General features: G+C 45.3%; 3 protein-coding genes and 1 pseudogene across 5 annotated transcripts; 1 reads left to right on the forward strand and 3 right to left on the reverse strand.

Annotated features, from left to right (window-relative positions):
* Positions 1–20,359: 20,359 nt before the first annotated feature.
* On the reverse strand, positions 20,360–57,434 carry LOC129343533 (membrane-spanning 4-domains subfamily A member 15-like). Of its 3 annotated transcripts, XR_008598302.1 has the most exons (8): positions 57,126–57,434; positions 55,721–55,879; positions 37,780–37,896; positions 34,994–35,050; positions 33,033–33,212; positions 32,560–32,679; positions 23,543–23,676; positions 20,360–21,354 (listed from the first exon to the last, which is right to left on the reverse strand). XR_008598302.1 is itself a non-coding variant. In XM_054999787.1 (7 exons), exons 2-7 carry the CDS (start codon positions 55,829–55,831, stop codon positions 23,620–23,622), a joined length of 642 nt encoding a protein of 213 aa, XP_054855762.1. In that variant the 5' UTR covers positions 55,832–55,879; positions 57,126–57,434; the 3' UTR covers positions 21,361–23,619. The 3 variants fall into 3 exon arrangements, 2 of the variants coding, with proteins under 2 accessions (XP_054855762.1, XP_054855763.1); XM_054999787.1 differs by lacking the exon at positions 20,360–21,354 and having other exon boundaries at positions 21,361–23,676; XM_054999788.1 differs by lacking the exons at positions 20,360–21,354; positions 55,721–55,879; positions 57,126–57,434 and adding an exon at positions 44,371–44,506 and having other exon boundaries at positions 21,361–23,676.
* Positions 57,435–61,669: 4,235 nt separating this feature from the next.
* LOC129343532 (membrane-spanning 4-domains subfamily A member 15-like) lies at positions 61,670–69,223 on the reverse strand. The gene is made up of 7 exons (XM_054999786.1): positions 69,031–69,223; positions 67,637–67,783; positions 65,159–65,275; positions 64,297–64,353; positions 63,040–63,207; positions 62,617–62,736; positions 61,670–61,924 (listed from the first exon to the last, which is right to left on the reverse strand). The coding sequence occupies exons 2-7, from the start codon at positions 67,745–67,747 to the stop codon at positions 61,844–61,846; spliced, it is 654 nt and encodes a 217-aa protein (XP_054855761.1). The 5' UTR covers positions 67,748–67,783; positions 69,031–69,223; the 3' UTR covers positions 61,670–61,843.
* A 1,692-nt stretch (positions 69,224–70,915) lies between these two features.
* On the reverse strand, positions 70,916–84,612 carry LOC129342937 (membrane-spanning 4-domains subfamily A member 8-like). Its single transcript, XM_054998895.1, has 7 exons — positions 84,530–84,612; positions 81,022–81,159; positions 79,140–79,256; positions 78,180–78,236; positions 73,911–74,011; positions 72,273–72,501; positions 70,916–70,996 (listed from the first exon to the last, which is right to left on the reverse strand). The coding sequence occupies exons 2-7, from the start codon at positions 81,130–81,132 to the stop codon at positions 70,916–70,918; spliced, it is 696 nt and encodes a 231-aa protein (XP_054854870.1). The 5' UTR covers positions 81,133–81,159; positions 84,530–84,612.
* Positions 84,613–84,660: 48 nt separating this feature from the next.
* Positions 84,661–86,482, forward strand: LOC129342938 (uncharacterized; annotated as a pseudogene).
* The last annotated feature ends 29,508 nt before the right edge of the window (positions 86,483–115,990 follow it).

Consider the following 115,990-nt stretch of genomic DNA (forward strand, 5'->3'; position numbering starts at 1 on the left):
GGTTGGTCACTGTGTAACACAGGATGACGGATGAGATGGACCTCTGGACACCGTTTGTTTCCTTACAGTCTAGGCCGCATGAGAGATGCATAATTATACATTTTGATACTGCTTTCCCCAGGATGTTCAGAATTAATGATGGCTCTTTTACCTAGAACTAAGTAGCATTTAATGCTGACATGGGAAAATGCAAATCATATTAATAGCACTTACCACAACACTTCTAGCTGGAAGTGGTAAGCAGTATTAAGATACTATATTCTGGATTCTAGCATACACCTTAGGGACAAGAACTCTGCTTGAAAAAAAGTGCTTGAGATTCTTGGTTACCGGGATATCAGCCGCTGCATTTCCGATTAATGATCCAACTGCAGACCTATAGGAAAACAATCCCATTCTAGCCCAGAAGTATCCCCTTAAAGGACAGGCTGCTCAACGGAATGATTGCCCTGTGCAAATCGTGCTTAGCTATAGTTGGCTTAATTATGGTTAAATATGTTCTCTGAAAGGATTGGCTGCAGCCCAGATGTGAAACTGCAGCCCAGATGTGGGGGCTGCAAACCAAGGTTGGTTTGCAAACAAGCCAAGATCTCAGAAGCTAAGTAGGGTTCAACCTGGTTAGTATTTGGAGGGAAACCATCAATGACAGCGCACATTCACCCAGTGCTTCCCCAGCTGACTGGCTTCAAGTTGAGTATTGGATCTGTTTCAAGGTTATGGTCAGGGCTGGCACCACCATTGAGGTGGTGAGGTGGGCGCCGTGGGTGCTGAGGCACCGAAGGGGGTGCCAGAGGGGGTACTGGGGGCAGAGGTGCATGCCATGGAGCTGGCGTGCCTGGCCCACAGTTGCTGCAGCCATCCAGGCCCGCGCCACTGCCACTGCCGCCACCACCAACACATGCTCCCGGCCAGGTGCAGCAGCCGTGGGCCAGGCACAGCAGGCATCCGGGGTAGCATGCGGAACCTCCCCAGCCACCCGCCACACCCGACTGGGAGCGCAGGCAGCCTCCGCACACCGTCCCAGCCACCCGCCGGCCAATGGGGCCGGCTTGCTGCATGATGACATCATCATGCAGTGATGTCATCAAGCAGTCCAGGGCGCACGCGCGTGCACTATGTGCACACGCATGTAGGGGCAGCTGCGGGTGCCAGAAACCCTGGCGCCGCCCCTGGTTATGGTACTAACTTTTAAGGCCCTTTATTTATTTATTTATTATTTTATTTTATCATATTTATATTCCGCCCTCCCTGCAAGCAGGCTCAGTTTGTGACCAATGTCCCTGCAGGACCACCTTTCCTGGTATGTCCTCTGAAGAGCGCTGCACTCAGAAGATGAGCATTTACTTATGATCCCTGGCTGAAAAGATGTCCAGCTGTCCTCAACCAGAGTCAGGGCCTTCTCAGTCTTGGCAGCTGCCTGGTGGAACTCTCTGCCTGGCGACATCCACGCCCTGCAGTTCTACAGAGCGTGTAAGACAGAGATGTTCCACCAGACTTATGGTTGAGGAAGCAACGGTTATCACCATGGCCGTTTCCATACAGCTTACCTTATGCTGGAACACAGCGTGTTCTCACACAAAATCGCACAGTAACAGCGTCTTTCTGGTGCGATTTCGTGCCTGAAGACGCTGTGTTCCGGCAAAAGGTAAGCCGTGTGGAAACGGCCCATATCTTTTCCATTATGGAGGGAAGAAATATGTACGGTTTAATACCATCTATAGCTTAGATTGCACTGTTTTTATATTGATGGGCTGATTTATTTATATGTTTAATTGTGCCATTTTTAATTGTTTAATGTGCCAATTGTGCATTAAATTATGCATATGTTTATATGTTTAATTGTGCCATTTAAATTATGCTGTTAGACCCATATTAGAATGTTGTACACCGCTCTGAGCCTGGTTATGGGGGAGGGCATTTAGAAATAGGAAGGAAGGAAGGAAGGAAGGAAGGAAGGAAGGAAGGAAGGAAGGAAGGAAGAAAGAAAGAAAGAAAGAAAGAAAGAAAGAAAGAAAGAAAGAAAGAAAGAAAGAAAGAAAGAAAGAAAGAAAGAAAGAAAGAAAGAAAGAAAGAAAGAAAGAAAGAAAGTGTGGCCATGGTTCTATGGCTGTGGTTCTATGACAAGAAATCATAAATGCAGCCTCCCCACCCATCTCTGAGTAGAAAAGAAACTCCATTATTCAAGTACCAGACAAGCCCCACCCGCACCATCATGCTGGTAGCCGAGGCTTACAGGAGCAGCAACAGCAAAACAGGATGATGATGGCAGTAATTATGACAGATATCTTGCCCGAGAAATTTTCAACTAAAAGGGAAACAGAAAAAGGGGCATTTAGTACAAGCGTGAAAAGTCTGACAGGTTGGAATGCCAACACTAGTTTTGGAATTGTCTGGGGATTTGGGGGCGGAGCCTGGGGACGGTGGAATTTGGAAAGGGGACGGAGCTCAGCAGAAATGTGATATCATAGAGTCCTCCCTCTGAAGATGATATTTCTTCTAAGATCCAGAGGAGTTAGCCGTGTTAGTCTGCAGTAGCAAAATCAAAAAGAGTCCAGTAGCACCTTTAAGACTAACCAATTTTATTATAGCATAAGCTTTCAAGAATCAAGATCATTTGATCAGGCATCTGATGAAGAGAACTTGATTCTCGAAAGCCTATGCTCTAATAAAATTGGTTAGTCTTAAAGGTGCTACTGGACTCTTTTTGATATTTCTTCTAAGGGAACTGATCTCTGTAGATAAGGAATCATTTGTAATTCTGGGAGATCTCCAGCCCCTGCCTGGAAGTTTGCAATACTACTAACCGATAATCCTGATGGTTAACCAGAGAAGTTAAATGGTATGTAAAAGACTCTTCAAAAGAGGCTGGAGAAAGACACCATTTCTTCTGTGGCTCTATATGGACACATTTGTCTTTGGGGCCAATTGGAAGCAAATGTGTTGGGGAGGGGCTGTGGAAGAGCCTTTGGTTTGCCTGCTGGAGGTTCTAGGTTGAGTCCCCAGGCTCTCCAGTTAAATGGTATGTAAAAGGCTCTTCTCTGCCTCAGACCTTGGAGAGCCCCCATCAGTTAGCTAGGTGGGCTAAGGATCTGACTCAGCAGAAGGTAACTTTGTATAGGCAGGTTTTGGAAAGAGTACCAAAAAATGTTCTGAAAAATCTTACCCCATCTCTGGGACTCACCAGATCTAAGAAACGAAGAAGAAATAACAACTGCAGATGGAAAAAATGGGTATTAGATGGATGAGAGTATTTGAGGGTTGCTATTTCAGGGGGCAGAAAGCAGAGCCAGCTCTGTCTGCTCATGGTGGGTGGTGATTTTTTCAAGGCTCTTCTTGTTCTTCCATCTGTAATTCCCACTCACCCAAAAAAACAGCCTGTAAAGTTTGAATACCCCTTTTTGTAACTGCAGGGATCTCTGGTCCCTGGTGGAGGGTCTAGCAATGCCATTTTTTCCAGTTCGGGTAGGGTATCCTCTGTCCTGAGCTTTTATATCCTACCACCACTCCAAGAGGTAGGGGGGGTGGAAATAAAAGAAATGTCAACATCATGTACTCATCATGGCAGATGGTTCTAGGAATCATCAAAAACTCTATAGTTTTGCCATAGATTTTCTAGCAATTCCTTGTGCTAACCACCATCACTTCCAAGTTTTCACTGGGAGAGACATGATCATGGCTGTAATGCCGCAGCCTACCATGTTCCATCCAGTTCCAAAGGGAACCACTTCTGGCTTATGCTTGGTTTGTGTCTGTGCATTTATAACCTTGCATGCACACCAACTAATGCCCCTCTTCCGACTTCCCTTGTTCAGACCTCTCACACACTCCATCATTGCTTCCAGGCCTACTTGTTCCACTAAGTTTTGTCATAGTCAGGATTTAGGCCTTTCTTCCTAGTCCTTATTCCCTTTAATAGTCTTGCAGTGATGTTAGCCCAAACAGAGAAAGTCCCTGCTACATACCTGCTGTTTCGTTCTCATCAGGCAGGAAATATCCAGTGTTCTGGGTGGCATTCCAACCCTTGGTCTCTTCTGCCATACAAGGTCAGGAAACAAGGGAGAAAAACTGGGTTAGAAAGATAATGTGGAAGCCTTGTCCATCTACCATCTAGGAGGGATGCAAAAGGCTTACTCGCTGCAGGACCCAAAATAAAGGAAGTCTCCTGTATCCTGTGATGGAGGAATTTTGGCTGAGGAAGCTTATTATTCTGCTGTTTTCTGTCTCTACTACACAGGGTTTCATTTTGTAGAAAAAGAGCTGGAGGAACTCATTAGCATATCTCATTAGCATATCTGATTTGCATATGCCACACCCCCTGGCATCACCTATCCTGGATGCTTTGGACCCAATCCTGGCCATTCAGGGCCGAAATTGGGCCCAAAATGGTCAGGATCAGGCCACTGCTGAGTGGGAGAGTGATCCACCACCCGTCAGAGGTCTGATCCAGGCCGTTTCAGCTGAAATGGGACCAAAATGGCTGAGAGTCAGGTGGGCGGGGCCACCTAACATTTGACCTCTTTGGGGAACTGCCAGAACTGCGTTCCTGTGCATTCCTCCTCGAAATGAGCCCTGCTACTACTTACCTAGTTCATTTTTTAGCCTGTCCTCCTTACAAAGGGTATGTTTATGGCTCCCCTTTCCCCATGTTTTCCTCTTAAAGATCTTGTAGAGAAGGCTAGGCTGAAAGAAAGTGAGCCACCCAAGGACACCATGAGCCAAGTCAGGATTAGAACTCAAATCTCTCAGATCCTAGAGTGACACTGCAAGACCAAGGTTGCTAGTGCAGGTGGGGGGGACCCGGCATTGACCTTTTCTTCTTCCGGGCATCTTCCTTGCACGTGCCATCACACAAGGTGGGGAGTGCTCTCCGGGCAGCACAATGATGCCAGCGATGTTGTCGCGTGAGGTTTGGGAGCGCAGCCAGGAGGCCAATTCCCCACCTTTCCCCCCCAGCTAGGCATGTAAGCAGTGATGGTGGGAGTAAAAGGTGGAAGCAGAGAATCCACATCCCCGCCGGAGGAATGGGATCCCTATATCATGCTGGCTTTACTTATCTCTTTATCTACTTCTGCTTTAACAACCATTGTCAATTTCCATTGATAGAGAAAGTCCCCCCCCCCCCCAGGGAGGACTGAAGGCAATTGGGGAAAAGGTTAAGTGGTGTGAATTCCATTCAGGATCTTCGCTTTGTTTAAAATAAAAAACTGCAACATCGACTTGACCAGAGATGTCAATAAAAAATGTGTGTGTTCTTCAGTTCGCACGTGACGTGAACAATAAAAAGCAACACTTTCAGCTGTCATGAACGCTGTCATGATATTCTTTCTCCAGCCTATAGAAAGCAGCTTGCATCATATGTAGGAGATTGCAACTCAAGCCTGATCCTGGGATAGCCCAGGCAAGCTTGATCTCGACAGATCTCAGAAGCTAAGCAGGGTCATCCTTGCTTAGTAATTGGATAGGAGGCCCCTCATGAACACTGTTGTTGAGGCAGTCAGTGGCAAACCACCTCTTAGTTTCTTCCCATGAAAACCCCACCAGGGGTCGCCATGTCAGCTATGACTTGACAGCACTCTCCATCATTATCCTGGAATCAGGACCTAACGGCATGCACAAACAAGCCAACTTCAGGACGGAGCAGTCACACAACCTCATTGACCAGTTATTATTTGTAGAACTGTGTGAGTCACCTGTCACAGTCCATGGCTCCTTTGATGTTGCAGCTGTAGAATTCCCTTCTTGTCCAAAGTTGAAGACTGGAGTTTCAGAGTCTACAAGAAGAATTGAGTGGTTAAACACTTTTGCTCTAAATGAACAGCAAAGTATGAGAGGCTTCTTTTACTTCTGAATTTGTTTTTGCTTTTAAAAGTGAATGATTTCTGCAGAAGAAATGGAGAGGCTGCAGTTAGGAAGATGGTTGAGGTGGGACTTGAGATTGCTGCCTTCCTTGTGCATCTGTCTGTTGTAAGTTTCAGGTTTTGCACATATGTCTCTGACTGACTGAAATTTCTTTGGTTTTCTTCCATAGAAATAACTTAGTGAAGAAAGTAGAAGGACAAAGTCAGGGACATCACTGGAGGGGGTGGGGGTGGGGTAAAAAGTGTCCCTTAACTCAGACACAGGTAACCCCAACCAGCCCCAGTTCTAGTATGGAAAAAAACAAGCTATCAATCAATAAATTAACCCTTGTTCTAGATCCGCCACCCTTTGAGCAACACTTTCAAGTCAGTGTGACATGAAGTCACTACATCTTCTAGTCCTTATTGAATCCAGAGATGACTGCAGCTACTGGCTTTTATCACCTTGATAGTAAAACCGCTCACCTCCAGAGATTACTACAGTTCCTGGCCTTTATCGCTTTCATAATACTACAGCTCTCACAAGACAAGTCTATGAAGAATCAGCATCTTACCTTGTGCATCCGCAGTCACTACAAGGCTTAGAAGAGACAGCAAGATGATGATGAAGAACTGAAAGAGAAATTAGGAACAGTTCCAGAGACATGGTTGCATCCCATAAATTGTTATTTATCGATATCCCACTTTTTTCACCAAGCATGGTGGCTCAAGGTGATGTACCAAGGCTCCCCAGGAGAAAACAAAACAATTAAAACCTTAAACAACAGGAATCCAGTGGATATAATCCACCAATGAACTACACCTCCATCGCATGATGCTCCACAATCCATAGTCACCTGTCAAAACCCGTCTGAATAATCTGTCGTTGCAACACTTGAAGAACCAATCTAACACAAAGTCCTTTCGCACATTCTCTGGGGGAGCTTTCCAACAGAGAAATCCACAGAAACCCTGTGGAAAAATAGATTCTGCATCAGATTCAACCTTTCACTGTGCGGAACTCAGAAAAGAACGGGGCATGAAGAACTTGGGGGACAAACTGAAGTTGTATGGAGCCAGAACTAACAAAAAAAAACCTGTGTAGAAATGGCCTATATGCTGGGCCCCCTCTTGTCCTAGGTCCTTGCCTGATTCCAAATATGGCTGCTCAGGGCCTGCTCCCCTTCCAATCCCAAAAGTAGGGGCTCCTTCTCCCTCAGTACTGAGGCCTCTCACCCTCTTTCTGAAAACCAAGCCAAAAAGAAGAAGTCTAGTCATACCTGCTTGGATCTTTGCCTGGATACTACAAACAGGAACCCCTCTCACAATAGTTCTCTGCCTTCTTTCAATAAGGGTGCACCCCTCGCAATAGCTCTCTGTCCAAAATTTCTTCTAACTGCAGGCTCTCTCCTGGCTGAGAGAGACTGCCCCAAATTTTCTCTTCTCTATTAAACTATTCCCCTACAACCATGCCCATCTCTGCCTGAAGGAACCGGAAATCCAATTATCTCCATTCGTGGTCACTCGGCTGACTATGTTTACTGCTCCAAAATGTTAGAAATAAAATCTCTTTAAGACTAGGTTGAAAGTTGATCAAGCTCCCTCATCCCTTGTGCCAAATTTAAGACAGTTTATTTCATCAAGCCGTAGGGAAGAGGAAGGAGACAAGACTTCAGAGATCTTTGGAAGCAAGCGGCAGCTTTTCTGATTATAAAATATGTCCTAGCAACGCACACATGCACCCAATGGCTGGCCAGGCTTTTCCGTACTGACCAATTAGGAGAGAGCTTAAGAAAAATGTCATAAAAATCCAAATGGCTGGCTAAACTCTTTGGGGCTGATTGATCAGGACAGATCTTGGAGGGATGTTCTTTGCCTCTCCTCAAGGGACAGTTCATTCTTTTATAGTCCTCCCCCCCGCACCCCGCTTCTGCCTTCATGACAAAGAAGGGGTCTTTCCATGTGGTCTTGCCTTACATGGTTCTCTTGGCACCCAACTATTCAGGCTCCGTGGTTCAGGGATGTGGTTTTGCCTCCCAACTTGGTGACCCAGTAGGGTGATCTTGATTCGCAGATGTTTTGGAATGTTGCTGATGTGCATCTCGCTCATGGCCTTTGAGACTTCCTTCTTTTTTATTTAATTTATTTATTTACATTATTCAGGGCTCATTTTGAGGGGGAACACACAGGAACGCAGTTCTGGCAGTTCCCCAAAGAGGTCACAGGGATCACTCTCCCACTCAGCAGCAGCCTGATCCTGACCATTTTGGGCCCAATTTCGGCCCTGAATGGCCAGGATTGGGTCCAAACAGCCAGGATAGGTGATGTCAGGGGTGTGGCATATGCAAATCAGTTATGCCAATGACACACTTCCAGTGATGGCAAGGGACGTGGCATATGCTAATGACAGCACAGCAACCTTTATTGGCATAAAATGCTAATGAGTTATGCTAATGATTTCCTCCAGCTCTTTTTCTACAAAATGACCCCTGGCATTATTTATAGTCCTCCTTTCTCACTGAGATTCAAGGCAAATTACACAGTGTGAGTCAGTACAGTCAGTTTCAATAAACAATGTAATAGGGTATATAAATGTAAATTTGCCAAGATTTAAAACTAACAAGAATCCAATCTCAGGTAGAGAGCTTACAATGGCACATTTTAAAGTCATCAAAGTAAAGGTCATCTGGGGACCTTTTCACTGGTGGTTCAAGATTGCACGAGCGGGGAGTGTTCCATAGAAATATTTCTCAAGCTGCCAACTGCACTTCATTAATTGTGAAAACTTCTGCTCCACACTGACAACAAGAAGTTGAATGAAATGGACAGCCTATGCCACCTGCTGCGTATTGGAAAAATGCAATCCAAACTTCTACTTTTACATGTTTGGCAGCTTTTCACCTGAAAAACATACAAGCTTTAACACTTGTTGCTTAAAAGTTATAAAAGCCCATAAGCCCAGAATTTCATTTCTAACAAAAGATACAAGTGAGCTGAAGGAAGTGATGACTGAGGCAAACGGCACATTTTCCAATTCAGGAATTCATGCTAGACATTCTTCTAGATAAACTTGATGTCCATGTGGCTATGTATACGTGTGTGCTCCCACCAGTCAGTTCCTGTTACAGCTGATGTCCAGCAACTATATGTCCAATGTAGGTTTAAGAAACACTGTGCCCTCCTACCCTCAACCTGGATTATAAAGTCTTCGTCCATTTCCCACTCCTTGTATCTGATGAAGGGAGCTCATATTCTGGAAATCTAGTTGGTCTTTAAGGTGCTAATGGAACCAAATCTTGGAACTATGGAGGAGTCAAGTTGGAGCTGCAATCATTCTGAGCTCCAGGCTCAGTATACAACATTGGCGACGAGGATAAAAATACATTCGCTTACGGGTTGCACACACCACATATTCATGCACCTTTGGTTAAAGATTTCATTTATTGATTTTATTTATTAATTACTTTTACACTTCAAAGGATCTTCCGGGTTCCCTTTTGTGAGATCTAATAAAATGGCTGCCGCTACAGCAGAGGAGGGCTGCTTGATAAATCACCTCCCCCAGCTATGATCACGTGACTGGGGACATCCAATAGCAGAGCTTCATCGCTGCATGCCAAAATCCTGTTGGGCAACATTGCAACACATGCACAGAAGTGAGAAAAAAAAATAATGATGTGGATCACAAAGCCCGGAAAGCCCGACACTATACCTACACTTCCTATAAAGTCTGGAATGAAAAATGAGAACGCCAAATCGAATCCACGCCGCACAGAGCAGAAGGCAGAAAGTCCATGCCGAATCCGCATCAAACAGAGCGACTACTTAGAAATGCAGGATTTAGCCTCCTGTGCAGAATGGCACCTAGGCCCATAATAATTCTCTCTTACGGTCTCAGGTTCTCTGCAGATTTCAAGTTGCCACAGAGGTGTAATTTTCTTTTAATGATCTGGTTCTAAACAGATATTTATTTATTTATTTATTTATTTTTTCAATTTATATACCGCCCATCCCCAGGGGCTCTGGGCAGTGAACAGTTAAAATCGATAAAAACAAAAACTAAAATCAATATACAAATAATAAAACAAATTAACAAGGTGCAGTGGTGGGGAGAACCCTCCCCCACCCCAAAGGTGGGAGACCGACATGGCACCGCCCCCTTCAATCACCGAACGCCTGGCGGAACAGCTCTGTCTTACAGGCCCGGCGGAACGATAATATGTCCCGCTGGGCCCGGGTTTCCAGATAGTGAGACTTCCCCACAACAGAAAGTGCAATTCTTCTTTGATGCCGACTGGGATCCCCTGGTTTGCAGGACAATGCATGCCAGAGTTACTGATAACAAACAGGGCTTTCTCTTCCTCCCTTCTCATTATGAATCAGAACTGATTTCTCTATGACTCTCCTAATAAGTTCTTGCCTAACTACTATGAAGTCTCTTCCTACATTTAGTTTTGTAAACTAAGAAATGCCCCCTTTCCCACTCCTCTCCCCTTCTCCCATAGGTAGGTGTCTCTCATTCTCTGTCTCTCATTCACGCACACGCTCCAAATTGAGTGACTTCTGATGAAGCATTTAGTAACAATCACACCCACACAGCCCTGCACAAAGGTAATCACTAGCTACCAGACCCAGCTGTCAGTTTAAGTCTCAAAAAACTTGCTGGGAGCTAAATCAAGAGGAAGAGGAGGCGACTGGCTAGGGGTAGCTGGAACGGGCAACACACAGGTCTGCCTGATTCTCCAGACTGTGTCCTAAAAGCCAGCCCTTCCTTTATCGACACTCCTCTCACGCCTGCCATACTACTATCAATTTGGACGCCAGATTTTCATTTCCTTGACTTCTCTGCACAAAAGGTTAACCGCCAGTAGTAAATGGTCTAGGCCAGCAGTGTCAGAAAACAGTAGAAATGCAAAGCTGTTGTTAGAGGAGAGAATAAGGTGGTCTTTGCTGGAGAGAGGAGGGCCACTCACCTTCATGGCAGGGGATCCTCAGCAATGAGCATGCAGTGGGCGAGGTAGCAGCGGAGAAAGCAAGCCTCACCAGTAGCTTCCTCTTCTTCCCTCCAGGCAGTGGATAATGGATGCGAGGCACTGACTCAATCTCTTTGTGAGTTAGCGCTGTTCCTGCATTTCAGAAAGTATAAGCCTGCCTGATTACTTAAGTACCAGAGTTCTCTGTAATAGGAGTATACACCCGTGCTCTTAAGGCAATGGAAGTAGAAGGAAGACTCTCGCTAATGGAAATAGGGGCAACAGCAATTCTTGAAAGTGGAAACACTAATGATTTTAATACCCTTTTTATCAAGACTTTACAGAGAATACAAAAAAAAATATTTGACCATTTGCTTTTTTTTTTTTTTTGAAAAATTTTTATTGGGTTAGAATCCATTATTTCCACATTTACATTCAATTTTCCCCAATTTTTTCATCTCTAACCCCCTCCCTTTCCCCCCCCCCTTTTTGTTGACTTCCAACAGCTTTCCAACCCTTTGTCCCCTTTCCCTTACTTTTATTAGCTTCCTCTATCTAAAACAAATATATATTCTCCATTATTCTAAGCAGTACATCCTTAACTATTTTTAACATTATATGCCCAAACTGTAAGCCTTTGTTTCCATCTTAGATAAACAATTTATCCCAATTTTTCAATTTCAGGTATTTCTATATATCATAAACCATATAGATCATACATTCGTTTATATCAAACAATTTGACTTATTCTCTATATATATTACTCATTCTATCTTTTTATAATAGTTCTATATATCTCTCCTCACGTAGTCAATCAATTTGACCCATCTATATCTTCAGACATTCAGTTTGGTACAAAACTTGTCAGAAAAAAAAGAAAATATTGTTAGTTAATCGCTCCTTATATTTAGTCCTTATAATTAATTATTTTCTCTATGTTCTGTTTGTTAACCTATATATATCTATATATATGTCAATCTATTAATCTGACTGCTTATTAATTCACATTTATCTCTTCTCCCCCCGGTAAAGTCTCCCCCCTCTACTTCAATACTTCAGTAGTTCTCAAACTGCCACAGTTTTCCTCCCACCTCCCATTTCTTCTCCAGGTATTGTTTCAGCTTCTCCCAGTCTGTGTTGAACTGCCCTGAGTCCAGATCTCTCAATTTTCTTGTCATCTTGTCCATTTCAGCCATATACAGCAATTTGTAAGTCCAATCTTCAATAGTTGGCACTTCTTGTACTTTCCATTTTTGCGCATACAAAAGTCTAGCTGCTGCTGTCATATAAAATATCAACGTCCTGTGTTGGGCTGGAATTCCCTCCATTCCCAAGTTCAGTAGCAGGAGTTCTGGGTTCTTATTAATTTGAAATTGTAAAATTTCACTCATTTCTCTTATTATTTCCCCCCAGTACTGCCTGGCTACCTCACACGACCACCACATATGATAGAGGGAGCCCTCATGCTTCTTACATTTCCAGCATTTATTAGAAGTATTCAAATTCCCTAGCGCAATCTTCTTTGGTGTCATGTACCAACGATAGATCATTTTATGAATGTTCTCTTTGATATTAATACATGTCGTTGTCTTCATTGTAGTTTTCCACAAGTATTCCCATGCCTCCATTGTTATTTCTTTATTAAAATTTATAGCCCATTTCACCATTTGTGTTTTAACTATCTCATCCTCGGTATACCACTTCAACAGTACTTGGTATACCTTGGATATTCTTTTCTTATCTTCTTTAAGAAGGGTCTGCTCTAGTTCCGAATTCTCTATTCGTATACCTCCCTTTACAGAGTCCGAATTATATAAGTCTCTGATCTGTCTATACTGGAACCAATCGTAGTTAGGTGATAGTTCCTCTTGTGTCTTTATTCTAAGTTTAGATGCTTCAGTTTTAGTTATTTCTTTATACGTTAAACATTGTTGTTCATTATCAACAGCTCTCGGGTCTATCACCTCATATGGAACCACCCACAAAGGGGTTCCTTCTTGTAGATAAATTCTGTACTTCTTCCAGATTGTGTATAGACTTCTCCGAACAAAGTGATGCAGGAACATCGAGTTGACCTTTACTTTGTCATGCCAAAATATTTGACCATTTGCGAGAGATGAAAGGCAAGAAACAAAAAAATCATAGGAAAAAAACTTGTGGAAAATTAATACAGTGGAGGCTACAGATGCTGGGACATTGCAGGACTGCGGGGGTGGGGCTTTCCCTTCCTTGTCTCACTAGGAATGACGTCATTCCCAGCACAACAATGCAGGCTCTGGAGCTGCAGAAGTGCACTCCAGAGCTCCTGTACACATTCCCCACTCTTTTCCCACCCCACTGGCCAGGTAAGAGGCAGCAGGGGGGGGTGGATGGGAGCAGGGAATCGAGTGGGGACCAGGGGACCCTAGTGGAGGTTGTTGCATTGCACATACAACCCTTACAGCCATTATGCATGTGAAAAAACTTGCCAAGCGATCATCTTAATCTTGCTTAATCTTATTCCAAAATAACACAAATGGTTGCCAGTTTTGAATATATTTGTGGAATGTCTCCTCTTTTATATGCCCGTTATTTTCCTTGAACTTTTCCCAGGCAGTCCAACAAAATACCGGACTGTCTGGGTGAAAACCAGACACCTGGCAACCGTACTAGCACCAGAAATTGATCCTTTGGCCGGGCTGGAATTTTGCATTAGTTTCTTCTCTTGCTGTAGTTGTAGATCCATAGGAGATCTTCAGGCTACAGCCAGTAACACAGAGCACTGAATGAATACATTTCCTCCCCCTCCACGTCTTGAAACAAAAATCGAAAACTTGCCTTTTTCCTCACTAAAAACAACAACAACAACAATAAAGGAGACAAATAACCCCGCTAAGCTACAGCCCCATGCATGGATAAAGAGACACCAGGTGGGCACAGACTGACTCACGTGCTTCTCAGACCATGGTAAGAAGAGTAGGCAGCAGCCAGGCTGCCTGATTCCACTTGCAAGAACGAAGAGGAGGAAGAGAAGAAGAGGGAAACGGAGCTCTTTTCTCCTCTGCTTCTGCCAGCTGAGTCCTTGGGCCCCAGCATATGTGTTGTTGTTGCTAAAACATCTCAAATGGTGGGGCAGGGCACATTTTAGGTGGCCTGTGCCTGGAGATGAGGGAAGGGGGCATGGAGAGAGAGCCACAAATGGAGAAGATCAAGGGGACAAAAAGAAAACTTTTCACACCTCACATGGCAATGTCTAAAAGAGGGCCAGCGGGTGCTCACCTCTGACTCATCCACCAAAGAGGATGAAGTGTGAAGCCTGATGAGCAGCAGGCAGAAGCTGCTGCCACCACCTCTACTAAAGAAAACGGGCCAATGTTGTCACACCTCCCAGTTGCCAGACAACCACACTTCCCAGGAAGCATCTAGCAACCTACTGGCACCACTGCAGGCACCTGCCTGCCAAACTATTTGCACTCCCGGGTGCATGCATAGCAGCAGCCAGCACCACTGGCTCATGCGACACAGCGTTGGCTACAAGTTTCTTGCCTTGGTCGATGATGGCCACTTCACTCACGTGAAAATACCAAACATATCTATGACTGGTATTCTCTCTGAATTTATCCCAGACCATCCAAGAAAATACCAGACTGTCCACATGAAACTCAGCCATCTGGCAACCCTACCTTAAGTAAGAATTGTAATTCCTAAAATGAAGTCAGACGCCTGGGTTCTGGTTTGTTCTATAATCAAGAGGACTGTAGCAAAGGACTCTGGCACTTGGTGGGACCTGAAAAGTTGGACATGGTTTACCCTGAAGTGGTTTCAAAAATAACCAGTTACTTGGCTGAACTCAAAAAATTATTGGCTGCAAGTTTTTGTTCTTTGTTGCACCTATGCGTTTGGTTAAAATAAAATAGTTGCATTGTTCTGATTATTGACAGGCATGGTTTCAAGAAATGTCTTAACTTACAATTGCTTTGCAAGTTTGGTTCCTAAATTAGCCCCATAGAACCAATACTGAAAAGAGATTACACTTTCTAAGCCACACCCAGGGGCTTTAGGCATGCAGATGCTCTGTCTAGCAGAAGACACAGGAGGGGCCAGAAAGCTTGCTACTAATTAGGTTATGCTTTTAGTTGTTCGGGGCGGGGGGGGGAGATTTGGAAGACTAAAATGCCAGAGTGGGGTCTTCTTGGAACCTCCAAGGAAAGCCTCTTTGACTGGCCCATTTGGCTTACCTGGGCAACAGGAGAGAAGAAAAGGATGGAAGGTCTCTTTGGCTGCTTTGAGCTGGAGGCTTAAGTAGCTGAGAGCTAGCTCCTTGCAGGCTATGGCCATTGCCCATGTGGACGGCTAAAAGGCCTAAACTGGGAGTAAAGGGTATGAGGTAGGGATCCCAGACCCCTGGTGGGGGCAGGGGATTCCCCCGCCCCCACCCTGCCCCCACTTACCTAACTGGCGGCGGGGCGTGCACCTTCCCTGTGGGCTCCTCCACAGTGCTGCGCACTGCCAAGCGCAGCAGCCACCAGGATCGGGCCCATTTTGGCCCGGAACAGGGCCGCTGCAAAACACAGGAGTGCTCCTGTTCTCTGCAGCACCTGAAAATGGGCCCGATCTGTGGCAAAATGGGCTCGTTTTTGGGCGCTGCGGAACACAGGAGAGCTCCTGCACTCCGCAGCACCCCAAAATGGGCCCATTCTGCCATGGATCGGGCCCGTTTTCAGGCGCTGCGAAGTGCAGGAGCGCTCCTGTGCTCCACAGTGCCTCAAAAACAGGCCCGATCTGCACTAAAACGGACCCGTTTTCAGGCGCTCTACAGTGCCTCAAAAATGGGCCCGTTTCAGTGTGGATCAAGCCCATTTTGAGCCCCTGTGGAGCCTGGGGGGGGGGGGAAGCTCACGTGCACTTCACGCGCGTATACCCCCTTTCCCGCCAAGGTAAGTGCCAGGCCCCTATCCCCCACCTGGAGGTTGAGGGGGCCTCACAATCCTAGTATGAGGACTTCTTAGTAAGCTGGAACTTTCTAAGACAGAGATCCTGCCTAAACAGAAAATCTAAGTTAAGAGGGAGAGAGGAATGAGGTTTTTACCCATTTCTGTTGAGATCCCTTATTTGCATTGGTGTGGTACTTAAAACTGTGAGTATGAACAGTTTTTATTTTCTTTTAAATAAATACTTTGAAAAATTCTTAAATAATGTTAGCTGTTTTCTGTACCTCATATACTTCCACTGCTCAACTATGCTACTGAAAGCAGGTGCCACAGAAAGGGAGGGTGGCCTGTTGGCAATTTGCTGATCTCCCAAGGGTGCACAACTGCAGTAAGCGGTCCCTGCAGTAACCAGGTGCTGGGTAGCAGGAGGCTGGGCAAAAGGAAGGTCTCCGCGCGGCAAGCCTGCATAGGCGAGCAGGGAGCCCTCTCCATGGGTAGTTCCCACAAAGGCCAGGAGATGGCAGCAGGTACAAGTGACAAGGAGCAAAAGCCTTGGCGATGGTGGAAACTTGGATTACCTCTGGTTAACCCAGAGGCCCCAGAGGGCATGAAGGGGGCAGTTCACACAGATTAATGGGGCCGATCTGCTGCTTCATGTATCTTATATGGGCAAGAGAATGTAGTTCTTTGTTCAGCCTTTCATATTTACACTGGTTCAAGACTGCATGAGCAGGGAGTGTTCCACAGAAATATTTCTCAAGCTGCCAACTGCACTTGATTCATTGTGAAAACTTCTGCTCCGCGCTGACAACATGAAGTTGAATGAAATGGCCAGCCTATGCCACCCGCTGTGTATTGGAAAAATGCAATCCAAACTTCTACTTTTACATGTTTTTCAGCTTTTCACCTGAAAAACATACAAACTTTAACACTTGATAGCTAAAAGTTATGAAAGCCCATAGGCACAGAATTTATTTTCTGACAAAAGATAAAAGGACGTGATGACTGAGGCAAACTATACATTTTCCAATTCAGGAATTGATGCTAGACATTCTTCTAGATAAACTTGATGTCCGTGTGGCGGTGTATACGTGTGTGCTCCCACCAGTCAGTTCCTGTTACAGCTGATGTCCAGCAACTATATGTCCAATGTAGGTTTAAGAAACACTGGGCCCTCCAACCCTCAACTTGGATTATAAAGTCTTCTTCCATTTCCCACTCCTTGTATCTGATGAAGGGAGTTTGACATTTGAAAGCTCATACTTTGGAAATCTAGTTGGTCTTTAAGGTGCTAATGGAACCGAATCTTGGAATTATGGAGGAGTCAAATGGAATGCTGGGTGAATTTCTGCAACTGCAATGGCACGGAAAACTAGAAACATAAGAATTGCTACTGACAAGCCACGCAAACACGTTAGCAATATTTGTTTGTAGTATTTTAAGCCAGGGCTATGTGTATATTGCAGTTCTAGAGAAACAGCACAGGATGTGGTTGTAGAGATATCATTCCACTTATTGATAATTTTCATTTGAATAAAGGAAATCAGTGTAAATGTTAGCCAAATACAACAACAATCTTGAACACATCTAAGTAAAGTTCCTAGAGAATAATTGACCGAAAACCGAAATTTCGAAGCATTACAAAAAGCAATCTATGTATTTAAATGGCATGTAGCTCAATGCTAGGCAGTATCACTCCAAAGTAGATTCCACTAAATTTAACGGAAGATTTGAGAGTAAGTGTGAATATGATTGTGTGGGGGTGGGGGGTGGGTGGGAAGCACACTACAATATACACGAACACCCTACCATAAATAATTTGAGACTTGGCCCTCATCTATTGTAGATGTTTCTTCTTAGCTCAATAAGCATTCCTGAGTCCTGACTCTGAAGCTATTTTAATGCCTTGAGCTTTCTGCCAATCTCCAGTTGCTGCAGAGTTATACTTTGTTCTTTTAATGCCCTGGAGCTTAACAGATATTGACATTTCCCCCATAACAGAAAGTGCAGTTCTTCTTGGATTCTGACCATTGCAAACTCCATTGTTTACAGGACAACTTCAGAGGAGGCAAATGTCAAAATGCAGCCTCATGAGAACAAGGTAGCTCAGCTTTCAGCCCAGCGACCTTCTCAAACCAAGCCTGCTGGAATGATCCACAGCTAGCAGGGCCCCTCACTCCCTCCCCAGATTGAATTCTTTATTTTTCTAACCATCTCTTACTAAATCTCTTTCTGTATCCTCCTACTTCCTTTAGCTTTGGAAAATGAGAAATATTTCTTTTCTTCTTTTCTCACAATCAGTCAGTCTCTCTCTCTCTCTCTCTCTCTCTCTCTCTCTCTCTCTCTCTCTCTCTCACACACACACACACACACACACACACACACACACACAGAATTTGCTGCTTGGAAGTCCCCACTTAGAACAGAAACATTTAGTAACAGTCACCCCATATACCCCTTCCCAGATGTACATAATAATACAACACACACCTGGAATGAAAAACTTTCTGGGAGTAAAACAAAGATAGCTCAAAGATAGCACAAAAGAGATTGCTCAGTGATACTTGGGAGGATAGGGCGTAAGCCTGCTAGATTCTTCATGTGTGTAGCCAGGTCCACAGCCCTTTCCTTAAGACCAAACTCCACCCTACATCTTGGTTTTGTTAAGGACACCTGGTTCCAGTTTTTAGGCTTGCAAATTGTGTGGAGAATGGAAAAAGTAGGGAGATGGAGTTTATTCACAGACGAGAGAATAGGGCGATCTTATTCTAGAGAAAGAAGAGTTACTCACCTTCATGGCATGGGATTCTGTGGCACTGGGTTGGTGGCATGCTAGACTGCTGCAAGGGAGTTCCTGCTTCCTCTGTTGCCGATGCAAAGAGATTTCCTGTAAATTTCATTATCAGTCACATGGGCACGTTTTGTAAATTAATGGATTCAGAATGAGTAACACTGCATAGGGTTGCAGTGTACATGGATCATAACTAGGCAAAATAAAGTGGTTCTTCTCTCGGTCAGAAATTCAGCTGTGGAATTCATCGTCGATGGATTTAGTGAAGCCGCTAGCGGAATGGTTTGGAATGACATATTCAGGCAGGATAAAATCATCAATGGTGATTAGCCATGGTGACTAAACGGGACCCCAACATTCAGGTAAAATAAGCTTTTGAATGCCCGTGCTAGGGGTCAACATCATGGGAAAGCCTCTAGACCCAGCTTGTTGGCTTAAGGCCAATTGGTTGACCACCGGATAGAGCAGGATAATAATAATAATAATAATAACAACAAACAACAACAACATTTGATTTATATACCTCCATTCAGGACAACTTAATGCCCACTCAGAGCAGTTTACAAAGTATGTTATCATTATCCCCACAACAATTACCTTGTGAGGTGGATGGGGCTGAGAGAGCTCTGATAGAGCTGTGACTAGCCCAAGGTCACCCAGTTGGCTTCAAGTGGAGGAGTGGGGAATCAAACCTGGCTCTCCAGATTAGAGTCCTGTGCTCTTAACCACTACACCAAACTGGCTCTCAGAATGATGGACAAGATGGGCCCCTGGTTTGATCCATCAGGGTGTCTCTGTTGTTCAAGTAAAATACAAAATAAAACCTGGTAAAAACATAAACCATTAAACATTCTTAATTAAAACCCTTATAAAACAACCAACCAGAGCATACAAGCCTAGCTAATTGAGAGCTATGCCTTTGCAAAAACTGATGAAAAAGATAGAAGAAACAACGATTCTACCATGGACATGGCAAGAAACATAACTTTGATATATAAAGATGAAAATGACCTACTAATATCACCATCATACAGACTCATCTCCCTACTGAATGTAAACTATAAGATATTTACGGCAATATTGGCTGAAAGACTAAGAAGATGCATCTCAGAAGTTATTCATGAAGATCAAACAGGATTTGTCCCAAAGAGGTATATTAAGGATCATATCAGATATATCCTCAATGAAATTGAATATTCAAGAAGGCAAAAAAACGGGATGCTGAAAAAGCATTTGACAATGTGTCTTGGAAGTTTCTTATGAAAACACTCCAAAGAATGAATTGTGGGATGGAACTGTGGTGTAAATCCAAAGTATTTACACCAAGCCTAGCTAACTGAGCAGTTTGAAAAAAGAATACCCGTTTCCAGACTAAAACACTGTATCAAAATGGTGAGGAAGTATCAAGCCTTTAATTAAAAGCTTGATTAAACAGAAATGTTTATGTTGCCTATGTTGTAAAACAGCCCCTTGACCCACCATCCCTGTTCAGTTTCTGCCCAGTGAGGCATCTAGGCACTCAGTGGCCCTCCCAAATTTCCACCCAATGATGTGCCACTCTCCCAAGATGCCTAACTCTCAGATGGTTTTCCCTACTTCTCTCTAGTATTTTTGCTACCACAAGCTGGTCATTTAGAATATCACCTGCTAAGTAGGCCAGTATTCCTAATACTCAATCCAAGTTGTGATTAAAGGCTCTACCTAATTCCCATGTCACCCAGTATTCAACTACTGGTTACCATCGGGATAGTTTGCCATACTTGCTCTCTCCTGGGGAAATAGTAATTCAGCTTCTGATAGCATGCTTGAAAGTAGAGGTCCATTTGGTATGGAGAACAACTGCAAGCATTTAAAATAGAAAAGAATTTATTGAAAAAGAAAAGTCCACATACATACTCTGCACAGCAACTTAGCGAGCAAGTAATACAAAGAAAAGGTGCAAACCTATACCTCTTATTCTAAGGCAGGATCATTAAACATATAAGTTACAGCATTCTAACAGTTTCTCATTACCTTGGAGCCTTCGGGTGCTCTGGAAGCTTCCCATGGCAATGGCAGCCATCAAGATGGACCTCAGGTCTGAAAGTGCTTTCTCCAGAGGAAATTATCCCAAAATGGACCTCACTTTATTCCCTCAATGTCCAGGGAATTTATCTCTTCCATCTTCCCATCCACCCCCTCCATGTCTTTCTTCCTCTTTCAGTCCTTTACAATAAGATATACTATTTGATATTTGACATTTCCAAGTTTCTGGCCCCTCTAAAGTGTCACATTCCTTCCAAGATGTGAGATGGTCCACTTGATTGTTCTCTGCTCACTAGAAGCATTCACATAACTAAGTTTTAATCTCCCCGTACCACTGGCACTGCTGGTCTCCCAGTTGTTGCTAGGGCAGGTATTGGCTATGTAGGATTTCATTCAAATATATCACCAGATATTTCTTATGAATGTCACTTTGTGGTCCTATGGTGAGGCTAAAAATAACAAGTCACTTATTTTGAAGGAAGTAAGGAGCATCTGCATGGAATCATGAGATGGCATCTGGGGGAGGAAAGCCATATATTGGCACTTCAATAGGGCTGCATGTTTGGGCAGTAGAAAAGGCAGTAGGAAGATAACTGCAAATGTCGCTGGAGCAGTCTGTCTCGCACATGCAGAAAGGTGCATGTGAATCAAAGAAAATTACACAAGGTCCTCATTTGGTTAAGTCCTCAGAGTAGAGGAAAGGATGCGGCTTTGTGGCAGAGCATCGGCTTTGTATGGATTAGGTCCCAGGTTCAGTCCCACATGTCCAGTTACAAGGATTAGATAGTAGTTGATGGGGAAAACCTTGACTCGAGACCCTGGAGAATTAACAATACATTGGTCAACCAATGGTCTAACTCGGTGTAAAGCAGTTTTATATGTTCACACATATCTCATGTGAAAAACAACAGCTTGCTTGACCATTTCAACTCCTGGTTCTGCCCTTTGACCCTTTTGTTCCACCCCCAGTTGTCTTCAGTCACCAGGGCTCCTCCCCTTGTCCCCATTAGATCTGTTTTCTGCATGAGTGGACCATGCTCGACCCGTTCGGAACCTGTTCCTTGCTGGACTGGTGCCTTCCAAATATTGGCTGATTCCACACACATTGGATAATGCACTTTCAATGCACTTTATCAATCGTTTGAGGTGGATTTTTTGTTCCGCACACGAAAACATCCATTCCAAATGATCTATAAAGAGGATTGGAAGTGCATTATCCAACATGTATGGAATCAGCCATTGACAACCTGATGCCTGGGTCTATGGAGGAGGGCATGATATTTTCTTGAGAAAAAGAATGAATGGAGTTACATTATCACTAAACTCAGAAGTGTTAGCTTTACAATTTGCCTTGATTCCAATATGAAGGATCCTTGAAACAAAGAAAGAAGCATCCCAAACTATGTTTGTATGGGAAAAGAGTATTTATTTGGTTGTTTTTCCTGGACTGTTTCAGACATACACATGTGGTAAAAAAAACAGAGCACTCGCCATTATAAAAAGAAACCTCACCATTAAAAATGCAATTAAAATGAAGGCAAAATGTTTTTTAAAAGTATATAAAGGTAAGGTAAAGGTAGTCCCATGTGCAAGCACAGAGTCATTACTGACCCATGGGGGGACATTGCATCATGACGTTTTCTTGGCAGACTTTTTACGGGGTGGTTTGCCATTGCCTTCCCCAGTAAAGATAGCAATAACAAAATACGAAAAGACAGAAGTGGCTAGGGAACAAGGGTTAAAACATGGAACCCCCTCCTGCACACTTTTAAGAATCTTTAAAATGAGAAGTGATAGGATTTCCTGTGGCTGCTAGGGCTCTACTTCTAGAATGAAGGCTTAGAGTGATTCCACACACGTTGGATAATGCACTTCCAATCCTCTTTATAGATCATTTGGAACAGATTTTTTTGTGCGCTGAACAAAAAAATCCATCTTAAATAATTGATAAAGTGCATTATCCAACATGTATGGAATCACTCAGTATGACACATTAGCTTTTCACCATGTTTTTGCTGCAGTGCAGGTTCTTAAGTGGATGGAATGCCCCTTCCCTTACACCACCATCATTAATTTAACTTGATACAGAATCAGCTTTGGAAAGTCAGCAATAATAAAGTAAGAAATAAAAGGCGAATAGAATAAAAATACAATAAAAAGTAAGAATAGGGAGTGTGACGAACACAGAACTGTGAACACAGATTGTGAGGGGTGGATGGAGAAATGATACCTTCCTCCAAGAAGGAAATAAGTTATTGAGGCTCAGTTGACCCCCTCCCTTCCACAGAGTATCACTATTCCTCTCCAGGTTTTTCATTGAACTTTCCCTATTTTTTTCCTGAAAACTCAATAAAAAACAGGGAGATCAAATGATAATACAAGGAAGGGGAAAAAACCCATGCAGTTAAGAATAATAACATTAATAATAATAACATTCTATTTATATACTGCCCTTCAGGATAAGTTAATCAGAGTGGTTTACAAAGTATGTCATTATTATCCCCACAACAAAACATTATTATAAACATTATTATCCCCACAACAAAACACCCTGTAAGGTGGGTGGGGCTGAGAGAGCTCCAGAGAGCTGTGACTAGCCCAAGATCACCCAGCTGGCTTCAAGTGGAGGAGTGGGGAATCAAACCTGATTCTCCAGATTAGAGTCCCGTGCTCTTAACCACTACACCAAACTGGCTCTGAGATGCAGCAAAAATCCTATGTGGAAAATCCCCTAATAATAAAATAATTTTAAAATCAAAGGTCAGATGTTTACAACAGAGGTCAGACAGGAAACTGAAGCTTTGTTGTTGGTCTTTGTCAAAGTATTGTATCTATTCAAAAGGAAAACTAGGGTGTGTTGTTTTTTTCTCCAGATACGCCATCAAGAAAAAGAAGAGTTCATCTTTCACATGCATAGACATTGCAAGCATTACAGTTTGTGTGTTGCATATAATGTTTCGGCGAATCATCTTGAATCCAACATCATCTTTTCAGTATATATAGTACTTGCGTGAATCCGATCCAGCCAATTGAAAATACAACAAGAGATCATTGTCTGGGTGGGTAGAGTCAGTTCAGGCACTTTAAGCATCTGGCAGAGGAGGGCTTGTTTCAGCAGTGTTCTGATAAATCACTATTGTCTGAAAAAGAAGCCCCCCCCAAAAAACAGATGAGACACAGTATATGAATACATTATTATACTCAGACCATTTATTTCTAAAATGTATAAACTTTTGTTGAGGTTTGAGATGGAGGAAGAGCAAGTAAAAGAATGTATGATTAAATGGGCGAAAAATTGTGGACATGATATATTAATGGAGCAATGGAAAAATATGTGGATAAGAGGGCTGAAATTTACATTAAGCTCCAGTATTAAAGAACATTTTTACAAAATGATGTATCGTTGGTATATGACACCTGAAAAATTGGCTAGAATGTATAAGGGGGCATCAAATGTATGTCGGAAATGTGCTAAACAAGAGTGAACATTTTTTCATATGTGGTGGACATGTAAGAAAGCAAACAGTTTTTGGTTGCAGATACGATCATCGATTCAGAAGATTTTGAAGATTAAAGTTCAGCTGAAACCAGAGACTTTTCTGTTGGGAATAATGGACAGCCAGTTGGAAAAAAGTTTTAGAACACTGTTCTTATACTTTATTACAGCAGCACGAGTACTTTATGCACAAAAGTAGAAAACGACAACATTGCCTACAATGGAGGAATGGTTGACAAAAGTTTTGGAGTTTGCATTAAAACTTACTGCATTAATTAGAAAAAGGACATTAATTAACTTCTTGACTGAATGGAAACCGTTAATAGACTTTTTGCATGAAATGGATAACAAGGATTTGATGACATCTGGATTTATGGATGAAGAAACAGGAACAATAGAAAAAAGAGGGTTTTGTGATTAACTTAGAATAAGTGAGACTCTAGAAATGATATATACTTGTTGTGGAGAAAATCGGAACTCAACTTGTAGTGTAATTTAGGGGGGGATACCTCTTAATTTTATAGATATATGTATCGTTAATGTTTAGAATTGTGTGTTTTTTCTTGTTCTCTATGTTTGTTGTTTATTGTATTGTGGTGTGTAGTTTATAGTTTAAATAAAGAAAATTTTAATTAAAAAAAATACTCAGACCAGGCTTCTACGTTCTGGAGCAGCAACACGGATAATCTATATCTCAGTCTCTGGTTTGCACATGAACACACACTGAGAATCTAAGTACGACCTAGGACAGAATGGTAGTCCTTTGCTATTATCTTTGACGAGTGAGGGCTCCTCAGTCTATGTATAATTATTTTATAAACATTATTTGGAGTGCCACTTTTTAAGCGGCCCATAAACAACCTGCCTGGCCTGAAAAAGAAAAAACTTCTTTATGTTGATATAGTTCTTGCTTCATGTGTGTGTGAATATAATTCTGACCACAGTGAAGCAGGCCCTCAGAGCCGAAACGCATTGGGTCTTGTTTATATACATGTGTAACCCTTATTGTGATTCTCTGTTCTTAGATGTGCAGCTTCAGCTTCTTGGTGTGTATCATGATCTGAGTTTTTAATGGTACTCTATAACTGTCATTTTTAATCCTAAAATTTTGTGCATTGTGCAATAAATAGCTGTATCTCATCTCATCTGTTGCTCAACTTTGTGGTTCTTGACTTGACTTTCAAGTTGGGCTTTTCCCCCTTTTGTGATTTTTCTAAAATTTCTAGGAAGTCACATTAAAAAGTGACTTACAGCACAATCATAAGAAGAATTACTTCAGTAATTTCAACGGGCTTAGACTAAATTAACTCTGTTTAGGATTACACGATTAAGCATACAGAAGAAGAAAAATGGCTTCCACAAACAGGGCTGCCGAGAGTGGCCATGGACACCCCCGGACAAAAATTCCATCCGGGCCTGTTGATTTGCAGCTGACTCATCACTTTCCCAGCCTTGGGCTGTTCAGGGCATGATACGAGCAAAAGTTGTTTGCCATTGCCTTCCTCTGTGTAACAACCTCCTCATGAAAAACAAATATAGGAATAAAACAAATCTCTTGGTTTTCTGTTACTGAGAACTGAATAATAATTGCAAAAGGATGTGCTACAACTTCCCCACCATCAACAACCAACAATAAAGCAGGAAAAAGGAAAACTAGGAAGGCCAAGGGCCTAGCCAGGACACTCAAACACACTTCCAGTTAAATATAAATGAGACGCAAGTTACCTGGGAATAAGCCTCAGTGAGTTAAGTCAGAGAAAAAGTACTAAACTGGGAAAAAAACCCTTTTAAAATATTTCTACTAACTCGAAACAAAAAAGCAAACTCACAGCAACTTGAAGATGCTTAAAGATATTTTTTTTTTTAAAAAAAGGAATTAAATGTCTCAATATTGGAAATTGAAACAACTTCCCAATATACAGCATCTTACTACATAATTGAGTAAGAGTGTTTGAGACAACTCATCGGTTTATCCTGGTGCAGGCGCAGTCAGGGCGAGCCTTTGCTGCCTCCAAAGAGCCTGCAACCCGGCTCTGCCCTCCCTAACCCCGATTGGGCCAGCCGGCATGGGCATGCCCGGCTTGCCTGCACTCCACCTCCCAAGACTCGATCTGCCATGGGGGAGGGGGCATGGGGGTCAGCGTGGCTTGCCTGTTCCCCCCCCTTTCTACCCCCAGGCCTCGATCTGCTGTGGGGGAGGGGGTGCAGGGGGCATGGCAGAGGGGATAATGCCAGGCCCGGCCACCATGCCCTCCCCTGCCCAGACTGGGGTACGGCGGAGGGGGCAAACCCAGGCCCAGCTACCCTGCCTTCTCCTCGACCAGATCGGGGCACAGTAGAGGTGGCAATGACTGGCCCACCTGCCCTGCCCTTTCTAGAGCACTTTGTACTTTTCCCCCACAACGGACTTTGTTGCTAGTTGGGAAATAAAAGTAAAGGATGCATTTTTAAAATTAATGTATTTGCAATGAGGAAGATGTGTAACCCAGTTTGAAACACTGTGGTCTTACTTTATTAGTTGTATCGAACATTTGTAGAATGTTATAAAACATTCGTGACACTGAGAGATCTCTGTCTTTTGGTGCTATACCTCTGAAGATGCCAGTCACAGCTGCTGGCGAAACGTCAAGAACTACAGTGCCAAGACCATGGCCATACAGCCCGGAAAATCCACAACAACCATGTTATAAAACTGTTAACTGTATCTTTTAAAATGTATTCTACAAGCCTAGTTACAGCTTGATTTTCTTTTGTTTACTTTTCTCTCCTTATTCCCTCTTTTAGTATTTTAGGAATGACTATATTTAAAAAGGAGAGAAAAAAAGAAGATCCTTAAAGAAGGAAAGAAAATTGGGGAGATGTAAAAAGTTGGTTTTATCCTGCAGATGAGCCAAGACTGCATATATTGTTTGTCTCCTGCACCTGCCCTAACTTTAGAAAGAGATCCTAGTCCCCAGATGCTGAAATCCAGCTAGTTCGAGCTCCCTTTCCTTTCCTTCCCCTCCTCTCCTGCCACTGCCACCTTAAAGAGAAAAAAAAGAAAGCAAGAACATGGGCAGATTAGGCAACTGAATGACCCTGGAAATAATTTCCAGAATGGCCCAGTCTGTGCTCCTGATCAAGTTGACGGTACATACTCAAAGGGTACGGAGATCCAGTTTGGTGTAGTGTTTAAGAGCGGCAGGACTCTAATCTGGAGAGCCAGGTTTGGTTCCCCTCCTCCACTTGAAGCCAGTTGGGTGACCTTGGATCAGTCACAGCTTCTCGGAGCTCTCTTAGCCCCACCCACCTCACAGGGTGATTGTTATGAGGATAATAATAACACACGTTGTAAACCACTCTGAGTAGGTGTTAAGTTGTCCTAAAGGGTGGTATATAAATGTAATGTTATTATTATGTTACATGTAACAAAGCCCATTGCGGTAAAAAAATGCAGCAGGCTCTAGAAATGGTAGGGCTGCCGGCCTAGCCATTGCCCCCTCCCCAGCACCCTGATCTGGAGCAGGGGGTGGAGGGCAGGGCAGCAGGGGGGTGGGGCAGGTGAGCTAGGGAAGCCCCAAGGACGCGGTGGAGAGGCAAACCGTGTTGCCTCCAACTGACTTCTTATCCTTGTGTACTTGCGTCAGCAACACGGTTTGCCTTTTATGTTTAAGGATTATATTATAACTGACTAGATCTTTGGGGAGCAATCCTAAACAAGTATCCTTATCATTGTTCCGCTAATTTGATAGGTTCCCAGGAAATCTTAACTCCACACACACACTCACCCTTTTTGAACATAATATGAACAAAGGTTTTCTGTTCTGCAATTATATGTTTTACTCCCCGGCCAGGGTAGGTATAACGGGAATGACAAATACAGGGGGAATTAGAAGGGGGGGATTAAAGCATAGCAAGTAAATTGATGGGCCCATATTTGCCTCGGTGCAGCCATGGAGAGCTTTCTTTTAAAAAAATTGCTGCAAAAACAGGGGAGGAGGCAGAGAGACGGCCTGGAAGCCGAGCATCTGGCTGTTTGCTGGGCTTAGTGTTCTTTGCGCTCCCTAGTGGCTGCAGGCAGAACTACATAGAAAATAAAAAACAAAAAGTGTTTGCTGAATGCATGAATAATCCCCTTTCAGGGACCTTCAAGAGCTGATGGGACCTTGGGAATTTTGTCCCTCTAGTTCCCCTCTCTTTGTCCTCTCTAGTCCCCTGCCTGCCTAAAAAGGGAAAATGTACCTCATGAAACCTTTGGAGTTCTTCAGGAATGTTATGGGCAGACAGGTGATCCAGCAGACATATAAATACTGGGGGAAACTTGATGGAATACCTCACCAAAGACTCCTTAAGAAACTTAACCAAAGAGTCTATTCCAGCGATGGTTGTTGTGGATTTTCTGGGCTGTATGGCCGTGGTCTTGGCATTGTAGTTCTTGACGTTTCGCCAGCAGCTGTGGCTGGCATCTTCAGAGGTGTAGCACCAAAAGACAGAGATCTCTCAGTGTCCATATGCAAAAGAACCTCCTCTGGATACAGTGACGCCTCCCTCCATTAGCATTCCACACTCTGGGAAACTCTTACAGGATGACTCAGCCTAAACCCACCTTCCTGAGTAGATATAAACTACCTGCCAACATCTTCTCCACACTGTGACACTGAGAGATCTCTGTCTTTTGGTGCTACACCGCTGAAGATGCCAGTCACAGCTGCTGGCAAAACGTCAAGAACTACAGTGCCAAGACCATGGCCATACAGCCCGGAAAATCCACAACAACCATCGTTCTCCGGCCGTGAAAGCCTTCGACAATATAGTCTATTCCATCATTCTTCCATCTTACTGGATCAGAATATGCTTCAGAAGAGAACTAGAGACATCACCTTTGTGTCTGCAGGTACCACCCATTTAGAAACTGCCGCCTCATCATAGGAAGACGTTTGGCTTGGAAACTCCCAGCTGTTAAGATTCGCTTCTGCTACGGCAGCCATTATGTGGGGATAACTACTACCTGCTCTCATAATTCTAAAAGTGCCCACAAGCTCAGCAAGGAGACCCATGATTTAAGTGGTTCATTTTTTTGTTTTGAGCAGTAAGATGGCCAGGTTTGCAGCTGGTACCAGATTACCCAGCTTAAGCGAAAACCAAAATGGACTGCAGAGAGCTCCAAAGGAAACTCTTCATGTTGGTTGAATGGGAAACAAAATGGTAAATGGCTTCTTCCGCATGGCAAACTTTATATTGGGTTTTCAGCGTATTCAACCCATGAGGTTTGGATCCACTTTATTCATTGGTTCTAGCCCCATACTGTTTCAGTTCTTTAATTCTACACTTCAAAGCAGTTGAACTGAAGTCTGTTTTTTTAATTTCTGTACTAAAAAAATGTCTCGATTCTGCTGCAGGCTTTGAGGACTCGTCAGTTTCCTCAGTTGATTGCCAATGAAACATAAGGGGTTTTTTTGGTGTCTTTTTTAATGACACCAATGTTGCAATACCAGTGTTTAATTTTCTTTTTTAAGAAAGCCAAAAAATAATGAACTAAAAAGTACAGGAAGTACTGGTGAAAACTTTAAAATATCACGTGGGATTCAGGGCAGTTGTGCTGTGTTAGCCATATTGCAGCATTTCCCCCAGCAGTTATAAGGGTTTTTTTGTTTTCTTTAAGGCTCCAATGGTGCAACATTGCTATTTATATTTTTTAAAAATTCAGGAAAAAAACTTGATTGATTGCACTAATCGGGATGCAGAGGAATAAAGTGGAGGGGGAAAGGCGGGGCCAGGCCCGGGCGTCACACCAAAGAGAGCATTCTGCACTTCAAAAAAGTCCCTGTTGACTTTGCTGGAAGAAAATCAGGATATGTGCAGAGCTGCAGGAAAGCAGGGGGAAGATCAGTTCTGTGGCACTTGCAGCCTTACTCCATGCGGAATGCAAAAAAATCTGGACAGCAGTTTGGAGACTGACTTGGGGATATTTTTACTGTGGATGCAGAAGTCTGGAGAGAAACTGATGCAATATCGGGCCAGAACCAATGAAAAGGCCCATGCAGAAAAAATAATAGTGCAATCCTAAGAAGAGTTACTCCAGTGTAAACCCACTGAAATCAATGGGCTTAGACTGGAGTAACTCTTCTTAAGATTGCACTGTTAAGTATACTAGGTGGTGCCTGTTAGCACAAAGCTCCAACTTTATATAAACATTAGTGTGGTGGACTAATCAGGAAAGAGAATTCTGGGTCTTCTTGTCAACGAAAACAGTGTACAGTGGTGGTGAAAAAAAGGCAAATTCCTTCCTAGGGATTAGGAAAGGGATTTAAAATAAAGCCGCCTGTATCATAAAGCCTTTGTGTAAGTCTATGGCCACATTTGGAATGTGGTGCTCAGTTCTGGTAGCCACATTTTATTTTATTTTTAAAGAGATTTAATATTGGGTAAAGTTGCAGAAAAAGGAAACCAAAGCAATCAGGGGCTTGCAGCATTCCTCAGTAGGAGAAATAGCTACAAATGTTTGGAGCTTTTTAATTCCGGGGGGGGGGGGGACCCTAAAGCTAGGAGAAGTGGTGTCAAAGGTATATAAACAGTGCAATCCTATGCAGAGTTACTCCAGTCTAAGCCCGTCGAAGTCAATGAGCTTAGACTGGAGCAATTCTGCATGGGATTTCACAGAAAGTGTATCAACGTATGCACGGCAAGAAAAAGGACACAGAGAACTTTTTTTGTCAATGACACACACTGGCTGTAGGTTAGGAACAGCCAAAACGTTTCTACATCCAATGCGTAATTCTATTATGGAACTTGTTCTTTCCGGAACAAGCTTAGATGGTTTTAAAGGGGGGATGAGATGGTTTTAAAATGCATAAAGATATATCAAGGTCTATTAACCATGATGGGTACACAGAAATTCCATGTTCAGAGACAGACTATCACAGGAGAAGGGGAGAATAAAAGGGGGATTATGCTTTGTTGTCTTACTTCCAGGAAGCCCAGATCTATCTGTGGGAAACAAGAATCTGGACCATATGGACCTTAGCCCACCAAAGTTTTTCTTACAGTTGCTCTCATGCTACTCCAGGTTATGTCTTCTGCCCCTCCCCGCAAGATCCCAGTATTAATATGAAGGGTATAACTCCAAACCGCACATTAGTATAACTCCAAACCACACAATCTAATTTAATCCCATGTTCTAATCAGGAGAGTGGAAGATCTAAATTAGGGGATGGCCAACTGACGGCCTGCAGGCTGCAAAGATGAATAGACAATTGGTGCAGAAGAAAAAGAATAATATATAATGATACAATTCCTACTCGTCGTATGATTAGCAGACTCTGCTAAAGTGTATATACAGGAACGGAACTAAAGAGAATGTGGAAGATTGCCCCTGACAAAGCTGCATGCGAAACACAAAGGGTTGTTCAATTATATCAGATTCTTTTTCTTCTGCACCAATTGTCTTTTCATCTCCATTTTGCCTTGGTGTGCCCCCGCTGCTTCTTCATTTTCAGCCCACAAAGCAGCATTAACAGGTTTGCAGTCACCTTCCATTTCTTTGATACCAAAGTCAATATTTTCTATTCCATTTCACTCAACAAAAAAAGAAGCAATGGGTTTCCGTGTGTAATTGACACATGGGGCACTTTTTTTCTTATTTCCCCGAGAGGTCTGGCTAGGCAACGGGCCCTTGTAAACACACTTTCCAGAAACGTGCTTGATGTTCTGCACCAAACACCACTGTTTGCACCACCCAAGTGTACCTGCATCTGTTCCGACAGATTCACCATTTGGATTTCTCCAAACAAGTGCATGCCTATCACAGGCTGGGAGCAAATTATGTTAACAGGCCTGCTCTGGAGTTGTGGGATGGGCTGCTGAAGTTTTCATCTGAGGTCAAGGATTGTGGCTATGCACCTGCTTTGCTCTACAGTTGGTCCTCAGAGCTAAACTGCACGAGATACCTGACATGTTGGGTTCCCACAAGTTTACCTGGGAAGTGTAGTCCCTCCAGCCCTCGAGCTACCAGAGGAAAACCCGAGGGAAGCGGATTTTTGCAAGTGTGTCTCTTGCAAAAATCTGCTTCACTTGGGGTTTCCTCTGGGAGCTTGGGAGCGGGGGCGGGGCATGTCAGAGCAGCAGCAGCAAGGCCAAAACCACGGGAAAGAAAAGAGTCAGTGAGGGGAGCCCGAAGAGAGCCAAGCCCAAAGCTGACAGGCAGCTAACAGCAGAAGAAGCTGCTGCTGAAGCTGTCGACGCCAACGCAATGACTAGACTCAACCCTTCTCACAGAGCTCTGAGCTCAGAGGGCTCAAGACTCCTTCCCCTCTCTGTGAGAAAAGGTGGTTGAGTTTGGAGATGGGGGTGGGGGGAACTACACTTCCCAGGTAAACTTGCAGGAACTCAACACATGACGGGCGTCTTGTGTAGTTTAGCTCTCAGAAGTGGAAAAACAATGAATGCTGAAGGCATCTAGGACCCAGATCCTACCCTAGATGCAGAATACGGTTTCACAAGTCCCTGCCCCTGCTTTTTGTAAATACGATTCCTCTGTATAGATAATTACCGTTTCGCTGTAGGAATCCCGACACACACTGGCGCACCCGAAGGCAGCGGAGATGATAGCAATGACAAACTCTACGATGGTGAGCATGAAAAGAACGGCTGCTGTATTATACATTATAGCCTGCAAATGAAACACACATCTCACACTGATGTACTGTCAGTCCCGTTTGTTGCTTCAGCAAACATCCCAAATGCAATGTAAAGCAGGGACCCCATTCTTCTAAAAGCCGCGGAGAAACATGGCAATACTACCTGGCAGCATTAGGATCTTGCTAACTTTCCTTGCTTTTGTCCCTCGTGGACACCCACTGTCTGCAAGGAACACTCCCTCACTGCATGAATTATAAGATCACAGACCATGTTTTTTATTCGGAGGTGAGGCTTACTAAGATGTGAGACCTTCATGTCCCCCCCCCCCTTTGCTCAGACTGGACAAGCTGGCCCACTCCCCAGTTCTAGATGAGGAACACTCACATAAGGGATGGTAGTGGCTTCGTGGCAAGCTTGAATAACCGCCGTGTCGTTACTGCCGTAGCCGCAGCCAGAAGCGGCTTTTCCTGTTGGTCCTTGATCCGTCATGGAAAAGGAGAAGATCACAATTGCAATGCCAGCTGCCACAGCACTGATAATATTCATTGCCAATGCTCCTTTCACCTATAGGAAGCAAACCAACCAATATTTGTATAGGAGATCTCGGTCCCTTCCTTCCACTAAAGTTCTGCTTTCTTCAGCTTCCACAGACTCCCGGTCTAATTCCTTCCTTCTCTCCTTTTGGTGGCCCTCAGCCTTTCAAGGGCTACAGAGCTGCTGTAGCAGAATGGTTAAATGGTTAGGCTGTAAATCTGCACTCTGCTGGTTCGAATCCTACGACTGCCATGAACTCAGCAGGCGGCCTTGGGTAAGCCACTCCTCTCAACCCCAGATCCCCAGCTATTTGTTGGGGATAATTACAACACTGTCTTTGTTCACTGCTCTGTGTAGGCACTAATCTGCCTAGAAGGGCAGTATGCACATTATTGTTGTCTATTATCATTATCATTAGTAAAAAGGTTCTTCTGATTGCAAAAGTAGGTCTTTGAATTATATAGATGATCACAAGAGAAAGGAGATTGCTAGGATGATCACCATAAGTTCAAGAGCTTAGAGGTGCAACACCCAAAACATCTATTCCTCCATGGTTAAGTGGTTGGGTTGCAAATCAGCACTCTACTCTGTTGGTTCAACTCCTGCTACTGCCATGAGCTCAGCAGGTGGCCTTGGGTAAGCCACTCTTCTCAGCCTCAGTTCCCCAACCATATTGTGGGGATAATAATAACACTGATTTTGTTCACCGCTCTGCGGCACTAATCTACCTAAAAGTGTAGTTGTTATTGTTGTTATTATTATTGCCTCTATTGCCTGCTCTGATTGACAGCAGCTTTCCAGAGTGTCAGGTATCTGTAGCCTAGTGATTAAGTGGTTGGGTTGCAAATCAGCACTCTGCCAGTTTGAATCCCAGTACTGCCATGAGCTCTGCAGGTGGCCTTGGGTAAGCCACTCCTCTCAGCCCCAGCTCCCCAACTGTATTGTGGGGATAATAATGACACTGACTTTGTTCACCTCTCTGAGTGAAGCACTAATCTGTCTAGAAGAGTGGCATATAAGTGCACTGTTACTATTAAAATAACCTGGAGGGTTTTATTTTTAAAGTCATCTCTGTGCACAAATAACCAATAATAATAATAATAATAACAACATTTGATTTACATACCACCCTTCAGGACAACTTAATGCCCACTCAGAGCGGTTTACAAAGCACGCCATTATTATTCCCACAACAAAACACCCTGTGAGGTAGGTGGGGCTGAGAGAGCTCCAGAGAACTGTGACTAGCCCAAGGTCACCCAGCTGGCTTCAAGTGGAGGAGTGGGGAATCAAACCCGGCTCTCCAGATTAGAGTCCCGCTCTCTTAACCACTGCACCAAACCAAGCCATTCATAAGGAACCCCCACAAAGGGGCCTTTGAAGAAAAGGTGGACATTATAGGTGCAGATCCAGCTTGATCAGTGGAGCATAGTGGCTACAGCATCAAGTTAGGATCTGGGATCCCTGGGGTGGATCCCTATTCTGCCATGAACATTGATGGGTGGCCTATGATTCTCTCGGCCTCAGCTACCTCACAGGATTGTGGTGAGGATAAAATGGGGATAGACCTACATCTCCTTGGAGAAAGGATGGGACTGAAATGCACAAGAGATAGGTATATATGAGCGAGGCCTCGTAAACTGATCGACAGGGATCCCAAAGATAGAGAATGCCATTATACATGGGAGGTTCAACTCACAAATCATACGGTGAAAAAATGAAATAAAAAAACCCTCCAAAATCTAGAATATTATGTTTTGTGTGCTAGCTATTCCATCACTAGCCCAATTATTCCTAAATCTGACCATTACCAGTAGTATCTTGGGGTTCTTGGCCGCCGCCACGGACAAAGATCCAGAAATGATGTACTGTGGAAGAGAGAAAGCAGTCAGAAGCAAAATCAGAATTGTAGTGTCTTGTATTCTTCAGAACTAGACCACAGACTTTCTAGAACAGGAAAGAATCTGGTCCTCAAGGTGCTGTAACTGACAAGTGAGCCCGGAACCCCTTTCCCACCCACATCAAGAGATCCAAACAAGAAACGGTGGCCAGTCACCAAAGAACCGCTTCTATGGGGGAAGAATTTTTTTCCTGATTTTTTTCTTTTTTAGATATAGCAATTGATGCCTCTTATTCTCTTTTCCTCTTTCGAAAGAGGGATTCTTTTTGGTTTCCCATTAATTTCTCTTGGAGGTTTTTTTTACCATATGATAGTAGGTTTCCTCACCTGGGGGGTTTTGCCTGCTGTTGCGCCACTGTAATACGATGCAAAGGGTAAAAGCAGTCCAATGTGGTAAGGTAATGCTCAGACCTGCCTTGTGTCTGTTTGTTTAACGACTCACATTGTTCTTAATTTTTCAGTTATGCTTGTAGTATATAAATAAATAAAGCCGTTACTGCTTACAGAGCTTCACAAAAGAGGAACTGATTCAAAATTTGATTCAAATTCCTAAAAAGAGGTATTGAAAATTCAGCAAAGAGGAATTAACATAATTCCACTTAACAATGCTAGATTAGACGCAAGAGATTTTCCCAGGGGACTCTTCGCTTCCATTTGTTGAAAGCAAGATTCTAGTCGTTGTATTGTCGAAGGCTTTCACGGCCGGAGAACGATGGTTGTTGTGGGTTTTCCAGGCTGTATTGCCGTGGTCTTGGCAACTACAATGCCAAGACCACGGCAATACAGCCCGGAAAACCCACAACAACCATCAAGATTCTAGTCCCTTGTGAATATGCAAATGGGCTTGGATACATGTGGCAACATCTGGTAAAATCTCCTCTTTTATGTCCCCCCCACCCCACCCCAATACTTCTACATGGCTTGACATTTGCTTCCTGGAAGAAATGAAAACGGAAACTCTCATGATCCTGGGATCCAGACCCCATTTCTAAATCCTATATTTGCATAGTTCAATCACCAACACAAAAAATCGTGGCACTGACGAATGCTTCTAAAACCATGACTTGTCTTGACCAATTAATCAATGACTATAGCATCCTAGATTCTTGCGGGAGGGGGATAATGGTAGACCGTCTGCTTTGAATGCAGATCTCAGACATCTCCAGTTTAAAAGGACCAGGTAGGGGCAACACTTCTGGTTTTGCTAATCAGAGAAGACCTGATATTGATAGACCAATGATGTGACTGAGAGTCTCTCTACCCATTACTACCTAGGGGTGCTCAAGTGAGCCTCATTTCACATGTCTCCCCTCCAACTTTCCATGCACTTGCTCTCACAGTCACACTTGAATTTGCTCCACTGTTCATGTGCTCTATATCAGTTCTTCCTCAACTGCTAAAAGCATCCCAGTTTCCCCCACATCCATTCATTGAAATGCAGATCTTGACACTTTCTCACACCTTAAAGAAATGCAAATCAGCAAGTCAAAGGAGCCTACAGGACTTGTTCTCACAGTGAAAACAGATCTGAATTGGCGCTTTGCCCTCCAGAATCACTTGCATATGCAGCCACATGAAGGGAGCTCCTGTGAAAGTAGCATTCATGCGTGCAGAGCAAGAACAGCCTGCACGTGAATTGAGGGCTACACATACAATCTTGTACATGAGCGTCCCTAGGTACTTAGCAACATGGAGAGAGACTCTGAGGGTCAAGCTAAACATGCAGGTTTTTAAAGAGCTAGGTCTGAGGAACTCAGGTTTCTGCAGCCATACAGCATTTAAAAAGTAAATGGCTATTAAAAATAAAAGAGAGCCCAAATGGCCTCAGAATTGCCTCCATGGGGGGAGGAGAGTCCTAGAAAAACTTATTTGCCTGGTGGTGGTGAGTGCCCTCAAATCATAGCTGACTTACGGTGACCCCTGGTGGAGTTCTCATGGCAAGAGACTAACAGAGGTGGTTTGCTATTGCCTGCCTCTGCAACCCTGGTCTTCCTTAGAGGTCTCCCATCCAACTACTAACCAAGGCTGATCCTGCTTAGCTTCTGAGATCTGACAAGATCAGGCTCACCTGGGCTATCCAGGTCAAAGCTATATTTGTCTACGTCTACAAAATCATGGGCTGTTGCTAGCAGCATGTCTTTGGAGGATTTCAATTTTAAACACGCAAGCTAAATGCAGCATAGCAAGTGAAGCAGCGAATAGAGAGAGGCCCCTTATAATTAATGGAACAAACAGTGAAAATTCAGGAGAGGTGGGGATCCATAATACCCTTTGGGAGAGGCGTGACCAGGTCATAATTAATGAGAGAATTATTATGAGGCCATCGGAATAGTTGCTGACCATGTGCGTGATGTGATACGAGTGCTGGGCAACCCAGCGCAAATATAAAAGGAAGCGAGGGCAAAAGGCATGTGAGCATTAATAAACCAGTATTAATGAGACTTCAAGTTGTCTCTGGTGTATTATCCTCATCAGTCTAAAAGGTTTCAGAGGCAGGAGTTCCTGAGTAAGATACTTGCTATGAACAGCTGGAAGTGCCAGGTGGTCCATCTCAAACACTTCATTCCCTACAGTTGCTCATCCTTTGCCAATGTGGGTTACCCTAGGGTGGAAGGCACAGGATGCTGAGGCATGGTCCTTTGGGAAGTGAAGGCCTTTAGAATTCGCGTCATTCCGCTCCCTCTAGTGGATAATTACCATGATTCCAGTCCAATGTGGAGTCTGACAATCAATCGCGTCGAAATGATGACTGTTTAGCAAGCTGAGCACAGTCCCAAAAGCTATTTCTAGGACGCCGGTGAGTAACTGCGTGATCTGTCGAGAGAAGATTAAGCAGGACATTAGCTTCATCCCAAAACAACATGCCACCATTGTACTCCCACCAAAATTAGTCAGGAGATCAGAACCCTCCAGACAGAGTGTCAGTGTAGGTGCTATGCTTAGCATAGTGGTTAAATGGTCGAGTTGCAAATCAGCACTCTGCTGGTTCGAATCCCACCACTGCCGTAAGCTCAGCAGGTAGCCTTGGGTAAGCCACTCCTCTCAGTCCCCTGTATTGTGTGGATAATAATAACACCGACTTTGTTCACTGCTCTGAGAGGGGCACTAAACTGTCTAGAAGCCCATATATAAGCACACCATTGTGTCTGATTTACAGTTCATGGCTTGATCTGCTTAAGGGGCAACAGCTGCTGTAGCAGAGTGGTTAAGTGGTTGGGCTGCAAATCAGCACTCTGCTGGTTCAGATCCCACTACTACCACAAGCTCAGCAGGTGGCCTTAGGCAACCTATTCCTCTCAGTCCCAGCTGTACTGTGGGGATAATCACAACACTGACTTTGTTCACAGTTCTGAGTGGGATACTAATCTATCTAGAAGAACAGTAATAGAATAAGTACACCTAGTAATATCATTGCTAAGTGGAATCTGTCTAGAAGGGTAGCACATAAGTGCAGCCATTAACATTGTTATTATTAGTAGTAATAATAGTAGCCATTTAATGACATTCCAAAATGTTTTATAAATGGGAAAAAAACATTTTTGGTGATGAATTGACATTTGACTCACCTACACTGCTTCCATGATCTATTAAAAGACAGTAATTTAACATCTGCATGAATATTAATGGAAAGGACTGGAGGCAACATTGTCATAGAAACACAGAGTTGTAAGAACCCTTTGAGGGCATCCAGTGAGGGCTGGCCCAAGGGTTTTTGGTGCTCTAGGAAAATGATGTTTACTAGGCAAATGATGTCTACTATGGCAAATGATGTCTACTGGCAAATGATGTCTACTATGGCAAAGCCTCCACCTTCGCTTCTGATGGAGAGGGGGGAAGAAGAAGAGGGCCTGCTGTCACAGGGTGATCAAAAGGGTATCACCGGGGGCTGCTGCTTGCCACAGAAGACCCTCATATTGCAGCAGGGCAGGCAGGGTGGCAACAGGACTGGTGTGGGTTCACACAACCCCAGACAATCATTCGGTGCCGTTAGACAATCACCTAGTTGCACCTAATGGATTGACTGGCTTTGTATCCAGTCCAACCCCTTTTAATTTGGGAAATCCAAAGCTAAAGCATCCCCAACATATGGCTGTCTGGTCCCTCCTGGAAAACTTCCTGAGAAAGAGAGCTCAGACCCCTCCCCCCCCAGGTAATTGGTTCCATTGTCAAACTGCCATTGCCACTAGAAAGTTTCTCCAAGTGATCCCCTGTAAACTAACCTTTCAGTTACAGGAGGGTAGTTTTCAGTCAAACATTATCAGGAGATGTAGGCTTTGTTTAAACCAAATGCTGTTCGGTGTAGTGGTTAAGAGCGGCAGGACTCTGATCTGGAGAGCCAGGTTTGATTCCCCGCTCCTCCACTTGAAGCCAGCTGGGTGACCTTGGGTCAGTCACTTAAGAGCGGCAGGACTCTGATCTGGAGAGCCAGGTTTGATTCCCTACTCCTCCACTTGAAGCCAGCTGGGTGACCTTGGGTCAGTCACTTAAGAGCGGCAGGACTCTGATCTGGAGAGCCAGGTTTGATTCCCCGCTCCTCCACTTGAAGCCAGCTGGGTGACCTTGGGTCCGTCACTTAAGAGCGGCAGGACTCTAATCTGGAGAGCCAGGTTTGATTCCCCACTCCTCCACTTGAAGCCAGCTGGGTGACCTTGGGTCAGTCACTTAAGAGCGGCAGGACTCTGATCTGGAGAGCCAGGTTTGATTCCCCGCTCCTCCACTTGAAGCCAGCTGGGTGACCTTGGGTCAGTCACTTAAGAGCGGCAGGACTCTGATCTGGAGAGCCAGGTTTGATTCCCCACTCCTCCACTTGAAGCCAGCTGGGTGACCTTGGGTCAGTCACTTAAGAGCGGCAGGACTCTAAACTGGAGAGCCAGGTTTGATTCCCCACTCCTCCACTTGAAGCCAGCTGGGTGACCTTGGGTCAGTCACTTAAGAGCGGCAGGACTCTGATCTGGAGAGCCAGGTTTGATTCCCCACTCCTCCACTTGAAGCCAGCTGGGTGACCTTGGGTCAGTCACTTAAGAGCGGCAGGACTCTAAACTGGAGAGCCAGGTTTGATTCCCCACTCCTCCACTTGAAGCCAGCTGGGTGACCTTGGGTCAGTCACTTAAGAGCGGCAGGACTCTAAACTGGAGAGCCAGGTTTGATTCCCCACTCCTCCACTTGAAGCCAGCTGGGTGACCTTGGGTCAGTCACTTAAGAGCGGCAGGACTCTGATCAGGAGAGCCAGGTTTGATTCCCCGCTCCTCCACTTGAAGCCAGCTGGGTGACCTTGGGTCAGTCACTTAAGAGCGGCAGGACTCTAAACTGGAGAGCCAGGTTTGATTCCCCGCTCCTCCACTTGAAGCCAGCTGGGTGACCTTGGGTCAGTCACTTAAGAGCGGCAGGACTCTGATCTGGAGAGCCAGGTTTGATTCCCCACTCCTCCACTTGAAGCCAGCTGGGTGACCTTGGGTCAGTCACTTAAGAGCGGCAGGACTCTGATCTGGAGAGCCAGGTTTGATTCCCCGCTCCTCCACTTGAAGCCAGCTGGGTGACCTTGGGTCAGTCACTTAAGAGCGGCAGGACTCTAAACTGGAGAGCCAGGTTTGATTCCCCACTCCTCCACTTGAAGCCAGCTGGGTGACCTTGGGTCAGTCACTTAAGAGCGGCAGGACTCTGATCTGGAGAGCCAGGTTTGATTCCCCACTCCTCCACTTGAAGCCAGCTGGGTGACCTTGGGTCAGTCACTTAAGAGCGGCAGGACTCTAAACTGGAGAGCCAGGTTTGATTCCCCACTCCTCCACTTGAAGCCAGCTAGGTGACCTTCGGTCAGTCACTTAAGAGCGGCAGGACTCTAAACTGGAGAGCCAGGTTTGATATCCGGAAGCTTGTCGGGCGGGGGAAGCCCCCCACGGGGACTTCCCACATTTTTCTTTTTCCACCTGAAGAACCACACCACCTCCTCCCAGATCCACCGCTCCTCTCCACCGTCTCCTGAGGGACTTTCCATCTGTTCCCGCTTGCACAGCGGGAGTCCTCATCATTGAAATTGGGAAAATATTCACAAGAGAGCTCATAAGACACCATTTTTCTATTTGAGGACATTTGCGTTTATGGGTGTTGTTATACCTCGCTGTATTTTTGATATTGAGTGTTGCATTTTTGATACTGAGTGTTATTATAGTGAATGATCAGACCCTTGAGTGAATTTATATTGAGTGTTCATAAAGTTTTGAAAAAAAAATTGGAGTATTTGGTATATTGTTGCAGTGCTTACCTGTTGTTTTGGAATTAATTATGCCTAGCTAAGACAGAAAGATTAACCCCTTCATGACAAGTGAATGACACATGCAAATCTCAACACCCACCCACCTCACAGGGTGATTATAGTTGCGGGGATAATAATAACATACTTTGTAAACCACTTTGAGCAGGCATAAGTTGTCCTGAAGGGTGGTATATAAATCAAATGTTATTATTATTATATCTAAACTGACCAGATACCCATACGAAACAGCTACATAACATCAAATCAAAAGAGTTTATTGTCTATAGCCATAGGCCGTCACAATTCAACAAACCGACTAATAAACAATTAAATCCCTTATCACAGTTCGTATAGGTTACTAAAATTAATTAAAACAATACAGTATGCCAAACTATCCCAGGAGTCACAAAACAGCCTCATTCAGTAACATAACATGCATAGACAAAGAGAGTGTGAGTTCTTTCTAGCTGCTGGGTACTGTTGTCAAAAGAGTTTGACCATTCCACCCTCAACTGTCCCTGGAAACAACTGACTATCTCTGAACGGCAGTCTGTTGTGCAGTGGCTATTATATTAGGTTGCTAAAGACAATATAGTTAGTCTTTATTTGGTATTGTGCCCTATTACCTTTGAAGAACCTTTTTGATACTGTATTATAATCTTTGTATTTATTTGGTATACTCTGTATTTGGTATAATTCACACTTCAGCACTGTCTGCACTTTATACAAAAAAAATTTTTGGATAAAAATTTATATATTGAATACCCTAGAGGGCTTACTCCTATTTGCCTCCTTTAGTAGTTGGTTGTTGTAGATCTCAGAAGCTAAGCAGGGTCAGCCTTGGTTAGTCATTGGATGGGAGACCTCCAACAACAACTACTGTTGCCGAGGCAGGCAATGGCAAACCACCTCTGTTAGTTTCTTGCCATGAAAACTCCACCAGGGGTTGCCATAAACCAACTATGATTCAAGGGCAGGATTTCATTCATTCATACCTCTGATCAGCAGATATTAGCTCAGCACAAAGAACAGAGAGTGCCAGTCTCCCTGTTACGTCTGGCTTATGAGCTTCCTAGAGCCCTCTGGCTGAGTGTTCTTTGAACCAGGCTAGTGGATAATAATAATAACATTTGATTTATATACCGCCCTTCAGATCAACTTAATGCCCACTCAGAGTGGTTTACAAAGTATGTCATTATTATCCCCACAACAAAACACCCTGTGAGGTGCGTGGGGCTGAGTGAGCTCCAGAGAACTGTGACTAGCCCAAGGTCACCCAGCTGGCTTCAAGTGGAGGAGTGGGGAATCAAACCTGGCTCTCCAGATTAGAGTCCCACACTCTTAACCACTACACCAAACTGGATGAGATGGTCTTCCATCCCCAGAACAACTTAAGCAACACAGATAGAGAAGGAACCAAAAATGAGAAGTGAAACAATGTTCTTTCAGAACCCATTTCTGCTTTTCATCCTTCGAAAGTAACTTTCAACAACCATCTCTCCAACCTTAGATGATTAATATTTTGTTCTGGGCAGACATAACATCGCAGTGAAAGTAACATTCACTTTTGGCCCAGCCAAGAGCATATTCAAATGTCTCCCACCCAAGAATTATCCAGACCCGACTGTTTAACTTTGAATATCAATGTCAAATGAGAGAATCATAGAATGAAAGCCACTAACTACAAAAAACGACACAGTGAAAACTTAGTAAATAAATATCAATATACACTTTCGTCATAAAAATACACGAGCACTAGAATATTAATACTATACATTGAGTATCCCGTAGAACTAACAAAAGTTCATAAACTTAATTCTTTAGAAGGTGTATTGAAAAAGGTGTCTAATGTTTTTCACCGTATGAGCTAGAAATGTCCAATGATCTTATGTAAACATAGATGAAAATTGATCATTGCCCTGAGCTCATACAGCGAAGAACATTGGATACTTTTTTCAATACACCTTTTAAAGAATTAAGTTTATGAATTTTTGTTAGTTCCATGGGATACTCAATGTATAGTATTAGTATTCTAGTAGATAAAGATGGGTAGCCATGTTAGACTGTCTGAAGCAGTGGAAAAGAGCAAGAGTCTAGTAGCACCTATAAGACTAACAAAATTTTTCATAGGATTTATTTTATTTATATCATATTTGTATTCCGCCCTCCCCGCAAGCGGGCTCAGGGCGGATAACAACCTTAAAATCATTTTAAAACATTCCATATTAAAACATTAAAACATCATATAAAAATAGCAGCACTCTTTGCCTGGCTCAGTAAAGCTGTGGCTCATGAAAGCTCATACCCTACCATAAATTTTGTTAGTCTTATAGGTGCTACTGGACTCTTGCTTTTTTCTAGTATTCTCATGTTTATGTACTTTTGTGGTTTTTTGTGATGAAAATGCTTAGGAGATATAAAGTATTTTAATAGCAATTCTGTCTTTATTTGCACTTAACATACATAAAACATTTTTGCATAGTCTGTGAGTATATTGATGTTCATTTAGTAAGTTTTCACAGTAGCATTTTTTGTAGTTAGTAGCTTTGAACATTAGCAGCTTGCAGGAGGGTGTGGCCTTGGATCTCATCCCTGTGACTCCATGTGAGTAGCTGTTCTTCAACATGCCTCCTGAATGGAAGAGGATGAGCCCAGAGCAGGGACTCATACAGAGATCCAACACCGGGATTTCTCTGAGGACAGGTTATTCTACAATGTCCTTGTATCAGGAACGACTGATTAATCAAGTTGCACCAGTGCAGAAGTATTCTCCAACCCTTACAGAAGTCAATGAGATGGAGGCAACACAGTTAATCAGCAGCAGAAAGCCTACACTGTGGATAGATGGAGCACATGAGAGACTTATCTCAGCGCTCCATGTTTATTTCATGTTTCTAACGGCATGTTTTGCATTTATGTTAATAATGTATAATGCATTTATGATTTTATGACTTGTAAGCTGCCTTGAGCAGGACGCTAGAGAGATGGCATCTAAATGCCCTAAATAAATTAATCCCCCCCCTGCACTTTGTACTTACCCCCAAGGCCATGGGCTCCCCCTTGTAGAACCTCTTCAGTGGACGAGACATAGAAGGTGCTACTTTGCCAGTTGAGAAGGACTCGAATGTGCCAAAGCTCTGCAAGGCCATGGTGGTGACGGAAAAGATGCCTGTCCACAACTGTAGTCTATATCGAGACCAGATATTTGAAGTCAGGTGAGATCAAAGCGATGGAGAGACAGAAATGAGTTAGGAACCATAGACTTCACCACTATGTTGTATTGGATTCCTGCTAATGCTATGTCTTTGTGAGCTTTTATCTGTTTACCCTGTGGCATTGTTTATGGAAATGTTCTTGAGACTGACTGTACTAATCTCCCACTGTATAATCCCTCTTGAGTCTCAGTGAGAAAGGCAGACTATAAATGACATCAATAAATAAAATAAAAAATAATATCAGAGCATCAGAACACTGTTTGAACAAGAACTCCTCTGGAAGCAAGGCCCCTTCCAGAGTTTGGATCTCAGCTCTATGTGAGGGGCTGGAATGACATCGGGGGGGTCACTGGGTTGTAAGGTGGGCAAGAAGGGATTGTGGTGACCACACATGGATGCCATTTCTCTTCATTACTATGGAATAAATCCAGGGGAACTGATCTCTGTAGTCTGAATTTCCATCATAATTCCTGGAGATCTCCAGGCCCTAATCGGATAATAATAATAATAATAATAATAATAATAATAATAATAATATTTGATTTATACACCGCCCTTCAGGACAACTTAACACCCACTCAGAGCGGTTTACAATGTGTGTTATTATTATCCTCACAACAATCAGCCGGTGAGGTGGGTGGGGCTGAGAGAGCTCTGAGAGAGCTGTGACTGACCCAAGGTCACCCAGATGGCTTCAAGTGGAGGAGTGGGGAATTAAACCCAGTTCTCCAGATTAGAGTCCTGCCACTCTTAACCACTAGACCAAACTGGCTTAGCAAATCTATGATGCTTTCCAGTCCAAGCTGTTAGCCAAAGCTGATCCTCAACATAAAGACTAAAAGGGGTGGGAGTTACTCTGGACTGACGAAGAAAGATAAACAAATGCAATTTTGCCCGGAGGTTGCATGCCCTTCACGTCATTAAGGGGAACGATTAAGCAAGGCCCAGTTAAGGAACAGAGCTGTTTTCTCAGATTCTGTTTCTAAATTGCAAACATGAGGGATGCAAAGCCTTCTGGGTCAGATCAGCCTTCCCCATCCATGCCCGTTAAGCCCTTAACAACTTTGGAAGCTGGCAGAAATTCAACTGGTGAAGTATGTGCCTGGCAGGAGAATCTGCTCGGTCCCTTTTGCCTGCCATTGCGTGTAAGACTCAGGAGCCTGCTAAAGAGGGGGGAAAGTGGGCAAATTTACTCTTGAGCGCTTTTGCACTCTTTGGCTGCTTCCACACACATCGGAAAATCCACTTTTTAGTGAACATTTGGAACTGCTTTTCCATGCGTGGAACAAAAAATCCACTTCCAAAGGATTGCTAAAGTGCATTGAAAGTGCATTATTCCATGTGTGTGGAAATAGCTTTTATGTAAAAGTGGGAGGGGAGGGGTCTTGAAGGATACTTTGTAAGGGGGAACTGGAGCCAAGTCCACCTTTTGGAGTTGTGGGGTACAGGCAGGGCTGCCAGACCCGTGTTTTCTCATCCACACGTACAAAGCTGAAGGTATACTTGCCAACACGAATCGATTCCCAGGTTCAGTGTTCAATGGAGCAGCAGAAGTGGAGACCGGCGGCTGTCACGGATCTAGCCAAGCGGAGCTGGCGGGGGAGTTGAAAATCCCCGCACTGTCCCACTGTGGTCCAAATTCGCAATGCGCCGAAATGGACCCGCAGAGTCCCGAGCTGGGCCGTATGCTTCCCCTTGGCCTCTTTCCAAACCAAAGGAGTTCTGTAGGGGGCAGATCGGGGACGAAAATCCCCCTCCTCTTGAAAAAAGGGCCACCTCGTCTCCTGGCAGGTGAGCCAAACCCTCGGCAGGGAAATTCTTCAGGATTCTGGGCTCGGCTCCACACGCCCCGAGGAAAAGAGGAGGAGCAGCGCGGAGGACGCCCCATCTGCCGGCCTCGATGGACGAATAGGACGCGTTTATGGTCTCTCCCTTGCAGGGTCTTGCAGGCCCGACGCGCGCTGGGAACGTCTATCAACGGGGGAGCGAGCCTACAGCGGGTCTACTCGGAAGTAAGCCCCAGCGTAGCCAGCGGGGCTTACTCCGAGGGAACCGTTCTGAGGAATGCAGTCTGCGCGCACAGGGGCTTTGGAAAGGCAAAGGGATCTCTCGCCTCCCCTTCCGAGACCCGGAGCCGCTGTTTGGAACTGACGCGGCAGGCGTCAGTTTCCCCATCGCCACCAATAGCGGCGAAGGAGCGACCGCAGCCCCCGCTCTCCCGGGGCGGGTTGGGCTTCAACAGCAGTCGCAGCGCACGTCTGGGCGGTAAACAAGGCATCGTGCAATAAGCCAGGCCTTTAGGGGACCGGCTCAGCACGAGGAGAAGAGCAGCGTTGAAGGTGGCACTTTCACTTAAAAGTTCTGTGGGGAGGGACATTGCTTGGGAGGGGAGGGCAACCGGGGGGGGGGGACCACAGTCAGAGGACCAGTGTACTGTAACCGCAGTTTAAAAAGCCTCTGAGTATCTGTGTAGTCAGAACTATGTGCTGTCCCTTTAACAATTGGTACTCATGGGAATTGTAGTCCCCCCCTCTGCAATATAGAAATTTATTGTAGACTTCCTGTGAAGGTGTTTGAAGTTGATGGTCCTCTTCCTCCCTTTGTTCAGCATCTTACCCCCTCAAGCAAGGATGCAACAGCTATCATAAATTTACCGCTTGTCTACAAATAAATCTGGACCAATAAAGATGTATCTTGCTTCTGATTGAACCATGTCTTGTTCACTGGCTTCAACTGTAAGTAAGGATTCCTTTAAAATCTGGGTTGAAAGAGGCAGCGCGTTAAAGCTACCTGGAAGTCAGCATCTCCTTTCAGCTGCTTCCAGAATAACCCGCCCAGCACTTTTGTGCCAGGAGCCATTACACCGCGACGATTCTCTGATGTAAAACTGTTGAGGATATCTGTATTGCTGTTATAGTCTTGGAATATTTATTTTTCTCTCTGCACTCTTATCTATGCACACTAGTCCAGAAATGACCTCATTGAACTTAGTGAAGACGACTTCTGACTAGACATGCCTTGACTGAATGCTGAATAACAGGTATGTTTTGTTTTGAAGTTTTATTCATTACAAAAATGCATGTATTTTCTCTCATGTATCCACAACTTTTCTGTCTCCTTCAAACTACAACGCAGATTAGTTAAAGAGCAAAACTGTTTTTCCAACCCTGTAATCCCCATACTGGGAGAGAACAGGATTTCCAGTGGCAGCCAGGAACATAACTACAGTTACAGAAGGCAAGCTTGTCATAAAGTACCCATATTACATAACCATAAGGGATTAGAAAGAGGAAGCCCAAATAAAAAACAATGAAAAGACTTGTCATTCTTATTTAAAAATCTAGCCAATATGCTGATTTATTTACAATGTTTGGCAATTTAAAAAAAAAGTTAAGATGTTTAGCGAATCCTCCGCTGGATAAGGCATGCTGTGCAATTAGCCTTTCGTCAAAAGGGAGTCTAAAATATTAGATCAGGAATGAAGGAGGTCAGGGATGCTCAGGGTACCTCATCCACCTTGGCTGGTACTGGGAAAGCCGGAGGAGCCCCCTGGGCTGCATTCTGAAAAACCACTACCGTCTGAAAGAAAGAAGAGACCCCACTCAACACAAGAGAAGAGGCCAGGTTTACCACTACTCCAGGGTTCAGACTTGGCTATTACGCTATCCGGGGTGGCTTGACTCCTTCAATAGCTCTGGGCGTCACATCGAATTGTTCTGCCTCGCAACAGCACTGATTCTGCAGCCTGTAGGCTAGATCCGGACCTTGGAGGCATTTTATATGGTTCCGAGCAGCTTACTACATTTGTCCTCCTCACTTTTGCCCATGAGTAGAAATGAAGCTCCAAGCGTCCAAGCCTCTTTCACCTTCACATCACTGGTTGTTCTTATGATCATGTTCCTTTTAGGAAGCACAAAGGGTCCATTCGCCTGCCTCTTAAGGGCATCTTTCCTCAAACATTCTATAGCACTTCTTGAGAATGACTTTAGAACACCCAAGTCCAAGCCTCAGATTCACACTTTGAGCTCTGTTCGGGAGCATGTCCAATCAGGGTTATGAACTGCTCCTTTTGAAAGGGAAGTAATCACGTCTACCTGCTTTCCCTTTTAGATGGGAGTGTGGGATGTGCTGCTGGGATTCACATTTCCAGGCCAAGGTCTCTGCCTCCATGCCTGTTTCGCTCCTTCATGGGTCCTCGGAGGGGGAGACATCCTGGATCCAGCTCCCACCTCTGAGTAGAATACTATTTTCACCCCCATGTCCCCTAGGACAGAACAATTTCCTCTCCTGGAGACTCCTCCTTTCATTGCGTAACCTTGACTCCCCAGTACAGGCAATTACCGTTTCGCTGTTGTCATTCAGGCAGACGCTGGCACACCCAAAAGCAGCACCGGTGATGGCAATGAGGAATTCGAGGATGGTGAACACCAAGAGAATCACAGTTATGTTGAACATGACAGCCTGTCGGAGAAGCACAACCTCCATTTCAATGACCCTTGCTTTCCCACCTTCACGAACACAGCTGTCTGACATCTGACTGCATGTTACAGATGCTGCACCTGTCCCAGCTGGGAGGAACTCCATTCTTACAGGCTCTGGAGAAGCACAACGGGTTCCTCTGGCAACATTAGGCCCTAACCCACTTTAATTTCTTTTGTTCTTCCCAAACACCCAAAAGCTTTTTGGGATTCACTCACTCACTCACTCACCAACTTTTCCCCCAATTGGGACCTAAAGTACCTTGCATCAATCTCCTCTCCTCCATGTTCTGCCCTTACATCAACCCTGTGCAATAAGTTAGGATGAGAAGTGTATGAGTGACTGGCCCGAAGTCACCCAGCAAGCATCCATGGCAGAGCAGGGATTCGAACCTGTGTTCGAATCCCCCACTCTAACCACTACACCTCACTGGCTCTGATTGTGGGAACGATGAGATCAGGGAGAGCATTCTCCCTTCAAAGGTAAAATTCATCACAAAGGGAGACACTCACATTTCTCCTCCCTTCTTCAGACTGGATAATCTGACCTGTTCTTCGACAAGGCGCACTTATGTGAGGGATGGCAAAGGTTTCATGGCGAATTTCGGGTGGGATGTCCCGTGTATAGTATGAGTCACATAAATGGTAGAATGCTGAAAGCAGTAAACAACCAGAGAGCATCACAATCCCAACGCCAGCTGCCACGGCACTCACAACATTCATTCCCAGCATGCCTTTCACCTACGGGGAGAAATCAAGCCATGCGTTCTGCAAGAGGGCCAAGATCTTTCCATGGAATCTGCATGTTTATTCTCCGCAGATCCCAGCCCACTTCCTCCTCTCGCCCCTTGGCTCTCTTTGCCCTTTGTGGCAACCACAGGCAATCCCCTAGAGTGAACAATTCAAAGGCAGACCTGGGACCCGTATTGGGGCACCTCAGAAAAAGAAATACTTGATATGTAGAAGACGGAGCAAATCCCAAGGCCTGAATCAAAGGAGAACTGGTTCGGGAAGAGGAATGTCTAAAGATTGCCCTCTCCCAAATGGGTTATAACAGGGGTTTTATGATTACTATGCTACGTAATGTAGATGTTCCTTGTTATAGTATATTTTTATTGGTTTTGGTTCTAGTTCACTCTGATAACAGAATTAATCGAAATCTTACATTTTTGTTGTTACATGTTATATACCATGCAGTTCATTCCATCTCTACAATTCCATCATATTTATATTACCTTTCACTAAGCTATTGTTATAAGTCTACCTGCTTTTAGTTCTAATACTTTTCTCCCCCCCCTCATTTAATTATATTTTGCTAGTGTGCACCTAAGTCCCTATTTTATATTTTTGTTCACTCCATCTATAGAACAGGGTCCATTTTTGCTTCCCCTTATGTCTGCTTTCTTCTTTTATTAATTCTGTCAGTGTGTCTACTTCTGCCATCTTTAAGATTTTTTCTATCAATTCTTCTTTTGTTGGAGTATCTGTATTTTTCCAGTGTCTGGCATATACTATTCTTGCTGCTGTTGTTATGTTAATTGTCAAATATCTATTTTCCCTATTTATCTCATCCGGCATTATATTTAGCAGGAACATTTCCAGTTTGAAAGATATATTCAGATGTTCCTATATAGATGCAAAAATGTCCAAAAGATCTCAACTATCTTTGTGATCTAACTCATAATTTGTTTCATTTTGCATTCCTTTTGATGAGGCACAGATGTCAAAAGAGGGGTGGGGGGTTGTTTGTTTTGGTCACTGAGTTGCGGCCGACTTCTGGCAACCCTGTAGGGTTCAAGCCAAGAGATGATCATGTTAGCTGAGTGCAAAAAAACAGAGCAGTGAAGTTACGCTGTGCTGATTAAAGAGGCAAAAAGTTTATTTGAGGAAATACATACTTGATAGTGAAGAGGAGAGAGAGAGAGGTTCCTTGCTATCTGACTACATCTTGTAGAGAGAGTGAAGCGAAGCAAGAGAGAGAAGAAGCAGGATATTGCCCTGTTTAGCCCAGTAGGAGACAAGACAAAGAAATGACCCCCAGGAAACGAGAGAGAAGCCACTCTCACTGTCTTAACTAAGAGCAGGACCACAAGTGACACCTGACACAGGTTGGACACTAGTCAGCTCAAGTTTTGATGGGAAATGTAGGCAGCTTGGCGGAATGTTGGACAAGTGACAGTTGAAAAGTCCATTGGACAGCAGACAGAGAGCCAAGCTGCAAGACCAGGATGCCTACATTTCCCATCAAAACTTGAGGGAAGCTGACTAGTGTCCAACCTGTGTCAGGCGTCACTTGTGGTCCCGCTCTTAGTGATCCTTGCTGCCCCCTGCATAGAAGGCACTTCTTCCTTCTTTCTGCTGCAGTACACCAGACTGGCGTTCTATTTAGGTTACACCCACATACTAGGGTTTGCAGATGGATGGAAGAAATCACAGCTAATTTGAAACTGAGAAGAAACGTTTAGTTCCTGTCTGCCTGCCAGCAACTTTTATTTGTTATGCAGAAGTACATGTTGAAATGGAATTTATGATTTTGGCTGCTGAAGAAGCTTAATTTTGTGCGAAACGGGATAAAGTATAGCCTGGCAAGCCCGTTGCCATTTTCCCGTCAGGAGTAGCCGAGAAACCCCTGTGCTCTCCCCTTGTTTTTGTTTTCTGTGCCTAATTCCTGTTGAAAGCAGCCGCCAAGTCTGGGCGCTTTATTTGGGAGTAGCCGAGAAATTTGAGTACTCTCCCTTTGTTTTTTTGTCCTTGCTTAATTGCTGTTGAGAGCAGCCGCGAAATTCAGGTGCTCTCCCTTTGTTTTCTTTGCCCATGGCTTTTTCTGTGCCGTTCAATACGGTCTGTTGACTCGTTTTTCGGCGTCTCTCTTTCTGTGGTTTCTTCTAAGGAGCTCAAGGCAGTATAGATTGTCTCTTCCACCACCATTCTGTTTCCACAGACAACCCTGTGAGGTAGGTTAGGCTGAGATACTGACCCAAAGGCACCCAGTTAGCTTCATGAATATGGGGATTTCAACCTGGATCAACATTCTAATCACCATACAACACAGGCTATTTCTTATGTCTCGTATCTTAATCTCTCACATAGTTGTTTTTGTTAAGACATGCCAGTGAGTGGAGATGCAGACTCATAAACCAACTGGTAACAAAGGCCATTGTGGGGGGAAAATACAACAGGCTCTAGAAAGGACAGGGCAGGCAGGCCAGGCATTGCTGTCTGTCATGCCCAGATCTGGTCAGGGGGAGGGCAGGGTGGTGGGACCTGGCATTGCCCCCTCCCCAGAGCCCCAATCTGGGTGGGAGGAAGGCAGGATGGCTGGGCCTGGCTTTTCCTGCTCCTCAGCACCCCCAATCAGGGGGGGAGGGCAGGGGAGCCAGGCTGGGCATTACCCCTCCCAAACACCATGATTGGGGCAAGGGGAAGACAGGGCAGCTGGGCCTGGCATTGCCCCCTTCCCTGTGACCTGATTGGGGGGCTGGGCCAGACATTGCCCAATGTAGGTGGGGGAGGGCACGGCAGCCAAGCCTGATCAGGGGGGAGGGCAGGGCCACCAGGTGGGCATTGCCCCCTCCCCAGCACCCTGATGGGCAGGCAGGCACCCTGGCATGCACCTGCATCCAGTAACAGCTCGATTTGGCCTCATTGAAGCCAGATTGGGCTGCTGCAGTCCAGGATTGCTGCCGGGGGTGGGGCAGGCAGCCTGATATGCTCGGGCTCATGGCACCAGCTCAATTCAGCCCCATTTGCTGGGGGTGGGGGTGGGCAATGCAGGCCGAGATTGCTGGAGTAGAGGTGGGGAAGGTGGACTAGGGTGCTTTAGCACCCAGCAGCAGCCTGATTTGGGCCAGAACGAGCCGCTGCAGGCTGGGATCGGGCCACTGCCGGGCACCACAGTGCTCCAGGCCACCTTCCCCACCCCCAGCGATACCGGCCTGCAGTAGCCTGGTTTGGCCTGATTTGGGCCATATAGGGCCGCTGCAGGCGAGGATCGCTGGGGGTGGGGGGAAAGATGGCCTGGGGCACTCTGGTGCCCAGCAGCAGCCCGGTTTGGCCCAATTTGGGCTGGATTGGACCGCTGCTTATAGGAAGCGTTGCCCAGGACACTCCTCATATCTGCACTACGGGCGCACCAGCACACCTGCTCTTTGGGATAAGAGATTTGTTGTCAGGAACACGGCTCGCCTTTTATAGGTATAGATAGGTTGTCTCATCATGATCAACTCTCTCAGTATTTGAAACAAAGAAAGCTGTCAAGTATTTCAATGGTTGAGCATAATTGAGATGGCACCGTTTGTGGCAAAGGCCTTCAGCCCAACACCATTGCTTTGCTCTCCCTTTAGGGGTAGGGCCATGGTACCGTGAGAGAGCATCCAATCAGCATGCAGAAGGTCCCAAGTTCAATCCTCAGCATCTCTAGTTAAAAGGATAAGATCACAGAAGATGTGAAAGATTTCGAACTGAGTTCCTGGAGAGCAGCTCCCAGTCAAAGTAGAAAGCTATGACCTTGATCGATGGACCAATGGTCAGATTCAGTCTGAGGCAGCTTCATGTGTTCAACTCCTCCTAATCCACTAGGTTTCCAAATGTGCTTTACAACAGAAATGTGCTCTGGAGCCACAGCTGAGAGACAGCATGGGGGCAACTGTGGACAGAAACATCTGGCAGGATTGGGCTTTTGGAGGAAGAGGCTAAATAACACAGACTGCTCACTTCTTATGGGGCAAGATGCAGCCAAATGGAACATCTGGCTGATGCAACATGTAGGATGCTATGGTTGTTGTGGGTTTTCCGGACTGTATTGTCGTGGTCTTGGCATTGTACGGCAATACAGCCCAGCAATACAGCCTGGAAAACCCACAACAACCATCGTTCTGCGGCCGTGAAAGCCTTCAACAATATTTAGAGTGCTACTTAGAGGGCTCATCTATGTCTATGGAGATCGGAGTTCGAATCCTCACTTGTCTCACTTCCGTCAATTATTTTTTTCCTCAGCCTAACTTATAAGAATAAAAAGGGAGAAGCACAGATAAGATCCTGAACTCCAAGGCAGAAGGGCAAGATTTAAATGTTACATGATTGAATGTAATTACATTGGTCAGAGGTTATTTTAGAATCCAAATATGTAGCCAGTAAAGAGTTTCTGCGGTTCCACAGTGGAACTCTGAAGCGGTGTAGCAGAAGAAAAGAAAGGAGAAGGGGCATGGCTCTAGCTCTAGAAAGTTAACTTCATGTCTGCGACATCTTTACACAAAGGGGATACAGACAGAAAGCGAATACCATTTCTGTCCATCCCATCTTATATTAAGCTGATGAGACAATATATGTCCACTGGCAAATGGAAGCCAGTTTTATCCTTGCCACATATATTATGGAGGAAAAGTTTGTCACATGTCACCACATTCATTAAGAATGGAACCTCCATGTACCAAGGCAGTATACCTCTGACTACCAGGCGCCAGTTTTTGTGTGACTCTCTCCTTGTCAAGTTCTGAATGTGAGATGCCTAGTGCTTGCTCATCAGTTCTTGGGAACAGATAAGGGCAAGTCCTATAAGAACAGGAGAGCCCTGGTAGACCAGACCAGTGGTCCAGTATCACGTCTCAGGTAGTGGCCAACCACTTGTTCCAGAGGGGCCAACTAACAGGGCAGAGAGATGAAGGCCTGTCCCTGATGCTGCCCCTCCAGCAAGGGTATTCAGAGCTTTGCTGCCTCTGTTACCTACAAGGAAGTTCATGTGGTTTGTTTTTATTAATCACCCGCAGAACAGATTAACCAACTTTTGCCAAGAGGAACTGAAACAAGAAGCAAGTGGCTGCTTTTCTCCAGCACAGTTTGTATCTTGGGAAATATTTTCCACAAAATAAATAAATGCAACCTCTTCCATCTCACTCCATCTAAATATTTATTAGTCTGAGCAAATCTAGCTTTGCACTAAGAGTAAATGATCAGTTTGGTCAGAATGCTCCTAGCCAGTAATGAATTCAGATATTTATATTCTTACTGCATCACTAGACTGCCTTTTCCTTGAAGGACCTCAAAATTTTGTATGTGGTTCCCCTCCCAATTTCATCATCACAACCGCCCTGTGAGGTCAGGTGAAGAGAACGTGACTGGCTCAAGGTCTTTCACTAGTTTAATAGCCAGAAAGGGATTTGAACCCAGGATTCCCGAGTCCCTTAAAAGGCTAAAGCCAAGTGCTCTAAATCTAAGAGCCATTAAATGGGCAAAGTCCTAATTTCAATGGATTTCCAAAACTTTTGCTACTTGAGGTACAGTTTAGGGGGGGCAAAGATAGAAAGTTTGGCTCATGAACACAAGTTCTTTTACACATCTTAAAAACAAACCAAAAACCCTACCTTCCTCATATGTATATTTGCATGTATATCTGTGTGAGGCGTTGTTCTATGTGCCCCTGAGCGGGACCAAGTCCAGAACAAGGACTCTTGCAGGGTTGTAACATGCAGATTTCTCAGACAGCAGGTAATTCCACTGTACATCTGCACCAGGAGTGATTTAATGATCCCCTTACTCCTGATCCAGGGATACTGGCAATGAAGGATGATTGGAAAGAGGCAAGAACCAAGACACAACTCATACAGAGACATAACATTCTTCCTGATTGAGGGAAAGAGCCTGAGTCATTTCATCTTCTCTAGGGGCATGCTAGGGCTTCCCCTGTGCTTCTTACTTACCCCTAGAGCCATCGGTTCACCCCGATAAAACGTCTTCAGTGGCCGTGGCATAGAAGGCCTTGTTATGGCCTTTGAGATGGACGCCAGTGTTGCAGGGTTCCTTTGGTCCATGGTGGCTAGTGCGAAGGTTCTGATGGCAACTAGGATCTGGAAGCGATGCTTGGGTTCAGAAGAGGTTGAGCAGACGGAGAAGTGGAGGGGAGGGAAAGACAGAAATCAGAGCAAGTATTTTCAAGTAGGAGCCAACTTAGAAGGAGGAAGCAAGCATCCTCTTGTACTGGGGTTGCAGCAAGAGGAAAGGGACTGGAATATGCTCCCTTGTGTCACTGGGTCATAAGGCAAGCAAGGAGGATTAATTGGTTAATTAATCGGTTAATTAATAAACCACAGTTGCTTGGCACAGCTATGACCTCAATTTGCAATTTTCATCACACCCCTAAGCGCACAATCCTGCCTTCCCCCAATCCTCTTTCTACTCTGGAAGTAAACCTAGAGGCTGAATATTATTGACACAGAGAATAGTGTGAGAGACTCCAGACCACACCCTGGCATTCTGTGCTAACCAAGGGGTGTACTGTTTGGTCTCATAATAAGCTGGATCCTACAATTCTCAAGGAAAGATAGAAAAAAATCTTCTTTCCCCCTCCCTCTGCTTTCCCAGTTGTGGTGACCTCCTCTAAGAAGTGTTTTTATCTATCCATCTCCACCCCATCAACTGCATGCTGGTCAGTAAAGTTGGCACGTTCTTGATTCTGGGTGCAGAAGGGTGCATAGTGCAAAGATCACAACCTTGGTTGCACCTGTAAAGTTGGTTTAAGGGCATTAGGGGAAACGGGTCCTGTGATTGTAGGTGGCCTTTGGAAGGGCCCAGCGGTCTCCTTCTGCTGTCTGACAAATTTGGGCTGCAGGGGCTTCCTAGAAGGGTCGGTCCTTTCCTGCTCCCACAAAACTTCCTCTGAGCTTGAACTCACTTTCAGCAGCAGGCAGAAGCTGAACTAGTGGACCAGTGAAGCAGAGAGAGACTTGGCACCCTGCCTGCTGACCTGACCTATTGGCAGCTGTGGGCAACAGGGCAGTGACTAAGGGCCAAGCTACAAGTGACGAATGACACTTGCCTGGCAAGTGAACAGACTCACGTGTATTCCTCCCTGCTCACTTGCCATTCACTTGCACTCCACTTGATCAAGTGGAAAGATGGGTGGTGGTGGTAGCATGGATTTCATCGCAGGGTTGCTACCTTTCCAAGAGGGGCCTGGAGATCTTCCAAAATATAACTGATCTCCAGCCTACAAAAGCGGAATCACGTCCTCGCTGAGTTCCCTCCCCTCCATGCTCTATTTGTGGCCGAGGCAGCCTCGGGGGGGGGGGGCCCTCTGCCCAACTGCACAGCAACCAGAGGACTCACCCACACCAGCAGGCCAGGCGGGCAGCTTTATTTCCCGAGCACAGCAAGGTGAAAATCCATCCAGGGAACCAGGCGGGCTGTGCCCCCTCGCCCTGATCCACAACGCCGGTGCAGGAGGCAACGTTTCCCCCACAGCTGCTCCAGGGCTCAGTCCTAGCAGGAACTCCGAGCGCAGCTCCAGACGCCCCGGAGGGGAGAGGGAGCAAAGGAGGGGCTACGGGGATGTTGACCACGGGAGGGCGTGGGCTCGGCAGCACCCCAGCTTGATCGGGACAGAAAGGTAGGATTGGAGTCCAGCGACGCCTGAGAGAGCAACCAGATTTCCAAGCAGGGGCAGCCGAGAGCCCACGCCCCCTGCTTAAGATGGAGCTGCGATTCTCTGGGGGGAGTGCGCTCTCTGCTCGGAGGCCACCGGAGGCGGGCCATGGAGGGAGCGCGGGGGAGGGCGGGCAGCCCCCGGATCGCATCGCTTTGCACAGATTTCAGCTGGAGAAAGCTCCGCCGCGATCTTCCAGCAGCAGAGCCATGGTAACCGAACCGGGTCAGAGGCGGAGAGAGGCCCGGGTGGTCCCTTGAGCGCCTGGGAAGGGAGACAAGAGGACCGACCTTGCCAAAATGACGCAGTCAGTATTCTTCTTGTTGTTGTTACAGATTTGCACATTTGCAGGGTTGCACAGGCAAACAACGACAAACCACCCCTGTTAGCCTCTTGCCATGAAAACCCCAGCAGGGGTCGCCTATGACCTGAGGACAGGATTTCATTTTTCAAACCCTATTTCATGTGCATTGAAATGTCTTTGAAATTGACAGTACATAGTGCATAATCCGCCCTGACCTGGATAGCCCAGGTGAGTCTGATCTCGTCAGATCTCAGCAGCTAAGCAGGGTCGTCCTTGGTTATTAATTAGATGGGAGACCTCCAACCGAAACCAGGTTTGCAGAGGCAGGCAGTGGCAAACCACCTCTGATAGTCTCTTGCCATGAAACCCCAAAAGGGGTCGCCAGAAGTCAGCTATGACTTGAGGGCCCTCTCCACCACCACATTGTGTAATCCACCTTCTGTCTCAGTGAGAAAGGCAGATTATTATCATTATCATTGTTGTTATTGTTATTGTTGCTGGCTGTTTGTCGAATATCTCAATTGTTGCTAGAGGCTGCGTAGAGGGGGTACATAAAGCAATGTACTGAAGAATTTTGGTAGGGTAGCCGCGTTGGTCTGTAGTAGAAGAGCCAGATTCAGGTCCAGTCGCACCGTAAAGACCAACGCTTTCAAGAGCCAAAGCTCTCTTGGGGAGCTCTGAAGAATGGTTGCTTTGTTGCTTACTGACGAATTGTGCCTTTGGAATCAGGCCCTCATTTCAGCCAGCTCGGTGCAAACTCGGTGGCCCTCTATGGACATTTGCATCGGTTGACATTCTTAAAAGTAAATGGACTGAAATATTATGCAGGAGGTGGGAGGGGGAAGTAGTTAGTCTGCTGCAGTGCCATTCTAAAAAAAAAACCCTGCCTGCATAACTTGATGGCTTCAACCAACTTGGGAGTCTTTGTGATTCCGCACACGTTGGATAATGCACTTCCAATCCACTTTATAGATCTTTTGGAACTGATTTTTTTGTGTGCGGAACAAAAAATCCACCTCAAACGATTGATAAAGTGCGTTGAAAGTGCATTATCCAACGTATGTGGAATCAGCCATGGTTAAGCAGTCACTGGAATAATGAGCGATTTAAACAGAAACGGGACACCTCCGTCAGCGCCCACTTTGTCCACGTTGTGAGTGCTTAAAGTTCTATGCGAAGCCCCTCTGCCTCCCGCCTTCTTGGGGCTTTCATTCATCCCCAAACGGCCCGGGTAGCTCGAGGAACCCTGTTCTTTCTTGGCCTGGAGCTGGCCAGCAACGCAACAGGCAACCGGACTGCTGCGACGCAGTTGCGCTCTCCAACCAAAGCTTTGCAAAGAAGCAAGACGCTAAAGACACTTCCCTTCCTCCCCTTCCTTTTCAAATATTTCTAATGCAGGTTGGGGGGGGAGGACTGATAGAGAGGATTAGCCCTTCCCCCGCCTGCCAATTCTGCCCCACAGATGTTTCCTCCCTAGGTGTTTTTTTAAAAAAATTCTACTTTAGAGAAACTCCAGGAACAAAAACTAAAACCTGTGAGGAGTGGAAATACTTCAGGTTCATTCCCTCCCGGGAATGTTTCCTTGCAAGTTGTTACCAGATCAAGACATAGTCACCAAAATTCGCTTTGCAAATGTGGATTTAGGAAAGGTTTTAACTATAGGTCCCAGCAACTGATGAAATGTATGCCCAATGGTCTGATTATCTGGGTGGCTGGCTGGTGGCAGGGGAGGGAACAATATATATGTTTAATCCTGAAAATGAAATCCTGCCCTCCATTCATAGTCATCTATGGCGACCCCTGGTGGGGTTTTCATGGCAAGAGACTAACCGAGGTGGTTTGCCGTTGCCTGCCTCTGTGTAACGACCCTTGTCTTCCTGGGAGGTCTCCATCCAATTACTAACCAAGGCCAACCCTGCTTAGCTTCTCAGATTTGACAGATCAGGTTCTCCTGCTCTATCTAGATCAGGCCATATTTAATCAGTGTATATCAAAAAAGTGTATCTGAAGAAGGGAGCTTTGATTCTTGAAAGCTTATGCACTAAAAATCTTGTTGTTCTCTAAGGTGCCTCTGGACTCAAATCTGGCTGATTTATGAAAATGTAGAATAACAGTTCCTGATAAGATACCTGTGGGTGCCGTGGTACCCACTGATGTGTTTCCTGGTGCTCACTGGTTTCTCCCAGGAAGCAAAACACCAATTCAGGCATTCCTTCATATCATGGAGCAGAAAGTTCTTTGGAGGCGAGACCCCTGAGGACTGCAAGTGGAGCCCATTCATAAGAGGACACAACCTTCCAATATTTTGTGATTCCACCCCATGACAACCATTTGGCTAATGATTCTGTCTCCTGTGGCAAACATTTCATGAAGGTGCTCGGTGCCATTTCTCAAGATTCCAAGATTTAACTTACAGACTGGACAAAGTTCAGAACTCCTCTAGAAACATCACAATGCCAAGTTCTGTAAGGCAGAACTATTCCGGCACGCTTTTGCTATCTAATATTCTTCCATGTATCCAATATTGTTTCATACAGTGGTTAAGAGCAGCAAGCCTCTAATCTGGAGAGCCAGGTTTGAGTCCCCACTCCTCTGCTTGAAGCCAGCTAGGTGACATTGGGTCAGTCACAGCTCTCTCAGAGCTCTCTCAGCTCTACCCACCTCACAGGGTGATTGTTGCGGGGATAATCTTACTACATAAAAGGTGAGCTCTGTTGGTGATGACTCACTTTTTATGTGGCACAGGCACAGTCTGCGCACCAGCAGGAAGGACGGGTCCACCTTCACAGCCCTCTTGACCCCTATCGGGGAGGGGTGGCAGCAAGATGGATGGGCCCACCTCCCAGCACTTCACTGCCACGATCGGCAGGCACCGGGACGGGAAGGGCCTGCCCTCTTGCACAGCCCTCCTCACCCAGTCTGGGGTGGGTGGGCAGCAGGATGGACAGGCCTGCTTCCCAGTACTTCCCCGCTATGATTGGCCAGCACCCGGGAGGTGAGGGCCCACCCACCTGCAAAGCCCTTCAAGCCATGATCGGGCCAGGAACAGCTCCACAGGTCATCCCACTCCTCCCGTCACTGGGCTTGGCCTGATTATGGCAGCACTCGCACCCCTCACTGGGACTGCCCCCTGGCAGTGCTCCTGGCCTCTGCAGCTTTCAGAATCGGGGCTGAATCAGATGGCTGTAGGGCACAGGAGTGCGTCAGGGCCCTTTCTGCCTCCTGTCAGTGCTCCCTGCCTCCACAGCCACCCAAATCGGGCCTAAATTGGGTGGCTGCGGGGCACAGGAGCACTCCAGGGCACTTTCCACCCGCCAGAAGTACTCCTGGCCTCTGCAGCCACCCGAATCAGTGCCTAATTGGAAAGCTGCAGGGTGCAGGAGCACTCTGGGGCCCTTTCTGCCCCCCTGCAGCATTCTCGGGCTCCATGGCTGCCTGATTTGGCCTGAATCAGGGCTGCCTAATGTCCATTAACATTTTCAAACAAATAGCCTTAGGATATCTGTATTGCTGTTATAGTCTTGGAATATTTAGTTTTCTGACTGCACTCCTATCTATGTACAATAGTCCAGGAATGACCCTATTAAGTTTAGTAGAGATGAATTCTGACTAAACATGCCTTGATTGTATATGAGTAACATATGTTTTATTTTGAAGTTTTTTCCATTATGAAAATGCATTTATTTGCTCTCATGTATCCACAGTTTTTCTGCCTCCTTCAAACTGCAATGCAAACTGGTTAAAGACCAAACTTTTCCCCCCAATCCTGTAGTCCCCATACTAGGAGTGAATAGGATTTCCAGCGGCAGCCAGGAACATAACTACAGTTGCAGAAGGCAAGCTTGATGTAATGTACCGGTATTACATTACCGTAAAGGACTGGAAAGAGGAAACCCAAATAATAAACAAGGAAACCACTTGTAATTCTTATTTTAAAAATCCAGCCACTTTGCTGGTTTATTTACAATATTTTGCATTTTTTTAAAAAAGTTAAGATGTTTAGCAAATCCTCTGCCTGATAAGACATGCTGTGCAATTAGCCTTTCGTCAAAAGGGAGTCCAAAATATTAGATCAGGAATGAAGGAGGTCAGGGATGCTCAGGGTACCTCATCCACCTTGGCTGGTCCTGGGAAAGCAGGAGGAGCCCCCTGGTCTGTGTTCTGAAAAACCACTACAGTCTGAAAGAAAGAAGAGACCCCACTCAACACAAGAGCAGAGGCCAGGTTTACCACTGCTCCAGGGTTCAGACTTGGCTATTACGCTATCCGGAGTGGCTTGACTCCTTCAATAGCTCTGGGCATCACATCGAATTATTCTGCCTCACAACAGCACTGATTCTGCAGCCTGTAGGCTAGATCTGGACCTTGGAGGCATTTTATATGGTTCTGAGCAGCTTACTACGTTTGTCCTCCTCACTTTTGCCCATGAGTAGAAACGAAGCTCCAAGCGTCCAAGCCTCTTTTGTGTTCACATCACTGCTCTTATGATCATGTTCCTTTTAGGGAGCCCAAAGGGTCCATTCGCTTGCCTCTTAAGGGCATCTTTCCTCAAACATTCTATAGCACTTCTTGAGAATGACTGCAGACCACCTAAGTGGTCTGAAAGGAAAGTAATCATGTCTACCTGCTTTCCCTTTTAGATGGGAGTGTGGGATGGGCTGCTGAGATCCACATTTGCAGGCCAAAGTCTCTGCCTCCACGCCTGCTTTACTCCTTAATGGGTCCTCGGAGGGGGAGACATCCTGGATCCAGCTCCCACCTCTGAGTAGAATACTATTTTCACCCCCATCTCCCCTAGGACAGAACAATCTCCTCTCCTGGAGACTCCTCCTTTCATTGTGTAACCTTGACTCCCCAGTATAGGCAATTACCGTTTCGCTGTAGGCATTCCGGCAAATGCTGGCACACCCAAAGGCAGCACCAGTGATGGCGATGACGAATTCGAGGATGGTGAACACCAAGAGAATCACACTCATGTTGAACATGACAGCCTGTCGGAGAAGCACAACCTCCATTTCAATGACCCTTGCTTTCCCACCTACACAAACACAGCTGTCCCAAGAACGACTGCATGATACAGATGTTGCACCTGTCCCAGTTGGGAGGAACTCCATTCTTACAGGCTCTGGAGAAGCACAGTGGGTGGGTCCCTCTGGCAACATGAGGCCCAACCCCACATTTGTTCTTCACAAACACCCCAAAGCTGTGTGGGATGAGTCGCACTTCCATTTCTCCTCTCTTTTTCAGATTGGATAATCTGGCCATAGCCGTGTTCTCCAACATGGCACACTTACATGGGGGATGATAATGGCTTCATGGCAAATTTCCTCTGGTACGTGCTCTGTATAATATGAGTCGCACATGTAATGGTATCTTGGATATGCTACATAAACGGAGAGTATCACAATCCCAATGCCAGCTGCCACGGCACTCACAACATTCATTCCCAGCATGCCTTTCACCTATGGGGAGAAATCAAGCCATGAATTCTGCCAAGCTCTTTCCAGATTCCTGTCTACCTCCTCCTCTCGCCCCTTAGCTCTCTTTGCCCTTTATGGCAACCACTAGCAATCCCCTAGCAGGAACAATTCAAAGGCAGACCTGGGATCCATTTTTGGGCACCTCAGAAAAAGAAATACTTGAAATGTAGAAGATGGAGCTGTGGGTCCTTCCTACATGGAGCAAATCCCAAGGCCTGAATCGAAGGAGAACAGGGTCCATGAAGAGGAATGTCTAAATTTTCCTCTCTCCTTCCTGGCATATGTCAGGGGGTTTATTATAACTATGCTACATAATGCAGATGTTCCTATAGAGAAGCAAAAAGGTCCAAAAGATCTCAATCGTTTTTTGTTATTGAACCCATAATTTGTTTCATTTTGCATTGGTTTCGATGAGATACAGGTGCGAAAATGGGTTTGTTTTTCTGGTTTTTTGGTTTGGTCATTGAGTTGCAGCTGACTTATGGCAACCCTGTAGGGTTTTCAAGGCAAAAGAGAACTGGAGATGGTTGACCATTCCCTGCCTTTGAATAGCAATCCTGGACCTTCTTGGTGGTCTCCCCTCCTAGTTCTAATCAGGGCTGGCCCAGCTTACCTTCTGAGGCCTGATGGGATGGAGCTACTCAGGGCTTTTTTTCTGGGAAAAGAGGTGGTGCAACTCAGTAGTGGAACTCAGGACCACACAATGACATCACTTTGGGTCAGCTGGAACAGGGGGGGAGATTTTTAAAGTTTAAATCGCCCTCAGCAAAAATGGTCACATGGCCAGTGGCCTCGCCCCCTGATCTCCAGACAGAGGGGGGTTTAGATTGCCCTCCATGCTGCTGGGGCCACCAACCATGTGACCATTTTCAAGAGGTGCCGGAACTCCGTTCCACCACGTTCCAGCTGAAAAAAAGTCCTGGAGCTACCTAGGACAACTTCTGTTTTTTCATCCAATTTGGACGAGATTTTCCATGGCTGTGTCATTTGCTATGATGATTATCCCTGCAAAAATTCAGGCAGATGGTAGGTATCTGGTCTCATCATCCAAGTCCCAAATTGGTTAGTTACCACTGATAACTTGGAGTCCTTGGCCGCTGCCACAGACAGGGATCCAGAAATGATGTACTGTGGGAGACAGAAAAGGAGGTCAGAACTTAGGAATGCAAAGATCTGAATCTTGTTGTGTCCCTGCCTCCATTCCTCCCAATGACTAGATCAGAGATCTCTAGGACTGGAAATCATTTGATCATCTGGTGAAGATCCTCTAAACCATAAAGAGGACCCAAGATACTTAAATGGAGCCATGTCCTTGAATTCCAAAGAGCAATCAAATCATGGTAGGTGATGTAGATTATGGGGCACAGAAGATCTCATGAAGCCCAGAACATGAATGAAAAAGGGACATCACACATTTCTGAAAGTTCTACCTTGATGATAATTCTAAATTGATGACCTGTTGGGTCATATCCCCAATCCATCTGCTAATTGCAATCATATATAGTCATTGCACAAAATTGTGCTGCTATACAGAAAGTTCTTTGTCAAGGTGCTGCTCATATCTAAGGGTAGAGCATGGGGTGACCCCCCCCCCATAATCTCTACCCACTTTCCTAGGAGCCCTTCAGATGTCACCATGTTTGGAGGGTTCCAAGATTCCATGCAACCAGAGAAAACCCGCCAAATATTGCATTCAGTCCAGAATTTAGTTTTATGGGAAATGAAGCTTTCCTATCTTTAAGGAAAGCTTCTAGTTCCTTTTTTGTGTGTTGTTGCCTAGTCAAACTTTATCAGTGCAATTGATCCATTACAGCTACACAGCTTTAAACAGCTACTGGACTGAACTAGGAAGGCTGGACTCTCCAAAGCATGGTCCTTTGTGGGATGAATGCCTTTAGGGCTGCTTCTTCCAAACATGCATGTGAATAATTACCGGGATTCCAGTCCAGTATGGATTTACGATATGAGTATGAGGGAAATGATCACGATCTGCTATGACTATCACAAGCCCAAAAGCAATTTCCAGAATTCCAATAAGTATCTGTGTGATCTGCCAAGACAGAGTCAAAAGATGTGTTAGCGTCATCATAAATATTGTAAGTTCCACAGCCTAATGAGCAGCAGGACTTGAGTCTCGTGGCGTCTTAGAGACCAACAAACAGGGCTTTTTTTCAGCTGGAATGCAGTGGAACGGAGTTCCAGCACCTCTTGAAAATGGTCACATGGCCGGTGGCCCCGCCCCCTGATCTCCAGACAGAGGGGAGTTTAGATTGCCCTCTGCACCAGCAGTGTACACATGTGGTACCAGGGGCACCACCTCCTGCCAGGAGTTGCCTCCTATGCTGACAACTCACTGAGTTCCACCATCTCTTTTCCCAGAAAAAAGCCCTGCCAACAAGAATTTCAGAGTGTAAGCTTTCAGAGTGTAAACTTTCAAGAGTCAGAGCTCCTTTCTTCAGATGTCGGAAGAAGGGAGCTCTGACTCTTGAAAGCTTATACTCTGAAACTCGTTGGTCTCAAACCACTGGACTCAAACCCTGCTGTTCTACTGCAGACCAACACATCTACCCACCTAAACACACCCAAGGTTCACACAGAATATATGTAGATAGTGAAGAGTTCTGCAGTGGAACTCTGCAGTTCCACAGTGGAACTCTGAAGCGGTGTAGCAGAAGAAAAGAAAGGAGAGGGGGCTTGGTTCTGGCTCTAGAAAGTTAACTTCATGTCTGCTACATCTTTACACAGAGGGGATACAGGAAGAAAGCAAATGCCAATTCTGTCCATCCCATCTTATATTAAGCTGACACTGACAATATATGCCCACTGGCAAATGGAAGTCAGTTTTATCCTTGCCACATATATTATGGAGGAAAAGTTTGTTACATGTCACCACATTCACTAAGAATGGAACCTCCATGTACCAAGGCAGTATACCTCTGACTACCAGGTGCCAGTTTTTGTGTGGCTCTCTCCCTGTCAAGTTCTGAATGTGAGATGCCTAGTGCTCTCTCATCAGTTCTTCTTGGGAACAGATAAGGGCAAGTCCTATAAGGAAAGCCCTGGTAGACCAGACCAGTGGTCCAGTATCATGTCTCAGGTAGTGGCCAGCCACTTGTTCCAGAGAGGCCAACTAACAGGGCAGAGAGACGAAGGCCTGTCCCTGATGCTGCCCCTCCAGCAAGGGTATTCAGAGCTTTGCTGCCTCTGTTACCTACAAGGAAGTTCATTTGGTTTGTTTTTATTAATCACCCGCAGAACTGATGAACCAACATTTGCCAAGAGGAACTGAAACAAGAAGCAAGTGGCTGCTTTTCTCCAGCACAGTTTGTATCTTGGAAAAGGTTTTCTGCAAAATAAATAGATAAATACAATCTCTTCCATTAACTAAATGTTTATTAGTCTGGGCTCACCTAGCAGTGCACTAAGAGCAGAACCACAAGTGACAAATGACACAGGTTGGACACTTGTCAGCTTCCCTCAAGTTTTGATGGGAAATGTAGGCATCCTGGTCTTGCAGCTTCGCTCTCTGACTGCTGTCCAATGGACTTTTCAACTGTCACTTGTCCAACATTCCGCCAAGCTGCCTACATTTCCCATCAAAACTTGAGGGAAGCTGACAAGTGTCCAACCTGTGCCTTTTGTCACTTGTGGTTCTGCTCTAAGAATACATAATCAGTTTGGTCAGAATGCTCCTAGCCAGTAATGAATTCAGACATTTATATGCTTACGGCAGCCCTGAACTGCCTTTTCCTTGAAAGACCTCAAGTCTTTGTATGTGGTTCCCCTCCCAATTTCATCATCACAACTGCCCTGTGAGGTCAGGCAAAGAGAACGTGACTGGCTCAAGGTCCCTCACTAGTTTAATAGCCGAAAATGGATTTGAACCCAGGATTCCCCAATCCTTTAAAAGGCTAAAGCCAAGTGCTCTAAATCTAAGAGCCATTAGATGGGCAAAGTCCTAATTTCAATGGATTTCCAAAACTTTTGCTACTTGAGGTACAGTTTAGGGGGGGCAAAGATAGAAGGTTCAGCTCATGAACACAAGTTCTTTTACACAGCCTAAAAACAAACCTTCCCCATGTGTATATTTGCATGTGTATCTGTCTGAATCATTGTTCTATGTGTCCCTAAGCAGGACCAAGTCCAGAACAAGGACTCATGCAGGGTTATAACATGCAGCTTTCTCACACAGCAGGTAATTCCACTGTACATCTGCACCAGGAGTGATTTAATAATCCCCTTACTCCTGATGTAGGGATACTTGCAATGAAGGATGATTGGAAAGAGGCAAGAACAGAGACACAAATCATACAGAGACACAACAGACACTCTTTCTGATTGAGGGAAGGAGCCTGAGCCATTTCATCTTCTCTAGGGGCATGCTAGGGTTTCCCCTGTGCTCCTTACTTACCCCCAGGGCCATTGGTTCACCTTTATACAGGTTCTTCAGTGGCCGTGGCATAGAAGGCCTTGTTATGCTACTTGAGATGGACGCCAGTGTTGCAGGGTTACTTAGGTCCATGGTGGCTAGCAAGAAGCTTATGATGGCAACTAGGATCTGGAAGAGATTGTTGGGTTCAGAAGAGGTTGAGCAGATGGAGAAGTGGAGGGGAAAGAAAGACAGAAATTAGAGGAAATATTTTTGAGGAGGATCCATCTTAGAAGAACGAAGCATGCATCCTCTTGTACGGGGGAGGCAGCAATAGGAGAGGGACTGGAATATGACCTCTTGTGTCACTGGGTGATAAGGCAAGCAAGGAGGATTAATTGGTTAATTAATAAATAACAGTTGCTTGGCACAGCTATGACCTCAATTTGCAACTCTCGTCACATCTCCAAGCATACAATCCCAATCCTTTTTCTATTCTCTAAGTAAGATTTGGAGCCTGAATACTGATCCAGAGATCAGTGCAAAAGACACGGGACCACACCCTGGTATTCTGTGCTAATCAACGGGGGCGCTGTTTAGTCTCACAGGCAGAATCCTACATTTCTCAAGGATGCACTGTAAAGATGGACAAAACCTTTCTTTCCCCCTCCCTTTCCTTTCCCAGTTTTGGTGGTGACCTCCTCTAAGGGGTGTTTATCCATTCACCTCCACCCCATGGACTGCATGCTGATTAGTAAAGTTGGGGTGTTCTTGATTATGGGTACAGAAGGGGGCACAGGTTTTTTCCCCCTAACTGATGAAGAGAGAGTACAAGGACCACAACCTTGGCCGCATCCCTCAAGTTGGTTTAAGATATTAAGGGGAACTGATTCTGGGATCCACAGAGCGTGGGTGGCCTTTGGAAGGGCCCAGCGGTCTCCTTCTGCTTTCTGACAAACTAGGTTTGCAAGGGGTTCTTGGAAGGGTTGGTCCTTTCCCACTCCGACCAAACTTCCTCTGAGCTTGAACTCACTTTCAGCAGCAGGCAGAAACTGAACCAGCGAAGCAGAGAGAGACTTTGCACCTTGCCTGCTGACCTATTGGCAGCAGGGCAGTGGCCGAGGTGGGGGCATGGATTGGATCTTGCGGGGTTGCCATCATCCAGGTGGGGGCTGGTGATCTCCTGGAATCGCAACTGATTTCCAGACTTCCCTCTGGATGAAATGGCAACTTCAGAGGGTGGAATCGCACCCCCCACAAACACATCCAGTTCCCTCCCCTCCATGCTGTATCTGAGCTCCACCTCTAACGCTTCTGGAATTCCCTTAGCCACATTTGACAACCCTTCTAGGGCCAAACCAACCCCCACCCCTGGTCTTGGAAATCTGCCCACCGCCTCCATTTGCTGCCGACCGCACAGCAACCTGAGGACTCACCCACACCAGCAGGCCAGGCAGGCAGCTCTGTTCCCCTAGCTGAGCAGGACGAAAAACCTCCTCGGGAGCCAGACACAGGCTCTATCCTCTTCACCCTGATCCACAACGCCGGTGCAGGAGGCAACGTTTCCCCCACAGCTGCTCCAGGGCTGAGTCCTAGCAGGGACTCCGAGCGCAGCTCCAGACGCCCCGGACGGGGGCGGGAGCAGAGGAGGGGCTACGGGGATGTTGACCACGGGTGGGCGTGGGCTCGGCAGCACCCCAGCTTGACCGAGGTGGAGCGGCAAGATCGGAGTCCAGGGGCAGCGGAGAGCCCACGCCCCCTTCTTAAGATGGAGCTGCGATTCTCTGGGGGGAGTGCGCTCTCTGCTCGGAGGCCACCGGGCTCGCGGTCCAGGGAGGGAGGGAGAGAGGGCAGCCCCCGGATCGCATCGCTAAGCGCAGAAGCCTCGCTAGAAAAATCTCCGCCGCGATCTTCCCGATGCGGAGCCATGGCAACCGAACCGGGGCAGAGGAGCGGAGAAGCCCGGGTCCCTCGAGTTTGCAACGCAGGGGCTGAGCGCCTGGGAAAGGAGAGGCGGAGAGCGCCAGCTTTGCCAAGATGATGCCGTCTGTATTTGTGTTGTTGTTAAATCTTTGCAAATTTGCAGGGTTGCAGAGGCAGGCAACGGCAAGCCACCTGTTAGTCGCTTGCCATGAACACCCCAGCAGGGGTCGCCATAAGTCAGCTATGAATTGAGGGCAGGATTTCATTTTTCATAGCCTATTACATGTGCATTGAAATGTCTTTGAAATTGACCGTACATAGTGCGTAGTCTGGCCTGACCTAGATAGCCCAGGTGAGCCTGATCAGATCTCAGCAGCTAAGCAGGGTCAGCCTTGGTTAGTAATTGGATGGGAGACCTCCAAAGAAGACCAGGGCTGCAGAGCCAGACAGTGGCAAACCACCTCTGATAGTCTCTTGCAATGAAACCCCCAAAAGGGGTCTCCATAAGTCAGCTATGACTTGAGGGCACTCTCCACCACCACATTGTGTAATCCACCTTGTGTCTCAGTGAGAAAGGCAGATTATCATCATCAATATTGTTATTGTTATTATTGCTGGCTGTTTGTAGAATATCTCAGTCGTTGCTGGAGGCTGGGGGCACATAAAGCAATCTACTGACGATTTTGGGGCAGGTAGCCATGTTGTTTTGTAGTAGAAGAGCAAATTGCTGTGCATTTTATCTACCTGCAATTATTATATTATTTGCAGGATTTTATAGGTGGCAGTTGGGACTAGAGTAGTTTTAAGTATTTGTATTGGGCTGTTGTTTTATTGTGATTTTATTGAATATTATATTTTTGTATTGGTTTTAACTGCTTAATTTAAGAGAAGCAGTATAAAAATTGAATGAATGAATGAATGAATGAAAAATGCAAGTAAAATTAAAGCAAGAATTAGAAACATAGACACACAGTTAGTCTACCCAAGTGACAGATGGGATGGGTTCAGATGCTAGACTTGCTCATCTCAAATTTTCCAGTCCTTGGATACAGAGAGAGAATAGGATAGCCAGGGGCAGCCAGAAATGTATCTATATTTTCAGAAGGCCAACTTGATGTTCTATAGCAGCACAACATTAACATAAAAGATTGGAAACAGGAAACTCAAATGCTATCAAGGAAGGGAACACCATGCTTTTTAGTTATTTATTTTTAAGCAAGCCAGTTTGCTGATTTGATGAGAACATTTGGCAAAGGGGGAAAAAATCAAAGTCTAGCTGCTTACCAAAAAACACAGCAAGGAAAATGACCTTGAGTTATCAGCCCTAGCTTCAAAGGGTAGTAGAAAGAGGACAAGTTCACTAAAAAGTCCACTTAGGATAAAAGAAGAAGGAGCCCGTCACGATGCCTCATCCTCCTTGGCTGGAACTGGGACAGCAGGAGAGGCTGCCTCTGCAGTTTTCTGAAAAACCACTACTGTCTGAAAGAAAGAAAAGACTCCACTCAACATAAGAGAAGAGGCCAGGTTTACAGCTATGCAGAAGTTCAGACTTGGCTATTAAGCTCTCTGGAATGGCTTGCCTCCTTCAATAGCTCTTGGGGTTGCATTGAATTATTCTGCCTCCATGCTCAGGGCACATCATGATCCAAACAGCAGTGATCATAAGTGTAACGGATTTGCACATGACCTGCCCTAACTATGCATTTAGATGATTTGGGTTAGGGAAGGCAGCCTGCAGGCTAATTCCAGACACTGGAGGCATTTTATATGGTTCCAAGCAGCTTGCTACATTTTTTCTTCTCATCATGAGATGAAACAAAGCCACAAGTGTCCATGACTCTTTTGCCTTCACATCACTGACTGTTCCTATGATCATGCGCCTTTGAGAAAGCCCAAAGGATCCATTCACCTGCCTCTTAAGGGCATCTTTCCTGAAACGTTCTTTAGCATTTTATAACGACTTCAGAACACCCAAGCATGGCTCTGTCCAGGGGTCATTTCGTAGAAAAAGAGCTGGAGGAACTCATTAGCATACCTTATTAGCATAACTCTTTAGCATATGTCACACCTCCTGCCATCGCCGGAAGTGTGTCATTGGCATAACTGATTTGCATATGCCACACACCCTGACATCACCTATTCTGGCTGTTTTGGACCCAATCCTGGCCATTCAGGGCCAAAATTGGGCCCAAAATGGCAAAAGGGGCTGAAAATGGCTGAAAGGGGGCTCAAAATGTTCAGGATCAGGCCGCTGATGAGTGGGAGAGTGATCCACCACCCGTCAGAGGCCCGATCCAGGCCGTTTTGGCCCCAATCCAGACTGAAACAGGCCCCAAATGGCCGAGAGTCAGGTGGGCAGGGCCACCTGACATGTGACCTCTTTGGGGAACTGCTGGAACTGCGTTCCTGTGCATTCCCCCTTGAAATGAGCCCTGGCTCATTTTGATTTCCCTACAAGAGTGCATTTCCCATCATGCTCACATACAGTGAAAAAGTCATTGTTCGAAGCGGTCCTCTTTTTTAAAAGGGTGGGCTGCTGAGGTTGCCTGCCTAAGGCCAAGGTCATGGTCACTGACTGGCCCAATGAGCCATTGGAGGTGGAAAGGAAAGAATGAACATGGAAAATGTCCTGGACTCAGATCCCACCTGGTTTGAACACCATGTCCCCTTCAAGGGATCGCAGAACAACCCCCCCCTCCAGAACACCACCCTTGCTTTTATTACAACAACTTGACTTCCCCGTACAGGCAGTTACCATTTCATTGTAGGCATTTCGGCACATGCTGGAGCAACCAAATCCAGCACTGGTGACGGCGATGAGGAACTCCAGGATGGTGAATGCCAGGAGAATAGCAGCCACATAGTGCATAAGTCTGCTGGAGAAGCACAGCCTCCATTTCAGTGACTTCTTTATTGCTACGTCTAGAAACACAACTGTCATAACAGGAGGATAAGCACCATTATATGGTGTGGCTGCCCCCATCCTAAGAGGGAGGAGGATCATTCTTTGAAGAGCTCTAGAGAAGCATGGCTGGTCTGCCTGGGAGACTTAGGCCCCTAACTCAGGACAGAAATACATGGCATGACTTATGAGTGTTTGTGCAAGTTTAGGTCTGGTCTTGCAACTATGTGCCAGCTGTCTCACAAACGGAGCAGGTGCGCTCTGCTTTCATGGGATCTCTTTTTTATTTATTTTTATTTATTTTATCATATTTGTATGTGGACTAGAGATGGGCACAAACCAGACTATTTGTATGTGGACTAGAGATGGGCACAAACCAGAAAAAAAGAACCATGTAGTTCGTGGTTCATTGCATTTCACAAACCACGAACTTTCATGAACCTGCCCCTGGTTTGTTTGCTTTGTGAAAACATCACACACAGGTTGTCACTTCTGGAACAGCAGAAGGTCACTTCCAGGCCAGCAGAAGGCCATTTCCGGGTCAGCAGAAGGCCTGCAAGAAGTCCATCCCCTGTTGCCTAGGAAACTGATTGATCAGAGCCAGGCTGTTGCAATGATGAAACAAAAAACGAACCAAACGAACCAGCCTAAAGTTTGTGGCGGTTTGTCAGAAATGGGGTCTGATGAACCGCCAGTTCGCAAACCACGAACGGGCCCAGTTCATGACAAACTTTGATTCATATTTCGGTTCGTGTCCATCTCTAATGTGGACTCATCTGCATGTGTCTATTCTCACCATCACGGAGACAGTAGCGCAGAGCACCAGGTTTCCTCTGCCTCCTCTCTCAGTGGTACTGATGGTGAAGGTCAAAAGCCACCTATGGCTGTTCTTCTAATTCTGGGCCATGGGAGCTTGCTTCTTGCCTCCAACGGTATAACCAGAAGTAAACACAGATGTTGGGGAAGCATCACAAACAGGCTTGTGTTAAAACCATAGAGAAAACCCTTGGAGGACTGAAGGGCACTGAAAGAGAAGACTTCTGGGGGAAACAGGGAAGGTGGGTGAGCGAATGCAATCAGAGGAGGGAAGACAGAGAGGCAGAGCTGGGAAGAAAAAGGTGAGAAAGAAGGAATACAGGAGCAGGGGGTGAAAAGAAGTTTTGGGGTTGGCTTTGGAGGGGTGATGTTCAGTAATCATGTTTTTCTTTTGGATGATGAACAACGCAAATGTGGAGATCGCACTGTTGTCCTAGTCAACTTCCACTGCTTGAGTTCTGCACAGACACCCCAAAGTGTCGTTGAACTCTCTGGGGCTCACACTGGGAATTATGAGACCATAGAGAACGTTCTCCGGAGCTGACCAAGGACTGCGTTCCTCCGTCCTTCACAATGGATGAGCTTCTCACAGCCCAGTTCTCGTATGAGGAACACTCTTGTCAGGGATAACAATAGCTTTGTGGTTCAATTTGCTCGTTAGGGTATTCATCTCACCTAGTGTAGTATGTTGTTCTTGAAACTAAAAAGGAGAACATCACAATTCCGACACCAGCTCCCACTGCACTCAAGATGTTCATTCCCAGCATGCATTTCACCTATGAAGAGCAATCGAACGATTATTCTTTAAGAGGCCCTGCCTCTTTCCCCAGAGGCTCTGCTTTTTTGCAACCTCCACAGACTCCATTCCTACTTCCTCCTCTTTCTCCTCAGTTATCCTTTGCCGTTATGGTGCCCAGTGGCAGACCTCGGGGGTTAATTCAAAGGTAGACCTTGGAAATATGTATCTGAGAGCCTTGCTACAAGTGACATTTTACACGTGAAGGATAAAGGATCATTTTCGCAAGTCTTTCTGGGAACTGAAGTTCCTCTCCCTGACCCCTTTTCCTTTTGTTCCTTCCCCTCGCTGCCTGAAGAGACAGAGAGAGCCTACATCAACATCAGCTTTTGCAAATCGTCTTGCTGGGGGGGGGGGGGATGCTCCGGAGAAAGCTGAGAAAGTTGCAGCTGCCTGCCCCAAAGATCATTGAGAGCAGGCTTGTGACTGGAGGAACAATTTGCAAAAGTTGCTGTTGCCGCAGGCTTTCTGTCTCTTCAGGCAGCGAGGGGAAGGAACAGAAGGAAAAGAAGTAGGGGAGAGGAACTTCAGTTCCCAGAAAGACTTGCGAAAATGATTCTTTATCCTTCACGTGTAAAATGTCACTTGTAGCAAGGCTCTGAGTACCTTGGAAAGACAGACACTTGAATGATAGAGAACTGAGCCAATCCAACTCCTGAAACAAAACAGAAGAGAACAGGAGCTGTGCAAAAAGCTCCATATACATCCAGGGGCTTAAGGCTTTTAAAAAATCTTTGTGCCTACACGGCCAGGGATTTCCTATAGAGATGTGTTGGCAGTTGCACAGCAATTAGATATAAATTTGCAGAGTTGCAGAGTTTGATATTAGCAGAATGGAAATAAGTAGACAGAGTTCTGTGATTCTAGCTCTATAAAAATACTTTACTACATAATAGGGTAAAAAGGGTACATTTGGTAGGAAAAACAACAAACAGTTTCTGACTACATCTTGATAGTCTCAACTAGTCCTAGAGAGAGAAAAGTTTAGACTGCATGGTCTAGTGAAGTAGTAGTAGTGGACTGTAGCAGACTGAACAAAGAGCAATAAAACCTTAGTGTATGTTGCTAGCTAATTGCCCCCCAATAAACTGGCTCATCCACTAGACATTCCCGGATTCCCTCATTAAGATTAAAGACACCCACTTTCTCTGGCAGGAACTTCTCTGGAAGCCTAAGTGGTCCTATGCTAACTAGCTATCTGACTAAACAAACAGAACAACCATTTAACTCTTTCATGACTGAGCATAGGACACTTGCAAAAAGTCCAACAAGATGCAAAGGGACTTTGCTGGTTACTCAAAAGACAGGATGTGTGTTCTGTTTATGTCAACCCAATTTAGTCTCTTGCTCCATTACAGTAGCAGGGAAGTGTCGTTTTTTAAATCCATTTTGAAGAGATTGCACTCATTTTTGTTCCATTTGTTATTCTTAACTCCATGCCTTTTACTTTCCATTGCTTTTCAAGCCGTGCACACTTCTGGCCTAATCTGTTTTGCTTTCAGTCCAAGTTGGTGTGATTTTTCAGTGGTTGTTTTCCTTACTCTAGGTATCATCCCTGCCTATAGTTCAGGCAAATAGGAACTTTGCTTTTATTTATAGTTAGTTAAAGTCAAATCACTTCTCTCTTTTCTGAACTTTTGCACAAAGGTGCAAAATGCTGCAGCTTGACTGTTATCAGGAGCGAGCAGGAGCATGAATATCACTCCCATCCTACAATCACTCCATCAGCTACCTATCAGTTACCATGCTCAGTTCAAGGTATTGGTTATCACATGCAAAGCTATTCATGGTCTTGGCCCAGCATACCAATGGAGCCACCTTCCTCCTTATGTTCCTCCACAACAGCATCACTCATTTGAACAGGGGCTCCTGCAGGTGCCACCCTGCGAAATCAACAAAAGCCCATACATAGGCTTTCTCTGTGGTGGCCCCTACCTTGTGGAACAGCCTGCCTGAGGAGGTCAGGAGAGCCTCCGCTCTCCTGGCTTTCCTCAAATTATGCAAAACCAAATTATTCAAAAAGGCTTTTTACTCAGATAGGAGGAAAGTATTGTAGGGAGGGGGTCTCAGATGCTTCGCTAATGAAATACGGACCATAAACTTCACCACTGTGTTGCCTGATATATTATCTGTTGCTTTAAATATGGAGAGTCTTAAAAGAAATGGGAGTTCCACAACAGCTGATTGTTTTGATGTGCAACCTGTACTCTGGACAAGAGGCTACTGTCAGAACAGAATATGGGGGAACAGAATGGTTTCCAATTGGCAAGGGAGTCAGACAAGGATGCATATTATCTCCCTACCTGTTCAACCTCTATGCAGAGTATATCATAAGGAAAGCTGGATTAGATCTAGAAGAAGGTGGAGTGAAAATTGGTGGGAGGAACATTAACAATTTGAGATATGCAGATGACACCACATTACTAGCAGAAAATAGTGAAGACTTGAAACGACTACTGATGAAGGTTAAAGGGGAAAGTGCCAAAGCAGGATTACAACTGAACATCAAGAAGACAAAAGTAATGACTATCAAGGAACTACACAATTTTAAAGTTGACAATAAGGAAATTGAAGTTGTTCAAGATTTTCTATTCCTTGTCTCAATCATCAACCAACAGGGAGACTGCAATGAAGAAATCAGAAGAAGATTGAGACTTGGAAGAGCAGCTTTGAGGGAGCTAGATAAGATCCTTAAAGATAAAGATGTCTCTCTGGTAACCAAGATCAAGATAATCCAAACTATGGTATTCCCCATTGCCATGTATGGATGTGAAAGTTGGATGGTAAAGAAAGCTCACAGGAAGAAAATTGATTCATTTGAAATGTGGTGCTGGAGGAGAGTTTTGCAGATACCATGGATGGCTAAAAAGAAAATAAGTGGGTACTAGATCAAACCAAGCTGGAATTCTCCTTAGAAGTTAAAATGCTATCATACTTTGGTCACATCATGAGAAGACAAGATTCTCTGGAAAAGTCAATAATGCTAGGAAAAGTGGAAGGCAGCAGGAAAAGAGGAAGACCTAAAACGAGGTGGCTCGACTCAATAAAAGAAGCCATATCCTCCAGTTTGCAGGATCTGAGTAGGTCTGTTAGAGATAGAACGTTTCGGAGGTCTTTCATTCATAGAGTCGCCATAGGTCAGAAACGACTTGACGGCACATAACACACACAAGGGCTACCTGCACTTCATGCTTATGTTCTGTTTCAGCATTTCTTCAGTTCTGTATTAGATTCTTGATAATACTATGCCTTTGTAAGCTTATATTTATTTTACCCTATGGCATTGTTTATGGAAATGTCCTTGATACTACATAGGAATCTCCTTGATACTGATTGTATTAATTTCATACTGTGTAATCTGCCTTGAGTCTCAGTGAGTAAGGCAGACTATAAATAACATAAATAAAATAAAGGATAATCCATCTCAGATTTTGGAGATACTGGACAAAGGGTCCCAGTTTTATAGGCAAAAGAAACAAAAGATCTGATTTGATGTTTAATGGTGTCAATGAGTCAGTTTCGGGCTTGTTGGCTCACAGATGCTAGAAATAAAAGATGGTTTATTTTGGTTACTGGTAGAATGCTTCCTGTTTGTTTTTGTTAACGAAACTGCTTCCTGTTTATCTGAGAATACACAGGAGTATAAATGTCTCTCCTTATTTCTGTGATGTGAACAAGCAGGATTTGAGATGCTGCAGCATGTCATTTTTCAAAAGATTCATAACTCTACTTTCCATAAACCTGCAACACTGTTTCTGACATACCATATTACGCAGAAACGTCAAATATCACTGCTGGGAGAATGTTTTCCATTGAAACCAACAGTATAAAACATAATGCAATTAATTTGCTCATTTCCATTCTCATTTGGTCTTGCCTCAAAAAAAGAAAATGAATGGAGGATTCATATTCTTATTTTCCCTGAAACAGATGTATATCCGTATACCACTGCCAGGCCACAAGGTGATCCACGAGGTAATTTGAAGACAAAAGTGCCATTGTTCAAGAAAACTTCAGGGAAAGAAATTTAAAAATGTATTGTAAATAACAAGAAACTCAACCTCTGTGTTTTGTGTGCCAGTATTCTGTGCCAGTTTGTGTGCCAGTGTGTCTGATCCCATCATCCAGCCCCTAAATTGGTTATTTACCAGTGGTATCCTGGGGTCCTTAGCAGCGGACACAGACAAAGATCCAGAAATGATGTACTGTGGGGAAAGAGAAAAGGAGATCAGAAGGAATGAAAAGGCCTGAATCTGTGTGTCTTTGTCCCCCTGCCTCCATTCCACCCAACCACTAGATCAGAGATCTCTAGGACTGATAATCATTTGGTCATTGGGTGGAGGTCCCTCAAACTGTAAAGAGGACCCAAGCTCCAAAGACAGAGCTGTGTCCATTCCTTGAATTCCAAAGAGTCATCAAACCATAGTAGGTGATGTTGATCAGAAACACAGAAGATTTCATGAAGTCCAGAACGTGAATGAGAAATGGACTTCATGCATTACTAAAAATTTTGCCGTGATAAGATCTAAAAGGTGGCATAATAACAAAAAAAATCCCAAATCCTTCTGCTAACTGCATTTATATACTCATGCAAAATAATAATAATGATAATAACATTCGATTTATATACTGCCCTTCAGGACAACTTAATGCCCACTCAGAGCAACTTAATTACCCCACAACAATCACCCTGTGAGGTGGGTGGGGCTGAGAGAGCTCCAGAGAACTGTGACTCGCCCAAGGTCCCCCAGCTGACTTTCGTGGAGGAGTGGGGAATCAAACCCAGCTCTCCAGATTAGAGTCCCATGCTCTTAACCACTACACCAAACTGGCCGGATATACAGAAGTTCTTTGCCAAGCTCCTCCCATCTGTTATCCAAGTGCAGAGCTTGCAGGTGCCCTCCAATAACTTCTGCCCACTATATAGGCAAGTTTCTAGTTCCTTTGTATGTGACAATTCTAGTAAAATCTGATCAATGCAGTTGATTCACAATAGCTATACATTCATTGCAAAGCATTAAGCAGCGATTGTGCTAAACTGGGATAGATCTTTGTGGGGTGAAGGCCTTGATAGTGTGTTATTTCCACACTTGTGTGTAGATAATTACCAGGCTTCCCATCCAATATGGAGTCGTGAAGTGAAAGAAATAATTAATGGGATCTTTTGCCAAGACTGCCGCAAGCCCCAAAGCTATTTCCAGGATGCCAATAAGTATCTGTATTATCTGCCAAGACAGAGTCAAATGGAGTTAGCATTATCATACCTTCCACAGATGAATTAAGACAGGGCTACCATGTTGCTTGCATGGCGGTCACTTTCATGTATGGTGGGAGAAAGGAACGGCACATTCTCATAAGTGAAGCATGGCATACTGCCACAAATACCCAGACTGGATAGCCATGCAAAGACATAATGTTTTCATGGGGTCTAAACCTGTCAATGAAGCATCTTTCTATACATTTTTATCTCACTCTTCCTCCAAGGAGATCAGGACAAGGAGATATGTCCTTATTTTACTGGGCACCTTTAGAGTCACTCTGGAAGTAAAATCAAAAAGAGTCCAGTAGCACCTTTAAGACTAACCAATTTTATTGTAGCATAAGCTTTCGAGAATCAAGTTCTCTTCGTCAGATGCATGTTACAGAGACTGGTCAAATACAGAAGAGCATCTGACGAAGAGAACTTGATTCTCGAAAGCTTATGCTACAATAAAATTGGTTAGTCTTAAAGGTGCTACTGGACTCTTTTTGATTTTGCTACTACAGACTAACACGGCTAACTCCTCTGGAACTCTGGAAGTAAACATTGACTTCCGTCATTCGCTTCCCTGCCAGCAGCAAATCCAGATGTTTGCGATGGGAGCCAGTTTGGCATAGAGATTAAGAGCGGCAGGACTCTAATCTGGAGAGCCAGGTTTGATTCCCCACTCCTCCACTTGAAGCCAGCTGGGTGACCTTGGGTCAATCACAGCTCTCTCAAAGCTCTCTCAACCCCACCCACCTCACCGGGTGATTGTTGTGAGGATAATAATAACACACATTGTAAACTGCTCTGAGCGGGTGTTAAGTTGTCCTGAAGGGCACTATATACATCAAATGTTATTATTATTATCACATTCTTAGCTTGCCTTTTCTGCTGAGGACCTCAAGACTGTGGTTTCTCCATATTTGTAAATATTTTTACCCTCACAACACCCCTGCAAGGGTGATTAGACTGCCACTGGCTCAAGGTCACTCATTTATTCAATATCCTGATAGGGGTTTGAACCAAAATAGATCCAGGTCTTTAAAAAGCTCATCTCAGAATAGTCTATGTAAGCTTGGAAAAGTCAAGAAGTCTTTAATTGATCTTAGTTCAATGTAATGTACTTTAGCAACTTCTGATATCAGATGTGCTTTTTATGAGATAAAATTGTAAGTGCAATTCACCTCCAAAGTTATTTTTATATATCCTAAAAAGAACTGCCTGCCCAAGTCCGTCCTCATCCTCTTTGTGTAAATTTTTGTTCCAGGTGTACCTTCTAAAAAGGTAAAGGTAGTCCCCTGTGCAAGCACCAAGCCATTACTGACTCATGGGGGGACAGCGCATCACAACAGCTACCTGAACCTGCCTTCCGCCAGGATTAAACTCAGGTCGCGTGAGCAGAGCTTGGGCTGCAGTATTGCCACTTACCACTTTGCGCCATGGGGCTCTTCTAAGCAGAAGGCAAAAAAAAAAGAGCGGAGACTCATTTAGAGGGGCAACATGGAGTTTTCTCAATAGCAAGTAATTCTGCTGTGTCTCCACATCGGGAAGGATAATGGTCATGTTGGATGTAGGGACTTCAAAAAACTTATCCCCCTGCAATGGAGGATGGTTGGAAAGATCCAAAGACAGTGACATTAATCATACAGAGCCATAGTAGACAACCCTGCTGAGTTGGTGAATGAGTATCCTAAGAGCTTCATCTTTGGAAGCATGCTGAAGTTCACTCTGTGCCATATACTCACCCCCAGGGCCATCGGCTTCCCTCTATAAAATTTCTGTAGCGGTCTTGGCATAGAAGGGTGTATTATGCTGTTTGAGGAGAACTCCAGTGCTGCTAAGCTCCTCAGGTCCATGTTAGATGATGAGACAGTGACAACGATCTGGAAGATAATTTGGATTCAGAAGAAGTTGAGAAGATGGAGAAACGAAGGGAAGGGAAAGACCAAAATTAGGGTGAATATTTTTGAGTGGGAGGGAAGGAAGGCCCCTCTCATATTAGGGGTTGCAACTCTTGGAGTGAAGTTCAGGTGACTTTTTGTGCTGCTGGGCTGCAAGGCAGAGGGGAAGGGAACATTGTAGCCACAAAAAGATCCTAATTTTGTATTCTGTGAGCCAAACTACAAGTGATGCCTGACGCAGGTGGGACACTTGTCAGCTTCCCTCAAGTTTTGATGGGAAATGTAGGCAGCTTGGTGGAATGTTGGACAAGTGACAGTTGAAAAGTCCATTGGACAGTAGTCAGAGAGCCAAGCTGCAAGACCAGGATGCCGACATTTCCCATCAAAACTTGAGGGAAGCTGACAATTGTCCATCTAGTGTCAGGCATCACTTGTAGTTTGGCTCTGTTACAGGGCGGTCTAAATGATTCTGGGGTCTTGGGGAAAAGTCCGGGGTGAGGCCCTAGAATCACTGCCCATACTACACGAACCACGACCACACACCCCGGGACTAAGCAAGGGGTGGCTCTGCCCCAGGCCAAATGAGCAGGAGCTGCTGCTGCCGGAAGAAACGAACTGATGAGGAATGCCAGGCAGCAACCGAAACATGCTCTTCTTCTCCCCACCCTCATTGGCAGGGGAGCTGTTGAGTCAGTGAGCAGTTGGGGTCCCCCAAGTGCAGGTCTCGAGGCAACTGCCCCTGTTAATCTGGAATAAATACCATTTGCTCGGCAGAACCCTGAATGCAAACTGGAATCTTGCAACCTTCAGCGTGCAAGATTTCTCCCTCCCTACAATGCTTTCCTCACTCTGGGAATAAGACAAGGAAGCACAAAGCTGATATACAAGACCACACCCTTGCTTTCTGTGTTAATCAGTGTGGCATAATCTTGGCCCCACATTCAACATCACTGGGGAAAGCAGAAGCGCCTGCTTCAACTTTCAGGGATGCACTGGAACGGCATTCTCTTATATGTTTTCTACTCTGCAGTCCTGGATGTTGTGAACACCACTTCTGGTTCATTCCACAAGTGGTTTTTGTCCTTTACCAGCCTTTAACCAAGTGGCTACCCTGACCTGGATAGCCCAGGTGAGTCTGATCTTGTCAGATCTCAGAAGCTAAGCAGGGTCAGCCTTGGTAAGTAATTGGATGGGAGACCTCCAATGAAGACCAGGGTTGCAGAAGCAGGCAATTGCAAACCACCTCTGTCTGTCTCTTGCCATGAAAACCCCACCAGGCGTCACCATGAGTCAACTCTGACTTGAGGGCATGCTCTACTATTAATAACCAGGAGGATACATTGCCCTGAGCCTATCTTTCCATTGCTTGTTAGCCAGTGAAGCAGGTCTTCTGTACATTATTGATTATGGACACAGGACAACGGTTCACGATTATTTTGTTATTCACTTCATTTCCACTCTGCTTTCTCCTCAGGGGCGAGACCCAAAGCAGCTTACATCATTTGCCTCTCCTCCATTCTCTCCTCACAACAGTCCTTTGAGGTTGGTTAGGCTGAGATTGGCCCAAGGTCACCCAACAAGCTTCCATGGCAGACAAGGGATTTGAATCTGGGTCTCCCAGATCTTAGTTCAGCACTCTAACCACTACACCACTCCTGATGTGTAAAGAAACATCTAGGTTTATGTGTCTTATGGGGGAGGGGCTGGCATTTAGGTTAAACTGATCTTTTTTCCATCTGTGGTAGATCAGGCAACCTGTCCCTTACCTGTCAACCCGTGACTTAACTACAGTGATCCAAGCAATGGTCATCTGTAGGCTAGATTACTGTAACTCACTGTACGTGGGGCTGCCCTTGAGCCTGACCCGGCGATTACAGCTGGCACAAAATGCAGCAGCACGTGTTATTACGAGAGTGCCAAATAAGGTGCATATAACACTGTTCTTATACGAGCTGCATTGGTTGCCAGTGGAGTACCGGATCAGATTCAAGGTTCTGGTATTGACCTATAAGGCCCTGTGCGGACTGGACCAGCGTATCTACAGGACCGTTTCTCCCCATATATTCCCCAGAGGACACTCCGATCATGGGACAAACAGCTGTTGGTGGCCCCTGGCCCCAAGGAGGCCCGCCTAGCCTCGACTAGAGCCAGGGCCTTTTCGGTCCTGGCTCCCACCTGGTAGACAGCTCTGTCTGCTGAAATCAGGGCCTGGCAGGACCTACTATCTTTTTGCCGGGCCTGCAAGACAGAGTTGTTCCGCCAGGCATATGGCTGAGGCTGGGCCTCTGCTGGCCTGGAAAAAAAGGGATGTATAAAACCCTCCCTGTGAAGGCTGTCCTCCATCCCATTTTAAATGTGTTGTTTTTAATGAACATGAATTTTTAATTGTATTTTAAATATGTTGTTATCTGCCCTGAGCCCACTCGCGGGGAGGGCGGAATACAAATTTGAAATAAATAAATAAATAAAATCTATTATATCATCATCATCATCATCATCATCATCAATAATAATAATAATAATAATAATAATAATAATAATAAACAGCTGTGCTTATATACTGATAGGGAATTGAGGCTGAGAGGATTGGCTTACTCAGGGCCACCTGCTGAGCTTATGGCAATAATAGAACCAGCAGAATGCTGACTCGCAGCCCAACCACTCAACTGCTATGGTACAGCAGCTCTCATTATCGCATTCTGCTTTCTCACTATAAAAAGTAAGATGCCTGTTGCTTCCTGGACAGGGCATTCCTTTTGGGCCTCATCAGAGCCTTCTTGCGAGCATTCAAGAGCTTTTTTAACTGGCTGAAATCGAACAGGTGCAGCACTTGCCGCCAGGCAGATGCCACTCCTCCAGCCTTTACTTCTCCATTAATGACCCTGGAGCTCTTCCAAGGGAAAAGATGTCCCTGATCCAGGTTGATCTTCCACTTCATACGTAACATCAGAGAACAAATCTACATGTCATAGGAAGCCGTGGCTCTCTTGCAAGGCCCATCTTTGACATATGGACTTCTAGGCTTTGGGGTGCAGATGACAACTCTAAAGTGTGAATGGCTCCTGGGGTCTGTTTCTAAGCCTGGTGGAAGAGAGCGCAGGGGATGGCAAGGCAGGGAGATGGGTCCACGACTGGCACTGAGGCATGAAGGCAAAATGGAACTTCCATCTTCCAAGGCAGTATACCTCTCAATCTCCCAATGAGGGGTGCTTTGTCCCCCTGCCTCTGATCTGTGGGAAACCAGGCGCTGGACTCAGGGGCCAATCCACCCCCTCTTTGGGAATCGCTCCTCCTCCTGGCTGTATTGTGCACAGAGACTGCCCACGGGGCAGTGCTCCCAACCTGGACTCACCTGAGACTCCAGAGCCCAAATCCTCCTCTTTCTTTAAAAACTTGTCTTCGTCCCCGGGCAGATCTTGGCCGGCAAGCAGAATCTTCGCCTGGGAGGACCCCGCTCGGGTGCCCCGCCTAGACTCTCCAAGGATGGTGGGCGGCGAGTCTGATGCCCCCTTGCTTGGCACGGAGGTCCCGGGATCTCTGATCCGCGAAGATTTGCGCTGGAAAGGGCAGGCGACTTTGCTTTCACTTGCGACGTCCCATGCGGAAAGCTGCGGGGTGGGGTGGGGTGGGGTGAGGACAAACAAAAGAGTCCAACCAGGTGGACAGCCCAGAGCTTTGGCGCCGGAAATCACTGCGACACACCAGGGAGATGCTTCTCTATCGCTGGGTTGGCACCCTTCCCAGGGGGAGAAGAGTCGAAGCCAGGGCAGGTGCGGTTCCTTCCCTTTCCTCTCCTTCCCCTTCTTCTCTTCCCCTTTCCTCTTTTTTTAAGCGCAGCGCAGGATAGATGAATCGCTGGTTTGACAGCACAGGGGGAAGTTCCCGTTTTATTCTTTTTGCGTTGGCACGGGTGGGAATATTGTTCAGGGGGCTAAATCTCTGGGGAATCCAAAATAAAGACTTTGATACCAAGTTTTAGAGCCACTGAGAATCTCCTTACAAGTACCACATGGGCAAAAGCGCTCCCAAATAGCAATGCTTGGAGTGCTTACTGCCCTGGGGAAGAGAGAAGGGCCAAATCAGACCCACTGGAGCCCAGCAGTAGGAAAAGAGGCCCTGAAAGGAGGTGGATTGGGGAAGAGGTTCGTGCTTCGCCCAGCGTTCTGTCTTCCAAGCCTTGCCAAAGGAGTAGCTCTGTTGAAAAGGTAGCTTTGAGCCTGAAGGCACCAGAAAGCGAAGGTTCTGCAAAACTAGCATGGAAGAAGCAAGTGGGTGAGGAGCTCTCAGACAAAATGGAGAGTGCAGAAGACGCAGCCGCCAGTGTGATGCAAGGCGAAGCGGAGGCTCTCAGCTCAGAAGAGGAGACCCCAGTAGAGAGGCCTCCACCCAGAAATACAGAAGTCTGTGACGGTCAGAACAACCTCCCCAATATCTTTTCCATCTCCACATCAAACTAAACCCAAGGAAATGAAAATCCCTGCAGCTTCATCGAACCCCTTCTGGGTGAATGTACTCCCACCCCACATGCGGAATTCACCAACACTGGAGGAGTGTGAGGTGGTCATTCACCAGCTGTGGAATATTCAGGGCTCATTTTGAGGGGGAACGCACAGGAACGCAGTTCCGGTAGTTCTCCGAAATGGTCACATGTCACATGGCCCCGCCCACCTGATTTTTGGCCATTTGGGGCCCGTTATGGCCTGAATCGGGGCCAAAATGGCCCAATTCAGGCCCCAAAAGGCCAGGATTGGGTCCAAAACAGCCAGGATAGGTGATTCAGGGGGCGGGGCATATGCAAATCAGTCGTGATAATGAGACACTTCTGGTGATTGTCAAGGGGCGTGGCATAGGCAAATGAGCTGTGCTGATGAGTTATGTTAATGAGTTCCTGCAGCTCTTTTTCTACAAAATGACCCCTGGGAATATCAATCACATGCAGTTGCAGAAGCTGATGTATTTAATAATAATAATATTTGATTTATATACCACCCTTCAGGACAACTTAATGCCCACTCAGAGCGGTTTACAAAGTGTCTCATTATTATCCCCACAACAATAATCACCCTGTGAGGTGGGTGAGTCTGAGAGAGCTCTGAGAGAGCTGTGACTGACCCAAAGTCACCTAGCTGGCTTCAAGTGGAGGAGTGGGGAATCAAACCCGGCTCACCAGATTAGAGTCTCACGCTCTTAACCACTACACCAAACTGGCTGCCATATGAGATCATGTTTGGAAGACATCCACAAGACAAAAAGAATTCCTGATAACTATATGCTAGTTGGGCGACTTGGATTGGAACTCCCTTAATATGAAGATTAAATAAGGATATGCCTAAAAAGGTAGGATTGTTACATCAGTGCATGTCGAGTTTTAGAGAGGTGCAGCCACATACAAGGAGATTCCATGCCTTTTGGCTTGACTTCAGGGAAAGTGAGGAGTTATGTCCTTAGAGCAGAAGGGGCTAGAATCTGGGTTTAGTTCCACCAACATTTTCAGAGAATATACTTCAGGGTATCTGGAGAAGGGAGCTTTAACTCTGGAAAGCTTCTATCCTGAAAATCTGGTTGGTCTCTCAGGTGCCTCTGGAATCACATCCAGCTGTTCTACTGCAAACCAACACAGCTGCCAACCGGAAGGCAGCATCTGATTCCTGGATCCCTCCTCTTCAGTACAGTTCATCCCCCCGTCCCATGTTTCAGTCCTTATTTTAGATTCTTTCCAAGATCTGCCATTCAGCAGCATCTCCCTTGTGGCTTCTTGTTCCTGTCCGCTTAAAACCTTCACAGGTTTTAACCAGATTCAGCGGCATAAAAACAAGCTCTACACCAAGTTCCTAATATCCCAGATCGGGATTCCCTTCACCCTTCCCTGCAGTCCATAAGAAAAAGAGGGGGTGGGGGACATAAGCTGGTGCACAATTAATCACCATTTCTACATGGGGCAGATGACCCATATTGCCCCCCCCCCACACTAGTAGGAGACAGGCAGGGAGGCTAATTGGTGGATCTGAATACTGGCCTCAAACGTATGCCTGGTGGAACATCTCTGTCTTACAGGCCCGCCAAAAGGACACAAGGTCTTGGTGGGCCCAAGTATTCTCCAACAGAGAGTTCCACCAGGTTGGCGCCAGAACCGAAAAGGCCCTGGCCCTGGTTGAGGCCAGTCGAGCCTCCCTAGGGCCAGGGACCACCAGTAGATGTTTTCCTGCTGATGTTTTCCGGCATACTAATATAAGAGAGAGTAGTAAATTCATGACAAATTTCTGATTATATTATTTACATTTTGTATTTTCCACTGCACCCAAAGATGTATATTTGACCCTCCATACCAAGTGAGAACATGATCATTCTGACGCCAACTGCCACTGTCAATATTCATTTCCAGCATGCCTTTCACCTTAGAAAGAATGGATTCCTTAAGGTGTCTAAGCCTATTCCTTGGAAACTCTGATATTTTTTAAACCTTCATAGATTGCAGTCCTAGTTCTTCCGTTTATCCTCTTGCTTGTCCTTGTTCTTTATGGTAACCACTCCTGATACTGTAAAGGGCAGAACTGAATGGTAGACTTGGACCAACATATTTGGGCACCTCTAGAAAGAGAGACGCTTGAGATATTGTGGATGGAGAAAATGTCAACACATGAAACATAGGTCAACAGGACCTCTTCCCCTTGTAAACTTACCATTATAATTTTTCTTTATTTAAACTATAAACAATCACATAAAAACTATAGACAACAAACGTAAAGGATAAAAAGCATTCTAAAAAGGAGACACTAACAATACATAGGCAAGTGAAAAAAGAGAAAAGAAAAAGAAACCCTTAAACTAAACTACAGATTGAGTTCTGATTTTCTCTGCCACAAATATAGATCATTTTCAGAATCTCGCTTATTCTAAGTCAAACATAAACACCCTCTTTTTTCTTTTGTTCATGGTTCTTAATTCATAAATCCAGATGTCATCAAATCCTTATTATTCGTTTCATGTAAAAACTCTATAAACAGTTTCCATTCAGTCAAAAACGTAACTAATGTCTTTCCCCTCATCAGTGAAGTAAGTTTTGCCATTGACGCAAACTCCAACACTTTTATCCACCATTCCTCCACTGTAGGCAATGTTGGAGTTTTCCACTTTTGTGCATAGAGTACTCTTGCCGCCGTAATCAAATATAAAAACAAAGTTCCAAAGCTTCTTTCCAACTGGCTGTCCATTATTCCCAACAAACAAAGCAATCTCTGGTTTCAATTGGATTCTGATCTTCAAAATCTTCTGAATTGATGATTGTATCTGTCACCAGAAACTCTTTGCTTTCTTACATGTCCACCTTCACCTTGTAAACTTAGAAGAGGATATTAATTGCACAGCTAAGAAGGGAGTCAAATCTTGCCAGCTGCAAATCAGTAAAAGACTCTGGACTCATTATCAACAGAGATCCTAATGACACGCTCTCTGATTCTATGCAACTAACAGCAAAAACTGTGGGGCTTATCGTTGAAAGACTGGAAACGGGTCATTTCATAGAAAAAGAGCTGCAGGAACTCATTAGCATATGCCACACCCCTTGACATCACCAGAGGTGTGTCATTAGCATAACTGATTTTCATATGCCACACACCCCTGACATCACCTATCCTGGCTGTTTTGGACCCAATCCTGGCCATTCAAGGCTGAAATTGGGCCCAAAATGGCAAAAAGGGGCTGAAAATGGCCAAAAAGGGGGCCAAAATGGTCAGAATTGGGCCACTGCTGAGCGGGGGAGTGATCCATCACACATCAGAGGCATGATCCTGGCTGTTTTGGAACCAATCCTGGCTGTTTTAGGCCCGATCCTGGACATTTTGGGCCAAATCCAGGCCAAAACAGTCCCCAAATGGCCAAAAATCAGGTGGGTGGGGCCACCTGACATGTGACCTCTTTGGCGAACTACCAAAACTGTGTTCCTGTGCATTCCCCCTCAAAATGAGCCCTGACTGGAGATATCTGAAAGTAAAATTGATCAGCTTATTCAACTAACCCAGAAGCTGTTGCAATAAACTAAAGTTAAAGCAGTGTCTGTCAGGTTCATGACTGAAAAACTGTCTCCTTTTCTCCAAAAAGGGAGTGTTAACAACAGCAAGGCATGGCAGAAGCAAATAAGAAGACAACAGGACCTCTGCCAAAAGTCCCATGGATATTCAGGGGCTTAAGATGTGACCTCTTTTTGGCTTTTATGGTAGTGCAGTTCAATCTCTATGCAATCTAACTGGGCATTTATATACTGATACAAAATGGGATACAAGAGGGATACTTGAAAGGCAGGACATGTGCCTGTCCTTCTTAGGCCATTACCCCATCACAGTTATAAAGGTGGGCAGCTTTTAAAATCTTCATTTCCTAAAGTTCTTTCTCATTTTTGTTCCTGAAACCCATAATTTATTTGACTTATTCTATTCATTTTACTTTCCATTGGTTTGAAGGGGCACACAAGTCTTCTTATAAACATTTGTTTTCAGTTTGGATGATAATTTCAAGAGGAGTATCTCTTGTCCCATGAATAGTCTCTACCAAATTTCAGACAGCTAAAAAGTTCTATATGCAATTAAAGTCCAAATGTATATTGTGCTTATATATAATGTCTTTGTGCTTCACTGAAACGAAATGTTCAGAACTTTACACAAAGGATCAACCTTGCTTAATTTCAGATATTCAGTGCAATCCTAAAAAGAGTTACTCTGGTCTAAGCCCATTGATTTCAATGGACAGAAGCTGAAGTCATCCCCCACCAACTGTTCTTATTGCGCAATTCCTCTTTTCCTATTCAGCCAGTTCCAGATGCGTGCTTTTGTGCATCCTGAATAACAGCTGGAGGAAAGTGGGGCAGCGGGGGGGAATTGCAGAAGATAAACACTTGGCAGGCTCACATTCTTTCAACACAGTTCTCTCTCTGTTGATTTCCGGAGAAGTGACTAAGTATAAGAGGTGTGGCTGACCTCTTGTGGGGCAAGAGACAGTCGAACGAGACATCTGTTTGGTACAGCAAGCAGGGTAGAATTTAAAGTGCTCATCTATTCATTCATGATTTTGGTCCAATTATTTTGTGAGGACAAAAGGGGAAAATCACATACAGAACTTCGAAGAGGAAGGGTGAGATTAAAACGTAAATCAATGGCAGTTCAAAGGGTCTATGATGAGTCCATACCCAAAAAGATGTGCTCGGCCAATGGCGGTTACAGTTCCATAGCGGAATTCTGCAAGAATGCAGCAGAGGAAAAGAAGGTAAAGGTACCATTTCCCAAAAGCTATCCTCATCACTGCTACATCTGTACGCAGAAATTCAAGAAGGCAGCTAAGGAGAATTCTGTTTGCTGCTTAGCTGTAACCAAAGAATCCATCCCATCATACTGCTAAGCAGGGCTTTTTTTCTGGGAAAAGAGGTGGTGGAACTCAGTGGTGGAACTCAGGACCACACAATGATGTCACTTTGGGTCAGCTGGAACAAGGGGGGGGCATTTTTTTAAAGTTTAAATCGCCCTTGGCAAAAATGGTCACATGGCCGGTGGCCCCGCCCCCTGATCAGAGGGGAGATCAGGGGGCGGGGCCACCAGCCATGTGACCATTTCCAAGAGGTGCCGGAACTCCGTTCCACTGCGTTCCCGCTGAAAAAAAGCCCTGCTGCTAAGTTATTGTTCACAACATTTGTTCCCAGGCAAACTGAAGCCAGTTTTATGCTTGCTGCATAGATTAGGGAGGGCAAGTATGCCAACAAAGGCAGGTTATCTCTGACTACCAGATGCAACAGACAGTATAGATCTCTCCTCATCACATCTAGTGTCTGCCTTCCTGGACCCCTTTGGCTGGTTGTTCTTGGAAACCGAGCTAGACGGAGGTTCTAAGGGCCAGATCCCAGGAAGGAAGTTCTTTTGCTTCTTCTGCTTAATTTTAATTATTATTAAATAATTAAATTTTATTAATCATACCCCCAACAGATGAAGCAACATTTGAAGACAGAAAAGAAAATGAGCAAATGCTTTTCTAATATCCACTTCTGCCTTTCTCCAGCTCAGTCCCCGGAAGCAACTTTCAACAAAGAATCAAGCTCCGATTAAATATTTTGTCTGGGCAGTCATAGCAAATATTCATTTTTGTCCTTCAGCGCAGAGCCAGGAAGTACTTCAGAATACTTACCGCATTCCTATCTTGCCTTCTTCTCCAAGAACTCCAAGATTCTACTCAATTTTATCCTCACAACAGCCCTGAGGGTGGGGGATGCAGACCAAGAGGGCCCAATTGGCTCAAAGTCATATGGGGCAGCTTTTTTGAGTTGCAGAAGGTGATTCCCAGAATTCAGGTCATCTTTTGAGCCACTTGGATCTGAGCACATGGGAGAGGGGAAGGAGAGAAGAGATGACAGAACAATCTTTCCCTCCCAGGTTCCCACTCCTGCTTTCATTTCTTAAACTCGACTCTCAGGTTGAGGCAATTTTCCTGTTTTACTATAGGTATCCCAGCACATGCTGGCACACCCAAATGCAGCAGTGGCGACAAGGAACTCTAGGATGGTGAAAGCTAGGAGAACTGTAACTACTGTGTACATAACAGCCTGCTGGAGAAGCACACCTTTCACTTCCATATAGAAACGCAAGACTCAAAATATGAGGGCATGCACTATTGTGTGAGCAGCTGATCCCAAGGGGGAGCAGCCCTACTCTTCTAAGAGTCTGGACTAGCAAGGTGGGTCTATCAAGCAGCATTAATCTCTAACAACATGCATTGATTTTGTTTTGTACATACACCCCCCACCCAAAATTACCAGGGATTCTCTGTGAGAAGTATGAGACCATAGAGAGTGTTCTCCCTTCAGAAGCAAGGAGCATTGCCCTTCCATGAAAGCTCTGCCATTTTCAACCTCTACAGCCCCACTTGCTTCTGTCTCCACTTGGTTCTCCTTGCTCTTGGTGGTGTCCAGTGGAAAAGCCCTGGCATTAACCAAAAAAGGGCAGAATACAATGGCTGAACATTTCAGAGGAAAGACAATGGAAATATAGAGAACTGAGCCCACTCCGGAAGGGAGGGAGGGAGGGAGGGAGGGAGGGAGGGAGGGAGGAAGGAAGGAAGGAAGGAAGGAAGGAAGGAAGGAAGGAAGGAAGGAAGGAAGGAAGGAAGGAAGGAAGGAAGGAAGGAAGGAAAGGATCGGTGCAAGAAGTTCCATGTGCATTCTGGGATTTAAACAGCAAGATCTGAGTCCGGTAGCACCTCAAAAATCAACAAGATTTTCAGGGTATAAACTTTTGAGAGTCAAAGCTCCCTTTGCCAAGTATCTGACAAAGTGTTTGATTTATAGCAGTGATACACACCCAGTGGCTCTTGGACACATGTGGCTCTTGGAAAAACCACCTGGTGGCTCTTCTAATCACTTTTCCCCAATGTGATACCTATCCAACGTTTCAGAAAAGTGGGCATGGCCCTTGCCTGATGGGCCTTGTGGTTGGCAGGTGCTGGCGTCATGCGAGGGATGGATGAAAGTTTGGCTGTTTTGTTTGACATTAATTATGATTGTGGCTCTCTGCCAGCCACAGAGTGGGTATCACTGATCTAAGCCCCCCTTCTCATTCTTGGTTTATAACAACGTAATCCCTATGCTACAATGTCAGGCCATTTAAAAACAGATGCAAAGGGATCTTTGGACGTATCTGAAAAGCAGGAGATGTCTTCTCTATATACCAATCCACTTTAGTCCTCATACCATCCCAGTAGTGGAAAGATGCAGTTTTTTAGTCTTCATTTTGAAAAAGCTCACTCATTTGGTTCCTTTCATTATTTAACTAATAACTTGTTTTCATTATTCCATTACCTCCATTGGCTTTAATGTGGCACACATTTCTAGGTGCAGTCATTTTGGTTTCATTCCATTCTGGATGAGTTCTTCAATGGCTGCAACCTTTGCTCACAAGGAATTATCCTTTGCAAAGATCATAGAGATAGGGGAACCGCTCCTGATTTCATAGGTAGTGAAAGCCAAAACATATTTCTGGTGATAATCTGTTCGTTTTCCATTGAAATGAAAATTTTCAAAACTGTCTGCCTTTGCCTAAAGGATCATCTTTACCATGTTTCAGAGAGGTGGGACAAGGGGAAAATGCAAGAAAAAAGTTTTTAATGGTTTCTTGGAAGGGAGATAAATGCTGCCTGATATTATTTCCTCCAAATTGTGGGGGGGAATCTGTGCCAGGGTTGAGAATTGACCAGAACCTGGAGTGACTATCTCTGTGTTGTATATCAGAGCCAAGCTACAAGTAATGAATGACACAGGTTGGACACTTGTCAGCTTCCCTCAAGTTTTGATGGGAAATGTAGGCATCCTGGTCTTGCAGCTGTAATGGAGAACCAAGCTGTAAAACCAGGACACCTACATTTCCCATCAAAACTTGAGCGAAGCTGACAAGTGTCCAGCCTGTGTCAGGCGTCACTTGTAGCTTGGATCTCAGTAATCATTCTTTGCAATGCTGCCATGTAGTTGTGGGTTTTTGAAAGGGAGATCAGTAGCAGCTCTCCTGGGATCACACAGGGCTTGAGCCAACCAAAAACAGATCATGAATAGATCGTTCCAAGCCTTCTTTATATCAAATATTACAGATAATCTCACAATCGCACAGCATGTGCATCTTAGTTTCTAGATGCAAACTGCAATTTTTAAAAATTAAATCTGAGTGAGAGAATTCTTCTGTCTCCCCCTTACAATAAGTCATTCTTAAAAGCGAATGCCAGATTCCAGAGTTTTATAAATATTTGCATTATTTACTTACATCAAGTCAACGTTTCTCAAAGGGCAAAAGCTCTTACTAAGGACCCAGATGGGGATCATTTGCAACTTCACTTTAAACAGCGCAGTCCAGTAGTGCTTTAATTTTTTGCAGTGGAATGCAAAAAAGTTCTGCACACCTGTTCCTCCATGCAACACTCAAAAGCAAGAACAAAATCCTGTAATATATTTTATTAGGGCCAACCAAATTGACACAAAACATTATACAAACTTCTGAGCACTTCAGAACAAACTTTTAACACCAAAGCCTGAACGATCTGCTTTCCACTCTTCTATCTTTTAAAAATTTGTAACATTCAGCATGATGAAGAGGGCTCAAAAGCTTGCACGATATTTTGCGACAATTTGCTTGGTCCTAACATAAGGTATCAGGTGGATTTCGTTCCTGAAACCCAGTTCTCTGCATTTGTTCTCTGTCTCCCGTTCTAGAAATGGTTTTTCAGAAATCCTATTCTAAAGGTCATCTCTGGTTACTACAAGTATAATTTCTAATTAATTCATTAATCGCTTGACTAAATAGGCACAGTGCATTTCACTGGTGGACATGAAAACAGGCTGTGATTCTGTCCCACATGGTGGTGGAGAGCGCCCTCAAGTCATAGCTGACTTATGGCAACCCCTGGTGAGGTTTTCATGGTAAGAGACTAACAGAGGTGGTTTGCCGTTGCCTGCCTCTGTAACCCTGGTCTTCATCGGAGGTCTCCTATCCAAGTACTAACCAAGGCAGACCCTGCTTAGCTTCTGTGATTGGATGAGATCAGGCTCACCTGCACCACATGCACAGGTCAAGTGAATTTTCCACATGTCATTCTGGTTCTTCCTACATGCTCAACTTTGGGGATGATATCCATCTGTGTATAAATTCAATGCTCTTCCTGATATGCTGGCTTTCTGCATGGAAGGAACATTCACAGTGTAGTCCTACACTAGGGTTGCCAGCCTCCAGGCAGTAGCCGGAGATCCCCTGGAATTACGACTGGTCTCCAGGCCACAGAGATCAGTTCACCTGGAGAAAATGGCTACTTTGGGGGGGGGTTAGACTCTATGGAATTATGCCATGCCAAGGCCCTTTTCCTTCCAAAACCCCACTTTCTCCAGGTTTCACCCCCTAGATCTCCAGGAATTTCCCAGCTTGGAGCTATTAACCTTATCCTAAACAGAGTTACTCCAGTCTAAGCCCACTGAAATCAGTGAGCTTAGACTGCAGTAAGTATGCTTAGGATTGCACTGCCTGTCACGTAAGCCCACCCCTGCAGTTGGAAGTGGGCCACATTGCAGGCTTATCACCAGCAAGAGAACTACAGTTTCATGAATAGGGACCAAGAGCTTTGGAGAAATTTCTGTTAATGGTTAGATTGTGTAGGGAAGCAGCAAGGTGGGAAGGAGGAACCAGGGACATATAGTGGGGTACGAACAAAATGTTTGTCTGGAGGAAATAGCAGAGGGCAGAGGGGTGCAATGGGTTAGAGTGTCCCATTAGAATTGGGGAGACAGCCAACTTCAGTTCTCCACTCTACTGTGACCTTCAACCTGTCACTGTCTGCTTAAGGGTTTGCTTGAGGAACAGATGTGATAAGATAAGAAAGGAAGGAAAATCAGCAAATGGAAGCTATTTTTTTTTAAAAAAAATTGCAAAACATCACGGCTCCATTTTTATAGCATTTTAGCCACCTTGGTGAACTAGAGGAAAATGACTCACTTCCTGTGCAAAGCTTCTATTAATTTGCCTTCCTTTCTTTTAGTGCATTTCCACATGACGTGCTGCCCCCTAGTGCTAGAGCAGCTCCCTCTCTTTCTAAAGGAAGCCTGAGACCAAAAGGCGATTCTGCAGCCGTTTCCCCATTTAGAGTAGCTTCCCCTCCCTGCAAAGTTCTTATCCTCCAGAGAATTCTGTTCTTGGAAAAGCCTCAGCAATCTCCCAGCTGCATTCTGTGAAAAAGCCCACTGTGTTCCGATCCTCTTGTCTCCGTGCCCTGTTTCATTGCCAGCTGGCTGAAAGGTTAGCAGAGGGTGCTGTGCTGGAACAAGGAATCCGGGAGAGGTGCAAAGCTGCCCTTACATGGAGTCAGACCATTGGTCTATCCAGGCCAGTCTTAGGACTCTTATGAACACAAAAGGTACCTTGCAAGTGCCCACCTTGCAATATCCCACCCTGCAATTGTTCAAGTATAGTTTGAGCTTGCCAAGTGAGTGGTTGTTTTCTCCCACCTCCCTCTTTCTCCACAATTCAGCTGCTGGGAAGAAAGACCATTAGAAATGGAGAGTGATTTCCAAATCTGACATCATTAACCGTCAGCAGTTCTTGTTACCAATAAAAGTTCCATCTCTGATTCTTGCACAAGTGATTCCAGGGCCAAACTATTACATACATCTATGTTGTCTTTAGCCATCTTTCCAATTGGTATCAACATGGTGCAGAGTGGTAAGCTGCAGCACTGCAGCCCAAGCTCTGCTCATGACCTGAGTTCGATCCTGACGGAAGCCGGGTTCAGGTAGCCGGCTCAAGGTTGACTCAGCCTTCCATCCTTCCAAGGTCTGTAACACGAGTACCCAGTTTCCTAGGGGTAAAGTGTAGATGACTGAGGAAGGCGATGGCAAACCACCCCGTAACAAAAGTCTGCCAAGAAAACGTCATGATGCAACGTCCCTCATGGGTCAGTAATGACTTGGTGCTTGCACAGGGGACTACCTTTACCTATTCATCACATTGATTTTTAAAAGTGAATAAGAAATGACTGACTCTTTTGCTATCCTAACCAGCAAAAGTAGATGTTTATCAGTTGAGTAACAGAAGCAAATCAAATTAAAATACAGAACAGTATAAATGACAAGGTTGCATCACAACACCATTGTCTAATTAGATAATAATACAGCATAATACCATGGGGGGGTGGTTATGGTACAGTGGTAGAGTATCTGTTCAACATGTGGAGTGTCCCAGGTCCAATCCCTACCACCGTCAGTTAAGAGGATCAGGTTGTTGGTGATGAGAAAAAGCTAGAATTTTTTCCCCTAAAGTCACCTTTTTTAGATACAGCCATTCGTTCTTCTTATTCTGTTTTCTTTCTCTTGTAAAAGACATGTTTCTCTTTCATTGCCCTTTGAAAAGAAACCAGCGCAGACTTTTGTAACTTCAGCCCTTGCAGTTGTTTTATGTTACACACCACCTGGGGGTGCTCTAGCAGAAAGATAGGAAGGTTTGGGAAGAGATGTTGCCTGCCTCTGAGCATCTACAGAGTGAAATTTTGAAACTTTGTAGAACCTCCCTTCCTGCCCCACCTTTCTTTGAACTTCTCTTTAATCAGAATGGAGTTGATTAGAAACCGACTCCAAATCTCTGAGAAGAGGAAAAGGAAAGGATTGTGGTTTTTCAGGGAGGAACTGGATAAAGAAGCATTAAGAGAATGTCTCTTAAGAAACCTACCTTGGCCTGAGACCCTGAAGAACTGCTTTCAAGTAGAGTAGGCAATATTGACCTTGGTGAACCAAAGATCTGACGCGCTATAAGGCAGCTCCGTGCATTTATCTGTTCAACCATATTATTGCCTTCCATATCCAATGTACCCATTCAAGCAGTGAATTATACAAGCCCCCAGGAAAGATCTTCACTCATTTTGGGGGGCATTCAACACTCTGGGGCGAAACTAGTGGCCATTGAGACTTTAGGCAGCCTCTTCTGCCCACTCGAAGCATCTTCTGACAGCCGGCGGCTTTATACTGTTTATCTTCTACTGAAGATAAAATCCCAGACCCTCAGTTTCTCAACCCAAGTGCTTAAAAAAGCGTCTTGCAGCAAATAGAAATCAAAGCTAACATTAGGGAGTTGACCAATGGCCACTAAGCACAAGCTACTATTTGAATGAATGCCTGAAGTCTGTGCATCACATGCATAGGTCATAAACATACCTATATAAATAAAGTTCTCATGTCGAGTGCTGTTTTTATGTTCTAATTTTTTTTTAACCTCTGATGACAGTTTTGAGAATACAATTGCATATATTTCCTTACCAATTTCATTTTAAATATATAAGCAGAACATTCACAGGTGGTGTTTGGAATAACCCAGGGGACATTTGGCTATTCCTCATTTAGGAATGACCAAACGTACAGCCCTGCCTAGGAATGTTGGGGTGGGGGGGGGAGTAGTTCATGTGTATTTATTTGATTTAAAACCTGAATGTAATGTAAAGGTGCAAGAACCTGGAATTTGCATCTCTCAGCAAACAGCTGTCCTCGCTTCAAAGAAGAAAAGCTGTTTCATAGCTGTGGTGGAGAGTGCCCTCAAGTCATAGCTGATTTACGGTGACCCCTGGTGGGGTTTTCATGGCAAGAGACTAACAGAGGTGGTTTGCCATTGCCTGTCTCTGCATTGCCTGCCTCGTCTTCGTTGTAGGTATCCCATCCAATTGCTAACCAAGGCCGATCCTGCTTAGCTTCTGAGATCTGACAAGATCAGCTCACCTGGGCTATCCAGGTCAAGGCCTGTTCCATAGATGCATCTAGAAATGACAGGGCTCACTCAACAAGCCAGAGAAAGTAATGTTTTTGAGCAAGTCATCCTATGTCACAGGTTCCAGGTTGTTTCAAAGAATTCCCAGGCCCCACTTTTCTCTCTTGGCAACATCTTGCAGAAGCTCTTTAGTTCTCAAATATTTTGCAAGAAGCATTAACTCACTTCTCGGATTCCCCCTGACCACCACTGCCCCCCTCCATAACCAAACATTCTTTCTCACTAGGGCTCTTCATCAAACGTCTGTTCTGAATCTTGGCACCAGACTCACATTCTAGGATTCTGCTGGCTATAAAAAGGGAGAAACACAACAGCACCCTCAAATTTTCAGGAGTGGAGAAGTTTGGGCAGTGGGTGTTGCTCCGAGTGGGGGGATGATCTCATCTCTCCCCTCCCTCCTTGCCCAGCATCCTGCTCCAGTGTAAGCCCGGAGGATACAGTGCCAAGGACCGTCTTGTTCTGCAATGTTCTGATTTCTCATGATTGTTGTTGTTTTCCCCAAACACAGAGGCAGGGCTTGGAATGGGGTATTTCGGCATCGTTTCCTCCAATTCCTGTCATTTACAATGACCAATTCCAGCTTGGGAAATTCCTGGAGCTTGGAGGCAGTGCTTGGGGATGGTGGGATTTCAGGAGGGGAGGGGGCTCGGCTGGATTGTCATTCCAGAAGTTGCCATTTTCTCCAGGGTTTTGGAATATAGGCTGCAAGGGAGTGTCCAAGAAGTAGGTGATAAGAGTTCTTTGTTTTATAGCAATCCTGTGTACCTTTTTCTTTTAGAAGTAAACTTTTCTTAAAAGCAAACAAAGCATCTGACTCTCTATTGATTCAAGAGCCATTGCAACTCCAAATTTAAACTAATTTTAACCCTTTTCCCCAGCACAGGGGAACTGATCTCTGTAGTCTGGAGATCAGTTGTAATTCCAGAAGGACCCCAGGCTTTATCATTATCAGATGCAAACTGATCCCATTATCAGAAGCTACTGACTGCATCTATTCCCCCCTCCCCTCTCCACCACGATAACAGTGTCTTCTCGTGAGATTTTGCGTGAGATTTCACTATTTTGCAGAATAAGGTAAGCCGTGTGGAAATGGCCATTCAGTCCGGGGAGTGATGATATATGAGTTGCAAAGTGAATTGTAACAGGGGCAGCTAAAAAGGATCTGGGCAATTGAATCAACTTGATCCTTACAATGAGTACAATAATATTTCTTGGGGGAATTCTACTAAAGCAGCCCTTCATCTCAGTACCATGATACCAACTGCATTTTGGAATAGTTTAGGTTGCCAAAGGAGAGTTAACCGAATTCTTCGACAAGGTCCAGACCATGAGATGAGGAAATTGATCTACTCAGGCTCCCGAGGGCCTGTAAAATCCTTTGAGGGGAAAGAATGTCGAGGTAGAGGAAAAGTTTAAGCACATTTTCCCCTATTCCACCCCACCCCGCTCCGATTCCTTGCCAATCTCCAGCTTGGTTCATCCAATAGCAAACACTGATAGTGAAATTCCTAGCAGTTGCATAGCAAAATAGGACCAGCCATAGACAAGGCAGGCATTCCTGCATGCCCCGAGCTCCATGGAGGAAGGGCAAGGGAAAAATCAAATAATAAATTATGTCATGCAAAGCAAAATATTACATATGTACACTTTTTTTAAAAATCAGCAACATTTGTATCAAGTAATTGTTAAAGTGAACCTTGCAACGCTGACAGGTAACAAGTGTATCACAATCAGATTGAAACCTCTATCCAAGCTGTCTAGTAATTTCTCAGACTCTTGAATGTTATATATGTGAGAGTCTGAGAAATTACTAGACAGCAAGAACACTTGGTAATCCATATAGTAACAGCGGCTAGAATCTTACTAGCAACCTATTGGAAACAACAAAGAATCCCCCACCAAGAAGAATTAATTACAAAAGCAATAGAGACGGTGGAAATGGATAAATTAACATTGTTAATGAAAGGACAAATGGAAGAAGACTTCTCTGTACCATGGGATCCCTTCAAATAATTACAATGTTTAAACATAAATATGATACCAAGACTAACTGTATAATGACATAATGGAACTCACAATTAAAGATGTAACAAGATGAAATGTAAGAGGTAAATAGATAACAGATATCAACAAGCAAAATGATAACTGTCTCATGTTTGTATATGTATGTGTGGAAAAATAATAATATATATATATTTTTTAAAAAAATGTTATATATGTGGTAGAACAGAACACATCACAATGGACTTAATGGTGCTCTGAATTATGCTTTGTGAACCCAGAACATTTGAGAGACACGGCACTATAGTGGTTAGAGTGTTGGCCTAGGATCTGAGAGACCCAGATGCGAATCCTCCACTCTACCATGGAAGCAAACACGCTGGGTAACCTGGATTAACTTTTTCCACCTAACCTACCTCACAAGGTTGTTGTGAAGATAAAACAGAGCAAGGGGGAGCAATGTTGTCAGCCACTTTGGGGAGAAAAGCTGGGTATAAATATAGAAGGCATCCAGATTTTGGTTTCTAGAGGAAAGTAGCTGGACATTGTTTTTCCTTATTAATGAAAGCCATAGCTGCATTGGGAGCTGAGGATTAGGGCTACCAACTGACCCAAGTGAGAAAATGCCAGCCTAGCATCCTCTTATAGTTGCTTGATTTTAGAAATCAAAATGTGGAGCTTTTCACATTAGAGAGATACTCACCAGCTAATACCTGAAAATGAAGCAGCAATCAAAGGCGTAAAAATTGACAACTCTGCCAGCAAGAGGCTTTTTTCCTCCCCCCGCCCCCACCCCTGGATCCTATTAGATGTAAGAATTCTGGAGAGAGGATAATTGATGGGCGGGCGGGGGGGGGGAGTTTCCATCAGGTTGGGAGAATCGTTGCTCATTTCAGACTGTTTTACTCAGTACATCTTAGAGCTGAGCTGCAGGACGTAAGAATTTCTTAGGGATTAAAACACACACACGAGGCCAAAGATACTACGTTAGAAAACCCTGTATTTATTGATTGATCGAATTTTGCTCCATGCGTGGATGAAAGACATGGAGAGGTGAATGATCCGGCGGGAAGAGCTGTGGGCAGCGCCCCCTGGAGGGAGTGGAGAGCATGGCACAAAAAGCACGCCCTCCTCCTTCGCTCCCATCCCCAGAGCGGCCTCCTTTCCTGGCTCTAGAGGTGACCCAACGCCTGCCCTTCCCCTCCCGCCGGGAAGGCCTGATTTCCTGCACAGGGGCAAGGGCGCCTCTTTGGGGAGTTCCCAGTGGGGCCGTTTTGGCCAGTGGAGAGGCACAGAAAGCAACGCAGTAGCAGCAATGGAAGGTAACGTAAGCCCATCGGGGGGCATCCTAGTGGATGTATTTCTGGAGGGTGGCAGCAGGCAGCGTTATTGCAGTGTAAGGGACTTGGAGGGGGGGTTAGGAACCAGCCCCCCAGCAGGGCAGGCGCCAGTAGAAACTGACCCAATGGCCCGTGGAGAGCCCCGACCCTGCCCAGGCGCCTGCTCCCATCATGCAAAGGAAGCGCAAAGAGCTAACTGGTTATAAAATTGCCCCTCCTTTTGAAGAGGATAAGACGGAGAGCCCCCTCCCTTCCCAGGCGGCCGGTGCCAAGGGTGCCCGAGGTCTCAGGAGAAAGATCCCGGGCGCAGGTCATCCCCCAGCCAGTTGGGAGCAGCGCATCTTGGCGAGGGCATCTACACGCTGCCAGCCGGAGCTGGAAAAAGGAAAAGAAAAAAGACGGGATGGGGGGGTCAGGTCCAGAGAGAACTCCCAGCATCCAGGGCAAAACAACCTCTCCCTGCAGGGCATCCTAGCCGCCGCCGGGATATTGCTGTCGGTTGCCATGGTGTCGCCATAGAAGCCCAGCATCCCTGGCAACGTCAGCACATTCCATGGCAACGGAAGGTGAGTGGGAGGTGCTCTCAGGTATGAACCTCCTGCTTCACTGTTGCCTCCGCAAGAGCGGATGGTGGGGAACAAGCATTCTCCGGCAGACGCATAACCCCCTCCCCATCACCCCCAAAAGGGATATTTGGGTTAAAGGCTTGCTTTGGATCAAGGGGTGGGGGTGAAGGTGGGCCCCTGGTAGGGTGGCCAGTCTCCACGTGGGGCCCGGAGATCTCCAGGAACTGAACTGCGACTGATCTCCAGGTGATATAGATTAGTTCCCCTGGAGAAAATGGCTGCTTTGGAGGGTGGACTCTATGGCATTATACCCAGCTGAGGTCCCTCCCCTCCCCAAACTATGCCCTCCCCCTAAGCTGTCCCCTGAATCGCCAGGAATTTCCCAGCCTGGAATTGGCAACCCTAATCTTGGCCACAGAAACAGAATGGGTCATGGCTCAGGTTCTTGCTATTTGACCCACTGGGATAGACAAGCTATGGCATTTCCTGCCCTGTATCCCCCTCCCTCCCAATTCATATCACTTACTGGGGGTCTTGCCTGCTGCCCTGGGGTCTGTGAGGCTGCAGAGGGGGAGACACAGAAAGGGCACAAGTGAATCAGAGGAGAGGAGGAAAAGAGCACCACACCCAGGGGTGGGACGTTTGAGTGAGGAAAGGGCACAAGGGGTGGGGAGTGCTTACCTGGGGTCAGTTTTTTTGCACCTGAATTTCTTACCTGCAAAAAAAAGAAAGGCGTGAAGAAGGAATAGAGGAAAGGGCAAAAAGCTGTAATGGGCAGGTAAGATGTGGGTGAGACAGATGGTACTAGGAGGCAGAGTGACAGTTAACAGACGTCCTCATGCTCAGAAATTTCTCTTTAAGCACTATTTGATAGGCTTTCCTTCCATTCTGGGTATTCAGAGGTGGCTGGTCCTCCTCTCTTTTTGTATCAATGCAATGAACCAGTGTGGTGGTGTGGTTAAGGTGTCAGACCTGGGTTCGAATCCCCACCCTGCCATGGAAGCTTCCTGGGTGACCTTGGATCAGCTGCACCCTCTCAGTCTAACCCACCCCATAGGATGAGGATAAAATGGAGGAGAGGACAACGCAAGCTGCTTTGGGTCCCGGTTGGGGAGAAAGGGGAGGGGTATAAATGAAGTGAATGGGGAAACGGGTTTGAGGGACAGGGTCTGAGAAAAAAAGAGGGGGCGCTTAGGTGTATCATAGGAAATAATCGGACATCAGATATGCCTGTGGCAATTTTGGACCTTCTAGTGAGGAGGCAGAAGTAGTGAAGCCACCACATTAAAAGAATCACAGACATCATTAATCACCTCTTTCCCCAAGGAAATACACCCTTGGCCTCTTTGTGCCAGTGTGTCCCAGGAAACCTTGGAGATGTCTTAGAAGATTAACTTCCTCAAGATCAGGAATGGCCAAAAGGATCCACCAATGACATCTCTCTCTCTCTCCCCCCCCCCCCCAAATTTCCCCTGCAAAATGTGAAATGTGACCACAGGGAAACGTTAGAGAGTGTTCCCAAAATGAGGCCCAAGGACCCAACTAGTTCCACCCATGATGTATCTAAGGGCCAAGCTACAAGTGATGAATGACACTTGAATGGCAAGTGAACAGACTCGCGTTACGTGTATTCCTCCCTGTTCACTTGTGCTCCACTCGAGTGGAGCGCAAGTGGAGCGCAAGTGAACAGGGAGGAATACACGTGAGTCTGTTCACTTGCCATTCAAGTGTCATTCATTACTTGTAGCTTGGCCCTAGATCATTTCCCAGAATGCTTTGCAGCACACAGGGCAATGTGAAGATGATTCACTGAAGACAGGACGTTCAGGGAATCTCCATGGCTTAGTGGTAAAATACAGACTTGGCCTGCAGAAAGTGCAGGGTTCAATCCTGGGCATATCCAACAGGCTTTGTGCCAGAAGGGCAGTGCCAGACCATAATATGTCGAGTGGCCTGCCTCCAGATTCATATGCTCATGTTGAATCAGAAGTCCACTGGTTCTGGCACATCTTGCACCTTGTATTTTCCTGTGGACAGATCTGTGCTTTAAAAGTATAAGTATTTTGAACCACCAGCTGGATTCTGCTGCTCGTATGGGTCTTTCGGCCATTATCAGTTTCTGTATTCGGGCAGTGTGAGTGCAGCGTTTACCCAGGCCACATGCCCCTGAGAGCCAAGCTACAAGTGATGCCTTACACAGGTTGGACACTTGTCAGCTTCCCTCAAGTTTTGATGGGAAATGTAGGCGTCCTGGTTTTACAGCCTGGCTCTCCATTACAGTTGCAAGACCAGGATGCCTACATTCCCCAACAAAACTTGAGGGAAGCTGACACGTGTCCTACCTGTGTCAGGCATCACTTGTAGCTTGGCTCTGGGTTCCAGATAAAATGATTAGCAGTGTGAACTGGGAGCCTTGGATGGGATCCAAGTGTGAAGGCCGGTGGAGGGGTCAAGTGGGGCATGGAAAGAAAACACACACATGTACATCCATAAAAGGACTCACTCAGCGCTATCACGATGCCCAGGACGAACATGACGATGGCTAAGACCAGCCCAATCGTGCGCAGCGTGTCATAGTCTGCAGAGAGGAAACGGGAAATGCTCAAAAGGAGACGATCAAGCAGCCCAACACTCAAATCTAACCTGGCACTACCCAACATGGCTCTCCCTCCCCTTGAATTACAGTCTCTGCACGTAATGCTTCATCCTGCACAGTCAAAGAGACATCCTTGCAAAGTATCTTCTGCCTTCTGGATCAAGGGCCTGTTCCAGTCCCACCAATTCTGCCAATGCTCTATTTTATTTTATTTATTTAAAACATTTGTATGCCACCTTTCCACCCAACATTTGTATGCCACCTTTCCACCTAAATTGGGTCCCCAAGGTGGTGTACATTAAAACATTTTTAAAAATTAAACATTTTTAAACTAGCTAAATTTAAAACAACAAATTAAAATAGTATAAAAATAATTCAGTTAAAAAACCGCACAAACACAAGACTCCAAAAATATGGACAAGGGCCAATAATGGTTATTGGAGGCTATGCCAATGCTTCTGTGGCATCACTTACCATAGACAAAGGGGTCCATGTGGCTGTTATCTGGGGAGAAAGCAGAGAGTCAGGGAGACCAAGCAGATCAATCGGGGACCGTCTGTGGTGCTGAGCCCAGGTCATGTCTGGCAAGGGTTATTGCAAAACTGTAGCTTAAATGACCCACTTGGCATAGTTCTTTGATGTATTATGGACTTCCTAATCCTTCTTGGTTCAAAACGTGAAACCATGAGAAATATAAACCTACTTTAGTGCTACTGAGATGAACAATCCCTTCCAAACGGTGCTGTTCGCCATGAATCGACTAGACCAACATGAGATCCTCACTGAGCCTCCCACCAGCCCCCCCACTAAGTGTGGGGTTATACAGTGTCCACCGGCCGGCTGCCCAACATATGGGTACAGCACGGGGCTATGTAGTGCCCATTCGTTTGCTGACCCACGTATGGGTTGCAGCACATTTTCTGTCCGCTTCCCTCCCCCTGTATGTTGATGGGCAGGAATCTGGAATTGACCCCGTCTTGGGACAGTTATTATCTGTTTGTTGATTCTATCATGAACTGTTGTTTTATTAATTGTTTTAATATTTGTATTGCATTTTTATAATTGCTGTACCTCGCCCTGAGCCCGCTTGTGGGAAGGGTGAGTTAGAAATGTTAATGATGATGATGATGATGATGATGATGATGATGATGATGATAGACAGTGACCATGCATCAACTCCGTGATCTCCCCCTCTTCTCCCACTCTGCTTTGCAAAGTTTGTCATCTTCCTCCAGCCTTCTTACCAATCAGGTGTCTCTTCCTTTGGAGTAACAGCCACCTAAGCTGGGACAAGGATCTCTAGACTGGAGGAAATCTCCTTGGAGGATGGCTGGACCCACTGCCCTGTCAAACCTACCACTTTTCCGGGAAACCAACTGTCGGAATCTTTCACATAAGTTGTTTCTGAACTGAATGTAACTGGTCCAAGTTACAGAGACAGGCAACTGATAATGCTGTGTTACAGGAGGCACATTCAGGAAGGGGCACTATTATATACCCCAGGGTACAGGTCATAATAATAATAACGTTCCGTTTATATACTGTCCTTCAGGACAACTTAATGCCCACTCAGAGTGATTTACAAAGTTTATTATTATTTTCTCCACAACAATCACCCTGTGAGGTGGGTGAGTCTGAGACAGCTCGGAGAAGCTGTGACTGACCCAAGGTCACCCAGCTGGATTCAAGTGGAGGAGTGGGGAATCAAACCCAGTTCTCCAGATTTGGGTCCAGCTGCTCTTAACCAGTACACAAACCTGTCATCTCCAACACCATGGTGATAAATGATGCTGTATGTAAAGGTTGGTTTAGGGACAGGTGATCCAGCCACTTCTCTGGAGGGTGCTGTCCCCAGTGTGTGCTGACCACAGGTTACTTACTCAACTATCCCCCTAACTGTCAAAACAAATATTAAAAATAGCTGGTAAAAACCTGGAGACATTATTTGGATGTGGTATTAACACTTATCTTTCTTAATCTGTGAGAAAATTCACATCGTCAGTGCTTGTTTAATAAGCGGTATGCAGATGAACGATTCTCATATAAAAAAAATAATCCAGAGACAAGAAAGTATCAAACTCCACATTTAGCACGATGTTCATGGACCGTCTTATGCAACAGGCATAAATCGTGCCTGTAAATCATGCGGCAAAGTTATGAAATGGGTTACAAAGGCATTGAAAAAAAGTATTCAGAAGTTGGAGGAGGGAGAATATTGTGTTATTTTTCATGACCTTCTGTTATGAAAAGGGCACATCAAAAGCAAAGGCTTTATTGATACACAAAGCATTACAGTATCTACAAAGATACAGGTTGCTCTTTGTATAGCTCTCTCTAGTAAGGTACCAGTGGCTGAGGCCCAGAAGACAACAAACTATTTTTATTCAAAGCTATCTCTCCGTATGCTCCTATATTTAAAGGTATGTCTTCAGCACACCAAAGACATCCCTTACCAGGTGTGTCATTTGGTCCCCTGGCCTTGAGCCAAGTAGGATGTGGGAGAAACTCTGCCTCAACACACCCAAGAGGAAAACAGACTTTCGGCCAGAGTAGAAAAGGGAGCAAAGAAGATCCTTGCTGCAGAGAACAAGGAGCATAGATGGCTGGAGGGTCAACTTCCAATTGGGTTTGGAAGTCTATGCAATTAATTTAATAATCTCTCCTCACAGGGCTGTCAGGTGGCAGAATCCTCTCACAGATGCCTTCCTTCATTGATGGAGAAGGACCGACACCCACTAATGAGTTAGGAACCATAGACCTCACCACTATGTTGTACTGGATTCCTACTAATCTTATGTCTTTGTGAGCTTGTATCTGTTTACCCAATGTTTATGGAAATGTTCCTGATATTGACTGTACTAATCTCACACTGTGAGTCTCAGTGAGAAAGGTGGACTATAAATGACATAAATAAAAATAAAAAAATTAAAATAATGACAGGGAGAAGGGATGGAGTTGGGATTGCTAACAGGTCTGGTGGGGGGCGGAGGGAATGCCCTGTCCCTTGTACAAAATATTATTGGGATGTTATTTACCACGTTATGTTATTTACTTCCACGCCCTGAAAAGCTTCTCCTGCCCATTTCCACCCGATAAGCCTCAGTTCAAGGGAGAGGACCACTCTCCAGTCCTGCTGGCAACCCTAAATGGGGTTCTTCTTTGGCTGAGCCAGAAAATGCAGATAATGTAGGTGGCAGGCATGTCTGGCGAGCCACCAAAGTTTCTGTTCCAGAACAGAGAATCATCAACTTTGATGGCATAGTTAGTCAGAGAGGAGACACTGTGGGGCAAAGGTTAGCAGCTGGATTGGAACAAGCAAATGTGGCTGAGGTATGATAGGAATTCTTCCAGACTGTACTGTAGCTTGCCCCAGGGAAAAGTGGACAGGTCACACCTTTGCCAGAAGTCAACTATGCTAAAAAATTGCCTGCTCCGTGGTATTTGGCAACATTTGCCTGTGCTTTCTATCAGCTGCCTCCCTGTGCCACACCCCTCAATACACCCAAACTAAAACCAGAATTCTGTAGAACTTGTGCGTTTCCCCTTTCCCTGAATGTAACAAGCCAGGCCCTATGATTTCTGGAAGGAAACCTCCACCCGGCCTTATTTCAGCTGGCCCCGTCTCAAAATTCAAAGATTCTCATCACCAAGAAAAGTTTCTCTTTCCCCAGTACAATGCCAAGGCAGGTGTGCAATGCTTGGTAATGGTGTGTGCAAAATAACCGCTTTATTTTCAGTTTGGTCTGTCCTGTCCTCCCGTTTAACAGAAGTTTATCTTTTTCCATATTCTAGTTGTTATGTTCATTATTGGTCTCATTTGGTTTTAATGAGAAACTCATTTCCAGCTGTAAGCATCAACTCCCCCCATCCAACGAGGGTGAAAATCTCAGAGATTGTAATCCCCGCTTGAAACTTCCTTCCTCCCAAGTTTCAGGCAGATGGGAGAAAGAATCCCCATTTTATGTTTCGATTTTGGACAGCAGCAGAGATCTGGCAACTGAAAAAAGCAGGCTGGGGGCAGAAGTATAATAGGGGGTCCTTCTTTATATAAATTCGCCCCATTTACATCAAAAGCAGGGAATGGACAGTTCTATTTTTAAACAAAAACAGATGGTGAGGAGGAGCCATTTACAAAATGCTTGTTGTAAATACTTAAAAATATTTATACACTGCCCTTTTCATCCAAGGGATCCATGGAAAGAGCTTACATCAATTAATAAGCCAACGCACAATTAAACACACCAAAACCATACTTGGAAAGAAAGAAAAAATGACAACAGGCTTAGAGTGAAAAGGCAGCATGCAACATTAGGGAATAAAAGGTTTTCAATTGCCACTTCAAATGCTGTAGGCCAAGGTAACATAGAAAGAGAGCAAGCGAGTGCATATTTTCTCGAGAGGAGGACAATAGACTTGCTCTGGAAGAAGTGGTTCAGCAAGAGAAGTATTCTTGACAAATTCCTCCTCGGTTCCAGAGGAAAAGATAGGAAAGCAGATAGGCTCACAGAGAGAGGCGCCTCTAGCTGCACCACCATCGATTCTGAAAATAGGCTAATATCAGGGTCCTCAAGGAATATCCCATTTATCCGCCCAAAAATGCTACAGCGGCTCTAGTAAAGCTAGTCGGACAAGGCAGAGCAAAAAATATCGGGGGAGTGATTCTAATTGTCATAATGTTTCAGAGAATGGTCTGTGGGTGCATGATAGCACAGCGTAACGGTTACAGTGTTGGACTAGATTCCAACCGAGCTTGCCATTTAATGTACTGTAAGACTATGGACTGGTCACTGTCTCTTAGCATAGCCTACCTCACAGGGTTGTTGTGAGGATAAAAATGGATGGGGACAGAATGTACTGCCCTGAGCTCACACACACACACATGCCCATTGACTAGACAGGAAGACTAAGGGATAGTGAACGATATAGATCTTCTAAGGACCAATCATATTTGTCTATTGCTGGTAGATTTCACCAGCCTGACTCCTTCACTGCTGATCTCTGCCACTGACAACTAATCCTCTTTCCTCTCTATAAATGGAATCCCCACCTTACCTCAATTGAACTTGTTTTTTTACTCTTCCATGATTATGCCATTCTTGCTCAACCCTTAAGTGCCTTTCTCCTACTATTCAGCTCAGCTGGCCGGCCTTACATCGTAGAAAACCAGAAGGGACTAGAAATTTCTCTTACAATAGAGTCCCTCTGGACCACCTGACCTCCTTTCTGATTTCTCAAAAATCAGCATATACCGGCAAGACGAGGCTTCCCAGCAAGCACCATTACAGGCAATATTGGTGACCCAAGACAGCCTTTCTCATTTGTAACTTTAAGAGTTGTTTACTGAATCAGTGGACCATGGGAGCCATTGTGGTGAAGTGGTTAGGATCTGGGAGACCCAGGTTCAAATCATGGAAGACTGCTGGCTAACCTGAGTCAGTTGCACACTCTCAGCCTAACCTACCTTACAAGATTGTTGTGAGGATAAAATGGAGGCGAGGAGAATAAGCTGCTTTAGTCCTCATTGGGAAGAAAAGCAGGATAGAAATTAAGTTTATGAACAACCAAGTAAATAGGCAAGTTTCCTTCCAGCATCCCTTTGTCTAACCATCTGTAGTAGAGAGTTGACCTGAATGTCCATAAGAGTCTGTGGGTAAACTGGACAGAAAAGAAGATCTCTTCCCTTTGAGTGTATGCATGATGCCTGCTCTACACAACAGAATGAAGTAGTAGAATCCTAAGGTGGTACACAAGATTATACTGTTTCACCAAGACAGTATGTCCTGTTGAAGAGCCCCTGCGTTGTTTTTTTAAACTCCAAAAAACTTACCTATGCATTTTTTAAAAGGCTTTGGGTTATTTTTCACCTAGTTGCTCCTTCTTGTGCTAGGTTTCTCCTTGCAGGGAGCTTTGAATGCAGAAGTGTGTTCAAAAAATATAACCACCTCCCAGGACCTGTGGCTTGAATTTTACTCCCTCTTTCCCACTTCATTTTGCTGCCTGTGTAACTTCAAACCAAGCTCACTTTTGCCCTTTTCTCTCTAGATCTACCTCCCTGCCGGTCCTGATTCCCTTCCTCCCACGTCTGCCTGTTCAATGGTCAGTGCAGTCCCGGCACCTGGAGCCAGAGTCTCAGCTGGTCAGTGGATGAGCTGGCAGCGCATCTAGAATTCTACGGCGATCTCATTCTGTCCCAGTGGTGGCCGCCGGTATACACACGACATCAAATCATCAACTCTATTACCCCTGTTATGAATCTGCTGTCTGGCAGTTAGCATCGGTCTATTAACACCGTTTTGCTAAAGGGACATTGGATGACAGTGAGGGATTTGTCACACAAGAATATACTTTCACGGCAGTGGCAGGTCTCCAGAATGGGCTATTTACCTGGGAGTAAAGTTGGCCTCTGCCTCTACCCTGCTTCTGATGGTCGTACAAGTCAGTGGCTCCACCCACATCTTTTATTCAGTCCTTGCTGCCCCGTCTTATCATCCAATGGGTATTCCACCGACGATCCTCACAACTACCTCCTTTCCTAAATATCTGTGTTCACAAGTGACAATGAATGCATATACACCCTACCCTGCATGTACGTGCACATTCCTGTTTGTAAGAAAGAGCCAACGTGCACTCACTTAACAGATGAAACCAGGGACCAGTTCCCGGATAAATGTGGGGTTTCAATCACACATTCAGCTGTACATGCATGGAGCGTAACGTGAGAATGACTCCACACACGTATAAAGAGAAATCGAGTATGTGCTGTACACCGACTGCACATCTGTTCCCTGTCACTTGTGAACGAGGCTTCTCTCTGCAGTCGGCCGGTAAAGAGTGGTCTCCTGACCGCTCGATGCAGAATGGATTGAGGGCGTTTGCTGCGGCAGCGAAGGGACTGCGGATGAATAATACGCACTCCAATGCAGCGGATGGGGAGTTGCCATGGAGACAGGACACTGCATAGCCGGGCGCAGCGTGTGAATCGGCTGCCAGGGCTCAGAGGGGGCAACTGAGGAGACAGGGATGCTCAGGGAGTCTCGGAGCTGGCTTCCAGCCAACCACCTACAGAAGGTTTTTCTGGGACTCGGTCTGGCTCTTCCCCATGGCAAAAGCATTGCTGGTGCCCTTCGGTTTGCAAGCAGAATTGTCAGCCTCCCCAAATATCCACCAGTACCTTCTGATCTGCTCTGTGTCCCCCCAAGCATCCCTCATGAAATCCGCCCCCCCCCCCGGTTCTCTTTCCAGGAAGCAGTGGGCCGGACATTGCACACAGCGGCCAGATCCATACGGGTCCAGCTCTCCTATTCTGAGTCAGCAGGATTCTGAGACAGTTCTGGAAGCCGGCCAAAGAAACACCCTGCAGACGGGCGAGAACCAGCGCTGAGGGCAGCCACAGAGATGGGGGAAGCGATAAAAGGAGTGTCATTTCCCAGAGCTGCGTCTGTGCTCAGAAAGCATTTCCCCGCCACCACACTCCCGGCCTCCTGCCCCTTCGCCCCATGTCAGGTCCCACTGCCAAGGCAGTTCGACAAGTACTGCTGATTCTCTGCAGTGCTGTTGATGGCTGGCTCGGAGAACTTGTGAATGTGCTGACCCTGTTTGAAATCTAGGAGGGGTGGGAAGGAATGGCTCCAGGCCAGCTCCTCAGAAGTCCTTGAAGCACAGACTGGGGAAATGGAGGGCATGGGGAGGGGCGGGGGGGGTTGTTGGAGATGAGGCTGTGAAAATGCACCTCTCGGGCAGCAACTAAGGGAGGGTCAACCATGCAGCAGGCTTTGCCACAAAGCAAGGCGTCGCTTGAGCTAGGCTGCATCAGAGACTTGAATCCACTTTGTTCCAAATGCAGAAACAAAAATGTCATCAAGGAGGGAGAGTGATTTGGGGCACGTACAGAGTGTCTTTCTCTCCTCAGCCATTCTGGAGTAGCAGCAAGTAGTGAACTAGGATCTGGGAGACCCAGGTTCGAATTCCCAGTCAGCCACAGATGCTCTCTGGGTGACCTTACACTCTCTCAGCATAACCCAACTCACAGAGTTGTTGTAACAGCAAAACTGGGGGAGGGGGAGAATGAAGTTGTAAGCCACTTCAGCTTCCCATAGGGGAGAAAAGGGTAGTATAAGTATCCAAATGAAAAAACAATTATAAATGCCCGTGGCACAGAGTGGTAAGCTGCAGTATTGCAGCCCATCCTCTGCTCATGGCCTGAGTTCGATTCTGGTGGAAGCCGGGTTCAAGTAACTAGCTCAAGGTTGACTCAGCCTCTCATCTTCTGAGGTTGGTAAAATGGGGACCCAGTTTCCCAGGGGTAAAGTGTAGATGACTGGGGAAGGCAATGGCAAACCACCCCGTAACAAAATATCTGCCAAGAAAACGTTGCGATGCAATGTCTCCCCATGGGTCAGTAATGACTCGGTGCTTGCACCTTTACCTTACCTAAACAGCTTCCCCCCCAAGAATCTTTGGGATGAGAGATTTGTGAGGTTGCTGAGAATGCTTTATTAGAAGGCCCTTGCGCCTTTAAAAGGGGAACTACAGTTCCCAGGATTTATTGATCAGCAGCTATATCAATTGAAAGATGGATTTTACTATGCAATTCATGTTCAACCTAGCCTCCAACTTCAGTCTTGGAAAATTAAGACTTGGTCACCAGCATATACTGTCAGGGTTGGATTAAAGAACTGAATTCAGATTAGAGCAGAGGAAAGGGGCAAATTGCTTGGAAAAAAATTTTTCTTGTCTTAATCTGAACTCCCAACCCCCACAACATATTCAGCTATAAATCCTGTTGGGTTCGTGATTGCTTTTAAAGGGGAAACAAAAAAGTATTGCATTGAAACAGGAAGCTTCCATGTTAAAATTCATCACCAAAACATTGAATTTGTTTCAAAATCTCCCTAAAATGGGAATTATGCTTTGTTAGCAAGTTTTGCCCTGACCTGGATAGCCAGAAGCTAAGCAGGGTCAGCCTTGGAGAGCAATTGAACGGGAGACCTCCAAAGGTCTCCCATTTGCCATAGCATAGGGTTGCAGACAATGGCAAAGCATCTCTGTTAGTCTCTTGCCTTGAAAACCCCAGCAGGGATTGTTCTAAGTCAGCTATGACTTGACGACACTTTCCACCACCAGCAATGGGTTTCACTTCTGCATAAAATTTCACTGCAGTGGCCTTTCAAATATGGAGTCAGATGGGTAAACGAATTGGTCTTGCCAATCAACTCCGTTCAATACACTTCGATTTCTCCACCTGTATATTGGGAACAGTTGTTTACAAGGTTGCTGTAAAACTCAACGAGGTAAGGACAGCAAAACGACAGATGAAGCACCGCATTCATAATGAATCAGTTGACATTATTCCGAACAATATTTATTCTGTAAATTCATGGATGGGCTAACAAAGTCGTTGACAGAGGACATTTGTCGTGCTAACTAGGGACAACTCATCCTGTGTACGTTCCAGAGAATTTAAGCCCTGTGCAAAGAGGAGAAACCTTTCGATCGATTATAGTGTTAGCATAGCAGGATGCACACTTCCATGGAACACAGGACTCTTCTACAGGCAGAATGTAGTGTTCTGTATCACTCATTAGTTTGAATGCTTGCGGTCTGGGGCTTTAGTTTGTCGGAAACACTTCAGAAAGCCACAGTGGATCACCTCTCTCACAAATCACTAGAGAAGATAAACCACAACCAGACCTCATGCATATGCGATCCTCCAGCGCCACACACATGTGACACCTCCGAGGCTTCTCAGATGGCAAAAATAGCAACAGGAGTGACAAAGGAGGGCAGAGAATGACTAAAGGTTTTTGAGCAGTTCCTCACTCACACTTAAGCTCTTGCTGTTCTTCTGATCACAAAATAGAAGAATGTTCAGTTTCCATTGAAACTTACATATTCCCATGTCAATGAGCATTTACATATTAGTAATTCTAATGCATTTTAATAACCATTGCAAGGGAACGGAGTGCAAGACAGTTTTGTGGAGAGCCAGTGTGGTATGATGCTAGGGCCAGCATTCAGGAGAACTGGGTTCAAATCTACTCATTCATGAAGCTCACTGGGTAGCCTTGGGCCAGTCTCTCTCTTTCTCTCAGCCTGACCTACCTCACAGGGTTGTTGTGAAAACAAGGGCGACCTTGGTACACCACTACTAGACAAACAATAAATTCACACAAAGTGTGTCCCCTACATGTCAGATTCTGTATTGACACTAGAAGAATTTCTTGTTTCTCTGGCCAATGTTCTTGCATTCGCACACACATTCGTGCCTTCTTCACTGATTAATCTCTCTCTCAGTCTGTGTGTGTATTTGTGTGTTTTCCAGTGGCTGAGATGAAAGAGCTTCCTCAGTTTTATTGAAGTCCCTTTCAAAGCTTGGGTAGCCTGGGACCAGAAAGGCACCAGAAAAAATATCTAATTCACTGGGGAAACCTCCTCTTCTAATAGATGGGCAGCAACTGCATTCTTAATTATAATAATCATAACTGCCCTTACATACTGCTCTTCTAGACGGATTAGTGCCTCACCCCAGAACGGTTAACAAGTTAGTGTTATTATTATCCCCACAATACAGCTAGGGAGCTGGGGCTGAGAGGAGTGGCTGACCCAAGGCCACCTACTGAGCTCATGGTAGTAGTGGGATTCGAACCAGCAGAGTGCTGATTTGCAACCAAACCTCTTAACCACTGTGCTACAGCAGCTCATACTAGCCCTGTTCACATGTTACAATGAACATACGCACATCTGTTTGTAAGAAAGCTCTCACCTTGCATTCACCTTTCAAAAGAAACTGGGGACCAGTACCTGGAGAAAAGTGTGATGTCAATCACATGTTCAGTGGTACACGCGTGTAACGTGTTCCATGTGAATTAGTCAACACATGTATAAAGACAAATCAAGTGTATGCTGGACACAGATTCTACATGGAACTTGTGAAAGATGTCCACAGACAATGCTCACATGGACTTGCCACATGGGGAGATGATTTACACATTCAGTTTCTAT

This window comes from Eublepharis macularius, chromosome 15 (assembly GCF_028583425.1).
Source record: "Eublepharis macularius isolate TG4126 chromosome 15, MPM_Emac_v1.0, whole genome shotgun sequence".
Classification (NCBI taxonomy): Eukaryota; Metazoa; Chordata; class Lepidosauria; order Squamata; family Eublepharidae; genus Eublepharis; species Eublepharis macularius.

Coding starts and splice junctions, on each gene's coding strand:
- LOC129343533 (XM_054999787.1), bottom strand. CDS start 55,831: ATGGACCAAAGGAACCCTGCAACACTGGCGTCCATCTCAAAGGCCATA. Junction 33,213..34,993: donor AGAACCCCAAGATACTACTG/GTAATGGTCAGA, acceptor TGCTTCCTATAG/GTGAAAGGAGCATTGGCAAT. Junction 32,680..33,032: donor AAGCCACTACCATCCCTTAT/GTGAGTGTTCCT, acceptor TTTCATTTGCAG/GCTATAATGTATAATACAGC.
- LOC129342937 (XM_054998895.1), bottom strand. CDS start 81,132: ATGGACCTGAGGAGCTTAGCAGCACTGGAGTTCTCCTCAAACAGCATA. Junction 78,237..79,139: donor CATATTGGATGGGAAGCCTG/GTAATTATCTAC, acceptor CTTTCCCCACAG/TACATCATTTCTGGATCTTT. Junction 70,997..72,272: donor GAAATGCCTACAATGAAATG/GTAACTGCCTGT, acceptor TCTTTCTTTCAG/ACAGTAGTGGTTTTTCAGAA.
- LOC129343532 (XM_054999786.1), bottom strand. CDS start 67,747: ATGGACCTAAGTAACCCTGCAACACTGGCGTCCATCTCAAGTAGCATA. Junction 62,737..63,039: donor AAGCCATTATCATCCCCCAT/GTAAGTGTGCCA, acceptor CTTCTCCGACAG/GCTGTCATGTTCAACATGAG. Junction 61,925..62,616: donor GGAATGCCTACAGCGAAACG/GTAATTGCCTAT, acceptor TCTTTCTTTCAG/ACTGTAGTGGTTTTTCAGAA.